Raw genomic sequence first — 144,179 nt, 5'->3', positions numbered from 1 at the left:
CTACTTTCTATTTTTTTCATTCTCGCACGGACAGAGTCGCGAGCCACAGCTAGTTGATCCATAACCCATGAGCTAAAAACAAATGACAACCACCACCTACAGATTTCAGCGTCAATGAATGAAAGGACATACCATTATTATATGTTTTGATAAATTAAATAACAAAATGGCGAAGAAATGTATAAGGAGATATTGTCGCCTTTCGTATTTTTATACTGCCATTAATATAGGTATATGTAAGTACAGTTTAATAATATATTATCCGAATCATTCGCTGGTTCGAAAGCTACAAAATTAAACATAGGGTATCATAATCCAGTACATTTAAATACACAAATATATAATTTACATTTAACTCTCATAGAAAATACTCATCATCATCTCCCTGGCCTTATCCCACTCACGTGTGGTCGACGCACGGGGTTTTACAAACCTTAAAGTTTTCGCTTAATTTTTTTACGGCCGGCTGCCTGCCTGTCTCTAACCCTACTTAGCCTTAGCCAACTTTTCTTAGAAAATACTAATATGCATAATAATAATAATTGCTTTATTTTGAACTCATTTAAACAATTATGTGGGAGCTTTAGCTCCTGAACTAGGGCTGAGCACTGTGTTTCTGAATACTAAAAGAATTTATGAAATTTTGTAAAGAATTCTAGAAACTTTATTCATTGAAAAACAATTTCACCGAAAAAAAGAATTCCTAAGAGCAAATATAATTTAATAACAAGAGCTGTAACTTTTATGATTATTACTTCTCATGTGCCAATAGTAGCAATAAAGTTTGTCTTTGAACATGACTGTCTTATTAATTTGACATAGCAACGGACGATAATAAATGAAATATATTTAAATAGTGTCTAAACTTATAGAAATCTTTAAATCAATAGACGTGGTATTCCTGTGGGCTCTTTTTGTGTTTTACAATAAATTTATTTACACTCAATAATGGACCTTAACCTTCATTGAGTGTGTCAACCAGAAATCTGGTACAAGAAAGTATTGTTGTCTTACTCATCCTCTTTACAAAAACTGAGATAGAAAATTAAGGTAAAAGTGTTATAACAGTGGGTATCCACCGTAAAGTGAAGTAATTTAAATTACGCGATTTTTTTTGAGGTTTAGGCTAAGCGCCATCTGCGCCCGGCCACCTCAAGCCCGGTGAAACTGTTAATGCCTCTTCAAGGCAAACAGTGACTGCTCAGTCACAAAGAACGCGATTTTTTTTTTTCATTTTTTGGTGTATTTTTTCTCTCGCATGTTAAAATATTAAGAAATTTTAGTACAAGTTGTTTCAACAGTAAAGTGTAGTAACCCACAGTAAAGTGTAGTAACGAAAATAACCAATTTTTTTCAAAATGTTTTCTTTTGTATTGCGTATTTTACCTTAGTCTTGACATTAAGAAATAACATATATTCGAATTTAGTACGGTAATAAGTGATCTCATTAAAATACGGTTAATTGCGGTACTTGAAACGGTTGGATCGTTAATGTTTTAACACTGCGGGTAACAAGAGAGGCGAAGGATAATTACTTCGAGTGATCTCGCGTGGGTTTAATATAAACCTTTTAGTATGACATTCCTTTATTCATATGCATTTATAATTTCTTTGTGTTGCTCTTTTATTTCATTTTGTTAATTATAATTTGTTAAACAATTCTTAAGGACTAAACAAGGATCAATCGGTTATCTAAGACCCTTTATTTGATGCCTAAGCAAACTTTTTCTTCATAAGAAATTTGATCTAAATCCAATAAAGTTCTAAATAAGGCACTTTTAAAGTAAGGTAGAACGTCCTAATTCCGAGGTAAACCAGGGAATTCTGATTTTCAAGTAACGGGCACGAAATTAGAGAGGAACGCGCGACGGCAGAACGGTACGATGCAAACAAAGCTCATCATCAAATCATGACTATCTTCACAACTTCTTTAATACCTACCTACAACATATAATGTCACCTGTCCCATATGATAAGAGGACTTGTTAATTAGTACTTTCAAGTGTTACTCCACAGCAGTAAATAGTTACTAAAATGAAGCTGATATAGGTACATAATTGCCTCATCCATAATTCCTAGTTATCCCAGTAACGTAATACGATAATGTTAGTGGTTACTGGATATCAGGAAGCGTCCCAATGGACACGTCTCGGGAATATGATGGAATAGAGGCATTATATTATATTACTATTTTTTAATTCAATATTAAAATATTGAAGTCAAATGAACATTTCAGGAAGGAGATAAATTTTTTTACTTACTAAAATGATTAATTGATTATTTTAATTATAATAATTACAAGGCGTACGAAACAAAAGCTTCCGCTTAAAAGTGTAACGACCGTAATAAATGTTTCCTCAAATCCCTGGTAACATTTAAAATGGTTTCATGGCAGGAAATGTTATTTGACCCGGAAATTGCTCAGTAACTGCTCTGATCGTAAACTTCGTTGTTGGATATTAAAGGCCATAGCTCATCTACCAACTTGGCACCAACAAGCGGCGTTCACAAGTGAGTCACTTGTAGTCACTCGGCGTCGCCGATTCAGCAAGCCGAGTCGTAAACGCGTAGGCCCCTAGGCGATGATTCAACAGTCGTATTGAAAGAGAATGTGAAGTTTTTTGCCAGGATGGTTTCAGATACGATACGACCATAATGCCTTTAAGATACAAGGCAACGAAAATCTTCGAAACTAGTATTGCGTATATTAGTGTCGAGTTGCGCGCAATGCAAAACAACGTTGAATCGTTAACGCGTGTCAGTTGCTTCGCCATCTTAAAAATCACGATGACTTTTTCACGATGAACTTATAAACAGATTGCAATTAGCTTTGGTGAGAAAAGAATCAATGTCAGCGATGCAGACTGTGTACGAAGATCTACGACAATCTACTCCGTAAGTCGCTACGCGAGTAAAATCGCCGGGTTTCGAAGGTTTTCGTTGCCTTGTGTCCGAACGGCCTAACTGTGGTTATCGAGAAATCTAGTCGCATGAACAAGGAATGTAATAAAACTAATTATACAACTTTACTTTACAACAGTATTTTTAATTAACGTAACATAGTCATTAAGTTGTAAAGTGAAATTATATTACATGTTTAATCTTACTAATTTTATTAATGCGAATTTTTATAGGTAGATGGATGGATGTTTATTTGAAGGTATGAACCAGAACGGCTGAACGGATCTTGATAAAATTTGGCACAGATGTAGAACATAGTCTTTTTAGCCGACTTCAAAAAGAAGGAGGTTATCAATTCGTCTGTTTTTTTTATGTGTGTCACTGCGAATCTCCGCCCCTGGTGGTCCATCACCAGGTCATAAAAATTATTTTAATCGAAAGGAAGTGCTTGCAGATGGGTCCCATTTTTTTTTTTTTTTTTTTTTTAATTCTGTGAGGACGGTGTGCAGGCGACAGCTAATATTTCGATATTAATAAAAGAACTAATACGAATAAGCAAACTTCGATAATGGAGTGATATTTTATATCGTCAAGCTGTCTCATATTGAAGGACGTGAGGTACTAACCTAAGTGCTCTTCAAACTTATCCACCTTATCGACGTCGTTTTAAAAGAAAAATTATTTGATATCGTAAAAATATAAGCTGTCGTAGAATGAAAAGAACAAGAGTGGATATGAAATTTAAAATACATATTTTTTTATAACTTAACACATTAAGTAAGAAATATTTTACAATACATTGTCGTAATTACTCTAGCGAATTTAAGTGTCATTTCGTGCTTAATTACCCGTCCACTTTAGTCACTGTTTATTGAAATAGGTAACCACTAATGGCATGGACTTAACGACCTCGTATCTCCATAGGGCACCTACATCTTTTACTAATTTTGTTTATATTACAGTTTCCATCGACGAAACACTAGTAATAAAACATTTATACTGATCTCTGTTTTATTGGTTAGAATAAAAAAATAAAATTAAAAAATATATCTAAAATGGCTGGATCGATTAAGACGTGACTTTTACTGAAAGGTAGTTTATATGTGAGGGATTAACTTAGGCTTTATTCTTTAATTCCGAAGTCGCGGGCAACCGCTTGTTGTATAATAAATATTTGAAAATAAATGTTTTTCAAAATAGAAGAATTTTAAAATGAAAATCTTATCTTGTAAACATTGCCGAGATATTTAATTCAATGAACATTTTCTTTAAAAGATTTCTAACAAGTCTTGTTAAGGTAGTAGCGAAAGTTTTCTCAAGCGATGTTGTCGTAAAGCTTTCTTGCTGATGAACCTTACATATACTGGCGGAATCCAAACAACTTTGAGTGGAACATTGCCAACATGATACAAAGGTAGTGTATCTTGGAATTTAGTTCTTTATGTTGGAGCACGTTGAAATTTTTACAAAAAATATAGAGTCATTTTTAGGGTTCCGTATCTCGAAAGAAAATAACGGAACTCTTATATTAATTTCATTTCATTTCATCATCAGCTCACTATCAGTCCCCACTGAGGAGCTCGGAGCCTATCCCACGTTAGGGGTGATTATGCCATAGTCAATTACGCTGGCCCAGTGCGGGTTGGTTGACTTCGCACACACCTTGTTTTTTTTAATTTCTTATCAGATATGTGCAGGTTGCATCACGATGTTTTCCTTCGCCGTAAGAACACCGGATAAATGTACATATGATAATCGAAAGTCGAAAAACACATTGGTACATAGCGGGATTCGAACCCAGGACCTGCAGATTGCAAGTCAAGAGCTTAAACCCTGAGCCACCGACGCTCTGTTATATTCATACTGACTTTAATTTATTGAATATGAATTGTTAAAAGTGACTGATTAATTTGAATTAATATAAAAATCGGTTAAATATAAATCCATATTGATATTATTTAATCACTTACCACTATCTAATCTTTCCCTGCAATTTTTACGATATTTTTATGATCACCGAACAAATAAATAAATCTCGAATATAATCAAAAATTTTATTGCACATAATTTTTACGAGCGACCGACAGCCGGCTATTCCATCAACGCATTCAATTATTTTCTTCAAATAAAGGCACACAAATTGATTTAGTAAGGAAAAGAAGATATCGGCATTTTTAACCGATTAAATCAGGAGAGTAAAAACCAGCCTGACAATCGACTGTGCTATTCATTTTTTGTATGTTAACAGTGGTAGACGCAACAACAATATTCGTTTCACGAATTGGCCGGCTCGCCCGGTAAAATACCACGCTCACACAGAAGACAGGCGTGAAGTGGAAGTAGTTCCGCGTTTCCTCTGATGAGTGTGGTGCCGGAGGCCTAATTTTAGTCCTCTTTTCATTCCCACCCTTTTCTTATAAGGAAAGGATGGGAAGGGGATGTGGATTTCATGGAGGAGGAGATGCATAGGAAGGTTAAATATTCTCTTTTTTTGCGTCTCCTCCTATGTATAATTCTAGTAACATTGTTAATAACTCTATAGCCTAATAAAAGAAAACAACTATACTAACATTTTATTCACTTTTACTGTTATTGTAATGAGACATCGTGACTGAGAATATAAATATGATAACGGAGCTGAGTGCTATTTCACACGCAATTTCCTCGCATGCAGTCTTGCAATATTAAATCTGTTCTGGCGTATCTAATTTAAGAATCTTGAAATGTTAACCTCTTGAATTAATTTATTTTATGTTAACGTGTAAATTTCCACCCAACTGACTCGGGAGGGAAATGTTTTTCGAGCGTATGATTTTATTAACTACGTACACTGGATTTTATGTATGTCAGTTACAGTAGCGTAAAGAAAAACCGATTTCAACGATTGAGATGTCATTGAAATATCCTTCCCCTGAGTGTCATACAGTCAGTCTGTTTTTTTTTTTAAATTATAAGTTGGCAAACGAGGAAGCGGCCACATACACGATGTATTTGCATTTCTTATATCAATATTTTTTTTTGTTGTCTGACTCTGCAAGGCCGGTTTTGTTCCGGGTAAACTCCAGAATGGCTTTTGATGGGGCTTTCACGAGAAGATATCTGATGTGCTCGGGAATGTTATAGGCTAGTTTTTTCATTTCTACGCGGACGAAGTCGCGGCAACCGCTAGTATTTTATATCTTTCAATGTTGGCATGTTAAAAGAGTGATGTGACAGGAATGATAAATGTGCGCAATGACCAAGCTTTTTCGTCTCACGAATTTCATTTACTGTTAAATAAGCAGAAAACTTTTTTAAATTAGGTTAAATATTATGTTTTAGAAACATCAATATTATACTATATGTCATGGTTTAAAAAGATAAGCTTATGAAGGCTTTTTAAATTTGCTGATGATGGTGTAGGCCGTAAGGAATAAATCTTAATAATGAAATCCCAGTTTAAATTCAGTATAAGCGTATTAATAGCATGAATAATAAATTCATTATAACCAGCTACTATAGAAGTGTTGTCAGCACAAATTTAGAACCAATAGGGGTCGAAATGCGTTTGTCGTTTAAATCGCATTATCTGTAAATAGACAATCGCTTGTGGTCTATAGAAGAGTTTATTCAATCTTCCTCGAGGCCGCAAGTAATTGAGTTGCTCCATGCGCAACCACCCGCGTCGTCATTAAACGAAACAATTGAAAACATATTTACTAGTTATCTTTTGTTTTCTACAATTCATATGGCCATATAAGGACGATAAGTGGTCGATGTTGGATTAACTGTTGACGTTCGCCATACACGGACCGCACTACAATCTCTTATATTTTTGGTCATGGACAATTTTACATCTAATTTCGCCTATTTTATTTTAACTGATCTATATCTTAAGGAAATGATAGTGTCTAATTTAAATTAAATGAAGGAATAAATTTATGAATACACGAAAATCCCCATGAGCTTATAGAATAACTGAATTCAAAATAAGAAAACATCAACTTTTCCCGTATCGAATGTTAAACTTCATGAAAAATTCAAAGCTTTGTTTTGAAATTGTTTAAAAATTCTCAGTTCGTTTGCTGTAGCGCCTCGGGTGATTACTTGCTTTTAGATATTTTGTTACAAACATTTTACTGTTGCGAAACTTTAGTTTGACTTAAAATAAAACAGTAAAATAAGGTATTTGTTTCATAAAAACTGGAAATTATTATTTAACATTTTTCTTAAACAAGTTTAAGCTTTAATTTTTATTAAAATTCATATTCTAAAATAATCGACATTCAATCGCTGAAAAGTTACTCTAAGTAATTATATACCTTTGTAAAAAAAGATATCGTAACTTGGATTATAAAATGAACAGAGAGGGAAAAGGAAAATTTAAGTTGCAAAAGTGAATTTCACTCATCGCTTAGTTACGATCTTTAAACGGTTGGTGACAAAATAAAGAGACGGTTTGTAAATTGTCATCAACACATATATTCCCACCGAGATTTTCCAGCATATTCTAAGTTAGAGATGACTAGACCTTAGTGAACCACGTTGACCTTGTACAAGTTGGTTGATGTGCGCAAACATCTTTAAATCACCAACATAAGTTGGTTTAGCCATGTTTAAGTTGAATTGTAGGATCTTAATCGCAAAATACAAAAATATAACATACATACAACATATATTATTACATAAGGTAGTCGAAAATATTAGAAAACATTTTTTTTTTTCAAATTGACATAATAAACATAAGCATCATTAAGTGTATAGGTAAAAGAAAAATGTCTAATTTGCAATTTTTTCATACATCATTAAGTAAGTATTCAAAAGGACTGGAACGTTGAATTTGAATAACGTACAAACAAAGGCTAACTTAGGTACTGTAAATACGCGACCTGAATACTTAATTATTATATGCCAGCCAACGAGGGCAAATGCAACAATACAAGTTACTTTGAAATACTAATTATCACATTGTAAACGAAAGAATTTTATTTTGTACTTTAAAAAAAAATCCAAAATTCATTTTACAAATTCAATTCCTGGAACGTTCATAAAATATTGGGTTCAATAATTCAGTACTTAGATTGTATCCACCTAGTAATTGGATTGATTGGTTACTGATTGTTAGCAAGCGGGCAAGAAGAGAGTGACGAATGGCAGATCAATCTGTAGGATGGTAAACTGGTGCGCCGATGCTATGTAGTATTATTAAGAAATGTATAGAAGAATACATAGAAATGTAATTAAATTGTTTAAACTTTTGTGAGACATAATAATTAATTAATTAAGAACGGCTTAACTCACGTGTCATCGTCCGGTGACGGCACCGACAAGTTTCGGACCCTTTGGGGGCGAGTGTTTATTTTGAGGACTTCGCGGTTGCGTCGCGTCGCGTCTCGCACTGAATTAATTAATAATTAATTAGAAATATAATCATGCTAGCTATATAATCCAATTTATCATTATAATAAAGGCAGTCTTGTATCATCTTTCGGTCGTTTCACTGCTCTCCTGGCATTCGCCCTACATGGCGACTACGCCCGAGAGATTCGCGCGACGAAGATGAGACTCTCCATATATGGGGTGTAATATTTCTTCTTACTGCAACTAATGAACTACATTGAGCTAAGGCGTTCTATCTTGAGCTGTGCAACTATGTATAGTTCTATATATTTCTTACTACTACTACACTTACTTTAAACAGTTTAAGAACAAGGAGACGATGAATAGAATTTTTTGCAAGATACACTCAAGTTGTTCACTTATAAAATTAATTAATTAATAATGTAGATTCGGAAATACGAACTTGCCCCAGCTAAATTAATTAATCGTTCGGAGTGAAATGCATGTAAATTAATAAGGCTTTTCATCACTGCCTGCAAATTAACTCGACAATGCTGTAACTGAAATTAATTTTTGATTTAATCTAATTTACATAGGAACAGCATAAAGACAGATTTTTTTCGGAGTTTCATTATTTTAGTATCAGTATTATTACGAGTATAACTTAGTAAGATAGTCAAATTTATTTAACCTATTCGATAGGGCTTTGCACATATTAAAATTAAAGAAGTTTAAGTTAATAAGGTCACTTTTATATTTTAAATACTTTTAAAATATTAATTTTACTGCATATTTTTATCAGCAGACAACTTTTTTATTATTCCTTTGTAAAAAAAATATTAGTAAACACAAGGTAACGCGTAATAAAAAAATTAAAGTGACCATCAAAGCATGTATGATTAAATAAAAGGCTCACTGAAGCAATCGCTTTGACGCTGATATAAAAAATACTAACAACATTTTCTAGAACACAAACTCTAATATGGATACTTTTTTTAATATTATAAAGAAACAAGTGACATACTAACATTTTTTTTTTCATAATTTATACGTTTTATAACGCATTTAAACTCATACTAATATTCTGAAAGGAAATATATTTTTGTTACTACAAAACCTTTTTGTTAACCAATCTTATAAACGTCCAAAAAAACAATACATTATTTATATGTTTGGTTTGATGAAAATGTCATAAACTAAAAGCCTTTTGTTTACTGTTATTGGACATCGTTAAATTTTCAATATGATTGATTAAGTTGACAAAGAGGTCAAAACAAATGGATCACTTAACACAGTGAACCTTACACTATATATCGTTTAGGGTGTGGACACACTAACGTGGAAGTTACGACGTTTATTTTTATGTCATCATACCTTAAAATCTTTTAAATCTTAATTTAGAAAAATAATAATAATACAATCCTTTTCAAATGATTCCTATGATTATCAAATAACATTTTGGGACTACCGTCAAACATAAATGTAGTCTTTGACAATTACCCTAGCCTTGATCTATCTTTATAATGTGTATATAGATAGATAACACTAGTAAACATAAAAGGATTTGGAGGACTTTTCATTTTTTAACGACTCAATTGTAAACAGAAATAAAATCAGAAAATTCTGTACGCGGATTCGCAGCTTTTATACAACTCTGAATGATACTCGACGTGAAAGAATTCATAAACAAAATGTAAGTGCTGTCGAATAGGACCAATACTTATTATTACCTGACTGTCTCAATGGACCTAGCACGAATATTTGCGATATGCGTCTTCGTAACGTCATCAACAGTTGTCAAAATTAGTGTGACATTTTTGGTGTAATTTACGGCCGATAGGTCGCGCTGCACTAATTTCATTGATGACGATACGATCGCGCTTGTCACAAATATTGGTGCTAGGCCCAATGTAACTTCAAATGTTTTTACGATATTCTATGTTTTTTACCCGACTTACAGGTGGAAGAGTTTTTCGTGCAGATGTTTATTTTTTATGTGATACTACTACTCTAAGCCTAACCAAATGAACCGATTTTGACGTGAGATGACATGCGATTGGCAACAGAGTTATTCAGGTTTATATTTTTTTTTTTCAATTAATTATAAGTTTAAATAAATATGACGATGCTTTGGATATATAGTACATATATGTCATTAAATATTTGCTTTTTCACGTCTTTAAAAATTATATTTTTCTCTTATACAAGGTTATAAATCGAGTTAAGTTCATTTTTATTACAAATGATCTTGAGGAAGTGAGGAAGTTTTTTTTTATTTCGCTAAACTAACGTGTAAAACTTCATGTGTTTATACTTAATGTAACAGTCGCGTGTCAGTCTGCGTGGTCAGAAGTCTCATAGGAAATACTTTTATGAACTTGCTTATTTACATACATATATCCATAGATCTAGTGCAAGGTTGTAATAAAAAGCAATTTTTCTGCTATTTATTTGCCAGTCTTTAAATTTTCCAAAATTTTCTTAAATGGAAATAATCATAACTTTATTTCTCCTCCCGCATTAACTACTTTTTAATCTGATGACGGAGTAGATCCAGACAGCCCGCATTTATAACATAAAGGCCGATTAGCATAAGAAATCTCTCTTAATAAATGAAAACGATAGATTAACATATTAAGATTAAGTCAATTTATCAAACTAGCGTTTTCGTAGCTTTAATAAGGGATTTTAAAATAAAGCAATTTCATCTTAGACGACATAAAATTTATAACATTCAATTTGAGTCTTTTTCAGACAACATGATTAACAGCCAATTTACGAGGTCTTAAATTCTTTCGCTATTGAGTTATTTATTACCTGTTCGTTTAGACCCTCTTCTTCCTGACTGAGATTTACTAGGGTAAGGTTAACGTTCTATAAAAGTGCGTTGAAAAACGTTCTTCAATTGTCCGATTATCTGAAGGGTTATGTTTCCTTGAGCAAATTTGTATGTATAGCAAATAAAATCCATTTCCCGCTAAAGATCCAAAATCATTTAAGTGTGTAAACAGAAATATCATCATCATCAGCTCACTATACGACCCGACCAAGGTGCTTGGAGCCCGTCTAAGTCAGGAGTGATTAGGCACAGTCAATCACGCTGTTCCAGTGCGGGTTGGTTGACTTCACAAATATCTTTGAATTTCTTCGCAGATATGTGCAGGTTACATCATGATGTTTTCCTTCACCATAGTAAGTATTTAATGGTGAAACACGAACTTTTGAATTGAGTTAAATATTAAAGAAATTTGTATGCTTTCCACTGTACCTGGCAAATACTAGAGCTGTGCAAAATTAATTGTTCTTAAGTTAATTTTGTACACTTAGTATTTAATTTATTTATGAAAATTACAGACGCAGTTTAATAGTATTTATTCTGATATAATTAAAATCTGACACCATATTTTTAATCGAAGTTTTTTTTACATTTGGATTTATCGAAATAGATGTCAAATATTAAAACGATGGTTAGACTTTCTGATTCAGGAGGTAAAGGTTAATTATTCACGAATTTCGAGAATAAAAATGTCCTGTTTAAATATTAGGTCCTTACATATGAAATTGGCGTTTTTCGTACTGGCCACTTTAATCACGAATTTCTCCTCTTTGGTAAGGAATTCCAAATTCAAATTTGTACAGCTATAGACTCATGTATTTGTGGTTCGATGACCGTCATTCATTTGTTTTTTTTCTTCTGTTTTTTTCTGTTTGCATCACTCATTTTACAAAATGGAAAACTTAAAATATCGCATTATTTACGAGTACGAGTTCCGCCGAGGCACTAGTGCTGCGGAAACGACTCGAAGGGTGAATGATGTGTATGGCGGTCGTGTTGCAAAAGAAAACACAGTTCGTTTTTGGTTCCAACGTTTTCGTTCTGGAAATTTCGATCTGCAGAACAAGCCCCGTGGACGGCCTGAGACTCAAGTTGATAATGAAGAGTTGAAGGCTATTGTGGAAGCGGATCCATCGCAAACCACGTCCGAGTTAGCTGCAGGCTGCGATGTTAGTGATAAAACTGTTTTAATTCACTTGAAGCAAATTGGGAAGATTAAAAAGCTTGAAAGGTGGGTACCTCACGAATTGACTGAAGCAAACCGGCAAACGCGCGTCGACTGTTGCGTTACATTACTAAACCGGCACAATAATGAAGATATTTTAAACCGAATCATTACCTGTGATGAAAAATGGGTTCTTTACGATAATCGGAAGCGCTCAGCGCAATGGTTGGATCCTGGCCAGCTAGCCAAATCCTGCCCCAAGCGAAAATTAACCCCAAAAAAGTTACTTGTAAGCGTTTGGTGGACTAGTGCCGGTATTGTTCATTACAGTTTTCTCAAATCTGGCCAGACTATTACGGCTGATGTCTATTGTCCGCAATTGCAAACCATGATGGAAAAGCTAGCGGCTAAACAACCTAGGCTGGTCAATCGCTCCACGCCACTGCTGCTTCACGACAACGCTAGACCACACACTGCGCAACAGACGGCTACTAAATTAGAAGAGCTTCAATTGGAAAGTCTAAGACATTCTCCGTACTACCCGGACCTTGCTCCAACAGATTACCATTTTTTTCGAAATTTGAATAACTTCTTGCAAGGGAAAAAATTCAACTCCGATGGGGCAGTCCAAATCGCCTTCAAAGATTTTATTGATTCCCGTCCGACTGTTTTTTTTAGTAAAGAGATCAATGAATTACCTATGAGATGGCAAAAGTGCATAGAAAATAATGGTTCATACTTTGATTAATTAAATATATTATATTAAAAAATATTCGACTTTTGTTCCTCCCATACAAAACGCCAATTTCATATGTAAGGACCTAATATTAAAATGATTACACAGTCAATGAACTTTGAAACTTGGTTCTTTGTAATTAATAATTAAAATTTCATTTGAACGCTACAAGGGCAGTTAAATAGCTTGAGGGCACTTACATTAACAGTACATTTACACGAGCACTCTTATTATCTTACTCCCATAGGACGAATAGACACATATATACACATGCAAAGTTTACAGTCAGTTTCCTTTGCCGTACCTGTACAATGATAAAGTCATCTAACTCATGCTTTCCTTAAAAAAACAGAGATAGTTATATATACTTCTACAAGTGTTACAATTTAAATTTACGTTACAATAAAAGTAATAACTTCAATAAAAATAATAACTTCAATATAAATAACATGGCATTTTAGTTTTCACTATAAATTTTTATAAAGATTGTAACAAAAGTATTTGATTTTTTCACTCGTCGCTTTTTACGTAGGAGCCATCGTTGTGCATATTTCAATTTTAACCAGAATCTAAATTTATATGACTTTACCAAGAAATATTCTTGAAACACGACATGTGAATGATTTATGAGACTAGTAATGTTTCATTTCACGTCGTAGAGGAACTTCAACACAGTCAAAACTTGCTTCGCTATTTAATTTATGTACAAATATTATATACGTCGTCTTTTATCTTATGTAAAGTCGAAAACGTTTATTTCATACCCATTTTAAATAACATTTGACGCTCAAAATTCTGTTGGGTAGAAACTAATGTGTAAATAACAACATACTCATATGTGGTAAATTATAACTCATGCGAGTTTCCTGTACTATATAGGTACATTCCATCCTTAGTGAAAAAAAACTTGAGAGGTGTCAAGGGACACCCGGATGGAACGAAGTTCCTTTCGATTAATTAGTGAAGGAACCAATGTTTATTCTATGAATAAAAAACTTAAGTCTTCACAAGAAGTACATTTATTTCTATGAATTTTCGTTATATATTGTCACGTCGTTGCCATGGTTAAGTAGCGCTCATTCGTCGTTACGTACATAGCAAAAAGTGTACGTATAGCAAAAAGTGTCGTGACAACTTTTCGTAAGAATTTTTTCCGTCTAGCCCCCTTTCACAACGCGCGATAAGGAACTTCGTTCCAATTAAATTTATTAAATGTATTTTAATGTAATAAATATAATATGCAGTAAAACTGTTATCCAAATAAGATTATTTAATAATGTACATTATTATATTAAAGTGCATTTGAGAAACAAAAGGGCTCTCTGTAAACTGACTACTTCAGGTAACGCGCTTTGATTTCAATAGAGCACGATAGCGCCCCCTGTCCGATGGTCTTTATCACAATACCCTATTGTCCGATTACTGTCACTGGCATCGCTTTTTATATTAAGATATATTTAGTATGACGAATATCTACATACTATGTACTATATGTAGTTAACTAGTAATCTGAAATTTTAATAAATTATTTATTATGGTGTTTTTGATAGTGCTCTGATCCCACAACTGAACAATATTTATTGGGTGTACGAATGGGCCGGCTCCACTTGTGAAATGCCACGACTACATAGAAGACAGGCGTGAAATGAAAGTAATACCGCGTTTCGTCTAATAAGTGGCGCGCCGGACAACTCATTTTAGTCCACGTTCCCTTCCCAACATTTTCTTATGAGCAAATGATGGGAAGAGGAGTAAATTTGGCGGAAGGGGGAAGCCAACGCATCTGCAATTACAGATGTTCACGAGCAGTGGTCTTCCTCTATTTCATCAAATTCAGATAGCCGCTTGCCTTTTTACTTAGGTATAAACGCTTTAAAGTATATTTTAAATTAGAAATAAGTAAATTCAAACAGTATATAAAAATATTTATTAGTTAAAATGAAATTTTTTCTAAAGCAAGTATTACTTCAGCAATACCTAAGCGATATTATTGGCCATTGAACTGTATAATTCTGCTTTAAAATACAAAACTCCTGGCATGCAATGAAAAGTTATTTGAGGCTACGAAATAAAGAGACTTAAGGCTCAAATCAAACTATAGATGTGGCACGCACTGATTACCGAGTGTTAACATGTCAAAGATTATGAAGCCTTATGGATACATAAGACTTTAGTATACATGAGCCTTTAAGCGGATAGAACTTATACAAAAATTACGCTAAGCTTATCCAAAGATATGCTAATCAATGTTACATTGTAATTTCTATGAATTTTACTAGATTTAGTCATCTCCTTACCTCGATATCAAAATAATTAATTAAATTAAAGGGTCTGTATGTAATGCCTAGAAAAATATTTCACAACCATGATGCATTTGTGTTGCTTAAAACGAAAAACGCATGTGCTTCTTTCTGTTCGCTTGTGCATGTTTGTTTCGGGTAATCTCCGAAACAGCTGGACTGATTTTGAAAGGCTTTGACTAGAAGGTAGCTAATGTATACAGGAATGTTATAGGCTACTTTTTAATTCCGCATGGATGAAGTTGCGGGTGACCGCTAGTTAAAAATAAAAAATCCCAACTTCGTTACCTCTCTTACACTCCAGAATAAATTAAGTTGTTAAGATACAAAGACATGTGTAATACGTAAGTTATATGTATTTTAGTTAAAATACAGTATTAAGGGACATATAATTTCCATACTTTTGTAATTATAATAGTTATAATGCTCAATATAAAATTAAGACAAAAATGTGTCATGTCAAAATTTTACTTAAAATGAAAATTTTAGCAGCCAATACCTTTTTAAACAGAACAAATCCACAGTCCGTATTTATTTTTACCTTCAACAGACATTGAGTGATGGAATAATCGTGAATTTTTAACAAATTGGCACACCGTTTTCAATTGTGTGTATCGCGAAAGTGGAACAAAACAAAATATTTGTTTCCATTTTTAAACAAAGCCACCATAGCTGCTAGTTTGTTTTGTTTAAAAACACAAAAAGCTTTCATGTTTTAAAACGAACAGTTATATTGGATTAGCTAGTACATGAATTTTAATCTGTATTTAAATATTTAGTCGGTAAAAAATCCTGGTCTCGATTTGTGATTCTCGCTTTACCCTACATAGATATTTCACTTACAGGATATTCAACTTTAGCTGGTTTGTAACTTATACATCAATACACTAAATAAATTGTCAATATCACAAACAAATAACAATGTAAAAATATGAAACAATTTTTTTTCCTTTATTCAATTTTTTCACAGCTCTAATTATTTATTTATTTTTATTTCTTCTATAATTTCGCGCGACGTCGCCTCACCGTCTTATACGACCTCTTTGGAAGCTTACAACCTCTGCCATGCTACCAAAGAGGTTCGATGAGCACCAATAAGCGTTATACACTTTTCACTTTTCAATCATTTTTAATTTTCTTATATCAGTAACAACGGAAAAAGATGAAAAACATCTGGATATGTGAAACTAAATAAATAAAAGCTTAAAAAAAGATCCGGAACTTGACATTAAAATTTTCCATATTTTTAAAATAAATATGTTTTGTGATAATCTAAAACCACCCGTAAAAATTGTATAGGGAGTAGGGAAATAATACAATGCGTAATAGTAATTTTTAGTCTGCTATTATTAGTAGAAGATTACAGTTCTTCGTATCAATAAATGTAATGTAACATGTAATGGGTACGTGAGATTGCACAGATTAACTAAATCCTCCGTACGAAATTTATTACGTACGCTTATAGTCGGCTTTGTAGTCAACATTGTTCCCTAATTCCTTTCCATCAATGTTCCAAAATCTCCGTCTAATTAAAACACATAATGGTAATGGATTGTACTTCGGGTAATGTCCAATTAGAAAAGCGTTGATACATTCCTATATCTTTTTATGGCGTTCGAGTTTAGTTACCAATTATTTATTTACAAAGGCAAGAGTTTTGGTAGTTTACAAAACCGTTTACCGAAAAATTAAAATGAAGTAGACAGAAACAGTTCATAAAAAATAAAGACAATAAAAAGTAGTAAAGTAAAGTGAAGGTGTATTTTTACGAAAGGTTGTCTTAAATATTTTATTAGATGCTAACAGAGTCGCGGTCTCGTGGTTTACAAAGCTCAAGGTCATACTGTTTGCTCGATATCTGGACTTTAATTCTGCATAAAGTAACAAATTATGACTGAAATATGCTTGATCAATGTCAGAGATAAAGGCCTCTCATTTGTTAGAATTACTATAGTTTGCATACCATTTTTTCCACTGCAAACGTACGCTTATTGTCGATTACAATGTCGACGATTTCTTCTTATTATAAGCGTAAGTATAAACAATTGTTATTACATCATTTACAAAATAAATTATTATATTAATTAAATAGGTTTCGAAGCGTTAAGTTACGTTTCCAATTAAAACACCAATTTGTTATGAACAATCGACATTTTGCAACACAAAAGGTATTGCACACCGTTACTTCGGACTACTTTATACTGCTTTTATACAGCCTGTTTTTGTACAAAATGATCTATTAAGCGATGCGAAGCGACATCCAATTAATGTGTTATTTCCTTCAGGTTATAAATACTTGACTATAAATGGATGTTTTAGCGAATAATTCCATAAACATTGATTGATACCGAAACTCACTATGTATGAATCCATCCGTTCAATAAGATAATAGCAACCGAACAAGCCGAGGTTCGGCCCTTTCGGGCAATCTTGAATCGGATTGCTAAACGCGTAATGAGTGACAGCCCAAGTCTAGGTCTCCACTCGGGGGCCCTTGAACCAAGTCAGCCGTAGAGCCACTGAAGCGATAACAGCTCGACGATATCCCAATCCGGTAATAATAACGAAGTAACAGCCCAAGCCGATGCTCCTGAGGGAGTTCTCAAGTCTAGTTACCCCTATACAAGTCTCGGCTAAGCGCCATCAGCACCCCGCCTCTTCAAAGTGAATGCCAAGACAAAGAACTACTCAGTCACAAAATTAAACTATGTGACTTTTGTTTCTTTAATGAGCTTGGTAACTGGTAGCGATCTAAAGTTTTGTAGTATTTTCGTATTGCACGCTATTAAACAAAGACAATACTGGCATTAGTTACTAATGCATATAATCAAATAGCTATTATCATTAAAAGGCGACTAAACTACGTCGTTTAAGGAAATACTTCGTTAATTGGTATTGAACAGCGCTACATAGGAGATAGTACCAGTTATCAGGTTTTGATTGTAGAAAGACTTGTATTAAAATATATTGTTGTCCCTTAACAGAAAATTATTGGTTATTGTTAAACCGTGCTAGAAGATATGAAAGCTTTGAGTCCGCGAATAGAAATTGCACTTCTATTGTGTTATAAATTGCAAAGTAAATTGCACTACATTTTATCCATTGTAGTATTTTGATGTTAACAACAGTATATTCCGCCAATGCTTTGTATTTGTTGAATGATTATGTCTATCATAATAGGTATTTTCCTCTAAGCAAATAGTAACACAAAATATTTTTACAGGGAGCGCTTTAAGCTGTCGCCCCGCTATCCACTTACGGTGTCTTGCGTCCAGTTTTAACTTTGCATATAGTTGCTTGTCCTATTTTCACTGCTGTGGTCTCGAATACAATACAACCTGAAAGCCGCTCACATTTACAGTCGCGCGACTAGTCTAAGCTTAACGAAAACATTCAGTTCTAGTCGATCTGACAACGCGCCACTGTTGATTTCTTGAACAAATATTTTCATATAATCAGAAAGCTATAAATATAGCAATGCGTACAATACTACGTCATGTTTTTACCCAATAGGATTTAGGCTATTACTGATGAAAATCGATTATATGTAATGCCATTAAATTCAATTTCCATTCATAGTGTTTGCCAGTGACCGTAGGCAATGAAAGTTTATTTTTCGATCATTATCTGTGAAGTGTTTCTATTTCCGTAAGTTCAATAGAATCGGAAAGTAAGTTTGATTTGATTGCTATCAAATGAATTGTTTTTTCTGTGCCTGCCTGTGTTGTTTAGTACAAAATTTTTACTGTGCATTTATGATCACAGGTTTCACTTATTAATTACAAATGCATATGCATTTTTTCGTGAAATGACTATTTTTGAATTTTAATTAAAATAGTTTAATTCTCAACTCGATTAAAATAATTTCTCTCGACTCGATTAAAGTTTTTTTATTCCTTTAAACTGTATCATATTGGTTTGAATTAATTCCTTTTTTATTTTTTTGCTGTATCTTTAGTTTTAAGTAGATTTCAAAACTTTTTAAGCGGCAACTATAAATATTTATAAGAACATCGGCACAAAATAATGTTTTGTGTTACTTACAAACTCCAGCCGTCTAGGGACGTTTACTTATAAAGAACTTTGTGAAGTAATAAGAAACAAAAAATGTCGCGTTGTTATTTTTCGATTCGGGATCGTTTTTTAATAGATATTTGAATTTAAAAATTATTGATACTTATAACAATAATATTAATTTATATTTTAGAAACCAGGCGCATAGTGAGGAGGTTCCTGTCTCAGTAGCCCTCAGCACTGGTTGCTTCAGTCATGGGATTCCGCAGCCGGTGGTATACTAATTTTTTTATAATATGTTGTGTTAATTTTTTTATAAAATGTCTTATATAGATTATAAGTTAATAAATGAACACGAAATAATAAAAATTACTTTCAATAGATATGTTGAAAGATAGCTTTTAACATGTATTTAGTTATTAATACTAAAAGCTTTTTGAAATTATCAGAAAAGACAAATAAAACAAATTGAAATTTCATAATCTTTTATTTCATTGTGATAGTAAATAGATACCATAAGAATGTAAATATAATTATAGTTATGTTATGTATAAGGATTTATGTATTTTACAATAAGTATGCAATTGTATATAAGCATAATATATCTTGTTCTCTGTAGATATGTACACTTTCTATACATTCGTCAAATTACAATATAACTTAATACAAATCTTGGAGAAATATGGATGAATAGGTCTTAGGTTATGTTAACTAAATATTGAATATACGAAGAAAATAAATCACTTAATTATTATTTGATAAAAAAAAGCTGCAAACTTTCTTTGGAAACAATTATTTCTTGGCACAAGACAACTTCCTACTGCTGCTATATTTAAAAGTAATTTAAATATATAGTTTTGTACTACGCTTTGTTATACATATTGAATCTAAATTGATATTAAAGTTAACAAAACTTTCTAATATAATTTAATATAAGCTTTTTAATATTTATATTAAATCGATTTACAATGTTTACTTTGTGATATATATCTACTTATTTCAATGAATCTAAGAGCAATTCAAGTAACAATTACCGTTTTAAAATTACAGATAATAAAAACAAAATACAATCGTGTGACGTTTAAATAAATTTCTTTGAAGAGTATTACTTTATTATATGATTTATAACTTTAATTTGTGACTCATAACAAAATGATGGCATTATAATAAACATGTTGTGGATGTTGAATATATAATAATGGAGGGAATTAATAGTCTTACGTGTAAAATCGATCTTATTTTGATTTATAAAGTTTTGAATAGATGATTATTTGAATACGAATTTCGAGGGTTGATTTTATAGATTTTTCGGATTCATCTTTAAAATTAATTCGTAGAATTATTTTCATTTCTATTTATTTCTTTGTTGCGTTATTTGAAAAATTATAGTGAATTTGTAGAAGTAACTAAGATATGAAAAATGAATAGACATATTCTCAAGATTTAACATAGTAAGTTTTAATTTATAGATATATAAAGAAATGTTCAATAAATTAAATAAACAATTTTTTTCATACCGTCTGGTCCCAAATCCAGTACCAAACTTAAATTGCAAATATTGAAATTAAAAAACAATCCATTCAAGTCAGATAGAAACTAAATTAGTTAGAGCCTTATTTTTAATCGATCCTACGCGTAATTCTGTACAAAAATTTACAAGTTAAAGATCTCATAATTGACTGATTATATTTTTAGTCAATCTTATATAGAAAATTAATATTGAAAATTGTACAAATTTGTCAAAGAACACCACACACTTATAATAATAATATTTATAGCTAATCAAGACTTGTAAGATCTAAGCATAAAGACAAATTAATTTTAAAAACTTCTAATTTTTTCAATCCTCGATGTTATTCCATATATTCAATAGAATCTTAAATTCTAAACACCACGTGCAATTATATTTCATTGGACCAAAATTCAACCTTTAATACTCCTCATAGATCCTACTGATAGAAATAATCACTTGTGACGTAATTACGAGAGTTATTTATAATAAGATTATTTTATCTAAATTTAAATGATTAAATCATTACATTCTACAAAATTTGTTGAATTATCTAAGATATTGGAGATACGAGTAACTATATTATGCAATACTTACAAGAAATTGTTTACAAGAATATATTTATAGACACCATTGTGTATAAAGTAGAAGTGGCACTGTTAAAATTTATTAATGAATTTTGTGCTCTTCTTACACTAATAAGGTGTAATATAGACTTTAAATGACTTACACTTAATAGCTTAGCACTCAATAGAGAATAAGGGAATATAATATTACGAATCGTCTAAACGAATAAAGAAAACAAAAAAACACACTAAACACTATGGTCCCTTAGCAAGACACACTTAGTAAAAAGTTCAGGCGAAAATCGTTGTAGTTTTTGACTGATAAAACAGTCAGACACAAGATAGAAGAAATCCGCAGTTTCCAGAACGTTCATTTAGAGTCGCTCTTCGTCTGATTTGGGACTTTGAGCGGGAGATGGCCAAGGCGGTCGCATCTTCTCTAGGACGTATTTTAACTGGAAACTGGTATGGAAATGCTACAGGTACTCATCTATTTGATCGTAATCTTCGTCTGGGGGCGAAGGACCGGATACAGAGAGTATAGGTAGACCGAAGTGTCGTACGGTCTCAACACTACCGCTGTCGTCAGATTTACCTTCTTCGCTTATGGTCTCTTCTCGAGGCGCTTTCGCTTTGCAAAGCCTTTCTGATGAGTCACTCATTGTTGTTAGAGGTATATTATCAGCAGATCTATAAGAAGAATTAACATCAACATAATGATTTTACGCAATCTATGCAGAGCTGGAATAAGAAAAGATAACTACAATACCTTGCTTTACGACATAATTTTGACTGCGAGCCGTGTCTACGTAGGAACTCGCCAGGATCGAAGCCAGCGAATCCAGCCGGCTCAGCGGATACAAAGATGGCGGAGTTGACACGCGGCCGGCTGCAGCGCGACAACAGCCGCTCCTCGCACTCTAAGCTCTGCGTGTGGGTGTGCGACCAGCGCATATGCTGCAACAAAACAAATGAGTGTAGAAATACTTTATGCTTAAAAACTTTTTGATTTCTGACAGTCTATATAAAAACAATAACTTTCGTAGAAACATAGACTTAAGACATCATGATTTAATATCATTATTGAGCTCCTGTGATTAGATTAATTAGAATAGCGCCTAGTCCAACCGGTCACATAAACCTCTTATTTACATAATACCCTAGCATTAATCATTATAACAATGTAACTAAATGTATGACGTCAAAACTACTTAAGGGTTATACACGCTGGATCCGTCAATGTCGATTCGTCAGAAAAAAACGGTACGTCATGACGGATGGACGTTCAAATCGCATACGGAATAGTGATTTTTCAGAATCCGTCAAAACATCCGAATTGATGTTCACATTCGTCTGGTGATTCAGAGTTCACAAGTCAATCGTTAAGAAAATCGAGATTCTTGATTTTTGACGACTTTGATTTTCAAAAGATACAAGTACAAGATAATACGTATTATAAGACGTGTTCATTTCTCTGTGTCATCTTGTGAAAATGGTCATGAAAAAAGTATTTCCACCGTCCCAAAAATATTAAATCGCGAAAAAAGACGATTCGTCAAAAAACACGAATAATCCTTATCCTCGCTTGACTCTATAGTGTAACAGTGACGCTTATCTCAAAGTTGTATTTGTTATTTTTAATATGTGCACAGTACGAAATGCAGACAACCGATCAAAATTAAAATGTCAACCATATAGGTGATATAAAAATACCCAAATAAAATGCGAATTGTGCCAACCAAATGTTGTCTTTTGAAATATGCTCAAAATGATTATAAATGGACTAGGTATTATTTTAACGATAAAATTGAGTAACATAATATAAAAATAAGTATTTGATTAGATTTAAGTTTTTTTAAGACAAAATGAAATAGTGCTTGAAAAACTGAAGCGTAAGCGAAGTAGGTACTGGAAGCGTTGGGTAGTATATTCAAATTACGAGAATAATTAAACCATGTCAAGGTTCGTGCCCTTAGAATTGCAATAAGAACACGCTTATTTGTCAAAATAAATTGGACGCTCTGTTTTAAATTATAAAGCACAGTTCATCATAACTCATATTACAATAATTTTATTTCGAATAGACTTCGTTGATAGTTGACGATAGCTTGGAAAAACGTAATACTCGTAGAGAACCTACACAGTTTTATTAGATTTTACATATATAATTTTCTTTTATCATTTTTTCGATATACGGGCACAAGTTGTTAAAATATTTATGTTTATATTTTAGAAACTCCCTTCTTATTATCCTGTTAAGTTTATCTTCAAACATAATTATTCGTATTTTTAAGTTCAATTAAATAATAATTAAAATAAATCAAAACGTGCCAATTATGAAACATGAGTCAAAACGCATTTCAAACAAGACTCATCGATAATCGTGAATGATATTTACATTTAGTGAGCTGAGTGTGCAATAAAACCATCTCATATTTAGAGCGTGCGTGTTTCAAAAACGTGTGATACATTAGGCCAGCAACACACTAGTGTGATATATATAATCTGTAACACATTGGCATGATACGCAAGGCCGGTATCAAACTAGTGTTATACGTAAGGCTGGTAACACACTAGCGTGATACGCAAGGCTAGTAACACACTAGTAAGCGTGCCACTGCTGCCACTGCTTACTTGGTGGTCGCAACCGGCACAGCGGCATTGGCAGTGGGGGCAAGCCCGCGATCGAGCGCGGGCTGGACTCCGCTAGCTGCTTTGATTTTGTTCATCTGGCGCCGCGTGTAGCAAGGCAAACTGACAGCCGCAGTCGCGGGCGCTCCGTCTCGGGTATTGGAAGCAACGATCCAGAAGACAGCATACGTCCTGCACCAAATCGATTTAGTGACACAAACAACGGAGGCGACCTTAAAAGTTTCAACTAAAAAAAAAAGACGATTTTAAATTAATCTGATTTATGACCTGTAAATTACATTATTTATAATTCAGAAAGTAGTAAAACAAATTGGTATTCTGCAAAACATTTCATATTTATTTATTATTTCTATAAAAGAAATTTTAAATTTGAAATATACTCTTTAAGGATGATACTGTCTTCGAACCCTTGCAACCAAGAAAATATACTAAAAATAACTTTTTGTTCCAATAGGATGTCAGTTACGATAGTAAATTTCAATAACGAATAAAACATTTTTGAGTAGATTTTGAACGAGACAAACCGTATTTTGGGAGATAAAATTTAGACATTAAAAAAAAGTCTCAACAGTCCACTACTGAAAGTATAACAGCGCCATGATGACATGCTTCTTTTGCTATAACCCCAACTGATTACAGCTAACAGTTATTTGAAGGAAAACTGAATAGATACCACAACTTATAGTATAACTTTTAACATCATATTGCTTAACGTAAAATTACTTTTCCACATAAACTTTTATACCATTATTTTAAAATTAACAAGTGTGAAATTCTCTACAAGTAAAGCTTCAGGCACAAAAGCTTTTTAAAAAGCTTCGACCGATATTTATAAGGTATGATTAGGTGCTATTGATAAAATTCGTTAATTAAATTCTTGTTTAGAAGGCTCTAGTGGGAATATTATCATCAATTATACGTTTTTAAATCCACATTAATCCATATTTTAATTTACAAAAGCTGTGCTCGATTAAAAGTATTATTAAATATAAGTTTAATATACAAGCTTTAGGAATTATTTATTAAAGTTATAATATAATACAAATTATTGTGCAACCTATAACTATGGCAATAAATTAAATACTTTTCTTGCATGTTCAGTATGCATTTCCGTGCATGCTAGCTTTCATTTTTAGAATGCATTTTTTATCTTTAATATAAAAAGTGCATTTCGTCATTAAATCAGAAATGTAGTCCAAAGTGTTCGTAAACTTTTTTTATTCGTTATGTGGAACTTCACATCAAAAAATGTACCTATTTTTCGAAACGAATTTTGAAGCTAAATTCAAAATTTACCAGTCTTCTAGTTATTTAAAAAAAAATGGGACCCATCTGCAAGCACTTCCTTTCGATTTAAATATTTTTTATCAAAATTGGAGCACCAGGGGCGGAGCATCGCAGTAACACACATAAAAAAATACAGTTGAATTGATAACCTTCTTCTTTTTGAAGTCGGCTAAAAAGAGGAATGTTGTTCCATTATTTAGAGAGATGGAGTTGAGAAGAAAATCCATTCGAGTCTTAAGAGACAGCTGAATTAAATAAAACTAACTTCCGAATAGTAAGACTTTCCCTAAGGGAGGTCTATGTCGAAGGACAATCTGACAAAGAAACTAGAAGCTGAAAATATTCTTATATACTTATAATTGTTTTTTTTTTTCTGCTTATGTAAGATAATAATTTAAGTAAAAAAAATGTTCTGGTGAGTGAATAAAGGCTTATCTATCTGGATTCAATATAATGAATCAAAGTAAGCATTGGTCTATAAAGCAACTACATGGTAAAAGACTGGCTTCATTCTTAAGGCTTTAGCGCACCTGGTTTACAATTTTCAATTTATAATTATTGTATGAAATTAATTTTTCATTTTATCTGAGTCATAAAAGTAAGTCCTCAAATACTGAATATAAATTCAATGTACAATTTTAAATGTATTTTTTTAAACGAATAAACTTGTGCTATACCACAAACCTGATGGTAAGTGGTGATGTAGTCGAACAATCGTACACACTAGCTTAGTAAATTCATCCTACTCTTGAAGGCATTCACGTTATAGCTGGACAGAAACATTGACGTCGGAAACTTATTCCAATCCTTAATCTAATTGCTTAAGACAAATTGTAAACACCTCTTTGTAGATTTTCTTTAGTAGATATGTGGTTTAAAATAAGCTCATAGGTTTCTGACTCAATTTTAATTTCCTACTGCAACACGCCGCAGGATTTAAGCGACCTTGGTGTGGTAACAATGGTGCATTGCAGTTAGAAATCACATTAGCAAAGGTTTAAATATCGCAAGCACTTGCAAGCCGCGACTGCGTCTGACCTTCAAACGTCAGAACATACAATTGAATAAATCTTCCCTATTGCTTGGCAAACATTAATCTTACAACTTTATCTGATCAAGAGGTATTTACCGACTAACATTTTCCGAGGCAATAGCTCTTTTCAAACGGCTTTCATTAAAGATAACGGGTAAAATATATTTTAAATTTCAAGTTAATATCAAAAGCACAATTTCTTCCAATTTACTTATAACATGAAGAACTTATTTTTTGGGTTGGTTTTATTTAATGGATATATAATTAGCATTAGCATTTTTTATTATTATTAATAAAAAAAAAGATTTATTTATGAAGCAAATAACAATTAATAATACAGAAAAAAATCAATTACAATTGAAAATTTATTTATTGTATTTGACATGAATGCTGGAATATATACACTACAGAGCTGTGCATATCTTACTAAATATTATAAATACGAAAGTTTAGATGAATGGATGCATGTTTTATTAATGGTATCTCCGGAACGTATCAACGGATCTTGATGAAATAAGCACAGATGTAGAAATTTGTCTGAAAAAACACATAGGCATATAAGTTTTGCAGTTTATAGTTACCGAGCAAGCAGATGGTGCGGAATGTCCTCCACAAGTGCCGCCAGCAGCCGCTGCGGCCAATGCACTACTTCCTGGCACCTATAAATTTTACAATAAAATAAAATAAAAGAAGTTAAGAAATTTCAACTTTATATTTTGATATATCGCCTAAATAAAGAAGAAATTCATTCCGGAAATCTGAGTATCAAATCACATTCCTTCTACGTACATTCTGTTATTGTATTTTTTTTCCAATTTTTATGACAAACGAATAAACTTAAAACAGCTTTTAGTACTTATAGGTCCCTTTTTAGTAATATATTAGAAGTCACTACAAATTCTGCTGATACCAAAAATAAGAGGAGGAGGGAATGTCTTACTGTACATATTAATTCTTGAACATTTGACTTGATAAGCCTATTTAAGCTAATGAATGCGTCATGAATTAAAACTAATAGAAATAATAATCAATCAGATAATTTCAAATCATGATTTAAAAAAAACATTCTAAATGCGAAATATTATTTACAACAAACTGCTAATTTAGCTACATCATAGCTTACTTTAAATGAAGTAGCAGTCTGTGAACTAGCTATTTCTCTAAGGTAAAAGAACTATAAAGGATCAGAGCAAAATTCAAAGCGATTGTCTAATATTACTTGGAGGTTAAAACACACCATGTTTTACAACGGCGTTGATACATGGGAAGTGCACTCTTCCACCTGTTAATTGAAAACCTCATTGGAAATAACTATTTTAAACAAACTAACATTGATGTTCCGCAACTCAATTGTCTGACTAAATAGAATTAAATTGTTCATCCAATCGTTAAATACATTTTAAATTCAATAACTTTCAAGCAACGTAACATAGTAATTAAACATTATACTGGATACCAGCGGATTAGTCCTGCCAGATATTATTTACCATTTTGGTAATGTGCCAAAAAATCCTTAATCTTTACGTTTGATAGAAATGCCATCTACTTTGACCAATTGATTCTTAAACATACTAGAACTCAAATATACACAAAAGAAATGTGGGTACACTAAGGATTTAACGAGTAAAAGTGATTAATTTACCTTTAATTGTTCCTGTTTGTAGTCCGGTTGATATGGTAATAACATTCGAATCTTTCCCCATCTGTTGAAGAATAGAGCTATCGCCCCGATCCATACGATCAGCACTAACACTACAATGCCGATCTCCACACCACGGATCTAAATTAAATTAATATTATCTTAAAATATTATACTCAAATGGACTGATGATTTCAATGAAGGTGGACAAGAGAAAGAAAGTGCTTACTGTGACGACGAAAGTAAAACTGGAAGAAGAAAACTTTTCGTGTCAACCACAGACAAAGTGGGAATTGGGGATAAAAATGACAAAAGACATTTTGATCAAGAACCAAATCATGAAACCAAATAATACTAATTCAAGCTAGAATTTATGTCGCCAGAAAACTATAATTGACTCAGCTCGAAATCACAATTAAATGAGATTGTAAGTATCCAATGAAAAAAATAAAATTTCTAGGCAAGTATGTGACGGAAAACATCAATAATATAATTGAAGATGTTTTGCATTGCATGTAATCATGTTGTTTGGAAGAGCATACCGTGGGGAATGTGGGCGAGGGGTCTGGCGGGGAGACGGCGGAGCGTGGGGTCGCCGGCCCCCCCTCTTGCGGCGAAGTCCGAGGCGGCTCTGGACAGTAATAAAACACGGAATTATTATTTATGCACTTAATCGAAACTCCATTATCGTTTATAGCCATATTAACGGTAGCAGCCGATACAAGATGAGATATTTTTTTATAACCTATAACTTTATTTCTTTCAGTTGATGATACAAAACTGATACTAATATAAATGTACGTATTTACAAGTTAACATTAACATGGTATTGTTGATGATATCATATCATCATAATTATCACCATCAGCTCACTACATATCCCCACTGAGGGGCTCGGAGCCTACAATAAATTAGAGGTTACTAGGCCATAGTCACCACGCTAGAACAATGCGGGTTGGTTGACTTCACACACATCTTTGAATTTCTTCTCAGATATGTGCAGGTTGCACCGCGATATTTTCCTTCATCATAAGAACGTCAAATAAATGTACATATGTAAAACGAAAAACGAAATTGGTAGATTCGAATCCAGAACTTACAGATTACACGTCAAGTGCTTAACCCTTGAGCCACCGACGCAGAGTTCCCGATGTTGTCATATAGTTCTTCGTAATTTTACAAATTGAATCAAATGAGAGTAATTTTAGATTTAAAAAATCTATGGTCCACAGTTTCATGGTTCATAGCATTATGTATATAATTTTGACATTTCATACACATCCGAATTATCTAACTTCTTACTAATAATATAAATGCGAATGTTTAGATGGATGGATGTGTGTTTGAAACTATCTCCAGAACGGCTCAACGGATCTTGATGAAATTTGGTACAGATACGAGTATATAACATAATCCGGACGTACACATAGGCGTGGACGGAGTCGCGGGCGACAGCTAGTAATCAATAAAGCCGATAGCGTTTTGACCTTTACAAACCGTAAATAAACATTTCCGAAATGTACGCGTATGTAAACTTTAACAGCTGAATTATTCAATGTTATGAAACCGTTAGTTAATGAAACAAAACAACAACAAAACCCACGGCTAAATGCCACGTCACTAATTTTAGAAATCGGTCAACATGCTTCTCGAAGACTCGAGTCTCATGATTATTCAATACCCAAACAAACCAACCACTGTTACGACGATACTTGGTTTCTATCCTCAGTATAATCTGATTTTACAGTTGTGTTTGATTTAATAAAAATACAAAAATTATAGTTTTTAAGTTGCTTCAAAACATGTATCTTTAGTTATCTTCCAAAATACTCCTGATAAATAGCAAAATTCAAATCAATTACCAATTTCATTTCAATATAAGAATTATGTAAGTTTTATTTCTTAATTACAAAACGGCTAAAATACTCACGTACAATTCTCCGGTGTCGGCACCGACTAGTTTCGAGCCCATCGGGGGCCAGTACCGACTAGTTTCGCGGACGCGGCACTGATAGTGAGCGACGGGCCGCGTCCGCAAAATAATACCAGTTCCACTCACCCAGGCTCGAAACTAGTCGGTGCCGACAACGAACAAATCTACATGAGTGTTTTCCATATTAGTTAATGATAATGTCTGACGAATGTTTGAATAATTTACTATTTACAAATACGGTAAGTAATTTCTTGTGAAGTCTAGTCTCTAAGTTTGATCAGAATAATCCACAAGATATAACATGGAGTAGCATATGTAGCCCGGAAGATCGAATGTTTGAACAAGCGAAACATCTGGAGCATTGCCAAATGCTTCTTGAAACTTAACACCATTAGTTCACTAGTGCTAATGTATATTTAACCAGTATATAGATTTATTGGAAAATGTGAACTATCAACTTATACCACTATCACTATTTTAACGACACCTTCACTGAATTCAATTTGACAGAATAAAACATTAAAGAACCGGGTGAATGACCTACCCTTTTACTCGCTTTGAGATATAAAAAAATCTTTTATGACTCGCGAATTTTCATTTCAACACATTCGAGTCATGTTTATTTGTGAATTTGCATTAAAAACGTGTACCCTAACCATTACGTAAATCGTCCAATAAAATAAATTGAAACTAACGCTTCTGTATTAACTCCTAATTAATCCTGATAAGTCATCAACCAAAAAACATAACTCACGTCCGTAGCCCATTTTCTCGCCTCTTTTATGTATGAAACACAGTTTTGGGCACGTATTGGGATCTTTAGTTTCTTTACTTTCTTGGTCTCTACCTTTTGACCTTCACTTACCCAGTGTGCGGAAGACAATAGGCCTGCTGCGGTATTTGTGTCCGCCCCACAGAGCGGCGACGGTCACTTGGTACTGAGTATCAGCTTCCAGTCCGCTCAGAATAACGGCATCGGAGTTACCTGCCACTTCCAATACCACTCTGTAACTAACGGACAATGAGTCAATTTCGTTGTTTTTAATTAACATGCTGAAGAAGAAGGAAGAATGAAGTATGAAAATTGAGAAATGCGAGAGTGTTGCCTACTTTTCAGTTTGTAGAAAATAATCATCGCAATTTTACGTTCAATATCTCACTATGAAATAATTCATTTCTTATATTATTTAACGCTTAAAAAGTAAAGTCTACTCAAATGTATGCGCAATTTTTCAGAGATATAGAGAATTAAAATGAGGTTTAGAATACAAAAGCAAGCTATATCTATACAAATATCGCACTTTTTTCTCTAAGATAAAGCCTGTTGTATTTCGAGCTTGTACAATACAATAAGAAAACCCAGATTCCCTTGACTTTACATAATATGATTACACGCTGACCTTTTCAAATGAGTTTCTTGATATCTTGTTCATTTATATCAAAGATCTCCCAATAGGATGTGAGATATAAACAGAGTTAACTTTGATTAAGTTCATATTAAAAAGGGTCTTCCATTGTGTTTATTTCGAGTTTTTGAATAGAAAGATCCGTTTATTTAAATTAATATGAAGACACAACTCTCTGCAATACCTGTCTATTATAATGATAAAAAATTATCTAATAAGCTTGCTAAAAAGCGGACTTCGAGTTCTATTTCTCTCTACATTTGTTTTATTTTTTCCGAACTTTGTTATGAGCTTCGTTTTAATGTTATACTTCTTTAGGCGCTTCAAGCAAAAAGACTTGGGTAATATGGAGCCTTTCCACGTCTGGGCAGGTCAGCCTACCTCTCAATCGGTCCAATGCTATAGATTCGGCCGAGACCAATCGGCCCTACGGGAAACACATACAACCTATCTTTATCACTAATTCTACTCTACAGATAACAAAAGAGCACAGTACAAAGAAAGACAAGACAACAGTGAAGACTGTTAACGACGGGTAAACATATACTTACCTTGCGTCAGACGGTTTGTAAGTTACGTCATACTTCTCAACGAGATCCGCAGCTGTCGACCACGAAACCCTCACCGTGGTCGGATTCAAGAAGGTGACAGTTATGTTCTCGGGTACACCAGGACCCATTGATCCTATATAATACAATTAGTAAACAAAGTTATTAAAACTCATTAATCGACGGCTTAATTCACATTGAGTATTCCAGTGTAGATACTGATTAGTTTCGTGCCAACTAAATTGAATAATGATTGGCTTAGAAAACGAAAACCTCTTTTACCAATAACACATAGAGTTGCATAAGGATAGGGATGACTCGAATCGAGGCACGTGGTCCTTCGACACATTATATGATGGAATAGCACTAACCAGCGTTAACGAAGTGAAGAAGAATGAAGAGCGCAAGAGCGACGGCGGCGGGCTGCGCGAGCGGCGCTCGCCGCATGTCGCGCCCACCCGCCCGCTCATGCCATACCGCTTCTGAAACAAAACACACAATATATTAAAGCCTGTAGTACACAGTTAAGGCGAAGCGAAACGGAAACGAACATAAATTTTATAGAAGTAAATAAAATAAATTCCGAAAAAGGAAAAATATAAGACTTAACTAGTTTTATCCCAGCGGAACAGCCGCCGCGCCGAGACGAAATGTGTGACATATTTTATTTCAAAAATTATTTGTATAAAACTTTCGCTTGTCTGGGACCAGCTTCATTAAATATTTATTTGTATGTTTAAACAAAAACATAAAAGGAAGTAAATCGTAATGACAACTCGTATTTTATACAGATAAATCAAGTGTTTTTAATTGCTTATTACCGAAATTTTCTAAAAAAATTCAAAGAGAAAGAGTTATTGAATTCTTATTTAAGCAGTTTCCAAGTGTAGGTTTTTCTTACTAAATCAACACTAAGGCTTTCTTAATGTGAGTTGACCTACTCCGAATGTGTCTTTAATACATTTTTTTTTATATCTTTTAAAAGACTCTTGTTTTCCTTGAAAGTCATTAAATAAAGGTATTATGTTTACACATATATGTCTTTATTATCAAATTTATTGATTTTTCAACTTTAATGTATACTTAATGACTTAACTCTTGGAAAAGTTTTATTTACTGGAATTCTCACAGTAATTCTGAAAGACGTTAATTATTAATAACCATCAGGATAAGTACGTACTACGAGTTTGTCTAGCGAGTTTCTTTGTTCATAAATAATGGTTATATTGATCAAGAAATTAGACCGGTAACAAATGAGTATCATCACAAGAATTCTGCCAATGCTTCATCAAGTGTCATTTCAGAATACTTGATGCAGTTTCAACGTCAAGGGTTTTCATCATCAATCAATTACGTCATCATTTTTGACATGATATTTTTTGACTTATAAATCGATAATCGCTAACTGCACGAAAAAGCATGACTTATTGTCGCTTTCCACTTGAGTCGAGCGTGGAACGAGCGATAGAGAGGCACGATCGTCCGAAGCGTTATCTTCCGTAAACCGACTTCACAGACATTTTTTTTTGTATTTAGAATATTTGGTTAATATATTACACGGTAATAAATATTAATATATCAAATTCATTTTTCTTGAATAAAGAAATTAAAATGAATAAAAATCTAAAGTTTATTTATGAAAAATTAAGTAAAAGTCGTAAGTGAATTCACAGTTTTTTGTAATATGTGTTGACAATTTTATTGAATAGTTTTTATTTTTTCTATAAGACGGAAAGTTCATACATATTGTGACCGGCGTTTTTATTAATGGCGACGAAAGTATAAGTGTTCTTTTTGCCTTTCTCAAAAAAAAAAATCTCAAACAAAAGTTAACCACAAAAGGTGGTTTATATAGGTCAGTAGAAAAATAACCCTTGTGCCACTTTCTATTTTCGTTTTAATCGATCGACACTGATCTGTTGGACTAAACACACGGTGACTCTGTAAGCCAGCCTAAAAATAATAAAACATTCAGAATGGCGCAATAGGCAGGCACCGTTTCAAATATGCATGAGGCACCATCACGCCAAGTTAAAAGCGCGCCGACTGACATAGTTTTTCATGAAACGGTGACAATGCGAAACACCTAGACATCACAATGTACAATGAAAAAGGTTGCATATGGGTAGAGAATACAATGAAGTGATTTTTTCTTTGTCAACATCGTCGCTTTAGTTTGATTCAAACAAAACACTCTTGAGTTATTGACAATTTGCAGGAAATCTCACAAACAATAAAAAAAACATGAATAACATTTGATTTAAAGTCAAATGGTTGACATTTTCCTTATTATTTTAGAATGTATTTTATAATGACTGTAAAAGGGAGTCAATAAAACGAAATAGAGCTTCCATATAACAAGATCCATTGTTACGAACCAGACGACATCTACATTCTAATTCCGTCTACACTTACAGTTACGAGTTTCTTACTAAATAAAATTGTTACGATTTGCATAAAATAACAGACTTTAATAAAATCAAATTAAGTAGTATTGTTTCGAATTGATTTTTTTTTAAATGAAATTTCGATAAATAATTATTAGGTTACTTACTTTATTATTTTGTATTTTTCTACTTAAAGATTTATCTGCCAATTTAAAATTACATGAATTTTCTGTTATAAAATTTTATCATGATAGTCAAGTACTTTTATCAGTTGAGCGAGAGAAGTACAATAGAAAATTGCGACCGTTCCAATACTGTTGAACGAATAGCTCGGAAGGACAAATTGAATTTTTGTCCCCCAATCAATACGTTTTCAATGAAGTCCAATTACTATTCCAATAATAGAATTCGAATTTGTATTTAGTTTACAAGATTTTTAATTAACACAGGCTTACACTATTTTAATTTAATTTAAATAATTGTCAGAAGGTTTTGATTCGTGCATTTATTATTTACTTAATTTTAAAAATGTAATATCCTTGGCACTATTTTTATCGATGACATTCAAATTACGAATAAAAAAGATATAAAAATTTGGCTTTTAATCATTAAATAAACTTCATCATGATTGTAGATTTCATATATAAGGCTACCTGATGTTCCAAACCATGTTCAACATCTATGTCAAATTTCAGCGAGATCCATGCAGCCTTTCCGGAGAACCTTTCTAACAAATCGTTCCTTCCATCCATATATGCAAACATCCGCATTTATAATATTATAATATATTTATAGTAAGATCAATAAGATGAAAGCATATTCATAAATGTAAAACAACAGTATTTGGCACAGTATATTAGTGTACATAGCGTTCAAGTTATTTTAAAGAAAAATGAGCTGCCATGAAAATAAACAGTTTCTCAAAGCAACAATGTTAGCGAAGCGAAGCTAAATGTATAAGTTCAATCGGGAAAAGATCACGTTTTGTTAACATGCTCGCGTGAAATTAATATTTTGATCGTGGGAATTCTTCCTTGTAAAATATATTCTAATGTTATTTCTTCAAACTAAGTCGAAATGAATAATCTTAATTAAAAAAAGGATTTATTAAATACGTCCTTAAAGTGAAAATGTAGATTTTAAATGCTAATAGTATAAAAAACATGTCGAAAATCGCAGTAAATTAAGTAATGAAATTAATTAATAGCATTAATACAGAAAATATCAGTATGATGGAATATGTTTTATTCTTGACTAAGCTTTCTTAAGGATAATTAAAGAGATCATTAAAAGTTTTTGTGCGAGTCTTTCGATAGACTTTGTTAAACTTCTTATTAAACAGTGAGGTTAAAGGCGTTGACCTCACTTTTATATATAAAATAAATTATGTTATAAAATAAATTTCGCTTTTAACAAATGTATCGTTTATCTAGCCAAAGGCTGTAAAAGCGACGTTACGGAAACAATCCTTTACTCTATTCCATTTGAATACAAAATCTAACAAACGTTCAACGGTAACACAAAAACAAAGCCCCTCGTACCAAAGCTTCGAGACTACAGGGTTTATTTAAACAATTTCCTCCATTGAAAGTACACAATAGACTGGAAAGTGGAATACGAATTTTGAGGACTGGCCATTAGCGATACAAATCGCTTTTTAATAGCCGCAATGTGTCTTTCTATGCATTAAAAATGTTTAGTTTAAACAAAATGTCTATTCCTTCAAAACTAAATTATGATTTTTCATTTCATTGTCATTGTCAAATCCTATGTACTACATATGTAAATTTACTAGCTTATTATCTATATATATAAAAGAAAGTCGTGTTAGTTACACTATTTATAACTCAAGATCGGTCTAACTGATTTAGCTGAAAATTTATGGGGAGGTTGCTTAGAACCAGGAAACAGACATATGATAATTTTTACCCCGTTTTCTATTTTTTATTCCGCGCGGACGGAGTCGCGGGTAAAAGCTAGTTAATTATAAAATCAATGTTCGACTGTGAACGATACTATGAAGTTAATAATGTGGTTTCAGTAACGTGATTCAGCTCAACTCTGAAAATACTCAAAGTTAATGTTTTTGATCGACGGAGAGAAAAATGAAATACAGTGTTATTAAAATCAATCATGGAATTAGATATATTTTACGCACAGAGATTATTCTTTTTATTACGGTGAAAGATACTTATTCTTACAATGAAGGAAAACATCGTGATGCAACCTGCACATACTCGTATCTGAGAAGAAATTTTATGATATGTGTGAAGTAAACCAACCCTCACTGAGCCAGCGTGGTTGACTGTAGCTTGGGTTAGGCTCCGAGAACCTTGGTGGGGACCTATAGTGAGCTAATGATCATGATGATAATTCATTCATACATTTTAAAGCTAAAGTTTGAAAGATTCAAGCAGCAAAAAATGTAGAGTCTGGTTGTATTTTTATCTAAAGCAAACTACACCCTAAAGCCTTGCTCAAAGGAAAACCTAGAATATTATCCGGATTTAAAAGATGGAAGAATCATAATACAAGAAACTTGACTGACAATAAAAAGTAAAAACACTTCTTCAGAATTTCCTTTGTCATTTTAGAATAATGGAAATACTAGAAGACCAGTTTTTAAATTATTGTAAGCAACAAAAAGTAATCACTTTTCTAAGGAACTTGGTCTATAGTTCTATCGATGTGTTTTTTCTTTAGCGATTTTTGCATAACACTGTCCTCCATTGTATTATACAAGGTTTTACATACTCTTAATGAACATTTATTGTTTGTGTTTGTTTGTACCATATTTTTGTCGTAATTAAAAAATGGTTTAAATGATATAAAAATTACGCAAAACAATTTCATATTAAAAATTATTAAATGTAATGTAAAATTATTTTGCTCAAGAAATGACTGAAAGTTAAAAGAATATAGTACACATAAGAGGGCTTTGTACAACTAGATACTAAAATATTCATAGAAAACCGCTAGTGGACAGTACATCATTAAATTTACATTTCACTTTCTGACGTAAATGAGTTCAAAATCTTTGCTTTTAATTAAACTTGCAAGAATCATGTCGCAATAGTTATAACTACAATTTCTGTATTGAAAAATACAGTTTAATATTTCTTATCACGTGCTTTTAATACCAAAGCATCTAATCAAATAATACAACTAAATATCTACTCTTATTTAGAAACTTCGCGCAACGAAAAAAACTAAAAATGTGAATAAAAACTTGCCTAACAAACCCAAAATACCAACGCAGTAGAGTGACAAATGAAGAAAATTGAATGAGTAGTAATTATGAAATTAACGTCTGCTTAGCTTTTTAAAAAAAATGTAAAATCACGTATAAAAACTTTTACCGCGTGTAAAATGTTTCTTGAAAACAAAGGAAAGATGTAGTTAGTGCTTACGACCACTAGTTAATACTTAGTTAACTGCATTAGTTTCTCCCTGGTTTGTTTATGTTGTTGAGTACGATGCAATGTAAACCCTATGTTATATAACAGTATCATGTTCAATTACCGTTTACCGATATACCATCTTAGATCTATATTAACATGCAATAGACTCTCTTCTAGCTTGCATAGACTTATAAGGATTTAAACCTGACTTAAACTTTTATCAAATTAATATAGTACAGTCCAAACTTTAAAATCGATTCATTAAATCGTACTATGTAAGGAATTCATAACTGAAGTATTATTAAATACTTTAACAGCGACCTTTACATAAGACATTATTTTATCTATTTAGGTGTAAGCGACAAATTTTAGACCCGAATTTACAAATATTGTTATTTTTCGTGTCACCAATTCAAAATGTTACATTTTTAATAAAGTTCATTTATTCAACGTGCAATGATAACTGCTGTGCATGAGCTTTTAAAAAGCTTTTAGTTTGAAACGAAGTCTAGCGTTAGCTTTGAGCTTTGAAGTTGTAAAATTGAAAGCCCGTGGTGTTTTAACCGGTACTTCCATAATATAATTTAACAAACATTGTAAATGACTGATTATTGATTCAATGAAATTACTTTTACTTTCGTAAGCAATTTATCTTTTTGACTCACTAACATAAGGGTTATATTTGTCAAGGCTGTTTTAACGTATGAGGATTTTTATGTATGTCCATTTTATAATGACGTCTTGTAGCCTAATGGCTGTAATGATTTTGACACGTGAAACCTTAAGCTCTTCGTACACAAGTCAAACTAAATCTTCGAAACTTCGTCATAGAGGTTCGTATTTAGAAACGCGCTGCCGACATTTCTACCTGTCATCGCCAAAGCCCATGCTTGTGTAAGATGGTCGTGAGAAAAATTAGCTTCGATTTTCAAAATGGCGGAGCAAATGTACAGTTGACATGTAGTCGTTGTGCTTGTACTGACCTAACAGATAACTCGCGTCGACGACGCCGGCGCGGGGTGCGTCGTTGACAAGCTTGATACCAAACATCAACACCAATGACGCTTTGTACCAATAATACCAGTCCCACTCACCCTGATGAAGGGCCCCCCGAAGGACTTGAAACTAGTCGGTGACTACACCGGATATATGTTTACATACAACGTGTAAACACCGTGAGTGTTTTAGCCGTTTCTATATAAGTTAATGATAATGTCTCACGAAAGTTTGAAGAACTCAAGATTATGTTTGACTTGATCACTAAATCCCGGTCAAGTTAATCCTTATAATATTTAAAGATTGATTTTATTAAATTAATAACAAATTTTAACAGGAAAGATATTTAAAGGAAAACGGAAGGATTAGGAGTATTTGTAAATTTACTTTTAAATTGTTTACCTTTAAAACAAACTCATACTCATAAAAAGAAAACATTTAAGAGCATCTTAACGGTAATCTCTTAAAATTAAAAACACTTCTAATGTTTTGTTGAAAGTTATAATCAAAAATCAATAGATTTCTTACGTAGTAAATTTTATGAGTATTCTATGAGTAGTTAAAGTCCACCTGATAAAGGCTTGTAGAGCTATGGAACCATTTTCATTATATACTAACAAAACACTAGTAGCTACGTGCAAATGTCATGCAAGATATCGACTAGGAACTATAGTCGTTGTTTTGATCTGGTAATAAGATACGATTGACTTAGTAATTAAACTAAATTAATGACAACAGTTTCATGGTAGCCAATAATTGGTGCGCCGCTTGGGACCAAGTATAAATTATGTTTACATCTATAGTAAGCTAATTATTATTATATATATATTTATATAGTATATATAAATTAGTACATAAAAATGTTTAATTGTTTATTCATAGATAATAAATATGACATCAAATGTACAAATTCAAGTATAATTGTTTTATATACACAACTATTAAAACGAAAGCTTTTAATAATTTCCGAACCCTTTCAAAACATTAGTATAAATAGCATAATGATAACAATATGTTTTCTACGGATGTTTCTGCAATGAAAATCCACTGAAATCGAATGTTGTCAAACACAATTAGAGCACCGCCAAATTTTATTTTGTTAAACGAAATAAACTTTGTATTAAGACAAAACAAACGTCACTGTCAAGACTAACAAAAACAGAACAATGAAGTCTAGAACCGTCACTTTAATTAATTTTGTATTAAATTAACAACTTCGTACGAACGAGATGAAGATGTCTGTCTCGACTGGCAACTTACAAACTTAAGTAAACAGAAAGCTTGAAATATCATATATTACTCGTAACATTTCATTATCAATTTTTTACTGTGTAATTACTAGAAAGACAGTAATAATTTCTTTAGCGAAATTCTATTAAATTTGAATTAATCTAAATTACTAATGTTGCTAATATTATAAATGCGATTTGAAACGAATTGATGGTTGGATGTTTTTTATTACATATCTCCAGAACGGCTAATTAGTTCTCGCTGAAATTTGGTAAAGATGTAAAACATAGTCTGGAAGATAGGATAGGATACTAATTAAGTATTTTTTTTTATTCCGCGCGACAGCGACAGTTAGTGTAAGTATAAATCATATCCAATTTAAAAATGAATAAATTCCATGAACTATGACTTTTAACTACGGTACACTAGTTTATGAAATGTGAGTTATAATCAAGTTATTTTTTTAATTTATAGGCCTTAACATTTGTTGTACACACAAACTTTCTTAATTATAATATGGCTAGACTTTACACAGGTTAACGAGCCGTAATTGCGAGTGATCATAAATAATATATAATTAGTTGTAGAAACATTTAAATATGCACGTTATACTTCCAAAAGTTATGTAATAAATTAAAAATAATTATTTCGTATATTTATAACACGACTACTTAAATTAGGGTATAAATAAATTAAAAAAACGGCTTAACTCATGTTTAGGTGATTTGGAAAAAAAAATAATTTGAGAAAAACTTAATTAAAACTTAAAAAAAAAAAAAACAAACTTTTTACGTATAAAGAAAAAGAATTTTATCTTTGTACGTTATTTTACTTACTATTACTTTCCCCATTGGGATGCTACATAATCCCTTAGTAACAAAGCCTTTTTATATCCAATACTATTATGAAATAAATAAAAAATATATATCTACCCATACGAAGTTGAGACGTACCTTTAGTCTTTTGAATAGTGAATCAAACATTAAACTATATTCGCAAGTGACTGTTGGTCAGTGATATGTAATCTATGCAGATGTCAAAACACTACGAGTATAACGTCCTCGGATAAGGCGCATTTGATATTCACATCAATTCATAGTCCGTGTCTGAATGACGATAATCGTGTGCCCAGATAGAGCTGTCACAAATGGTCCGTTCAGATTATCTAGAGAATATTCATGGCATTTGAATTTAACGCTAACATAACGCTACTACTCGTAGTTTAGGTAGGAATCTAGGCAATTCTAGAATGTAACAATTATATAATATTAAAATTATGTTTAAATAAACCGATTCACCAGTACTACAAATGTATTTATAAAGAACCCCCTCCATTTTGAAGTCTGTTAATAATTTAAAAAAAAATAGTTTGCTATTTCTTAACTTAACAAGTCCAGCCAAATTATTGAGACTATTATATATTTATTTTTAAAAGTTATGTTTCTAGACAATACCAGCACTTTTCATCTGTGGAACATAGATCACAACTGTGTTTTGTTTTAATTTTTTTTTTTTACTATTATAATCCGAAACTGTAATTTATCTAAATAAAAAAGTAAGTTTAATAACGTTCAGGCGGATAAATTAATTACTGAACAACACTCTCTAAATCTTAATTCTTTTAAGAGTCTTTACAAAAACACTCGACCGTCCTTAATTAACGAGCCCTTGAAATCTGATTAGCGTTCAAAGTTTGTTAGAAAAAGAAATCGAGTTAATGGACAAGTTTGAACAATGGATAATACATAAACTAGATGCTGTATAGTAAAAATAAATCCCCTACAATTGTCTATCTCCTAATGGCGCTCTCCGAGGATAAAGCCAATTTGAGACGACTTAAGCCACTTCTACAGGGCTTGGATCAAAATGATAGGCCGAGAGTTCTTTACAGATTTATGACAATAACATTTTATATTTGTTACATGACTTTTTTTTTTTTTTTTTTTAAAGTCTGGAAATGCATTTACGCACCCCCTACGCCGGGCTGTGCAATGGCGTAGGGGAGTGTGGGACTCGCCGGCCGCAGAAGGCGACCGGAATACCCACTAAAACCAGACTGCCCTCTCACGCGTTACGGCGGGGCCACGGGAAACGCGTTAGCTTACTTCCGTGACCCCGCCTGCGTTTGGCCTCTACGGGCCCTCAAATCTAAGGCGTGGGGAGAAGGGCAGCAGCGGCAAATTGCCGCCTCCTTCTCCCCACTCTTCTCTGCCGGAGCGGGGGCGCTAGGGGATCCCCTTCGCGTTCCCGCTCCTTCTCCTCCTTCTGCGACATGACTGTTTCGCAGAAGGAGGAGACCGCGTTCCAAGACCTCTCACTTCCCAACATGGCGCGTACAACGCCGGGAAGTGAGAGGTCGCCGCCTATCGCCGCCACCAGGGTGCGGCGCTCTTCTGTCCAGGCGCAGCACACTTCAAGTGTGTGCTGCGCCGTATCCTCATCGGCGCCGCACCCGTGGCAGCGCATTGTCTCTTCCCTTCCGATCCGACACAGGTACCGTCCGAAACAGCCATGTCCGGACAGCACCTGTGTCAGTCGGAAGGTAAGGGAGCCGTGGCTCCTCCCACACCACTCCGGGAGCTGTGGGCGTATGGCCTCTATGGTGCGCACGCCATATTGGGCGTGCGCTAGGCCACTCGCCCAGAGCTCCACGGTCGTCTTTCTCCTCGCCTCCCGGGCGCGGGAGAGCTCCTCTGGAGCCGGGGCTTCGCCCCGAGCTCTTTGTGTTGCCCGCGCCCAGTAGGCTTCAGCCAGCACGCCCGCCTCTATTTCCCACGGAGGGGTGCCGGCCAAAACGCAGGCCGCCGCGTGGCCTACCGTGCGGTAGGCCCGACACGCACGCGCCGCAATTATGCGTTGCGGCCTGCGGAGGAGGGCCCTGTTTGATGCGTTGAGGGCATTTGCCCACATCGGTGCACCGTACAGGGCCATGCTTTTGACGACCGTGGTGTACAGCAGTCTCGTATGTACACCCGGACCTCTAAGGTTAGGGAGGAGCCTCGACAGGGCTGAGGCCGCTCCCACGAGCCGGGGGGCCAGCGCTCGGAAATGATCGCCGAAGCGCCAGCCCCCGTCGAGGACAAGACCCAGATATTTCATCCGGGCCCTGACCCCGACTTCCTCTTCGTTGACCCGGAGGGTGGCCCCCGCAGGAATCCTCCACCTAGGCCCTTTAAAATAAAGGGCCTCGGTCTTGCTGAGGGCCACTCGGAGGCCTAGCGCCTCGATCCTCCGGGTCAGCAACATGGCTCCGGCCTCAGCCCTCCTTTTAAGCCGGCTCCAGGTAGTGCCCCGGACGGCTACCAGCGTGTCATCTGCATAGCAGATGACCGCCATCCGGGACAGCACCTCTCCGCGGATGGCCCAATCGAATCCGATGTTCCACAGGAGGGGCCCTAACACGGACCCCTGTGGAACACCGGAGGCCATCCGCCTTTCCTCACGGCCAGTTCTCCCCATGTAGGACACTACCCGCCCTTGCAGGTAGTGTCCTACGACTCTCCGCAGGTAGAGGGGCACTCCGTGATACCGTAGCGCCTCCTCTATTACCGCGAAGGGGAGGGAGCCGAAGGCGTTGGCGATGTCTAATGACACCGCTATGGCTCCCTGCCCCTTTTGGGCCGCTTCGTCAGTGAACCTCTTTAGGGCGGCCAGGGCGTCCATGGTGGATCGTCCTGACCGGAACCCGAATTGGTTCACCGAGAGCTGCGGCCCGTCCCTCGCTAGGTGCTGGATGATCCGGGAAGCTATCACGCGCTCCAGCAACTTCCCGACCTCATCCAGCATCACCAGCGGGCGGTATCCCGACGGAGAGTCCGCGGGGCGGCCATCTTTCCTTATGAGGACTAGCCGCCCCTCCTTCCACACCTCAGGGAAGTGCCCCGCTGCCAAGCAATCGTTGTAGAGGCAGCGTAGGCGGTCCCCGAGGTGCTTCAAGGCGATGGGGAGAACCTTCCCGGGCACCCCATCCGGTCCCGGGGCCTTCCGCGGGCCTTGGAGCCGGCGGGCCGCCCCTAGCATTTCCTCCTCCGTTATCAGAGGAGGATTAGGGGCGGCGTCATCCTCGTTGTCAGCCCTCTGCTGCGTCATGCGCGGTGGCTCAAATGGGGGGCTGTCTGGAAACAGCCCCTCTACCACCGCGCTGAGGACGGCCGGCTCCATGGCCTCCGTGGGGGGCGCCGTTTTGAGTTTGGCCCGTACCATCCGGTACGGGCGCCCCCACGGGTCCGCGTCTAGGGCCGCCAAGAACTCAGAGTAGGCGGCGTCCTTGGCGGCCCCAATGGCGGCTGAGAGCGCCTTCTTTGCTGAACGTGATTCAGCAAGAAGGCGCTCCAGCTCGCCCGGTTCCTGGTGCCGACGTCTTCGGCACCGGGAGAGAGCACGGCGGGCGGCGTTGCTGGTGGCATGTAGGGCCGCGAGGTCCCGCGACCACCAGTACACCCCCTCTCGGGGCGCGAGGCGCCTAGCCCTAGGCATTGCCGCATCGCATACAGCCGTCAGGTCCCGACGGAACCTGGCAGCTCTTTCTCCGACCCCCAAGGATTGAGGGGGGTCGGAGGCCCACGCGCAAGCAATTGCGGCCTCCTCTGCCAGGTCTGCGTCGAGACGGGACAGCTGCCACCTAGGGAAGGCGCCTCTGCCGCCCGCCGTGCGGGTTTGACGCCCGCGGGGCGCTGTGGAGACCCTGAACCTGATGTACAGGTGATCTGACAGGGTCTCCACATCCTCCAGGACGCGCCAACACGTGATGCGCGCACCAATACCGGGGGTGGCAAACGTAACATCGACAATCGAGCCACCCCGCGCGCGCACACACGTGAAGGCGCTGCCCTGGTTCTCCGGAACCAGGCCAATCATGAGGGCCCAATCCCGGAGATGCGCCCCTTTGACGTCAGTGACGGGGGATCCCCAAGCCGCGCACTTAGCATTGAGGTCCCCCATCACGATGACCTGAGCTGGCAGTGCCCTCCGCACCACCAGCTCCAGGCCATCCAGGAACCCCTCAAATTGGGAGAGGCTCCTGTTCGGGGAGAAGTAGACCCCGATGAGCACTACTTCTCCCCAGTTAGCCGCCACGTAACCCGCGCCCCTCTCCCTGAGAGAGAGGCGTTGCGGGCCCGTTGGCGGCGCCACCATTCCGACCGAGCCCTCCGTGTCCCCGACCCAGTGAGATTGGGAAGGGATGAGGTAGGGCTCGGCCACGACAGCAACGGCAATTCTCCACTCCGCCAGGACCTGCATGAGCAGGTCCTGTGCGCGGGCGCAGTGGTTGGCGTTCGTCTGCAGGAACTCTGTATGCAGGTGTCTGGGCATTAGGACACCTGCATACGTTCCTCTTCAGGCTGCGGCTGCAGCCTGGCCGGCGGTTGCGCTTGTGGCGCAGGGGGAGGGCCGATGGAGCGGGCCTTCCCCCTCACAGTAGAGGGGGTGCATTTAGCTCCCCCCATCACGTGTGCGTGCGGGCAGCCTGTCCTGTGGCACACAGCGCAGTTGACAGGTGCCTCGCACGCAGCCCTCTTGTGGCCTTCTTGGCCGCATCGGAAGCAGAGGCGGCCATCCTCTGCCTCCGATGGGCATAGGGCCCGGGTGTGGCCCAGCTGCATACACTTGAAGCAGCGTAGCGGCCGGGCCCTTACCGCGGTGACGGTGGCCATGCTCCATCCTATGGCCACCTTCCCTATTTGAGCGACGGCTTTCGCTGCCGCCGCCGGACACCTCACTAGGGCAGAGCCCCCACCCCAGAAGCTGGGCCTGATTAGGCCCACTTTGACAGTATCAGGGTGGCAGCCCCCGGTTGTTGCCAGTTTGGCTGCCACCTCCTCCCGCGTAACCGTCTCGTCCAAACCCGAGACCCGAAGGTCTGCGAGTTTGGACGGACGCGCGATGTCCGCCCAGCCGCCGATGACCCGAGTCAGTTCGGCAGCCAGGCGGTCGGCCGTCTCTTCTGGGGTGTTCCCCCCCACTTCCATCAGCTTGGAGCCGGTCATGCTGGTCCGCACTTTGACCGTCTCCAAGCCGAAGTCTCTGAGGCAGATCGACGCCTTAGCCTTGGCCAAGACGTCAGTATATTTGGCCTCAGAGACTTGTCCCTCTGCTGTCGTGATCGTGGCCCCCGGTTTAAGGGTGACGGTTATGGCCGCCGTCTTGGGGGCCACTATCTTTACTGCTTTAGGGGGAGGGGGAACCCGCTGCGCCCCATTAGGGTGAACTGGCGCAGCAGGCGGGGCCCCGGCCGGAGCCTTTTTCTTCTTTTTTGCCTTGCGGCCGACTACCTTAGACCACTGAACTTCACCCCCAGGAGTTTGGGGGGCGGGTTCAGCGGCTCCGGCTTGAGCCTTCGCGGCTTTCCCTACGCGCCCTCCTCCGCCAGCAGGTGGAGGGGGGGGAGGGGCAGCCGGTACAGCTGTAGGGGCGATCCTCCGTTTGGGGACCGGCCTGGCTTTGGCTACAGGGGCCTGGGCTGGTCGTGTCTCCACGTTTTTAGGGGCACTGGTCGCCAGGTTGGGCCTGACTACAGGGCGCGGCGGCGGCGGATGTTGTTTGTCCGCCTGGAGCGGTGGTCTGACCACCGGCTCAGGGGGGAGGCGCGTCTCCAGGTCTTGTAGGCGGGCGTTCACCATCCCGCCTACTGACTCTAGGAGTTCGCGCCTCATCTCTTCGAGAGCGCCCCTGAGAATCGCCTCCACCCCCTCCTGGGCCTGAGGAGCCTCCCTCGGAGTCGCTTCTGACCGCTTTTGCGACTCCGAGTACGCTTCTTTGAAAGCACGCAGCTCCGCGCGGATCAGCTCCAGCTCTCTAGCTAGTCTGGCATTCTCCGCGCGGAGCCGGCGTTGCTCCTCCTCGGGGGTGATCGCTCGGAGCTCCTCCACCGCTTCTATCACCTGTTGGGTGGCCCTGTTAATCTGGCCCCGCACTGTTCCCTTTAGGTTTCCGCTCTTTTTAACCTCCCCCTGAATCCAACGAACAACAATAGAGACATTGCTATTTTATCTAATAATATAGATATACATAATATACAGACATAATAATATGTGTAACAATATATAATATTGTGATTTTTGAAGTACAATTCCTTTGTGTCTCTTGAAAAGATTCAGACGGAATTTGTGAGATAGTATTTTTCGTCTTGTAAAAATATAAAGGAAAAAGGAGTCAAGTTACATGACAAAATGTACTCGTGATCTACCCTTCTCTACGGTTTGGGAGATGTAGATAAATATGCTAAAAAATCTTTGTATCTTTCATATATATTATTCGTATACCAATATTTTCCTAATAATTAAATTTAAATTTAAATAAATTACTTCAAAAAGAAATCGAAATTAAGTTAAGATGAAAATGGTTGTATATCAAATTATTTAGAGTCTAATTATAGCAAACTTACTTACGAGGATCTATCTAGTTCTAATTGATTACGGTCAAACATTACCAAAATTTATTAAGTTAGTTAGCTATGTTACAGTATTAAGTGATTAAACTATAAGTATATTGTGTATCGTACTCCATCAACCCGTGTCAGTTTCGCTCTGCTAATACAGTAGAGAAATCTACATCATCATCACTATACGTGCCCACTGCAGGGCTCGGTACCTCTCCAAGTTCGGGGTGACTAAGTCATAGTCAACCACGCCCAGTGCGGGTTGGTTGACTTCACACATATCATTCAATTTCTTCTCAGATATGTGCAGATTGTATCTCCGTAAGAAGTAGCGAAATCTACACATATATCAAAATAATAAAGGGTAACGGATAAAAAAATCGACTTGAAAATATATTTTCGCATTTTCCATCGCAATTATTGGATTAGATTACAAATGATTTTGTTCAAATTAGTGACGGGTAAAATAAAAAGTATTATTAAATTATATACGCCAGATAAATACAGCCTCCCTTGGTTGGTAGAAAGTCCTAATTAATTATTATTCAATTACAACTTTTACAAACTGTCAGTGAAGTTTAAAATTGTACTTGACAGATGGCTTTTGAGTTTTTCAAACGCACTGAGTGGTAATTAAAGTTTTAAGTATTCGTTTGTCTTTGTTAATTTTATATTAAGAACGAAAGAATAAAAACAACAACAGGACATAATTATTTTAAATGTAATTTTCCTCAGTGTATAATTTTAATGACATGTTATACAATAATAAAAAAGTTTTAATTACATATTTAGATAGCAGTAAAAATGTTGATAGACAATTGTAAAGTCAATGTCGATCGCATAAAATAGATATCAACTGTATTGAATTTATTTCATAGCCGTTGATATTGTCGCTAACACTAATACATTTACTCGCCCTTGCTTTCCCTAATCCGATGTACTGCACGCGCAATAGGATTAGACCAAGGTTCGGATTCAGTCAAGGGCACTAAATGTAAGTCAATCCGAGTACAAACTTCTTTATGATTTTTATTAGAAGTCTTTATATAAGGAATCATCATGTCCTAGATTCGTGGTAAAATAGTATGCACAATTTAAGTAAAAATAATAATATTTATCTTCATAATAGTTATTTAAGTAAGTTAAGAAAATAGGAAGAACCATAGAATATTCGCTGTATAATTTTGTAAAAAAAAACCATAGCAAATAACAAAAAGCTATGGTCATATCTCTTCAAAACTCATCTCAATAAATTAATTACAAGAAAACAATAGTCCACGCCTATCATAAAATAATAGCACCGTGGCGTGTCAGAGCGCATTATAACATATTTCTGGTGGTAGCGTCTCGCGTTACACGCCAAACATTATAATACGAAGCTTGAACTAAAACATATCGATTACTGACCCGTCCCTGAGCCTCGAACGATGCCTATCGTATTTAAATGTATAAACAATACAGACGATCAATAGCAATCAGTGGTGACACGACCTATATTGTATGGAACTGACCTGTATATGGAATAACTGATTTCCTTTCACCAATCCACATATCGCCTAAATTATTCAGAAGTTAAGAAATAATGAGCCAGCTTCTAGTCGGCTAACAATGGTCAAAAATAATCTGAGGTCAATAAGTTTAGCTATAACTCGTACGAAATATAGAAAGAAGGTAGGATTATTTTGCATTATTTCGCTGAAATATGTCGATGGCTCAGATGTAAAACACTTGACCGGCCTTACCGAAATCAACAAGTCCAGGTTCGATCCCTGCCTTGTAACAATGTGTTTTTCGAGGAAAAACATCAAAATTCAAATGTATGTGTGAAATCAACGGAGATAAGCTGAGGACGATGTCGACGACGCTGAATCTAAGTTCCTACCAAATAATTTTCACCACTTTGAGAGTGGTAATCTAACAAGGAATTGTTTACGTTACGAGCACAAGTACTACGAGTGCTACGAGTGCTACGAGATCAATGCATAAGAAAAACCAACAAGAGATACAAAGACCGAAACTCGAAGCTGAAGGAAAAATACTTAACGAAAAGGAATCCGCGAAATTACTGGCATCGACTTTTTACCCGGAAGACAATGTGGAAAATAACAATGAAGATCATAAGAAAATAAATATTGTAATATTTAGATCAGTTGTATTAATAAAAGAAAAGCAACATTTTACTCAAAGCCTATATACGAGTACCTATATAACCTTCAGTAAAGCCATTCTATTTGTCGTTGTGTAGTATAAAAAAAATAAATTAACCGTCAAAATATAACGTCTCTATTTCTTTAAAGCTGTGATGATACATTTTATAACCGCGGAGGGTTTATTTTGCAATCATGTCTCCATTCCCTTTATACGTCGTATACAAAGTAGATGGAAATTCTGAAAGAAGCTTTTATGAAGAGCATTTCTCGACCATTATAATAAAATGTTACGTTATAGCTAGCTGTTACTGGTTATAGGATAATTTCACTCTGTTTACAATTATTATTTAATGCAAATGAATAAGTCTGTTTTATTTTAAACTAGCTGTCGCCCGCAACTCCGTCCGCACGGAATAACAAAAAAAAAACATAATTAGTAACCTTTGTGTTCTTCCAGGTCATATTTTACATCTATGCCAAATTTGATAGAGATCTGGAGATACCTTCAAATAAACATCCATCCATCATCTAAACATTCGCATTTATTATATTAGTAAGAAGTAAGTAAAGATAGCCACATTAATTTTAATAGGCTTATGTCACACGTCCGCGCGTCCTTTATTTGAGAGAAATATTTTTTAACAATGTGATCTAATACCTATTCTACCATTATCTTCTCTGTGATAGTAGAAGTTAGTTATGAAATAAATTGATAAATAAGTCCGTTATTAAACTAAAATGAATATTGTTACAGATTTAATAGAGCATTGCGTCCTATGTTACAGGTGTCAGCGCGTTTTCTTATTTATTTTAGGAAATAATTTTATTTACGATCATAACTTTTTCAATTTAACAATGTAATTCAATATTCAAAAGGCTAAAGCTACGCGGTGGAGGCGCGAATGAAAGCTAGTATTCCATATATCGTAGGCTGAGTGCTGTCGGAAGAGATAAGTCGGGGTTAAACGCAGCCCGTGGGATGTGTATTGTAATCGGTTAATGCGTCACGTATTGTTTTTTTTTTACATTCACACAAAAGCAATTTCTTTAATTGAAAACGTTTATATATACCAATTTATAGTCATTCCAGTTTTATGTAAAACATTTGGGAAAACTTTTAATAATCAAATAAGTAAGAAATTTTCAAACTTCAATAGTAAACTACTGAACCGACGGACGCGGCACAAAAAGCTAGTATAATATTATTTCATGAAATGTGAATGGATTGTTCCAAGAAATAATAAATATTATGTTGAATTCCACAAACTAAAAATGTCGTTAACAAGTTTTGATGGTGTTTGTTGATGACTGATAACTGAGAATTGTTTGTAATGTTTTTTTTTTTTTTGAGGTGGACTTTTATTTTAATGTTAAGTTACGAAGAATTTATGAGCGTAGGTGGGTCAGGTAGAGCGTGGGTGGCTCAGGGTTTAAGCACTTGTCTTGCAATCTGTACGTCCTGGGTTCGAATCCCGCCATGTACCAATGTGTTTTTCGATTTTCATATGTGCATTTATCCTGCACATATCTCAGAAGAAATTCATGAACCAACCCGCACTGGGCCAACGTGGTTGACTATGGACTAGCCACCCCTAAATTAGGGTAGGTTCCGAGCCCCTCGGTGAGGACGTTTAGTGAGCTGATGATGATGATGATGAAGAATTTTGTGTAAAGTATGATATATACAGGAGAACTTAATAATAAAAACATTTCAAATTTTATTACAGTACTAATCTGTACTGAACTCAGATTGTAAATAAAGTGACAATAAAATAATGAGACTTTACTTACGAATAAACTCAGACCGTCTTAACATATTTATCTTATTAGGACAGGGTTAAATGAGGTACGTGTTTGGAGTCGCAAATTAACATTCGCTGTAATGGGAAGTTATTAACAAGTTGAACCCTCTTTTAATGTTATCCTTAGAAGCGCTAACAGCGTTTATAAAAATTTACATTCTGAGATATTATGTGTTAAACAGATAAAGTGAGTTCTAGATTTAAATTCATCAGTGAGAACTAATTCTGAAGACCAATATTACCTTTAAATGAGAGGTAAAATAGAATGATTAGTACAATCACTTTTTTTTATAATTGTGTCATAAAATAGTGCAATGATCGGCTTATATGGTTTACTTAATTTACGATTTAATTTCTTATTATAAATGTCAATCGTGCTACAATATTACAAATCTAAAATAAAATTCAAACTCGTCTCATGCATACTACATTAAGAATTTTAATAGCAACAGAATGGACTCGTCAAGGATTAGCAAAGAGGCTTAATACAAAAGAATATATATTCAAACCAAAAAAATAGTTTATTTTTCCAATTTATTTTGTTCATTGTTTGTAATATGTGAAAAAATATATACAGTTATTGAATGGATCGCAAGAACGAAAAGAGTGTTTTATTTTAGTTATTTCATCATCCTACCATTAAGCACGGTGCAGTGAAATTCCACAGCCTTTTTTCTAACCGACTTATATGTAATATACTTAAAGAAATATTTGCTACGAAGAAAGTTTAAGCTAAAAAAAGCTCATCAGACTATACCAATCAGTACCTATCAATGTCAAAAGCTCGATAATGACATGAATCATTAGTAGAACTTTCCACAGTCATAGTAATGACACAACCTTCCAGTGACCCCTATCATGGTTTATGTACCAATCAAAATATTTGATTCGTCACTTGTTTTAAACCCAATAAGTTTGATTAAAGCCACTCTTGTAACTTAGCGATTTATCTTAATTTTGTAATCATTATATATGTGTTTTGTTATAACAATAAATGTTGATAAAAAATAATGTCGGATCATTCTTTTTATTCAACAAGATACTCGTATAATTCAGTGTAAGCTTAAACTACAAATCGCACAATTTTTAAGGTAATTCTTATTTGATCGCCTATAATTTTTCCAGTCACTTGTTACATAATTATAATATTAAATATATGCCCTACATCAAATTGAAATGCTAATTAACAAACCCGCACGCAAAAGTTAAATCGATTTTCGTAGTAGCTTTCGCCTTTCGAGTAGTACTTATACAGATTTTCAGTTTAAAACCCTCGCCTTTCACCTAAGACCAACACAAACATTAGGTTAATTTGCACCTCAAAAGATCCCGAGCTTGTTCTACTACGAAATTAAAATGCTAAATGCCCCAACCACGAGATAAAAGTTACAATTTTTTTTCATTTTTACATAAAATTACGTCTTACTTTTTGCATGTTAAAGTAACATAATGTTATGGTATAGTTAGACTACGACACAGTACACTCAGTATATATGAATATCGAAATGTCTCTGTTTGAACATGAGTGTCTCTTGATTCAACCGGACAATTATAAAAAGTCCTAACATTAATGTCGCAATTTATGTCGCAGTCTTTTTGCACTTTTAAGGCCCTTCGTACACAAGTACATACAAGTACACACAACTTAAATTGTTGAAACTAATATTGCATGTTTGCGTCGCGAGAATCACGTTGCGCGCGCTCCATGTACACAACGTTGAATCGTCGACACGAGTCGTCTTGTCGATTAGTACAGGCATAGCGTATGCATGTCAACTGTATAGGTTTGCTCCGCCATCTTAAAAATTGCAGCGATTTGTCTTACCATCTTGACAAATAGGTTGCAATCAACTGTTTTTTGCAATGACAGATAGAAATGTCGGCGATGCGCGCTGTGTTCGTATACGACATCGACTCAACGACATTGTATCGTGTAAATGGCTTAGCGGATAAACTCGCCGGTTTCCGAAGATTTACGTTTCCTTGTGTACGAAGTGCCCTATAGTATAGAAATTAATGTCGGAATTTATGTCCTAGTCTAATAGAACATTTAGAGTCGTAGTATAAACATCTACAAGTTAGGTTTACTACTACTAGCGTTAGTTTCAGGTTCAAACCGAGAGGTTTATTTTTTCTCTACTACTGAGATACCTGTTATAGTGTCAGCAAATAAAGTTTTACTAATATAATTTTTTTTAATTTCAAAAATTTAGAATTATTTGCGTTTTAAGTCAAAGACATAACGTTTATTTAAACTTATCGTGATCTTTTCTATAAAGTTGTAAGTCGCGGACCATAGATTTTACAACCGCAAAGGGTTTATTCTGCAATTTTATCACCGTACCCTTTATACCTCGTGGACAATGTCAAAGGAAATTTCCCCAAAGTATATTTGTAAAGCATATTTTCCTGTCAATAAATTTTAATATAAAGTTAACAGGTGCATTGATCTTTGTATCAATGTTTTATGTTTCAAATTATTAAAATCAGAACGCTTCAACAATTTAGTACATGTACCACAATTTTGCAGAGTATTAAAATAATATTTAAGACAAGAGAGAAATGATGTCTCACTGCCATATTAAAAGATTTGATGATTTCCTAAACAGCCGATTAGTATAGACAATTCTTAGGTTCTTAAAGGGTCTCCCTTAGCGACTATTTAACCAGTATGAGTGTGATAGTTAATGTGTTAATTCACTTCTCGTTGCTTCTACGAAATAAGGCGATTAAATAACTACTCGTTAGAAAGTTACTTTTCATATTTCTTTTCATTTTAAAGCATACATTTAAAAATGCAAAGTGATGAATTTTTAAGTATCTTTCATAAATTTTAAATCGTCTAAAATGTATATTAAGCTATAACTATTACGCAGTACTTTTACTAAGTTTAACTAATAAGTTACTTGACATTCAAACACTTTTTGCAGATTCAATTCTCATAACTCCATAACCACAATTCAAAGTGCACGATCAGATAACTTGAAGATATTTATTGTCTTTGTCAATGAACATTATAGTAGAAAATTCTTGAACTTATTGACTTAAGTTATTAGCTTAGCAACTAATAAATCTAATATATAAAATTCTCGTGTCACAGTTTTCGTCACCGTACTCCTCCGAAACGGCTTGACCGATTCTCATGAAATTTTGTGAGCATATTCAGTAGGTCTGAGAATCTGCCAACATCTATTTGTCATTTATTTTTTAACTGCGCGCGGACGGAGTCGCGGGCGACAGCTAGTAACCTATAAGTTTCTTGTGGTCCTGTTATATATGGAATCTACACAGATTAAACTGTACAGACGAATCGAGATCCGAGATCCTGAAAACAAGAGGTAACGAAACAAATAACTGTAATACGGATTACATTCAGCTCTGTTTCGTTATCATCTCGTATTGTTATATTCTTTGTGGGGATTCGTTAATCATTTTGATTAGTTTTTTATCATACGAGTAATGTCTAATAAATTACAATACATTTTTTATCCCTCTTTCTATCTGTTCCGTTTTTATGTATATTTTTATGTTTATGTATTGAAGTGTACAATAAAAACAATAAATAAGTACAATTCGAATCTATCCCTATTAATCCTAACAGTTTTTTTAATACTGTTATAAAATAAATTTTAAATTACTTTGATGCTCTTAGAAGGTACGTTGTTATAAAATGCATCACAAGATGCAATAACGTTTGCAACAATTTTAATTAATTAAATTACTTGCAGAACTTGGTTACATTGGATAGATAGAATGGAAATTGCTAGAAATTTATTTAACAAGAGCTCGTAAAAAAACGGTAATAACTATCAATAAAATTGTTGCGTCCAATTTGTGACGTAATTCATATATCATTAAAATAAAGTCCATCTATAGCATCACGTGGGCGACGTTTTTCAATTTTAAAACACTCGCTGTCGCCCGCGACTCCGTCCGCGCTGAATTAAAAAAAGTAATAAGTAGGCTATGTGTTCATCCAGACCATCTTCTACATATGTACCAAATTTAATCAAGATCTGTTCAAACGTTCCGGAGATACCTTCAAACAAATATCCATCCATCCATCTAAACTTTCGCATTTATAACATAACATTTGTTACATTTACAATTGGCCACAATTTTAAAACTGTTCTGTTACTTTTTACTGTGACTTTAAACAACACCATATCTCAAGCTAGTAACCCAGAGGAATGGGCAGAGACCACAGACCTACATTTGGCACAGTCCTGGCCAGTAGCGGCTTTAGGGTAGGGCAAGGTGGGACTACCGCCCAGGATAGAGGCATGAGGGGCGCCGCTGGGGGCCAAAGTCGGATATAAGGGAAGTTTGCGGTGCCCCCTAAGGTAAACGAGGTTTAGGCTAAGCGCCATCTGCGCCCGGCCACCTCAAGCCCGGTGAAACTGTAAATGCCTCCTCAAGGCAAACAGTGACTACTCAGTCACAAAAAAAAGTCCCCTAAGATAGAACATTTTTGGAAAATTTCCCATCAACATGAACATCTATATAAGGCATAAGTCTTAACTTTAACTGTTTTTTTGAATTAACGACACTATGGTAGTAAATAATGATTTGAGATTAAGGAAATGCCTTTTGTTATTCCTTAGGAGTTATAATTATATTATACATGTACAATGCTTTCTCCATTTCGATCAGGTCAGCCCTATTTGATTACTGAGTGATTTTTTAAATATTTATAGACAGTGTTTTATTAATATTAGGTGACCCGGTTTCCCTTCACCCGTGTCCTATAAAAACCTTATTTTTTGTATCCTTTATCAGGTAGGTTTTTATTTTTTCCGGTTCTTTAAATGTAGTAAAAAATTATATAACTGTGTTGTGAAATTTTCTGTGTTTTAAAAAATCTTCATGTGACCTGTCAAAACGCATACATGCAAAGGGCTTAAATCGATAAGTATTTAGGTCATCGGCATGATTCCTTTGATCTCACTTTGTAAAATTCTGTACAAGACATAAAAAATACGCATGTACATATTTGTACTTGACATTACCAAACAACATTTAATTTAAAACTGAGAAATATTTTGAAATAATGATTGTTTAATAATGTTTAAATTTTATTTGGTGGCGTTTTAACTAAGAATGAATTAAAAAAAATATCTAGAGCGACTAACTTTATCCAGTCATCTGTTTAAGAAATGACACCTGACACTTTAAAATGTGTCATGCTTTTTAAGATTTAATATATATACACAGTCAATAAAAACATTACTCTCCAGTTAGTCAGAAGAAATGAAGCACTATTTCATGTTCACAAGGAGCTTACTCATAGGCTGAAGAAAAAAATTCGCTCCCAGTAACAACATGACCAAAGTATTCGACGCCGTACATAGCCTGACCATCGTAATATTTGATTTTATTAACGTCTGTCTTTAGTTATTGCAGGTTTTTCTAGTAATCGCCAAATTAAATTAAATGATTTCTTCGCCGAAAATCAGTCATTTCCTCGAAAAATAAAGTTTAGTACTTGATTAAAACACAACAGCACTATCTCATTTTTTTACCGATTTACAAATTAAAGAAAATCTGAATGGCAATAAAAAAATTACTTCTATAAAATCTCAAAGGAAATAAAAGTAAAAGTTCAAAATTCAGAAGCGTATAATCAAGTGGCCTTCTGGAATTACACACACTGTTACACTCAGTAAACTACTTAAGGGTTGCCATACATGGAATTATTGAAGTAGTCGATACCGAGAATTTCAAGCGGTTAGTATACGCCTAGCAAAATTTAGTGGCAACCCCAAACTGTTGGTTCTGTATGGCGAAAGTTCGCTGCCGATCGCCCAACGCGCTGTTGTCGATACCAACGCTTAAATCCGTGTATATTGGCCTTAAGGATTAGTTACATTATACACGCACAAGTCAATACAAGTCCGTAAAGAAAAAGACAACTTCTAGTCTTAATTATTAATGGAATCGATTCTCGTTATTTGAGCTCTTTTTACAAATAAATTATATGAAGCAAATTGACTCTCGAATTGTTTGACTAAAGACAACTTTATGTCGGAATATAGTGCCCATATTCTCAACATTTTCACTTGTTTCCGAAAAGTTTAGAAATTGGCTTAACTTCAGCGTTTTAGTAATTTAAATTCACTTAAGCTAACAAATTGTTAGCTTTCAAACCGCAGTGTAACTTAAATTCGAGTAAAGTTATCACTTTGGAACTTTATATTACCATAATATTAAAAGTACTATGAAGTGCTTACACAATGTTTACAAATTAAGTCTTTATTTGTTTAATCTAATTTGAATAGAATCATTTTAAGTAAGATTTTTCTAACGATTAGATTATTTGAATTTCGAATGATGTTGAACAACTTCTTTAAGCAACTGTATTATGTTTTGAAATAGATCGAGTTGGTGCTAGTAGTATTAAAAATTGCTTCAACTTCCATATTCAAACCGATGTGGTTAACATTAATTCTTAATCGCGTTTTTACTAACTCTACAACACTAGCCAAGTCATCTGACGCTGAAAAGTTTCATACTAAATATCAAATTTTTGTGTGTATTTTCGGTTTGAAAGAAGAAATTCTCTTATGGTGATGTCAATAAGTGGTATCAAGGCTGGTAGATAATTATGACAAGATATACACGATCCTAAGTCGGAAGTAATAATTGGACTAGTTATGAAATGAAAAGATTAATTTTTTGTTGACGACTTAATTCCAGCTTATTTTGTCTTATCGCACGAAACAGAAGCTTTATGTTAGCTTTTAGGCTGGTATTTTTTTCCAACATGACACTCTGACTGACTGGATTTCAGACAACGCATTAATTTTGATACAAAAATAACTACACTGTAGATATATCACGTGTACAACTCTTTTACGAATTATTCAAGTTTAGAATTATTATTTCTCTTTTCCTACCAAAAATTCAATGGAAATCCTTTAAAAAAATTTACATCGTTTTTTTGCTCAATAATTTACGTCAGTTTTTCTTCGACTGAATTGTATTGTAAGGGAGATTGTACAGTATACTGAATGACAGACGTTACTGTCAGAATTTTAATCGAGTACCGAAAAACTCGCACCCGAAAGTACTGCACTATATAAATAGAACCAAATGTAGACTTTCTTTATTATATTATAATTTTATTACTTAAATAATATTTCATCAGCTACGAATTATTATCACTATAAACCTTGCAATGAAAGTCTTACAAAAAAGTCTAGTGTGGAATATGTGTGTTGAGGAAAGAATTTACGTTACTTTCGCATAGTGAATTTCATTTAAAATTAAAACTAGCTACATAGCAAAAGCCCTCGAGGGCTTATCTCCCCCAGTAATCACTCTATACACTTAGATAATAAATTTTACTTACTCCTCGCTGAATGCCTTGTTAAATTGAACGCATTAATTTTGCTTAGTAATAAATTTCAACATTGTTTCGGCAATTTCTTATTCTTACGCCACTCGCGGTTAGTTAAGCTTTACACCGACGCACTCGAAGCTAATAAAATGTACCTTCTTTATATAAAGAATGAGACAGCTTCTAGGAAGAAATGGATAATAGCATGTATCTCCAAGTACTTATAATACAAATTAAATCAACTTTTGACAGTGCTCACATTTTTTTTTGCGCGATCACATACGAACGAATTGTTCCGCTCGCCTTGTGAAATACAGCGAACACACAGAAGACTGGAGTGAAGTGAAAGCAATTCCGCACTTTGTCTGATGAATATGCGTGCAAGAAGTCGTCCGCTTTCCTTTCCTACCCTTTTCTTATAAGGAAAAGGTGTGAAGGGGAGGTGGATTTGACAGAGGAAGGATTTTGAAGGGGACGCATAGAATGGCAATGTTAATTTTCGATTAATTATTTCCACTTTTTAAATAAGGTTTGTTGTAAAAGTTTTTTCTATTACTTAAATGTTGAATGTTAAGTCGAGTACACCAAACACAAACAAGAAATCTTCTGAAACGAAAAGCTTTCAACGAAACTTTCTAATTACCAAAGTATTAGAAAATAGGCTTTCATTCCAAAAAAGACTCTTTGTAAGTTACGACAGAAAGGTAAAAAAAAGTTTTTCTCCACGTTTTTCACCACTTTTTACGTAATTAAATAATGGTTAGGTTAATTAACTCTAACAGTTTCTTTGTACATGTTATAAAATAGATATATAACGTAGGAACTAACAAATTAATTAATAAAATATTAATTAATTAATGTTCATTTTTACATTAAACAGAGTACAATATATAAATTTACAATAAAAATATCTATAAACCCATTGCGGTTTGTCTAGACACTTAAGTATAACGCTATGAAATGTAACAAGAGGTTAGATTTTTACACAGCAACTTAATGAGCTCGCTCATACTTTTATATATACCTATAGATAAGGTAAACTAGTACCTATATAATAATTATTTTCATCACAAAAACAAATTAACAGTTACTTAAAATTGATCAAGTTTAGTGTTTAAAGCAATGAAACGAACTTGCATTGATAAGTGGCAAAATAACCTAGTCTGTCCGCAAAAAATGTTAAAACAAAATAAAAATGTACTTAAGTAATGGATTTTTTATAATTTTATTAAAATTAAAAACCTAAAATTTTACATAAATTTTAAACAAATATTCTGATATCGACGGCAAACATTTTCTGTGTAAAATGTTCTATGCGTGTCGTTAATTTGATGGCACACCTTTTCTAATATGCGAGCATTTACAAAATTGCCTTCAGAAAACGAGTTGCCCTAAAAATTGCTATTGAAGGTTTTACCCAAATAAATTGAATAAGTTTTTTTCTTCCTAAATTTACTGTTCGATTAATCCACATAACATCGACTTCGACAGCCTTTTATCTAATAAAATATATTTACTCTAAAGATATAAGAATAAATAAATAATACAACATACAACCGAACAATTCAATTCGACTGATACCTCAAACTAAAAATACCTTTAAAACAAACGACGCATCACAAATCTGATCCGAATAACGTACACTATCATCAAATCTCGCAATACGCACAAAAACTATAAATCACAAATAAAATTCATTTTGAATAACACGCTCTGTAAGCCGTAACGTAAATTGTTAAAAGCCCGCGCTCTCTTTTGACAGGAGCCTAACGAATGGCGCCACAAAGGGTAATGTTAATTTATTTAATAACAAATCGGTACGATGAAACTGATTAATATTACAATCTGTTTATATAACGGCTGGTTTATTCTGGATTAATAACAACAATCACGTTGTTTTACCGTTGATAAATTAAACCCACCTATTGCCGAAACACAATATTATACGTTTTATAGCAATGAAAACCTACGCTAATGATAAATTATTATCGGGTGTAAATTAATAAGCTATAAATTAATAAAAAGCTATAAGTCATTTTATCAATTAGTAACGTGCAGATTTTTTCTTTTATTTTCTTTAATTTACTTTAAAAAATTAAACCAACAGCCATTGATTAGTCAAGATAGTTTGGAGAAATTTCTTTTGTTTTACGAGCAACTAAATATTGTTATAAATTGTACGTCAAAAACTAAAATATGTAAGCTTTTAAAATAACTAATTATTATTCCTGCAAGCTCTTAAATAAATCTTAACCGTGCCCAATGTACATATCAAAACTACGCAATGGAATATTACATGAAAGCCTGTTTAACTTTGCCCGTTTAAGTTTCATATCCCTGAGCGCAATTGCTTATTCTGTACATATTTGTGCGACCATTATGTCCTGTATTCTACATTTCTATCACCTTCTTTCTAGTCTTTAAACTGCGAGTTAATCATTTACAATAATGAATTAACTTTATTTTAACTCAATGTAAGACTCAATTAACTTTAATGAAGAAATGGAAGCAAATTTACACACAGTTCTATAAATTAAATTATTCTCGACCTTAACAAATGGTACGATATTGCAGTTTAAACTTCTATAATATTCTTAACCCTTCATAAACATTCAAAACCAATATCTTTATAACAAAAGCAATATTCTTAGACGAAAACTAATAATAAATACAATAATAACAATAATTATTATTATAAAATACTAATATAACAATGAAATAGTAATAAGATAGAAAATAGGTAAAAAGATCTTTATAATCAAACATACATAGAGATTTGTTAATCCAGACAAAGCCAAAGGTTTTGCTCGAAATCTCCTTGTAATATTCGTACGTGCCGTAGTAATATTAGACTAGAAACATCAATGTCTGGACCGTTCTGGAGCATGAGTTTGTATATACAGTGTAAACTCTTTATAACGAAACTCAAGGGACTGAGCATTTTGTCGTTATAGAGAGTTGTCGTTATATGGAGTGAACAAAAAAACAACCAAATTAACAAGATAACATAACATAAACAATAATACCGATAGTAACTTACTTACTTAGTAGATTTACTGTCTACAAATATGAACACATTTCTTCGTAATAGAGAATCGCGTATCGCTATAAAGAGTGTTTCAATATGTGGGTTTTAACGCAAACCAACCAAATTGGGCTCACTTCAACGTTACAGGGAGTTTATTGTTATAAAGGATAACGTTATAAAGAGTTTACACTGTATTAGAAATTACACATTTAACCAAATTAACCTACATGGTCAAGAAATTATTTTAAAACACGAAATCTCAATGTAAGATTACATACATTCGAAAACAATATACTTTTTGAACCATAAATAAATTTCGAACAAAAAAAAACTATAATCGAGATAGCTGGCCGAAAATAAAACTAATAAAGCAAATGGCGCAAAACTGGTTATTTAATATTTCCTAACCACCCTCATGTGACGTCATAATTTTTAAGGTGGAACAGAAGGTCACGACCCGGTTATATTTATTCATTCGTGTCGATGTAACGGGTACGATCGTGTGTAGTACAAATGAATTAGTCATTACAAAAAGAGTACATGCACAACTTTCGATCCGACTTTCATTAATTATGTATGCAGCAGAATGACTACCGGAAGTTTTCGTTAATTATTTGATTAGTTATGAGAGCTTTTTTTGTTTAATTTGTAACAATAATAGACGCCAGGACTAACAAAATCTGTTGCACGAATAGGCCGGCTCGATCAGTACAATACTACTACGAAGAAGATAGAAGTAGAAGAAGTATGATGAGTGTGTGTGCCAGGGAACTATTTATAGTCCTTTCTCCGTTCCCATCATTTTCTTATAAGGACAGAATGGGAGGAGACAGAAGATATGATGTATGGGGGAACCCAAATGCTGAGAAAAATATTCTATTTCTGTGCGTCCCCTCCTCCGTGTATGGTGATGATGATAGTTAGGCAACGCATCTGCAATAGCGGATGTCTGTGGGCAGCAGGCTACCCTGTTTGGACAAAAGGCCGCTCGTTCGTTTGGCACCTTATAATATAAAAAGTTACAATTTACCAGACATATGTGTTGATATTTAGCGAGTACTCCCGAGAAACTTGTGTTTATACATGTTTTCATCTCTTACTCTACCTTTGACAAAAAATAGACAACAATTTGTATTAAATGTGTCTGCAGTCGACTCACGCAGTTACATAGGGCAATATATTTTTTTCTCTTTTTATTTTTCTAATTAAGCTAGGAATGTTTCAAAGTTAAAATATAAAAAAGGTCTTTTGTCAGAACAATTTCGTCCATTAACTTAACTTAACCTCAAAAACATTATAGTAGATGAGACGATACTCGTATTGTAAGAAACAGTTTTATCGTTGAAACAGATTTTATGCACTGTTTTGTGTTTCAAATTGAGTGACACAAATCTGACAGTTGATAGACTCGACAGCGCTACACTTTGTCGGTTGGACAGATAAAGAAAGCTTTATTACTATTTGTTTAAAATTATTTTTGTCCACTCTTATAGGAATAAGACTTCGTATAGTTCCACAGCGATCTTGTGACAGGTGGAAAATATGTGAATTTACTGTCATATTTTGACCGAGGGAGCGGCAGCTGCAAGGTTTAATGTTGCCATTTTCATAATTTTGAAATTCCATAGAAATATCACGCATGACTGTAGGTTAATTTGATAATGTGTTTCGATATATCAATTAAAATATAAGGAATTGCTACGCAAACTGAGGTCATAAGTTATAAATTAATTGATTGGAGTTGCAACATGAAAGACCTTTGTTAGGAAGAACATAGAAAATTTTCGCTCACAGGTAGACCTTAAAACTATTAGGATCCCGCCTTTCAATATAAAAAAATAGCTATAAAACTCTTGTGGGACTATAATTAAGTCAACTCTAACCAGATTTGTGATAGTACTTATAGTTACTTGCAAAATGTTAAATTTATTCAATGACCCAATTCAAAATGCTAAGCTAAAATAGGTCAAATGCCAATATTCTTAAAGGTAAGCCTTCAAAGTAACATATTACTTAAGAAAAATCTTAAGTTCGGTATTGATAGCTTGCTCATAGCTCTTAGAAAAATTGGATACCATTCGACCCTTTAGGTAAATCAATAGCACTTCAGTATACATATCATTATTGCGAATATGTTTGATGCTTATTGAAAGAGAGCATATTACTCTGTTTTTCGGTCACTGGAGAATTCATCTACATGTTTAATATAAAACACAGAGTAAAATATGGTGAATACTTCACCGTATATTACCACTCTGTTGTTTAATATCAATACATTTTACTGTTTTTTTATGTTCTATGTTACATTTATTATTTACTCTACAACTGAATTAAGATCTTTGTTAAGTCAAGGGCTAAGTATCTTTAGACGTAAAATACATATTATTTCCTTGTAAAACATCGCAAAAGCTATTTTAAAAAGTGTAAAGGTCGTTAATATGCGTTATTTATGACACTCGCGACACAATGACAAAGTTTTGTGCGCTTTTTATTTGCATGAAACAACTAAAACTGTTTATTACTGTACAAGCGACAATTACGCTAATGAATAATTAAATTGAGTTTTATATTTCCGCATTAGCTTTTTATTAACTAGATAAAATATTTTACGGTACACCGCATAAAAGGAGTAAGAGTTTTTACAATTTCTATTTCCTAATTTTATGCCCTGTATTTGGAAAAGACGTATAAAACCAAACAGCACAGACATCTTCGTAGAAAATATGACGAATTAACCCAACTTAATTCTTATTACTGTTATTTACGGAAAATTAACATAAAATAGCTATTAAAGAATTAAATATAAAGTATATAATAAGATTGTTTCTTGTGAAACTGAGGCATTGGCTAGTATATTTTTTTAGTATATTAGTTTTAATTTTTTTTGGATATTTATTTTATTTACATTAGTACCTTCCAATATTAGTTTAACAAAAGTTTAAGGTAACCCCGAGTTGGATTTAAAATGAAATACACAAGTAACAAAGTGAACATTTTCATAGCGTATTGTTCTCTTGCCTCACACATTCCATTACAGTATGAAATAAATCTCTCATATTTTACATTTCGCTCGCTTCGGTAAATTTACTTTTAGTAGCGTTCACCTGAATTTACTTTTCTACCAAAGTGGCTTGATGGCCAGTTATTAATTTAAAAAAATGTTCTCAATAGATTTTTGTTCTTCTGAAACAAATGTTTTTTAATCGTAGAATTTTATTACGTATTCTAAAGCCAATAAGATGTTCTAAGAATGGATAAGACATGAATTATAAGATGATCATTGTGACCAATATGAATTTAATTGCGATGAATGAATGTGACAAAAGCTGAATTTTAAAGTTTTCCAATTGTTGAGATAGTTGCTAAGTAATCTGTGGCTAGACTGCGACGTGATGTTTCTTATTACTGTTTAAATTACCACTGATTCTAATTTGTACCAAACAATTACGATTTGAATTTGGAACAGGTTCAAATGATGACTTATACTGTACCTATTGTTATTACATCAGAACACAGTCAAAAATACTAAGAAAAGATTATTGCAATTGCAACTTAGGGACTGGAAAAACATTTTTCAACAAATTTTCCGACATGTTTCCAATTTAGCGGCAAAATTGAATTTACTAACTTTTGATGCAACCGCTTCGGTCGTAATCAACTTACTTCTAACGGTAGAATGTAAGCCCTCTAATGAAGTTGCAAGTCACCGGTTGACTACATTTAAACGGTACGTAGAATTTTACATTCTTAATGAAATTATATCTACTAAAGATTCTATTACAGATTGAAGGTGGATGGCTACAAAGGTAGAGGAAGACCAAAGAAAGTATGAATGGATCGTGAGTAAGAAGGGGGTGAATTCAGATATGACGGCTGATAGAGATGTATGGAGAAGTAGTACATATTGTGCCGACCCTCCATAATGATATTTTATACATTATCTTCGTGTTTCTGAAGTATCTTTAAGATCGACTGAAAAGAGTTGACATCTGCCATCTAGCGTCTTTTATTGTAAACAAATTATTCATATATTCAAGTAAAATCAAGCTCCGTGAAAATAAACAATCAATAAATACGTTTTGGATGCTCTTGACAAAAATATAATAACGTTTAAAACCACTCGTTTAATTCAGAAACAGAATAATTTGTACGCAAATAAAACATCACCCATATAGATATTAATTGATCATCTATACATTTCATTCGAAAAACTTTTGAATATTCATTTTCGGAATTAAAAATGAACTGAGCTCGTGTGGCTGAGATTTGTTAATAAAAGGGCAATAAAATTCGAGATCGCTGTTGATTCAAAGGCTTTTATGTGTTTCATTGTGGCTGTAGCAATTACGGGACTCGAACTGTCTGTATTTGGCAAATTTGCGCCAGGTCACGTCGCAAGAAAAATTACGATCGCGTTTTCAAAATTATTTATATCTAAGGCTAAAACAATACAATAAACTATCATAGTTAGAATTTTATTTAAATTAGTCCCGACTTGTTGGTTGGTTTTGTTTATTAAAATTTGAATAAATTTTATTCAATGGTCAATCTATAACTTGGTACATATAGATTCTAATTTGGTTTCCAGTTTCAACAAGTTTCAAAAAGATTTTTGCTTGAAATAATTGTAAGTAAGTAATCATGATGAAAAAAAAGATTCACAAATTTTTAAGAAATCACGATACAGAAAATATTGTAACATACATATATTATGACAACATGCATGAAAGGAAAGACGAAATTAGGAATTGCGCAATTGTATTTCGAATGTGCTATATTAGCTTAAGATAGTTGCATACAGAGTAACTGATATCCATTACCGTTGGAAAACATTCGTCCGGTATTGAACGTGAACTGTATGGTTTATTTTTAGGCAACGTTTGTATTTACAAGCATTAATTCGGACATGTAACTTACTGACATATATTTGAACAATGTACTAGGACTAGGGATTTTAGTATAACAGTTTATTTACATTTCTAAACTTGTACAATGACATATCGTTGTTTCTTTTCTATCCAAATAGAAAGAGTGAGGTGAAAACATGCTTTTGTACAAATCTTTTAACAGTTGAATATAACGGTTATGTTGTGTTGTAGTTTAGTAAAATACTGCCTACATATTGCTAGGTATTTTAGCATTAATAAAACTGAATATGTTAAAACCGAGAAAAAGGAAATTGTAAAGATTAACATGAAAATCTACAAAAGTATTAAAACATTTCCATTGTAATTTATAACTTATTTTAACAAGAAACCATTTACCACCCTCCGGGAGAATTATCACTTTGTATACAGTAATTAAAGCGAATGATTAACTCTACTTTGTAACAGAACAAACCAGTGTTTAAATAATAAAACATTCAAGATAAACAAGTTAATTGTTCTCAAGTCTAGAAGATAAGTGTAAAACACTGTTACTTTTAAATTTATTTACAAGCTGTCGACCGCGAATCCGTCCGCACCGAATTAAAAAAAAAAACTTAATAAGTAGTATGTGTTCTTCCAGAATATATTCTACGTCTGTGCCAAATTTCAACAAGATCCGTTGAGCCGTTCCGGAGATACCTTCAAACAAACATCCATCCATCCATCCATCTAAACATTCACATCTATCTATATATATAAAAGAAAGTCGTGTTAGTTACATTTATAACTCAAGAACGGCTGAATCGATTTGACTGAAAATTGGTGGGCAGGTAGCTTAGAACCAGGAAACGGACATAGGATAATTTTTACCCGGTTTTCTATTTTTTATAACGCGCGGACGGAGTCGCGGGTAAAAGCTAGTTTATAATATTAGTAAGATAATTATTTCATTCAAACCTTAAACGAATTTTGTAAATGCGAAATGAGCATCTAAGAGTCAGATGAAAGTGAAATACTTCAAGGCAATATTCAGCAAATTTACCTAATAGAGAACTTTTATGTTTGTGAAATCACGAAATACCCGATTTCTGTTCAAAAACAAAAGAGTTAACTTGTCTGACAAAAAAGAAAAGCACTACTATCACGCTTTTCGGTACAATTAAAAGACATGACTAGCGAAATACAATGTGGATAAGTCAAAAGGGTAGCCTTGCTATTTTCGTAGTTCATAAATCAACCGAAAAAATAATTTATGTAACGTAATTTTAATTACTCTTGTATTAGGTGAGTTGTATACGCAATAAGCTTGTTAGAAACCAAAGAGATTCAAACGTAATACTAGTTATAGAGCAGACATTAGGAACACTTTTCTTCGAACATTTCAATCAAAGGCACACAATCGTTATTACTGCTTTCTGGCACAAGTCAAAATAAACTAGTTGAGAGTTTTTTATTTATATTACAAGGTGGCAAATGGTGAAGCGACCACTTGATTCGCTGAAATAGAGAAGCAACCGCTGCCCATGGACATTGCAGATGTGTTGCCTACCCATATTCGACGAAGGCCGAAAGGTATAGTAAGGGAAATTATTCCCTTTCTGTGCGTCCCCTCCTCCGAAAAATTCCTATCCCAATAATAGGAGGGGAAGGCGAAGAGGACTAACATTAAAGTTCCGTTACCACACTCATCGGTCGAAACGAGGAATTGCTTCCATTTCACGTCTGTGTTCTGTGTGGTCGTAGTATTTCACCGAGCGCTTTGGCCCATTTCTGCAACAGATATTGTTATGGCTGGTGTCTACCACTGTTAAGTACGGTTTGGTTTGTGAAGTTTCTTCTATTGATATAGATTAAATATCTTTATTAAAAACCGGTAATGTAGTGTACAGTTATATTTTAAAAACATTTTTAACAATGTAAGTCTTGTTTTTACGAGTACTTAAAAGCTTCACATACAAAGCTTAGGTTCATTATCATTTATGAGAGAGACAAAACCTGGCCACACTTCCTGACTAGCGCGAACTCTACGTGCATTTGAATAATGTTATTCACAGCTGAGAAGGTTTCTTCGCGAAGATTTCTTTGCTGAATTTAAAATTAAAATAGAGCTGCTCTATTAAAATTATGGACAAAGTCTTAAAAATGGTAAGAAATTGCAAAAAAATTGTGCATGAGTGAATGTATGTGCACAAAATTATTTCTTACAATAACTATTCTTATTTGATTTCAACTAAAATTATTTAGGTCGAGAAATTTTATTCTCTTGGGTGTTTAATTCTAGTTCTAGAGAACAGGCTTGAGACCTTTTTGTTTCCCGAATGTCCCCGGATAAATTATCCGATTGTTCTGTTCTTTCGGAACGGAGAAAATAATGCCATCTCCAAATTTATAGCTTGTGATTTGTATTTTATGCAAAAGAACATATAAGCTAACAGTTACCCTTGACATTTGTTTACTAGCCGTCGCCCGCGATTCCATCCGAGAGGAGTTAAAAAACCTTAGTTATATAATATTATGAATTGGTACTCCGAAGGACTTAAGTTAGGCATTAAATTCCGCACACAGACTTGTTAAACGGTAAGATTTACTATGAAATATCTAGACTAAGATTGTCCAATTAAAGACTGTATGTAAGCGCGGCAGTAAGACTAAGTCAACGTATAGATTTTTGTAAAAGAAAACTGCCATGCTCTTTAACTTATCTAAAACTGTCTTAAAAGTATTAAAGGGGTTAAAGATGTAATTTTCCTAGAAAGTAAAAATCGATTTGAATTACGTAATATATTCCAGAAAAATCGATGTAATTAAAAGTCATGAGCACGTCGTGTCCTCGATGTGGTGACACAGAGACTAGCGAAGCCGTACCAATAGTCGTTTTATAATCATTATTTACAAACGTATGCAAATGACAATCCACAACTCGACACTATGTAGATTAAAAATAGATTACGTTGAAAAAGCCTTTAAGCAATTTTTTCTGATATTAAATGTATTAATTTCTTAATAGTTTAATGTTCAATATTGATATATGTAGTTCGAAAAACTTTTTTATATTATAAGGTGGCAAACGAGCAAGCGACCAACTGAATTCGCCAAAATAGCGAAGCGACTGCTGCCCATAGACATTCGGAATTGCAGAGGCCTTTCATCGATGGAGGAAAGCGCCCACAGAGACAGTATATTTAGCCTTCCTATCCGCCGCTCCGTCCCCTAATCTGACAAATCCACCTCCCCTTATGAGGAAAGGAAGAGAAGGGAAAGAGGACCAAAATTAGGCACACGGGACGCACACTCATCCGACGAAACGCGAAAGACAATTCAAACCTAATCCGACAAATATAGGCAATCTTTAAGCAGTTTGAAAGTTATTTTTAAACTAATGCAATGGTACTAGAGAATTCAGTTCAGACTATTCTAAAAATATCTTTGCAGTGTTGCTAGCAGTTCAAGTACGAAGTATTATACAAAATTATAGACCTATTACGTACTGATATTCATATTTCTTTGAAGCATACGTTCTGATATTTAAAAAAAAAACTCTTGACAAATTTGTAAGCAATATGCGACCTACTTTCGTAAAGATATCGAATTCTGAATTAATTGAAAGAAGTTTTATGTGATGAGATGATAGCAAACTTTTAAATTTAATACACAGATTTTTCCTGAGGTATGTTTTTAAAAAAATCCGTGGATGCCCTCTGTCCCACTACGGAGATATAGGGCATTAAGTCAATGTTTTTACGAAAGTTTATTTTATTTTATTTAAAAATAGATTTAATATTGTTTTTACTTATCATCAGGTATCATTTCACATATCTATATTAATATCGGTGGTTCCATTAGTTAATTATTTCCAATCCCGTAGAGTGTAGTTAATTTTCTTTTATATCTTTATGTATTAAATTTTCAATACAACATAAAGTATTTTATAAAAGAACCATAAACTGAATATAATCTTTGTGTCCCATAGAACTTATTGTCCTGAAAGAAAATTAGTTTAGCGAAAAGATAAAAAATACTCTATTTTCTCAAATAGCGACTTTTATATTATATAATTCAATAATTACAAGTCTTCTGATAGTAAAAAAATTATAATTTCAAAATATTCCTGTCATCTTTTATACAAACACGATCATCTGAAAACATTACACAATTTCCTAAACATAAATAAATGAACAATTGTAATACAAGTTTTGGTATAAAAATAACTCACCTGCCCAATTAATAAATTTCAGGACGCTCTCACGAAAATCTCTGCAAGCATACACTTCAGAAAACTTACGGCACTTCTCAAAACGATACAGTTAAATACACAATCGCACAGCGATCATTCATTTATTAACCCGCCAAAAAACTCACAAATCCACAGAAAATGTAGGACTGCCAAGAACATACGAAAGAGTCTTAAAGAAAAAAGGTTTTTAGTCGCGTTCGAAATTTAAAATCGTAGTTGTTACAGGCGCGCGAAAATACGGGCGCTCGTCGGCGTCGACGTTGTACAACTGAGCCGGGCCAATGGGCGGTCCCCTAACATAATATAAAGCCGACAGCTTTAAAACTAAATGCGGCGCGACGACATAATTAGACATTTGTTCGCACTTATCCTAAGCATATTATTCACATAAGGGACTCGAGGAATGATTAAAATTTAAGTACTTTCCGTGGCAACTTCGGTACAACTTTGTAACGACCTTTATAATTGAAGAATGAATTTGTATGAAGGCATTTGCATTGTAAATAGTAAATTCGAATTGCTTAATGTATTAAAATGTAAATTGAAAAACCTTCGCTTTCAGTTTATAATTTACATTTTACTTGCGGTGATATCACATATGACGTCATATTTCCAAATAATTGTCCACTGACTGTCTTACTGAATAAAGTAAAAGTATTTAAATTTTGAGATTAATATTAAATAATGCGTTTCGCATTGAAATTTACCTAAACCTTTTACTTGAAGTCGACTTACCTTTTACCGCCGCGACTAATTTTACATAATAATTTCATTTCAAAAAGATCTCTACAGAATACTTATTACAGTGATAGCACACCTTAAAAGAAGACTCTATAATCCTTTTTGTATCCATTTTATTCCTTTTCAATATTGTGAATAGTCTCACAGAAAATTGAGGAAGAACATTGTGCTATTAATAACGACACAGTTCGGAAAATGAAAATAAAATTTTTAGAAAAAACTAAAAAGATGTTCTTCTGTTTCATAAATTTGTAACGTTCTCGTTTCAAAAATTATATTTTTTTATCTGAAACTAGCGATTGCCAGTGACTTCGTCAACGTGGAATTAAAAAAAATACTTTCACACACATAAGCTATCTTCCAGTAAAAAATCTCATCAAAATTGGTCCAGCGGTTTTGGAAATTATCCGGAACAAGTTTTGGACAGACAGATAAGAATTTTACACCTTCATGTCATGTCCAAGAAATGATTTTTTTTCCGATATTACATACTCGGCACTCTAATTTTATTAATTATAGTTTTATAGATTATAAAAAACGTTCTGATTTCAAAATATACTAATGGCAGTTGGGAAAAGACATGCATTAAAACATGTGTGCTGAACTGATTGCATTCGCCGTGGGGTGAACTGCCGACTGTTGCCGTTTAGTTATTTTAAGACTGAGCTCGTGAGTTATTTTCTTCGTGACTTTCCTTTTGCTCGGTAATGCGGAAATAAAGGACGGAGTGGTTTGCGACATTACTTTGTCTTCTTTTATAAATTCTAAACGAAATTAGAGATGCGAATTATGTCAAAGTAAAATTGTGAAAGAAATGAAAAGGAGATAAAGCGGATAAAATTTAAAATTATTTATATATTATGACTAATACTGATTAAGATTTAAATTAAAAACCGTAATTATTAAAACCGAGTATTACAGGACATTTTGTTAAATATATATTTATACTTATAAAAAAAATAAGGTGTACTTTCTTAAATCGATGTCCGTATACGACGCCCTATTAATGATTATTGACAAACGAAAAACACATCCATCTGTATAATTGATGTCAGTTGATAGAACATCAAGTGTATTACAATGTACCTATTGAATTGTAAAACGCGAGAATAATATAATATTTACGCAGGATTACATTGTTGTTCTAATAAGTCGTGACAAATTGTTACCTTGGTTGATACCGACAGAAATCAATACCTGTGGTAATTATTTATTCAATTCGTAGGAAAAGACAGACATAAGTCGTACAGGTCAAGGTTTTGTCGAAATCGTTATTGATAAAACACTTAAAACTGTAACCGCCTATTAAAATCAACTACGCATTGTATTGGCTTCTTTCTTCTACAATTCCAATTGGCTTTAATTATAATTGTATTAATTTGATATTCTTTTACTTCTTCTCAGCCACGTGACGTCAACTGCTAAGCACGTGCCACCATCGGTTCGAGTGCGTTCCTCGGAGATCCCGGAACCCTTTTCAATTTGGCTGGCCACCGAGAGGAATTTTGTGGGCCAAACACACATAAACCTGTCTTCCCTCGAGAAGGAATCTCTTTCGAATATTTCCTCCCGTTACCAAAAAAAGATATAGGCTTCCCCCAAAGATCGCTACGATGATCGGTCCTGTTCTATCCGCATCCATCTTGTCCATCCATCCTAATAAATAATCGTGTAATATTTCTAAGATTCGATAAACGATTTCTTATCTTACCCTAAGTGTATATTTATGTTACAATGAGTGGTTCAATTAATAACTGAGTGTGTCCTTAGTAACTTAGAGTCACAACAAAATAACAAAATATGTTTTTTGTGTAGTAAATGTCAAAAAGTTTAAGTTTTACATCCGTTTAATTTTAGTAAGTAAACTGTGATAAAGTATTTAAGTAAACTATTTTAGTATTTAAATAAGGATTATAATGGACAATCAAAAAGTAATATTTGTACTTCAATTTGAATTTGTTGAATAACATAAAAATTTGTACGTATATTTGTCGAAGTAAATTTTTGCGACTTAACAAATCAGACTTCTCTACAATACATCAAAGCAGCGAACTGATTTCTCACGTCGCTTCACAAACGCGAAAATTAATTTAGTTGACAACGACGTTTTCAATCACTGCCTCTCTTATAGCTTTTTCCTTTCTCGTGAATTAGAAAGTCTTTGCAATTGAAATTATAATTGGTACGATTTTTTTATTATTTTCACAGATGAATAATTTTACTTACCGTTTCGTACGTTTCTTACACATTACTTTATAGAATCAATTGTGTTTAAAACATAAATAATAGTAATGTTCAGTGTAGAAATTTCATATTATTTTGTTTAAATAAATTGAATAATCCAATTATTCCATAGTAGTTCCAAATAGTAGTAAAAGCAGTAATTAATCAAAAAGTTTAAGCAACAACCGAAAATGAAATTACACTTTTATTTTACATTTGTATATTTTCTTTTTGCTTGTTTATAACGAGTTGAGAAATACTGTTTAATTTAAGATTAACTGCTCTTCTTACAAGCAAGCACCGCGTCTGTTTCAAGTGATTATTTTCACCTACGCTTTTCCAAATTAATGCATTGCTATTCTAGAGATCTTAAGACAACTCTGTTGGGCCGTAGGAGGGGACACCCAGAAAGAAAATATTTTCCCTTCCTACACCTCCACTTCTCCCTAAAATCCACTCCCCCTTTCCATTCTTTCCTTATCAAAAAAGGGATTGGAAGGGAAGTAAAACTAAAATTAAGCCGGCATGCACATTTATCAGACGAAACTTCTACTTCAAGTCTGTCTTCTATGTGGTCGTGGTATTGCACCGGTCGAGCTGGCCTCTGTGCAACTGAGATTACTGCCGACTACCACTATTAATGTACACATAATAGTGTCGTAGGCATCATTTCTGTTGATACTATATTTTTGAAAGATTAAATAACAGGATGGTAAAGGTAAAGTTGTATTTTCCGAATTATTTTCACAACTATCAACACCCATGTTAAATATATTTACCTCCTGAATTTTGTCTATCAACACTAGTCACTATTTCATATATATAGGTAAACTTCCTCTCATACCTAGACTAGTTCTATAATTTCATAGTAGTATCAAATTGTCTGGACAAACCCGCAACGGGTTTGGAGACATTTTAATTATAAGTGAGTATACTCTATTACAATTGGTTGTATTCTATTTAATATAAATAAATAAAAAAATCGCTGTCTTACTTTAGTCAAAGGAAACATTTCGAGTGAAGAGGTAATAGATTTAGTAAACTACGTGAAGCTCTCGCGCGTCACTTTGTTTGCAATAATGTCCAATTTATATCCGCGCTCCTGACAAGTTTATTTCACTCTTATGCCTTGCTGATTCTGAGAGAGTGAATTACGATGTACCGTATTACATGATTCGTTTATTTTTACTACAGTCATATTATTTTCGTAGACGTTAGTTAACTTACGATTTAAGACTGGCGGTAAATGTCTTTGGTTTTCTATTTAGGTATACGAGCTTTTAGTCAGTTAACAGACAGGCGGACTTCCTACGGCTAAGAAGTACTGCGATATCAAAGGAAACAGAAATTAATTGGATATTCGTATGTACTCTATTCGCCTGACGAGTGAATTAACCGAACCTAATCTCTGATATAGAATGTCTGGTTTAAAACAGTGTTTACGCTTCTAAAATTCTTCTCTTGTCAATTCCATAAGCCGTCAGTTTTAAAAAAGTAAAATCTAACTTTTTAAAACATATAAAATTAAAAGAGCAAAATAATCTCGCTTTGTACTTAACCATCCGTTTCGCATTTAGCACTTTAGCTCACGTTTATTTTTTTCCATCGTGCATTTTAGTAGCATTTTAATGCAATTGAAACACAATTAAAAGCGTCAAAGGCTCGCATATTAATTAAAGCAAAACATGAAAGTGAATGCGTGGACTATGGAGTCGAGCTTTAATAATGAAATTTCATGGCATTTGTGACCTCTTAAATTGTGTGTATTTTTTTTATATATTAATAAAAGAGTTAGCATACATAATAGTTAATATTAAAATTTATTTTGAGTTTTCATATCTATTATATTATATCAGTTCAAATAAAATTTTAAATAAAGACAGATATTTTACGGAAATGTAGTTAAAATTGTTGACATAAATCTTCTAGCCGTGTTAAGCTCAAACGCTACGAGTATATTGCAAAATTCGTATAGTGATTTAGTTAATGGATCTCTAAGATGTGGTTAAAACGTCAGTTTACAAAGCAACGTACTACACGTCAACGTGTTAATGTTCAAGGCGCGGATTATGATGTAAATACCTGTTAATTAGGTATTATGGACTAATCAATAATACACGGCAGAACATTAGCTTTACTTGAATAAATGTGAAATTGCTCTTTCGCAATATTGTAGTAGTGTAGAGAAGTACTAGTAACAAAATAGACCTTAGGATTTCGTACTGTTAAAAATAAAACTTATTATATCAAACTAGCTTTTACTCGCGACTCCGTCCGCGCGGAATAGAAAAATAGAAAACGGGGTAAAAATTATCCTATGTCCGTTTCCTGGTTCTAAGCTACCTGCCCACCATATTTCAGTGAAATCGATTCAGCCGTTCTTGAGTTATAGTGTAACTAACACGATTTTCTTTTATATATATAGATATAAGATGTCTCAAGATACAAATAAACCATAGTAGTACTTATATTTTTTTTCTTAAATAAAATAACAGTTTCATGAATATATACGTGAATAATACGTACATGTAGTAGTAATACGTGAAAATACATTTGAATACGAGTATAACAATAAGGCACTAGTCAATTAAACTGCTTCTATTTTAATCTAAGCAAATGGCAAATCGAACCATCATTGTAGTTACCCATCCGTATCGTCGTATTAACGTCACAATTACAAGTTTCTGCTAAGCCATCCGACTGACGTTGACGTCAGAAGTTCATACGTCTAATGGATTAGAGCAATGCCACACGTTGCAGATATTTTGTCTTGCGTGAACAGAGCGCATTTAACGTGCAAATCCTAAAAAGTGCTACTTAATGCGATATTGTATCAAGAATCAATCATATTGGACTGAAAAGACGAAGAAAGGAGCAGCGTTGCGTTTCTATTATCTTTCAAAGATTTCGACGAAAAGCGGAGCTGCACCCCCGAAAAGCATTGTGTAGCGTTTTTAATCACATCGGTTTTTAAGGGGTAAGTAATGTCTGTGTGAGATTGCTCTAAAGGCTTCTTCTAGGCAGTTGCGACTATAGTTATGAAACAATAGAATAACGCCCACGACGACTTAGCACGGAAATCGGATTTTACATAATGCGAAGACTCATTTGTATTTAAATTAAATGATAGCCCGGCTGTATTGTTTTATATACTTGCGTTCATTTGAATAAACACGTGACAGTCTTATTTTAGTCTATTGTAATTGTTAAATTAGTTAACAAAAACAATTTTCATTTGTTTCTATAATTCGAAGTGCTTTTAACTAATTTTTTTATGTATATAGGACAGATTACAAAACGTAGCATTATGGATCTGAAACCGACAAGAAAACAGGTCGCAACTATGTGGAAAGCTTTTTAATAAGTGACCAACACAATATAAAATTTTACATCAAAATGTTTATTTAGTGGTAGTAGTCTTACAATTTTGTTTTTGGATAATTCATAAAATCATAAAAAAACCATTGTCTGTCTGCAATCTATATTTCCTTCATATAATCCTTACAATCTTGACTGAAAAAAAAAACATCAATTAAATTTTGTGACAACAAACAATAACGCACATAAAAACTAAATAGGTACTGTTACTGATATACCAACCTCACTGCCGCGATGAATGGCAAGAATCATGTCGTAATCATTAGAGCGTATGGTGATACGGGCACGGCCATTGCTGTTAACTGAGATTGTCTTGCCGGTGCATCTGTTGCCGTTCTTCACACCAGATATAACATCACAATAATTGCCAGCTGGTAGACAAGTCTGAAATTGAACATTAAAAACATTTATTAATACATGAAGATTTACAATGCAAGGTGTGGGCTCTAAGTATAAGGGCTATAAGAATCCTTATTACTAATTAAAGGCTACATAAATCATAACCGATCATGTCGTTTGTTTAATAGTTAATACAGCTAAGTTTTCATACGTTTAAGTCTTGGTTAAGATCCCAGTTGTCGTTGTTGAAAGCAATGAATGCTTGCTGACCGCGGCAGAAGGCAATTTGATTGCTGCCGTTGTCCCACCAGTTGTTCACACCAGTATTGCCGGCAATATTTCTGAACGCAACCATCTGGTAGATTTGACGCCAGCGATGTTCGCAGATCCATCCGTTACCGCACGAGCCGTCCTTAAAAATAACAAGCGTATAACATTTTCAACCTTGAAACAACGAATGATGTAAGTAATAATGATTGAATCTTTAATCATTTTCTACAAATTACTTACGGAATTAATAGAAGGAGAAATAATATTGCCGTTGCGGTCCTGTGGGGGTCCAGCCTCAGTGTCACGGAAATCAAAACTGCTCATCAACTGAGGCTGGCCGTATGGGTGGGCCAACATAAAAGCGATTGCTCCCTTGTATCGTTTTGCACTTTTGTATGTAAGAATATTACCACCGGCACCGTGGCCTCTCTGGTTATCGTGGTTATCGATAAATGCCAAAGCATCACCGCTCGCAAGCAGACCCCAGTTAGGTCCCCAATTACTTAACCACCTCAGTTGATTCCCGCCCTGGAAGGCTCTGCTCAATTCCATTCCGAATCTAAACTCAGTGACTGCAGCCAGTGATGTATATTCATTCCGACTAATAGCTTCACCACCAAGATCGATAACTTCTTGGTAGATATAAGGCCGGGCGCCAGATGGAAAACCATGGTTCCTATTTAGATTGTTAAGCCTGTTGTAGATAGCGCGGAGATCTCCAGGCCACATGTGCTTGGCAGCGTCAATCCTAAGATAAACAAGAATCTTTTCAGTATGATTTTAATTAATAATTAAATCTCAGATTTTTTTCCGAAAATATAAATGGTTTACCTAAAGCCTGCTACTCCGAGATTAATGAGGTGGTTCATGTAATTTACAATCATGTTACGAACATGGGTAGATCCTTGATTCAAGTCCTTTAATCCTGAAAGCTCACAGTTTCTTACCTGAAAACATAAATTAAATTAAAAACAACTGCATCCTGTATTGCAGTTGTCTTATGACTTACTACTGAGATAAAATATTGTAATTTTATGGTACGTGGCAGTTATCTTTGTTGCTTGCATTCTATTCGAAACCTCTCTGTACGTACCCTATCTGGACAGCAGCGATAATCGTTTCCAGAGATTACACATTGAGGTGAATTGAAGTCATTTCTCCCGTAAGGTACGGCTGGGTAGTGCCAGTTTCCGAAGTTAGCAGTGCTGCCTCCGGTGCCCACGTTCTCGTTCCAAGTACCAGTCATATGGTTAATGATGGCGTCAACATATATCCTATAATAATTCGAAGTATACAGTTCTATGTTATGGATCGCTACCAAGTTTGGTCTGGGAACCTGCGATTCGGTGTTTCGTCTTTAAACTACACAGTCCCATACCAAAATCTGACGCGATGGACCTTTTTTACTATCAATTTCTTTATCATGCCATAAGTGCTATTAAATATACTAAAACAAAATATTCCTTTGCTGGTCTAAGTGGGAAACTTTTACATAATTTTGTTGTTATCTTGCTTACCTGACACCCACGTTATTGCAACGACGCACCATGTTAGCGAACTGCTGCTCATTCCCAGAACGTGTTACCAATCTGTAAGACATCGGCTGATATCTCTCCCACCATGGTCGGTTTTTTGACCTGATTACCAAATTTTCATTGGGCGGTGATATCTAGAACAGATGGTTGGGAACTTTATAAGTTTGTGGAATATGTTGAGCCGAGCTGATCTAACTTCTAACTTTTTTCTTGAAGAGAGAATAATTATTTTAATTAAACTTACCTGAACACCAGCGAAACCTCTAGGCCCAAGGAACCTTTCGCACTCAGCAGCGATATCATCCCACTTCCATTCAAAGAGATGAACCATAGTAGTCCGGCCGGAGACATAGTGAGGATTCTTAAAGGCCACGGCCAGGCCCGCAGCAGCCAACAACAGAATGAACCGAATCATCCTAGAACATCGGACACAATCCAATGACTATCAACATTAAAGAGGTTGCATAGTTAACCGAATCAATAAATTTCTTTACCGAGACATTAACAGTTAGTAAGCCTTAGTATAAAATAAAAACTCACATTAATTTAGCACGATGAGAATTATAAAATGGATTTTACCGGAATAAGAATTTAAAAATCACTTACCTGGCGTCAAATAATAAAAAACCCGTTTTGATTTATTTTAAAACCAGTACCGAAGATACCACTTATATAGGAAAAGATAAAATCAGTAGAAAATTAGATAGCAAAAAATATCTTCGCACAAATAATCCACGATAGTGTCAAAAATTTAATTATTCAATTGATTAGATGCATATCGAGTACGTGGGAGTCGTGTACATTTTTATTGTAAAGATCCTTTAGTAGATTGTATAATATTATTAAATGTGAAATAATCTGATTTTTAAATAAGTGCTTCTTATTCTTACCATTTGTTAACTTTTTAAAACTGTAACATACTTAATAATCCAAGTTATTGTCTTTTGTAATGTTCAGTGGCGTTCCTATCCCGCACACCAACTTTTGAATAAAAAACATATAAACACGTTGTTACTCTACATGAGCTAAAACGTCACACGAGCGATATACGGTACCATCTATAGTAGTGTTAGTATATGAATTAGAAAACTGAAGGCCGAGATACCGAAGACGCAAATCTGCTCAGCTTTTCAACTTCACCATCAAACTTTTTTGTGGTACAGAACTGCTGTTGTACAGTGATCGAATGAACAAGACTTACCACATCTCTGTGAAGTTACAACTCTCCAGATGATCGTGTGGCACACTGTGGTCATCATGAGAGCGAGGGTATATCAAAACGACTTCTTCTTGCTTTCTGTCACTGTGATATTACCGTATGGAGGATCTATGAGAATGTATGCAAATAGGTTGCACGACTTCAAAATATCAGCTATTCTCATGGTAACGAATGCCTTACGTATACACTGGATAATAAACGCAAGACGTGAACCATTATATTTTGTTTCATTTATCATTAAAATTGCTTCAAGACAACTACAATAAACTCTTTGTGTGTGTAAGACACGGTATCATATTAGTACTATAAACTGAAATTAGGTTTCAGTTTATAGTACTAATATCAAATTAGGTTCAGGCAATTAGATTTCGTCGTCAGTTCTCCCACATCGGCTCCAAAGGTCTCAGGCCTACCAAAAGTTAGAGGTGACTAGGCCATACTAGGTCTACCACGCTGGCCCAGCGAGGGTTGGATTATCTTAGAAAAGTACATTAATTTACTTGAGTATCACTGCAAATTATTTGTATGTGGTAATAGTGATTGGGATGTTTTAATAACATATCTTTTAAACGTTTAAATATCAAGTAAAACACAGTTGTATGCAATGCAAAATACGTTATGATTCCGAATAACACACGCAAAAAAAAAACAAAAATCATTTTGCTTCATCGATAAGAAATTATTCGGTTAGCAACATCCATTTTATGTGCTTAACTATTAGATAATGTAAATGTTTTTGATGGATTGTAAAGGATATTTATGCATGACTTCATATCGATTAATTTCGGTTTTTGATAGTCGCTATCAAATCCTCAACTTCTTGAACATTTGTATATATTTTTCGCTTATCCTATCGATATCAGTCATTAATTTTTTTATACAGAGATTATGACCCTAGATTTACTGTTGATTACTTTGAAGCAAAACAAAAAGAATGAGGCAAATGCCCGGGAAGTTATTATACCTGAAGCTGTCAAGTGTCGCTTTGTTTCCAATAATGTCCAATGTACACCCGAGCCCGATTTACGGTCTGAGCCGATTCGTGTATTTTTATTATTAACACATTTTGTGCGAGTTTTTACGGATTCGTTATGTATTAAGATTTTTTTTTCAATAGATAGGCTTAGAAAGTATAAAAGATATGGTGATTGATGTGAAGGAATGAAGTTTCATATAGTAACAACAGTTGAACCTAAATAATGGCCGGAGTGACCGGTTAAGTAGGATTACTGTTTTTGCGAAAGGTATTTTGTTCAACACGTCTCCAATTTTTTCTGTTCCTTCCTCATCTACCTTTTCTTTTCCACCTAAAGTCGGATCAACTCTATTAAATATTTGTCCATAATATAAACAACAATAAATTGATTCTATTTCTTATCATGGAGATAATATTATTAAAAAAAATTGATATCTAATCAAAACGAAATTGCTTCTGATATCAAAAATTTTGTTTATTACTAAATTGGCTACTAATTCATTAGGCGTCATGTAATAAAGAACATTTTTTGTAACAAGTTTGTTTGTATTTTATTTATTGTTTGCACGCATTTTCGCGATATTGTTGTTTATTATCAGAACTTTATGACACAATTAGATGCTAAAAAAAGGAAACATATTAGAATTCCTTTTATAGGTTTTTTTTAACCAGTCGTGGAATAAAAACCTCGTTAAAAATATAAAACCTTTAATTTTATTTACAGGAAACCGGATTTTTACATTTTGATTCCATTCGGTTTTAGATTCCATTTTGTGTCAATTCCAGTAAAAACATTCTTCTTTACAATCTTGACTGAAATCAAACATTATGTACATTAAAATTAAATGTTATAAAGAAAATAAATAGAAATATATTCAGGAAATCAAAGGTATAAATGGGATAGTCAATGGTTTATATAACTTTCTTGGGGTTAAAAAGACTTCACACGTATTTATTAATCCTTCTACAACATCTCCAAAATAAGGAGCTATGCTATAAGGAAAAAAAGAAACTAACTAGAGTGATGAAGCAACCCGAAGTGGACCTTGGTCTTCGACAACAAAACTCTCCACTTGCTATAAACAAGGTTTAATTAATTAAAGGATTTCGTTTTACCAACCTCATTGCCACGGTGAATAGCGAGAATCATGTCATAGTCGTTAGCACGTATAGAAATGTGCGCGACGCCGTTGTTGCCGACGGTAACAGTCTTGCCAGTACATCTGTTGCCCTCTTTGACACCAGATATAACGTCACAGTAAGAACCGGCTGGTAGACAAGTCTAGAAAAGTGTAAATGATTTATACAATACGATCTAAATACACTATTTCTATTTGCATTAGTTAATGTGAAAGGTTCATACATTCAAGTTTTGATTAAGATCCCAGTTGTCATTATTGAAAGCAATGAATGCTTGCTGGCCGCGACAGAAGGCGATTTGGTTGCTGCCGTTGTCCCACCAGTTATTTACGCCAGTGTTCCCGGCAACATTTCTGAATGCAACCATCTGGTAAATTTGACGCCAACGATGCTCACAGATCCAACCATTGCCGCAGGTACCATCCTAAAATGGGGCACTGGTAAAACAAATGCGAAAAACTACATGCAACGACGAGTACAATATAACCGAGTATGACTGGGTAATGACACTGTAAACTTAATTAACTATTTTTGGAGGTTCACTTACAGAATTTATAGATGGAGAAATGATATTGCCATTGCGGTCCATCGGGGGTCCAGCCTCAGTGTCCCAGAAATCAAAGCTGCTCATCAACTGAGGCTGGCCGTATGGGTGGGCCAACATAAAAGCAATCGCTCCCTTGTATCGTTTAGAACTCTTGTATGTAAGAATATTTCCACCGGCGCCGTGGCCTCTCTGGTTATCATGGTTATCAATAAATGCTAAAGCATCACCGCTTGCAAGCAGACCCCAGTTAGGTCCCCAATTACTTAACCACCTCAATTGATTTCCACCCTGGAAGGCTCTGCTCAATTCCATTCCGAATCTAAACTCAGTGACTGCAGCGAGTGATATGTACTCATTGCGGCTGATAGCTTCACCACCAAGATCTATAACTTCTTGGTAGATGTAAGGACGAGCACCAGATGGGAAGCCATGATTTGTGTTAAGATTGTGTAGCCTGTCATAGATTGCGCGTAGGTCTCCAGGCCACATGTGCTTAGCAGCATCAATTCTATAATGCATAAGATAATTTAAGGCTTAATTTGCTACTAAAATCTTGACAACCCTCAAATAATTTACCTACCTGAATCCAGCGACTCCAAGACCAATGAGATGATTCATAAAATTGACAATCATGTTACGAACATGGGCAGACCCTTGGTTTAAGTCCTTCAGACCAGAGAGCTCACAGTTTCGCACCTGGAATTATTTAAAATTAAATTCTTTCTTGTGAGTACAAAGTACCATTTTGAGGACTTCAGTGAAAAAAAGTTATTAAATATATCAATCATTTCAAACGCATCTAAAATTAAAATAATTTTGAGCACAGTATTATTGTCAATCAGATATTTCTGTCAAAATCATATCTGTAAGCTGAGAGAATGCATTAAAGGCAAGCTGCCAAATTTGATATTGCTCCAGTAAGATATGATGCAATTGCGTTCTGTGTCTATTGCTTCCAAATTTAGTTATTTATTATAATGATTATTTGGATGTCTTTCTTTATTTTTCGGAAAATTTTAGTTTGCTAGCAAATATATTTAACTCGTTCTGAGAAAACAAAAGAAAAAAAATATGATCGAAAAAATAAATCATTTCAATAAATATAACTGAGCGTCTTGGAGTTGAACCCACGATACCATATGGCAATTAAAAAAAAAAAACATGTTCTCTGGTAACATTAAAAAATTGTCTTATTCCTCTTTTCAATCCGTAGTATAAATGTAAAAGGAAAACTTACTCTGTCAGGACAGCAGTTATAGTCATTGCCAGAAATCACACATTGTGGTGAATTGAAGTCATTTCTTCCATAGGGCACGGCGGGGTAATGCCAGTTTCCGAAGTTCGCAGTACTGCCTCCAGTGCCAACATTCTCATTCCAAGTACCCGTCATATGGTTAATGATTGCGTCCACGTAAATCCTATAAAACAACATAAAACTGGAGAATATAGAATATCAAAAGGTGGCAAAGGAGTAAACGACCCGAATTCGCCGAAATAGCGAGGCGACCGTTGCGTCCCCTCTTCCGCCAAATCTATTTCCCTGTCCCATCCTTTCCTAATAAGAAAAAGTTGAGAAGGGAAAGAGGACTAAAATTAGGCATCCTTCCCTTCCCACCACTTTCCACTTAAATAACACATTTTAAGATGTAGGAGATAAAAAGCACTGCCAGTCAATAATTGAATCACCAATTGTAAATTTAATTTTAGTAGGTATCACAAAACTATACTGTCGTAAAATAAATCTCTATTGTGAGAACGTCATCTATAGCTGTTTTATGATATAATTTCCTTTTACAGAATACATGTTGTAGTGATACCCTATGCGAGCAAAAATGTAGTATTTATTTTGTACCAGTAAATTTGATCTCGTAGAATGATCAAATCTTGAGAGAGCAATCAAGAAACCACGTTACAGTTGCTTGCAATATAAATCAATCTTGAACGGTACAATTTACTAGGCAACCGAAAAAGCTTTATTATTACTGTTTATTCGATAAACAAAGAAAACCTCTGCGGAGTGTTTCGGTTGTTTGTTCGTGAATTTTGTTTGGATTTTGCAAAACCTCAGTACAACGAAACTACACAAAATTCAATGTAAAAAATAAAGATTAACGAAAAGAGTTATTGCAAGAAATAACTGTTCTTGTATTTTGTACCACACTTCTCTTTTTATGTGATAATCTTATGTGAACGAACAGAAATCTATACGAACGTGCGAAGTGACCTCTTTTTTAGCCACTGTAACAATGAGTCGAGGGCGGCGATGATATGAGTGGCCCTCTTCATGTTTCATTTTAAGTCAAGTTATAAACTTGTCTTTAAAATTTAACGTTTAATTATAGCCTTTTTACGAACAAATATCTTGATGTTTTTCATAACTTTTCATAATCACCTAACCTTCAAATAGGTCCTTTTTTAGTTTCAATATTCCCCAAGTTTTCTATACCTATCTCCTTTCTTACCTGACACCAACGTTGTTGCAACGACGCACCATGTTAGCGAATTGCTGCTCATTACCGGAACGAGTTACAAGTCTATAAGATATCGGCTGGTATCTCTCCCACCATGGTCTATTCTTTGACCAGATCATCAAATTCTCATTAGGCGGTGAAATCTATAAACAAAAATGTATACTGAAGATTTGTCTTTATTAAAGAGTATCCTTATTAGATTGAATTTCAAACATTGTTTGATCTGCTAAACGTTCTTCTTCTTTAATACTAGTACATCTAAATATTAGTATTAATAATAGCTTCTAATTCTTACTTGAATGCCACCAAATCCTCGTGGTCCAAGGAACCTTTCACATTCAGCAGCAATGTCGTCCCACTTCCATTCAAAAAGATGTACCATGGTGGTTCGGCCGGAAGCATAGTGAGGGTTCTTATATCCCACAGCTAAACCAGCTACAGTCAGCAACAGAATGAACCGCATCATTCTAGAACGTTGTACAAAATAGTCATATGTTATATATCCAAACACTACAAATGAAATAATCGTAATTAGAAATAGAGAATTCAAAATTAACTTAAATTTGTTAAATACTTGTGGATTATGGTAACTATTGTAGAAAATATTATGCCGTTAATAATTTGGCACTGAATAGTACCCTAAAAACATTGCTACGCATTTCAACATTAAGGCTTATAAATTCCTTTTACTATTTCTTCAGCAATTCTGTACAAGTTACTAGCAGTTGCCTGCGACTTCTTTAGCGCGGAATTTAATATTACCTATGTCACCCGGAGATAGCTTGCTAGATGTAGCTTCCCAACAGTAAAATAATGTTTTAAATCGTTTCAGTAGTTCCCGAGTTTATTCAATACAAAACAAACGATTAAATCTTTCCTATGTTTAAAATTAGTTGATTTTAAAGATTTTATTAACGTCCATTTCCATAAGTTGAGGATTGTGAATTCATAAAAATAACTCACCTGGCGTCTATTAATCCAAAATAGATTTCAATTTGTTCTATCGTCTTCTACGGACATCATACTTATATAGGAATTGATAACATCTCAGTTCATATTTTGATAGTTTATCTATGAATTCAACTAATTCACGATAATAATAGAAATTGTTATTTTTCAAATAGTTATGTTCATTGAATTAATTTCGTTGATAAGAATATCATGTACGTTGAAGTCAAATACTGTAAGGCAAGACTGTATAATTCCCATGAAGCTTTTTGTGTTTTCTTAATCAGAACGTATTTTTCGCGAATATATTCGTGCAATAACCACTTGTAGCCTAAATGGATTGGCCGATTTTAATGAATTTGTTATTCGATTTAATTTCTTTCTTAAATGATTAGTTTCCAAATAACACTGACTAAAAAATAAATAAAAATAAATTAATATCATAAAACTTTTTTGTTTCTGCTTTGGAATACAAATCCGTTTTCTATTATAAATAATCAAAAATAATTTAACATTTTAAAAGGTAATTTAAAAGTAATTGGGTTAAAATCATCCTTCCTTTCTTCGTTTAATTCTATGAATAGGCAGTACAATTAATATGAAATGATTGAAAAGTTAATTAAGCTCGATGCCTTCAAAGAAAACAATTTTGTATTCGATCTTAATAATTTTATTCATTTTCTGAATCGATTTTATGTGAAGGCAAATGAATACACTTCAATTTCATTAATATTCTGTTCTGAACATTCAGACAAATTACTTCATTACGTTCTAACATAGTTTATTTCTGAAATATCTTCGACTGAAACAAATGAAAATTGTTACTATTATTATTGCTCTTAATTTTTAGTATCAAAATAAAAACCCTGGAAACTAAATTCTCAGATCAAAATGTAATTCTTATTTTATATATAGATATTAATACCTCAATTCCTACATGTATGGCCAAATGCATATCTTCAGCGTCGTTAGAAATATAAACATCAGCTAGACCATTGTCATTAACTGTTACTTTAGTTCCAGTACAACTGTTTCTTTGCTTTTTACCAGTAATCACGTCGCAATATTCACCTTTAGGTAATCCAGTCTGAAAGTTAAAGTTACCTATAGTGATTTGCCTTAATGTGGCCTTACACGGATCGCTCCATGCGATGCGGACAGCGTGCGACCGGCATTTTCGGCAAGGTATGACAAACGTCAACTGACTGCCTAAGTACGTCAACACTGACAGCTTAAATATGTCGGTACCGACAACCGGAGTGAGTATATGATAGGCCTATTGGTAAATGTTAACTGAGCCGTATTTTTAGACAAGAACGTAAAATATACTCCGTCCTTAAGTTTATGATAAACGAAAAGAAAATGTAGCATCGTTCCAATGTTTGTTTGTTGTTTGTTTGTTTATTCTTCATAGCGAAAGCGTTTGTGGAATACAAAAGAAATGTTCACAAAAGAAAATTTTACCATTATAAAAATAAACCTATCAAGCCGAAGTAAATGCGCGACTCGACATTTATGTGGGTCGAATAGAAAAAACAAAATTCATATTCATGCTGAATATTTGGATTGAAAAGAAGCAAACCTTTAGCGTGGCATTCAGTGGATAAGCTTCGCCATTGAATACTATAAATCCCTTTTCACCTCTGCTGAAAGCAATCTGACAGTCGCCATTGTCCCACCAGTTTTGTACCGCAGTGTACTTCACTGCGTTCCTGAACGCGACCATTTGATAGATTTGACGCCAGCGATGTTCGCACACCCACCCATTACCGCAAGTGTCATCCTGGTTTTTGTTTTATGAGTTTTATTTCAGTGATACAAATTGTACAAAAACAACTAGAGAAGTAACAAAAGATTTCTTCTTACATAGTTTTGTTTGTTTTTAAAAAGATTAAAAAGAACACATTATGTAAATACATTTTGTGTTCTTTTTAATCTTTATACAAGTGTTTTGACAGTAGAAACTACTTCGATGTAAGCCAGCTTTATGCAATCGTCAAGATATTTGCTAAATCTTACGAGTGGTTGTCATACAAACGAGTAGTAATTAGTATCTAAGCTAGATTCCTTCTGCTAAACGATAGCAGTGGAACAAAACATATCAATTTGTCAAATTTAAAATTCGAAGAAGACAGGAGTGGAGTGGAAACAAATTTTCGTCTGATGAGTGTGCGATCCTGAAGCCTAATTAAGGTCCTGTTTCCCTTCACATCTTTTATCTTATAAGGAAAGCATGGAAGGAGAAGTATATTTGACAGAGGGAAGGACGCATAGGAAGGGGAAATTTTCTCTTTATGTTCATCACTCATGCTTCGTCAAATAAAAGTAGGCAATACATCTGTAATTGCGACTGTCTATGGGCAACGCTTGCTTCGCTATTTCGGCGAATTCAGGTGGTGTATAATATAAACAAATCAGTTTTGTATGGTCCGCATGTTATATTTCTATTATAATGTTGTACTTTTGTGAGAGAAATAATACCTTTTCTCAAAGTTAGAATAAGAAAATATTTCATTTAAAATAACCTCATTGATGCTTGGAAAAATTATGTTGTCTTTGTCATCACTAGGCGGTCCTTGATCGGCGGTGTCGAATGCATAGCTGCTCATAATTCGTGGCTCGCCGTACGGATGCGACAACATAAATGCCACAGCGGCCTGTATTGTATGCATACATTTATAATTTAAAAGGTGTATTATTAAGGAAAATAATTTTAAATGATTCAAAAATTAATCTACAGAATTTTCTCTTTGTTAAGAACAAGTTAGTCATGTATTCGTTTAGACCCAATTTCCTCTAGCACGACTAGTCCCGGTTCCGTCTTTGCGGGAACGGTATTTCTCTAAGCAATGTCGTACAATTTTCACTTTTCAATAAGAGCATTCGCGCTTACTAACCGTAGTTGATCAGTGGAAAAGGTATCTATGTTATACTGTACCAAATTAATTATTACCTTGTAAGGTCTCGATTCCTTGTAAGTCAATACGTTACCACTCCGTTGGGTATCGTGATTGTCAATAAATGTTAGCGCGGTGTCACTCGGTGATAGGCCCCATTGTTCCCCCCAAGAAAACAGCCATTTCAGCGCATTACGACCTCGAAAAACGTTTTGAAGTTCCGATCCGACCTGTTTTAGAATTCATTTGCATATTCAATTTAGATACATTAATTTACTACTCTACTACTGCTATATTGGTACCGATAATGACCGCTTAACTGATTTGAAAGTAAACAAAATTCCTTTATTACTAAAAATGCGACCATTTTTATGTATTAAAATCGATCAATTTTAACTTATTTAAGCAAACAGATTAATTGTAAATAGACATTCCTAGACAAGGGAGTATCAATACATTTTTTTATTTTAAACAATCAAACAACTTTCTGATTTTTAAAGCTGTATTTATTCGACATTTTAAAAGCGTTGTTTCTCTTCTACTATAGATAAAAGAATCAACGACTACAACATGAAATAAAACATCGAAAACAAATCAAAGCAACATTATAAACGATAAGTAAGTTCGGTCACCGACATTTGTTCGTAATCATTTTTAATCATTGATAAGATTAGATTCTTTAGCCGGTAGCATTTAATGCAAGATTATAGACATAAAACTACAATTGTGGGGGACATTTTATCTTATCTCTTTCCTCGGTTTTAAAGAGCTAGGGAGGTCAAACGAACTTGTTTATATTACTCGTTCCTTTTCCTAGTTGAAGTATAAAATAGGTTTACTAATTTAACGCGTTATTCTCAAAATTATCCTTATAATTGACGATTACCTTACGGAACTAACTGTTAATTTAGTACAAGCTTTTGCCTGCGATTTCGATTTGGGAATTAAAAAAAAATACTTAGTAGGTAGCCTTTGGGGTAGTCCAGACAGTAATCTATATTGGTGTCAAAATTTGTCCAGATACGTTGCTAACATCCATCCCTCAAAACTTCCATAATTATAGCATTAGTAAGATCCTGTCACAATAAAAAAATTTAGGAAATAAGTACGAAAATCCACCATAAAACTATGTTGTGGATTAAAAAGGGTACCGATTAATTTTTGTGTGAAATTTAATTTTTATTTGAATATCAAGCTCTAAGCTCGTTAACCAAGTCTTGTCAGCGGAGACGAATGTGCACGAATAAGTAGATTTAGATGACTCGTGAGTTCAAGTTGATGTGCTTATGCTACGTAAAGTACTTTAATATTTAATGCTTTTACTTAACCAAGTCAGAGCTTTTAAGATAAGTTTTAGTAGTGTTGAACCTTCTCGGTTGATTATTAGAGTGAAAGTAGTTTATAATTTAAAATTCAAACACTAGGCTGAACGAGGTCACATTTTGTATGTTGCATTTTTCCATTGCCTCAACTGCTATATAAATTAAAAGCCGCGCGCGGAAAGAGCCGCGCGGTTAGCAGCTAAGTGCAAATGAGGATTAAGCATAATGTTTCCATTCAAAGTGTACGGTGTAAACAGCGCACAATACATGTTTCCCCGTAGTCAGCAATTTACCATACTTTATAACACGCGTCACCATTCACACAAACCAGTTCACGTTCGGTCATCATACATACCGAGTGTGTACATTACCATTAAAAACCATTTAGTCGAAGCATTTACATATTATTTCCCTAAACTCGGTATTATTATTTACTAGCTTTTACCCGCGACTCCGTCCGCGCGGATAAAAAATAGAAAACGGGGTAAAAATTCTATCTATAATCCTATTTCCGTTTCCTGGTTCTAAGCTACCTACCCACCAATTTTCAGTCAAATCAATTCAGCCGTTCTTGAGTTATAAATAGTGTAACTAACACGAGTTTCTTTTATATATATAGAAGATGTACATACCACCCCGTACATCTTTCATTTTGAGATTTATATTAAACTATTATTATTGATTCGAAAAAAATACTTGCCCTGAATTCTGTAACGTCCCCTAAAGGTGTATATTCTTGTGGTTTTATTGGTTCGTTACCGAAATAAATAACTTCCTGGTAAATGTAAGGCTTTGTGTTTGGCGGGAAACCGTAATCAGTATTAAGAGTGCGAAGCCTACTATAAATCTCACGGAGATCTCTCGGCCACATGTGTTTTGCCGCGTCCACTCTGAAATTGAATATCTTGTTTTTATAAATTACATATTATTCAATAAAAAAGTAACAGAACTAAAATGTAGTCACTAAGATTCGGCACACGAGTTAGAAGTTACATTTGAATATGCTTGTATATAATAACTTTTTCTGACAATATTTTCTGCTGGCTGTATTAATGTTACTTTTGAAACCTTTCACAGGTATTTTTAGTACTAATGGTTAATTTTTTTTTATCTATAAAGACCTGTGGCTTGACTGTAACTTACATATAAATAAGTCAGACAGGTAAATAAACTTAATAGTACACGTAAATTCAGTATAAAATTTTACAGCTTTGATTTACATAAGAATTTGAAGAAAAATCTTTATTATAAAGGAGACTGTGACTTGAATATAATACTGAAAAGGCAAGCGTAGAGAACGTTGTTAGAATCGTTACACGCTACGGGGCTACGAACTGCGTTTTATTTGCTTAGTTATTCTACATCTACGAACACGTAGCAAAGGAATCGCCATAACGCTGCATCACATTACCCACGTTAATCAAGTGCCAATGGCCAAATGGTTAGATACGCTACAGATCTGCCGGTCGTGGGTTCGTATATCGCTATATATACTGAGGTGAATGAAATTCTACTGCAAGCCTAGACGCTTAATTTAAATGGTTACAAAAAAAATTACTAAATTTCAAATAATGTATTAACCTTTAAATACAAAATAATTACTAAATTGACTGTTTTCTTTCACTTAGGTACCTATTAGCTAATAGATTTATCGTTGGTTTCCGAAACAGAAATCCCTGAATAAAACATATCGTCATCCCTCTCATTATCTTTGACATAATAAAGATAATAACATGTTTTATATATTGATCTTGGCCTCAGAAACCTACGATCACTAATGTCCTGATTACAGCCCTCTAACTTTAAAAAATAAAACGACTTTGTTGCCTATAATAACATTAATAACAAATCTACAATTTAAAGAAATATTTACTAATATTTTTTTGTCCTTTTATAGATTGCGGTTTTAATACACTTGAATTAGCATTTTTTATAACAGACTGTATTACATAAAGCAACAAGATTAAGCTCAGCTGACGGCGAGAGGAACGTTGTTATTAAACAGAGGTATAATTACTTAGCTCAATTTTGTTAGCAGCTGTTTACCTTTGGCAACATCGAGGGAAATTAGTTCGTGCAAATACTCGGAAATCTTATTAACTACGTGACTTTTGCGATAATTTAAATCTTTTAGAATAAATAATTTTTACCCACTTAAGAGAGACACCCCTAAGTAGGGATAGGCTAAGAGCCCCTCGCTGGGGATGTGTTGTGAGCTGATGATGATGATGAGTGTTTCCTGTTGGGTCAAACGGCCCACCGATCAATCGACCCAATGAAATATTTTTTTTTTTCGATTAATTTTATAGAATAAAAAAATGTCCCTAATTTTCGGAACAAATTTTGAAGCTATATTCAAAATCTACTAGTCTTCTAGTTATTTAAAAAAAAAAAAACAAAAAAAAATGGGACCCATCTGCAAGCATTTCCTTTCGATTAAAATAATTTTTATCAAAATCGGACCACCAGGGGCGGAGATTTGCAGTAACACACATAAAAAAATCAGTCGAATTGATAACCTTCTTCTTTTTGAAGTCGGCTAAAAATAAAACCATTGGTCAGTGATTTCAGTGAATTCAGAGCATGCAAATATCCACCCTAAATTATCATACAAGTGTAATTAGTCTGTTTTTTTTTCTTTTAATAAATATTATTTAAGATAACTCAACAACTTATAGAGCTGTTGTACTATTCGAACGTTGAGTATTATAAAGTATTCAACAAAACTTTGTCCACTCTAGTACATTTGATTACTTACTAAGTTGGAAGTTAAGATCTCGTGCGTCTTACTATTAATTAAAATTAGTTTATACTCCGCTGAGAATATCAAAGTCTCGTAAAGTAATATGGTGAGCGTTCACATCAAAGTACCTTATCCCAGCAACTCCGTATTCAATTAGTTTATTGGCATATCGTATTATGCGCTGTCGTACATGTTCCATTGTTTGGTTCAAGTCTTTAAGTCCCAAGAGTTGACAGTTTCTAACCTGCATAACATATTTATATTATACAAGGATACTAAAGTGATATTTAAATTAAATATATGAAAGTACTAGCTATTGACCGCGACTACGTCGTCGAATAAAAAAAAAATTAAGTAACCTGTCTTCTTTGAGACTTTGTTCTACATGTATGCCAAATATCGTCGAGATCCGTTAGAGGAGATCCGTAGAGAACTATCTGGAGATACCTTCAAACAAACATCCATCCATCCATCTAAACATTAACATTTACAATATTAGTATGACATTATCTGTCACACCTAAATTTTTTAATCATAACCAAGGAAAATTTTATTTAGACATGTCATTAAATACACGACAAGGTAATTCTTTATTAATTAGACGATTCTTTTTAAGATAATCTGGTTGAAAAATTAATATACAGGTTAAAAATAATAACTTATCTTATAAAGTGACATACATAATGTACTTTTTCTAAGTTAATTTTTACATGAAAAAAATGTTGCTACGAAAATCCCGCTTATTACAAATTTCAACTACAAAATAAAGCCAATCAACACACAAACGATACACATATTGTCAATAGTATTTACAGGCAGTATTTATGTCGTCGTAAAAAAAACGGACTGGTCTTAAAGACGAAATCAGAGCTGCAATAAAACATCTAAAAAAAGGGAAGGCTACGGGGTCAGACTCTGTGCCTATCGAGATTGTGAAAGCCTCTGGCGAGTACGGAGTGGAAATCTTTCATGCCCTTTGTAACAGGATCTGGAAAACGGGACATTGGCCACAAGAATGGACGCACTCTATCTTCGTCCCGCTACACAAAAAAGGTTCAACAAAATTATGTAGTAATTATCGGCTCATTGCACTTATCTCACATGCCAGCAAAATTTTACTGCACGTACTAAACGAGCGATTAAAAGCGTTTTTATCAAAAGAAGTTGCTCCTGAACAAGCCGGCTTTGTAAAGGGTAAGGGCACACGGGAGCAAATACTTATAGTACGTCAAATTATTGAGAAATCACGCGAGTTTAATAAAGCAACTTATATCTGCTTTGTAGACTTCTCAAAGGCCTTTGACTCTGTGAAATGGCCTAAGCTCTGGACAACCCTTCTAGAAATGGGCGCTCCTAAACACCTTGTTCATCTGCTTAGGCGTCTGTATGAGGACGGTACCGCGTCGGTAAGAATAGACGATAAATTATCGAGTCAATTTAACCTTGGGGCAGGCGTTCGTCAAGGATGCATTATATCTCCGCTACTTTTTAATGTATACACAGAGATGATAATGAGACGCACTCTTGAGACTTGGACCGACGGAATCACAATTGGAGGCCACAAGCTATCAAACCTGCGCTATGCGGATGATACGACCCTTTTTGCATCTAGTGCTAGCTATATGGAACAACTTCTCAAGAAAATGGAGAAAGTCAGTCTCGAGTTTGGCTTAAAGATCAACCGCAGCAAGACAAAAATTATGATTGTTGACCGAATGAATAATAACGCACCAGAAGTCACACAGGTCGCGAACTGTTCAGTTGTCCAATCATATATTTACCTAGGCGCGTTGATCTCGAACAACGGCGGTTGTATCGATGAGATTAAGCGACGAATGGCGGTCACTAGGTCAGCAATGGACAAGTTACAAAGAATATGGAAGAACCGCGACATTACCAAAGCGACTAAAACCCGGCTTGTACGATCGCTAGTGTTCTCCATATTCCTTTATGCATCCGAAACGTGGACCCTACGAGAGAGTGAGAAACAGAAGATAGACGCGCTCGAGATGTGGTGCTGGAGAAGAATGCTGAGGATACCTTGGACCGCATTCCGGACTAATAAGTCAATCCTCGAGGAACTTGGCATCAAGCAGCGTCTGTCATCCATTGTTCGGACTCGGATACTCACTTTTTTCGGTCACGTCTGCAGACGTAATGACGAGTCTATCGAGCGCTTGGTGGTGCAGGGGAAATTAGAGGGCACCAGACCACGGGGAAGGTCGCCCATGAGATGGGCCGACCAGATTAGAGCGGCTGTAGCTGTCCCCCTGCACGAATGCACAAAAAAGGCAGAGAGTAGGGAGGAGTGGCGGCGCTTAGTACAGCGGGTCACCGATACATGATGACCACGACCAGTCTGAAAAGACTGTAGCGACGAAGAAGAAGAGAAAAAAAATATTCATGAATGTAATAAAGTAACAGACGTTGTTTTCAAAACCACACTTTAATACCGAATTCATAACACTTTTGTTTGAATAAAAAGTCGACAACGAAAAAGAAATGTTTTTGTTTAGGTTTTTATTCAAACAATTAGTATATTTTCGTAGCAACTCCAACAATTCTTTCGACCTTGTTCACGATATCGCTGAAGTATTCAAAACTTTGTCGTGCATTTCATAGTTTCATAACTATGTAAACGTTGACAGCGTAACCTTTGTTAAAGTATTTTGTCGTATATTTGTAGTTTAAGAGTTTCTTTTTATATATTTTCTGTCATACTATTAAAAAATAGGTCGAAAGAAAATTTGCCTTATACAAGTAGTAAGTCTTTGTTTGGAATCCAATTGTAGTAGAATTCAATAACTTTATTTTTACATTTTTATGTTACCGTTTCCGCCAAAGAGACACATAAAAAGATAGTGCCATCCTTAAAATTTTATTTTTAAGATCTTTTTTAAGAACAGTGATAGTACCTAATAATTGTACAGGAGTTTGGTAGTGAAAATCCACAAGTTACTGTAAGAAGTTCTGCAGATCTCAGAATCGATTTAAATATTTTTATGGTTTTTATTTTTAAATGTAAATGAAATTAATTTAATAAACGTACTCACCTGGTTAACGTCATAGTAATTATTAATAATACAGTGTGGATAGTGAAAATGTTCTCTTGTATAAGGTACCTCAGGGTACGAATAGTTTGGAAAGTCCGCAGTGCTACCACCTGTACCTTTATTCCCTTTGTGGTCACCAGTCATATGATTAAAAACCACATCAGCGTAAATTCTGAAAAACGAAGTTGTTATGAATTGAACCATTACACATTGGTTGGTATTGATATCATCAATATGGATATATTGGTTGAGTTTCAACACATTACGAATCAACAACGTATTGCGATCTTGTCCTACAGTTAACTGTATATCAAAATCTTTAACCATAAGATTACTCATAAAACACAGGTTTCTTTATTTCTCATGATTTCGGTAAAATCCTACAATGATATTGAATATACTGTTATACAATTTCCGAAACTTGTAAGCAAAAGGAATAAGAAATATTTAAATACGGCAATAAAAAGATAAACAAGAAGGTTTTTGCATAGCTATAAAAAATTGCAAAAAAACAACTGATTCCTTTTTATCTTAACCATTCCGATATGTAATAAAATAAATCACATAAGATAAGTTATATAGGTAGCGATAAATGCTTTGATTTCATATATCGCTCAATTACTTTATTATCTATAAGATTTTGTAACAGATTAATAGCAAATGCTCTGTACGATATTTAAAAAATAACCTCAAAAATGTATAAATTGATTTAATACAAATAACAGATGTTACCTAACGCCAACCTTATTACACCTTGAAGTCATATTTACAAAGTCATCTTTGTCTCCAGATCTGGTCTTTAATTTATATGACATTACTTGATAACGCTCGTACCACGTTCGTTTTCCATTTGCCAAATGAATAATCACATTCTCTGATGGTGGAGAAATCTAAAAAATAAAAAAATTCAAAATCTAGGAAAGTTTATTTCTTAAACCGTGCGTTCCCAATATCAAAACGCCTGGACAAGGACAGCAATTATTATGTAAACGCAATATAACATGTGTGTATATATATTGAATTTACATTTTAAAGGTTGTAACGTAATTTTTTTTTTATTTACCTGTACTCCTCCGTACCCTTTTGGAGCTAGAAATCTCTCACATTCATCGGCTATATCTTTCCATTTCCACTCAAACAAATGAACTATGGTCGATCTATCTGGCAACTGATTTGTTCGTCTGTGATGATCACACGAACACGCTCTTAAAACAAGTAGCATAAGGACGAAAATAAACATTTCTGTAAAATTAAACATATTTCCGTGATTAATTTTTATTTTAATCGTATCAAATAAGGTCATAGTAAATAGTTTAATACTAGAAAGAAATTTTAAAAGACATTCTGACATTTAAAACATAAAAATCATATTTACTATAACGTAAGAGTTTTTTTTTTTACGCGGGAAAACCTTAGCAGATAATTTTAAAGAAGCACGCTCCACAAAAAGAGAACAGCTTTATTTCTTCACGAACCCTTTTGGTATTTACATAAGAATCCTTGGCGAAGGTAAAACCACAAACGAGGGACGTTTTAGTATTCTACGTGTGTTTGTTGAGAATTTTCACACGAAACCTCGGTAATTTTGTCGTAATAAAATTTCGGAAAAAATATTTGTGACTTTATTTCTATGTAGGAGAAAAGATATAAAAAAAAAATATATATATATATATATATATATATATATATGTATATATATATATATATATATATATAGATAAAAAACTCTTGTGAGTCAGATATTGTGCTTGAAAAACGCATATAACTAAATTAAAAACCTCAAACAAAAATATTGGAAGCATGTTTAAAAAAAAAACAATTGAATGTCAATAACAATAACATCGAAACACACTTTATTTCTTTGGTCAAGTGTAGTATGTGTAAGAGGTAGTCATGCGCGTAATGGAATTGATATCTCGGAAACTCCAGAGCCATTTATTTGACATTTTTCATTATTCACCATTTCTTTAGATTAAAGTTTTGCAAATTCAACAATATTCAAGGTATCTATGAAACTTTACTAGTAAAATTTCATCTCAAAAAGATTTTAAATAGGTTAATTAATTGATTAATAACATGTTAAGTCACGTTAAAAAAACGCGATAACAAAATTATTAGAAATTATATGACAATAACTTTAAACTGTAATATTTGGTTTGAACATCATCTCCCTGTCCTTGTTCCATTTATGTAAGGTCGGCGCATCAAGTTTCCGTCCTCCAAATCGCTCTATCTACCGCCATCACAGTTGTTACGGCCTTCGTAATCATGTCATCTTTCATGCAATCCATCCATATCTTCCTAGGCCTACGTCTACTGGTGACACTTCTTGGGTCAATATTAAAAAAATAAATAAAATCAAATGTAATTATAATTACTTACCAAAATATTAATCAAACAACTAAAGTTTATAAAATTGATTACAGTTTCACCTTATTTTAATTATAGTTTAAAATTGTGTTTAAGAAGCAACCACGATCAACGCGCATTGATAACTCGCACTGACCTTACTGAGATTATGACAGTTGAATTGTGTAACTTCATATGAGATAATAGGTAAATTAAGTATTGAATGAATAGCATTAATACTTAAGCTAAAATAAATATGTACCTAATTAAGCTTCTAGTTAAACTGTGTACCAAGACTTCTATACAAGATCTTTCTTCCATTACGTGAGATCTCCGGAGGTAATGTACTAATGGACGTAGATCTACTTGAAAGCATTCTCAGATTTCCAATTTGTACTAGAAACTATAAATTCCTTCTATCGGATCTCAACATTTGTCTAAAACTAGAGATTATTAATACCGAGCGACGTTAAATGAGGCGCTTCGGATCAAATTTTTTATTTTTTATGATGGCAATTGGTTGTAAACTATGAAGTTAGCCATATTTTTACAATTTTCGAAAAAAAAAAGATGTGAATTATCGGTTTTGGTCCGAAACCCCTTAAATAATCTGTAAAGGTAAAATTAAATTCATAGAGTAAATTGTATGACACAGAATTTAAAAATAAAACAACCTGAATGTGTTAATCAAAAATACTCTATTGTGTTGCTTTTCTTTGCGCATGCAAATCGACATTAGATCATAGTAACATACGAGTTATTCGTTCTTAAGCAATAAATTATACTAAAAATACTTTAAAATCAAAACTTGACCTCCTTATAGAAGATTGTTACGCCCTCTGTAGTTCAAAGTTTCGACATGCAATATATTTAAATATTATTTCTTAACTAGCTGTCGCCTGCGACTCAGTCCGCGCGGAGTTACAAAAAAACTTAATATGTTCTACATCTATGCCAAATTTCATTAAGATCCGTTGAGCCGTTTTGGAGATACCTTCAAACAAACATCCATCCATTAATTCGCATTTATATTAGTATAAAGTAAGATTGCTTCACTTTTGCTTTGAAAAACAAAATTTAGCTGACGCCGCTTAAAATTGAGATATGAAATTTAAATAACTTCATTATATGCTTATCTTTTTTTAATTTAAAACATAAGCAGAATATTGTCACATATATTTAAATTAACTAGAAACTTGTGTTAGAATGTAGTTTTCAGTAATCGACAGGCGGGATTCGAACCCACGACAAAAACACCCGTAGTCCCTAACTGTAACCATTGGGCTATTAGGCCGCTTTAGATCCTAAATCTGTCTTTATCTGATTCTATCTTACTAATATTATAAATGCGAACATTTAGATAGTGTATGGATTTTTGTTAAAAAGTATCTCCAGAACTGATATTTGACATAGTTATACGACATAGTCTGGAAGACCAAATAGACTACTAATTGGAACGAAGTTCCTTATCGCGCGTTGTGAAAGGGGGCTAGACGGAAAAAATTCTTACGAAAAGTTGTCACGACACTTTTTGCTATAGTAAGTATGTTAACGACGAATGAGCGCTACTTCACCATGGCAACGACGTGACAATATATAACGAAAATTCATAGAAATAAAATGTACTTCTTGTGAAGACTTAAGTTTGGTAATTAATAGAATAAACATCGGTTCCTTCACTAATTAATCGAAAGGAACTTCGTTCCATCCGGGTGTCCCAACACACCTCTCAAGTTTTTTTTTTATTCCTCGCGGATGAAGTCGACGGCGACAGCTAGTTGTATATAGCTGACAAATATGGGTAGTATTTAAAAAAAAACACAATTTAATTTAATAGTTTATAATTGTACATCTAGTATACATTACACTATTTAATCTAGAAACATTATTCTCTTAGTACTATGACTGACATATAGATTCTAGACATCAAGATAATACATATATTTAGAAGAAATCTAACTATGGGTTTCCACTGCAGATTTATTACAACATGTTTTGTATATATCAGCAGTGGAAACAGCCATTTTATTTTGTCATAAAAAATGCTAAAGATTAGAGTTACTTGTCTTAAATCGTATTTATAAAGAAATATACCGTATTTAGTGTATTATTACAGCGCCATCTATAGAAATTAAGAGACACTACCGAAGTCATATAAATAAAAAAAAACTATCTCTCACTCTAACATTTGAGATAACAAAATAATTTCTACTAATATCGTGTTTTACTTAACATTGATAATGAAATAATTAAAAGATGGCGCTTTGTTACATAAATCTTAGAAGTATAGTAAAGTTATCGTGCGTTCACATTGAAAATAATTATTATGATGTTGACAGTTGACTGTCAACTGTCAACTTCTGTCAATGAAGTTGACAGTTGACAGTTAACGCGACATTGTGCGCTCCTACGAATTAAATCTATTTCAAGTGAAGTTGAAGTCTAATAAAACAAACCATTAGTGTAAATGTTAAAGTGAGTTTCGTTTCGTTCGGAAAAATATAAAATTTACTAAATAAATCATGAATATAATATTATGAACGTTATGGAATATTTGTGATAACATGTAAATACCCTCAATTGTGCGGCAGAAATTTGCACGGCCATAACAGTTGACAGTGTAGTAAGCGAGGATTCTTGTCTACCTACATCGTACTATTATTTCTTTGGAACGTAAACGGTTCCAGTGTACAGTGTAACAACTTAAAAACAATTAAAAAATATAAAAATGTTTTGTTCTTCTTGCAAAGCCACATTGCTTCTGAAAGATAAAATAAAGTGCCTGACATGCTCAGCTACATTTCATTACCATTGCGTTGGTTTTACCGTAAACACGTTTAAGAAATCTTCACAAAACGTTAAAGCATTCAAGTGCTCGGCATGTCTGAGTAATAACCAGTCGGATGACTCAGAGGTATCGCCTGCCAGCAAAAGCGACGACCCATACAGCTCTTCACCAAATCGGCCTCAAGTATCCTTAGACCCAGCCATTATAACCTTGATAAGTCAGCAAATAAGTCAACTTTTGGATAAATCAATAAGCCCCGATATTAAGGCTATTAGACAAGAGCTGAGTGGTATTCAAGAAATAAAAAATAAAATGGATATATTACAGTCGATGTACGATAATCAGCAAAGAAAATTGGAGGAGGCTATGCAAGAAATATCAATACTAAAATCCGATATCCTAACACTTAGACAAAATCAAATACAACAAAATTCAAGACTGACCATTATGGAGAAAGAAATAAGAGCAAGCAATTTAGAAATACATTGTTTGCCGGAAAACAGGAATGAGAATTTAATCAATATTGTAAAAGAAATAGGTAGAACAGTTGGCGAAAATGTGGACAATGGCAACATCTTGAAATGCACCAGAATCGCTAAAATGAACAAAGATAGCAATCGGCCGCGGACGGTTTTAGTGAAATTTGCGTCACCCCTATTGAGAGATAAATTCTTAGGAAGGGTTATCAATTTCAATAAAGCCAACCCTTTAAATAAACTGAATACTTCACATATAAGAATAGGAGGTGAAAAAAAACCAATATATATATGTGATCATCTTACTCCGGAAGCCAAATCGCTACACGCATCTGTTCGACGTTTTGCTAAAGAAAATTCCTACCAATTCGTCTGGTCGAGAAACAATAATATTTATATAAGAAAAGAGCCGCACAGTGATGTCAAACTCATCAAAAACTTAGAGTGTCTTAATGAACTTACTTAAACTTTTTACTTTGTGTTTCCTTTTTCGATTATTGGTTTAATTTTTCTTGTGTGTGTGTTTAGTGCAAATCTCTCACTTTACATAATTTAAAAATATTTTTAACGTACCGAATTTGTAATTGATGCATGACATCAGTGTTTTTTATCAAAATATTAGAGGTATAAAAACAAAAACTCATGAGGTGTATAGGTCTATTTTAAATTCTGATTTTGATGTGATTGTGTTAACTGAAACTTGGCTAGATGAAAGCATATACAATAATGAATTCGTAGATGATCGCTATGTAGTATATAGACGTGATAGGGGAACATCTATCTTACATACTAAACGAGAAGGAGGAGGAGTTTTGGTAGCAGTGTCTAAAAAATTTAAAAGTTATAGATTAAGAAATTGGGAAAGTGAATACGAGGATGTTTGGATCAATATTGAGTTAACAAGTAGGCTTAGTCTATCATTATGCGGAGTTTATTTGCCATCCCCTTTAACTTACGAATGTCTGGAAAGTTTTTGTGATAATGTTTCCAATGTTGCTCAGGAGCAAAGGAACACCATTATAATAGGAGATTTTAATTTACCTAATATTAAATGGAGTCAAAATAGTGAAGTTAATTATCTAAATCCTATCAACTATCAAAGCCGCACAGGAGATTATTTTATAGATTTTATATCTGAAAACAGATTTAACCAATTTAATCACGTACAAAATTCATTTAACAGAATATTAGACTTAATATTAATAAATAATGAAAGCGAGTTAGTAGCTAGCGAAGTAATTGAGAGTTCTTATTCTTTGAGCTTAGTGGATCGCCACCATCCTACTATTGAATTTAAAATTGATTATTATGAAGCTTCTTTTTTGAAATCAAATGAGATACAAAAAATGAATTTCCATAACGCCGATTACAACGTTATTTGCCAAGAGATTGATAATATCTCTTGGCCAAATCTATTTTCTGAATGTAATAATATCGATGAAATGACAGAATGCTTTTATGATAAGTTACGCGGAATAATAAACTCTAATGTACGGAAATGTAAGAGAAAAGTCGACCATTATCCACATTGGTATTCCAGAGACTTAATTAAAAGATTAAAAGAGAAAAATAGGTACAGAGTTCTATACAAAAAATATAAAAACCCGCTAGACGAAATATCTTTTAAATTACTACGTAAAAGATGTAAAAATTTAATTGCAGCTTGCTATAATAATTATATAAAAAATATAGAAAAGAATATTGTTTCAAATCCAAAATATTTCTGGTCTTACATAAAACAAGTGCGAAATAACAGGAGTGAATACCCCTCCTGTATGAATTATAACGGACAAAATTTTTCCGTGGGTCAAGATATATGTAATAGCTTTGCTGATTATTTTTCCAGTATGTATAAAAATCACTCTAATACAGCTTACCACAACAGCCCTTGCAAAGATATAAATCAGTCAGTGTTATCAGACATTTCTATTAGTTTGGGTGAAATTAAATCAAAGTTGAGAAACATTGATAGCACTAAAGGATCTGGTCCCGATAATATTCCATCGATTTTTGTTAAAAAATGTGCCAAAGCTTTAGCAGTGCCTTTATGTTACTTATATAACACCTCTTTGAAGGAAGGGCACTTTCCATCTGTCTGGAAGGAGGCGAAAGTGGTTCCTGTTTTCAAAAAGGGGGATAAAACTGACATTACTAAGTATAGGCCTGTCTCATTACTATCCATATTTTCTAAACTATTCGAAGCAGTTGTTTGCCCTTTTATCAATTGGCATTTAAAATCTTTTTTAACGGATAAGCAACACGGTTTTCTGAAAGGAAAGTCGACAGTCTCGAACCTTTGTGAGTTTATTGATAAAATAAGCGTATCTATAGACAGCAGAGAGCAAGTAGATGCGATCTATACGGACTTTTCCAGGGCGTTTGATATTGTGGACCCATCAATTTTAATTAAAAAACTAGAGCGATATGGTTTCCACGGTAACTTATTAAATTGGCTAACTTCTTACCTAAAGAACAGAAAGTTCAGAGTAGTTATAAATGGATTCCAGTCTGATGAAGTTAATATTCATTCCGGAGTACCGCAGGGATCGCATTTAGGACCTATTTTATTTAATATATATATCAATGACATAGTAGATTGTTTTCAAAATAGTGACGTACTTCTTTACGCGGATGATTTAAAAATTTTCAAGGAAATAAAAACTGCTGCTGACGGAAATTTACTTCAAGAGGATATAAATAGATTAGTAGATTGGTGCAACCTTAACAAAATGACTCTAAATCAAGATAAATGCTATCATATTTCATTCAACAAAAAAATTCATCCCCTTGAGTTAGATTATAAAATTAACCAAAATAGTATACAAAAGACAACTTTAATTCGTGATTTAGGCATTTTAATTGACAGTAAATTAAGCTTTGGTACTCATATTGATCATATTATTAAGAAGGGTCTAAAATTTCTTGGGCTTATCAAGCGAGTAACCAAAGATTTTAAAAACACACAAACCAATATAATCCTTTTCAACGCGTTCATTCTTAGTACTATGGAATACTGTTCGGCAGTCTGGAGTCCGCATTATAAGACGTACATAAACAGAATAGAGAGGGTTCAGAAAAAATTCATTAGACACATAACTTTTAAAGATAAACTATTAAATAAGCTACCTACGTACAAGGAAAGACTGAGTCACTACAAAATGTTGTCTTTAGAGAACCGTAGAACACTACTAGATATAAAATTATTGCATAGCATTGTCAACAATAAAATACGCTCTTCTAATCTTGTTAGTAAAATCTCTTATATAGTTCCGAAACCATATTCTAGACTAAAAAATTATAAATTGTTCAATACTAGACTATCCAAAAGCAATACCGGAGTATCAGCACCACTTAATCGTATATCACACAATCATAACAAAATTTATAAGCAATCCAACATTGACATCTTTAAAGACTCAAGTGTAATTATAAAAAATAAAATTAAAGATTATTTTCTCAATTTAGATCAATCACCTTAAGAGTTTTTTAGGTTATTTATCTTATTTACTCATTTACTATGTTAAAGTTTTCTGTTTTTCTGTCTGTTTTTGTATTATAATTTTGTTAAAATGTTGTGTTAGCCTTTAAGTGTATTACATGACAAAATGTACTTTGATATAAACCTTTTTTATTAGTTTGTCATCTTTCATGTAATATGTTGGCTTCCTAAAATAAATAAATAAATAAATAAATAAAAATATATTTACAAGAAACATGTCGTGAAACAAGTTTATATCAATAACAAATTAAAGATAAACAATTAATCTGTTAATAATATTTAAAGTAAAATTTGGAATATATAAAAAATAAATTATTTAATTATCAATTTACCAAACAAAATTATTTAAAATAAATCACAAAGAAGTCAAATTTTTATACCAAATATTTTGTTCGATAAAAAAATACATCTATTTTAAATTATAATAGTTGTATTCAGTTATTAAATTTTTTTTAACCGACTTTTCGTCTTAGTCATTCGAAAAAAATACTATTTTTCAGTCTTCCCATTGAAAGTATATAATAATAAATAGTTTCCAAATATTAAAGCTACATTTAAGTACCTTTTTATTTATTTTTTTATTAATTTTTAAATTTAATTGATATATTAATTGAGACTCGTAATTTGTAAAGTCAATAATAGAATACAAAACGTATTATTTATTTTTCATAATGACGGGTAAAATATTGAAATAAATAACTAATACATATTAGTGACCAACAAATACGACATAATATTAAATCTATGAGGTTTAATAAAATTGTACAATTTACATGTAAAATTGCACAATATAAGATTTACTCAGCAATTTATGATTACTGAAATTGAAGTCAACATTTAATCAACTTAAGAAATTTCAATTCGTTTATAATAATTGACTTCTCTAATTCTTTTTGAAGTAAATTAAAGTCACACGAATCTAACATTTAACCTTTCACTACCACAAATAAGTTCAAAATTGCACAAAATTTAAGTCAAATTCCAAAATTGAGCACTGACATGTATATTCATCTCTTTCATACACATTGATATTACATCTCTCTCGCTCATATCTGATCTTTGACTTAGTGTTTCAAACTCTGCGATGTACAGTCGTCCCTCTCGCACGTGTTCTTCTGAGTGCTACTTCATAGTCTGTCTCTCTCACACACGCGAGGTTGTCAAGTAAATCGCAGAGTTCAGCGTTGTATCATTCTAGACTAGGAGCTAGGAACATTGGGCTCGGCGGCGCGCTGAGGTTCGCCGACTGGAATGACCTCTTGATACTCACATGCGGGTATTGTAGCCGCCATTCGTTAACCTAGCAAATAGCAAATAAAACAGTATTAAAAAAAAAAACAAAAAAAAGATAAAAGTATTTTGTTTCTTTTAATAACTGCAATTTTGTACAGGTTCAATTATACCATATTACCCTAATGAAAATCAGATTTTATTGGTGTTTAGGTAAATTTTTACCATTGAGCTGATGGAATCCTTAGAATCAACCGAACCAATAGAATTATTTTCTGATTCTATGTATTCAACCGGACCGATCGGAAATGTAATAAATCGACCTAATTGGATTTTTTTCCCATTGGGTCGATTTATCAGTAGGTCGATCGGCCCAACGGGATTTTTTTTTATTGTACTGTGATGAAGACGTGTTTAAAAAATATAAATGTCATATTTACCTGAGATTCCAATATCTGATCACAGAAGCTTACATCTAACAGCCTTAATTCTTGACATCGCGCTAATATACTGAAATAAAATAAAATTATTTTTAAGACTACTTACTACGACTTATTAACTATAGTGCAATAAAATGCCACAGCTGAAAATGAACAAATGGCAAACGAGCAAGCGGCCACATGAATTCGCCGAAATGGCGAAGCGACCTCTGCCCATAGACAACCACAATTGCAGATGCGTTGCCTACCCTCAATCGACGAAGGAGGAGACGCACAAAAAGAGAATATTTAACCTTCCTATGCATCTCCTCCATCAAATCCTCTTCCCATTCTTTCCTTAAAAGAAAATAGTGGGAAGGGAAAGAGGACTAAAATTAGGCCTCCAACACCACACTCATCAGATGAAACGCGTAACATAACGATGACTAACATAAAATGTGACTAACTCTGTACATATATCAGGTGTGACAGCTCTGACACCGAGCAGGTCGAGCTGAGCCAGCTTTGGTGTGCGAGGTATGAGAGCGCGCAAGTCCCGGTCGCAGACTCCACGTAGCGCGCCCAGGAACAACTTGCGCAGCTCCGTACCCGCCAGGGACGACAGCCACTCACCTGAACTACCCGCTTGGAGACTGCGAATATAAACATCGCCTCTTATTATCTATATTACATATACATTATATACATCCATCCATCCATTCAGCCTCGTAACGCCCACAGCTGGGCATAGGCCTCTCACAAAGATCGGTCCTGTGTAAAAAAAATTCTCGTGTCATGGTGTTCGAACTTGAACTCCTACGAAACGGCTTGACCGATTCTCATGAAATTTTGTGAGCATATTCAGTAAGTGAGAATCGGCCAACATCTATTTTTCTTTACACAAACATTACACAAAAAAAAAACTAAATGGGGGGGGGGAATTTAGTTTTTTTTTAACTGCGCGCGGACGTAGTCGCGGGCGTCAGCTAGTATATATATAATAATAAATAAGCACGTCTCTAAAAAAATTGTTTTCTCTGTGTGAAAGAGAGGGATAATGTGTGTAGGTATTTCGGGAGTGGACTTTGTGTACCACAAAAAATACGGTATAAATTTTAACAACCGTACAAACATGCTAAGACGTAAATAGATGGCAAAATAAGGATTTCACCGAAAAAAGTCGAAGAAATCACTAAATTTATATCAATCTACGAGCCATACAACGAATAGAGTTTTTCCTTTTGATACTTCGTAATCCAAAAAAAAAACAAAAAATTTTTTTTCAATTCTTAAGTAAGACGAGGCACTACCTTAACTACCACTAAGACGGAAAAGTCCTGGCTCCTATAATACGGCTCTCAAACATAGTTTAGAAACCAGGTTGTACCTACTTTGTAATTTAACCATAAGTTTGATGCCTAAATAAACAATTTTTGTTAAAAAAAAAAAATTATACCATAATATTTTATCTTTATTTCTACCATATTTTAACTCACCACCATCCCACATCCAACTCCTGCAACAACCTGCAGTTACCGAGTGCCCTGATGCCGACTGCAGTCAGCGAGTACGACTTCCAGAAGTCAACTGAGATGAGGTGAGGGCAATTGGCGCCTAAAGCTATGGCCACCTCGTCCATTGATGATATCATTTTACAAGAACCTAAGAACACAAAATTTACATTATATAATACAGAATAATATAAAAATCCTTCCTGGAATTGTTTTTTGTACTTTTTATAGGCAGTTTCAATATTTTTGACGGCTCAAGGTCAAGCAACCTTCATATATCTTGGAAGAAATTAAATATGACAGTTAACCAGCACAGGTCCAGCATAATTGACTAAGGTCTAGTCATTCCTGATGACATAAGTGTTAACCGATTTTCAGACTTACCATGTAATATTACGCAGATAACCTATTGGGCCTGCACTTTAAGTTAAGCTTAAAAGTATTGACTGCAATTAAATATTATTAAGTATTAGTCATCCCCCCCTCCCTTTATAAAATGCCCCAGATTTATAATTCAGCTAATCCTTAAATTAAATTTAGATACAAATCAACCAATAACGCATTATTTAACAATTATTTTCGCGCTCGAATTCGCTTTATTTCTTCATTCTATATCAAAGATTCCAAAAAAAATTATCTTAGACTCCTTTCAAATTAAAAAAAAAAAAAAAGTTTTCGATCCTTTCTTCGATTCGCCGTCGATCCTTCCATAGACAATTTTGAGAATCACTGTACTATATCTTACAAAGCCTTCTACATCCAAATTACCATATACCATAAAATCAATGGAAATGAGAAATTATAACAAACCTATCAACACAATCTAACCTTCATTAGACTGTAATCACAGACTAATCAAAAACAGTAATGTATCATTAATTTACACTAAAAAAATCCATAATAAATCCATAGACAACAAATAAAATAAGCCAGTGAAAATGAGTTTAAATTTCCATTGAATGAGTATATACATTAATAATAAATAGAAACGCGTACCAACATTAACATGTTGCAAGTGTGGATTAGCTCGCACCACAGCAACAGCGGCCGTGGTGCCGATGTCTGTGCGGTACAGATCCAGACGTCGGAGATGTTTCAGCACTGACAGGTAGATCCAGTCAGAGCAACCTATCACTGAACGCAAGCATAGCTCTGGAACACAACATATTGTAAATAATAAAAATGTTACTAATATTATAAAAACGAAAGTTTGAATGTATGGATAGTTGGATGTTTGTTAGAAGATATCTCCAGAACGGATAAACGTATCTCGCTGAAACTTTGCATAGATGTAGAACATTTGGAAGAACACATAGGCTACTAACTATATTTTAATTCCGCACGGACGGAGTCGCGGGCGACAGCTAGTAATAAATAAAAAATAAGAGAAATCTTTCCCAAATATAACATAGTAAAGTGACAGCCATCTGTGAACCGAATCATTTACAGTCAAACTAAAAATATCTGAGATCTCAGAGGTGAGAGGCGCTGTCTATTCAACTAGTTCTGTTAGAAAATATATTATACCTACATGGGCATAGAAAAACCAATTTCAAACAAAATGCACTCAAAAGTAACCTAAATAAAAAAATTCAAACAAAATGCACTAAAAAGAAACAAAATAATGTCATGAAAACTCTCTAAACTCTAGTAGTTAGTAGTAGGGGCTCAGTTTTCCGCAACTCCACGACAAGCGCGTATTTTGCGTGTCTCTAAACTCTAAAGAAAGTTCTCTTCTTTCTTGTAACATGTCTATATTGTATAATTATTGTTATTTCGCAGTCGGTGTCGGCCGAAGTAAATAGATGACATTTTATATTTGAGATGTATTAGACATACTTACGTTTATGTCTTAGGCCGAAACCGACTCCAAAATAACAATAATTATACAATATAGACATGTTACAAGAAAGAAGAGAACTTTCTTTAGAGTTTAGAGACACGCAAAATACGCGCTTGTCGTGGAGTTGCGGAAAACTGAGCCCCTACTACTAACTACTAGAGTTTAGAGAGTTTTCATGACATTATTTTGTTTCTTTTTAGTGCATTTTGTTTGAATTTTTTTATTTAGGTTACTTTTGAGTGCATTTTGTTTGAAATTGGTTTTTTAGGTTACTTTTGAGTGCATTTTGTTTGAGATTGTTTTTTTTTGAAGTCGGCTATTTTTTTTTCTTAAAATTTTTGTTTTATTTCACAATTTTTAGTGAATTTGAAGTTCAATTACAAATTTCGTTAATACGTATAAAGACATAAATAAGACAAATAAAGAAAAGGACTTTCCTATTTGATATGTGTGTATTTCAATTCAAAAACTAATTTAGAATGCAGCAGATAACCACTTATCCTTTAAACAATGAAATAATTATCAAAATCGGTATACAAATTGAAAATTACCGAACTAATACATCGTAGCGTGCCTTTAATTTTGTCCAGCCGCGCGCCGCACTAGCATTTTTCGAATGCGCGTAGTTTTTAATTATTTAATATCTCCCAAACTATTGATCAGAATTACATAGTTTAAAGGCAAATGTCATCTGCATTTAATGCTCTAGCCATCAAACATATTTATTTGGATAAGGATTCATATCGAATATAATATAATAGCGCCGTAAGCTTACGACGCTGTTTTTCGTGTGCATTTTAATCGAAGTTTGTTCACAATAACATGGTTTTTGTGAGACATCCATAGATGATAGATATATGCCACCGAAGACTTTTATTTAGCAAATTTAAGGATCTATTATTACTCCATACATCATTTTTATGTAAGTCATATAGTTTGACCTACGTAAGCCCAGAAAGCAAAATTGTCCTTTTCGTGTAGCATTTTTCGTTTCCGCGTAATTTTATTCTTACGATATCTCCTAAATTATTAGACAGAATGATATAGTTTCAATTGCAAATATAATCTACATTAAATTCTCTTGATAATGAACATGTTTATTTACATAAGGGTTAATACTGAACTCGAATAATAGCGTCGGAAATAGGGCATGAATTTAATTGATGTTTCTGAAGAAAAAAATGGTTAGTGTGAGAAAACTATAAAAGATAGATATATGCTATCGCGGACTTTTAATTAGCACATTTAAACAGCTACAATTCGCCATACATCATTTTAATGTAGGTCCTATAGTTTAGCCTACGTAAGCGCTGAAAGCAAAAATGTCCCTAATTTTCGCAACAATTTTGAAGCTATATTCAAAATCTACTAGTCTTCTAGTTATTTAAAAAAAAAAACAAAAAAATGGGACCCACCTGCAAGCACTTCCTTTCGATTAAAATATTTTTCATCAAAATCGGACCACCAGGGGCGGAGTTTCGCGGTAACACACATAAAAAAAAAAATACAGTCGAATTGATAACCTCCTTCTTTTTGAAGTCGGCTAAAAATGTCAAATATAGCCGCTTGCTCCTTTGTCACGAAAAAAAAAACTATACTCTCTATCAATGATTCTTAAAGTTCCCAATAGGTTAGTAACTTATAAACAAAATTAATAAGTTATTTTTAAACTCCATTGCAAATAATAGCCATCTAGTTTTATATTTTATTATTCCGGTCGACGTTAGCTGATTTAACATTAACAAATAGCCAATCATGTCAGCAAATAGACTGTTGACTTGACGACCCTGCATACCTTAGTACAGTTGCCAACATCTGATGACAACAATAAGCATTCATCTATTACACGACTCTACAAAAAAAAATTCGTTCTTTGTCCTAAAGTTTATACTATTATTTTCCAGTTAGTTATGCACAAAAACGAAAAGAAAATACCTTTTTTCGGTATAAAGTTTGCTTTTGTGATAGTTATAATAAATTTTTTCCGAAGTTATCGGAAGCAAAGGTTAAAGCTGGGGTTTTTGTTGGTCCGCAAATAAGACAGATTTTCGATGATGAAAAATTTCCAACGCTGCTGAATCGTACTCAAAAAGCAAGTTGGAACAGTTTTAAAGCAGTAGTTTCTGGATTTTTAGGAAATAATAAAGCTGAAAACTACGAAAAGTTGGTTGAGGATATGCTTACAAATTTTAAGGCCATTGGCTGCAGGATGTCATTAAAAGTACATATGCTGCATGCTCATTTGGATAAATTTAAAAACAATATGGGAGCCTATTCCGAAGAGCAAGGAGAACGTTTCCATCAGGACATCATGAATTTTGAACAACGCTATCAAGGCCAATACAATGAAAACATGATGGGCGACTATATTTGGGGTTTATTGAGAGAAAGTAGCTATGAACATAAAAGAAAAAGTAAAAGTGTGCACTTTTAAATTATTTTCCACTTTTCTGTAAGCTAATTTGATAGTAAAACTTAATAAAAATAATAAACATTTTTATTTCAATAGTTTTATTTTCAATCAAAAATTAAAATCCGAGATTTTTTAAAATTTCGTTCAATCAGTCTTCTAAGCACAAAAGCAAAGTTTTTCATGCCATATATTTTTTTTCCGTCTAATTACGTCCAAAACTACCGAAATTTAATGCTTTGCAATCAAAGTCAAATTTCATGTTGACCCGTGTTATCTTTATAACATGTCTAAACGTGATAAGATTTTACCAACTAAACCTTGCATACATTGCAAAATAAAAAACAACTCTAAAAGTACGATAAACTCAAATATTATAAGTGCAAATGTAAAGTTTTACTTAAAACCTGACAAAAAAATACTTTTTTTTGAGGGTAAAATCTTTTTTGGACGTTATAATATTCAACAAAAATTTCATTATAATTTTTTAAGTGGTTCAGGAACGTAGAGGGATATATGTTTGTAAACAAATCTCTTCGGAGAGAAAACAAGGTCATCTTAAAGGAATAATCCGATGACGCAAGTGCTTTAAAATCATTTGATAACATCACGTGAGATAAACAATATACTGCTATAAATTTGTTACTTTCAGTTAATACGCGTATACGTTATCTGTGTACTCTACAAAAATGACAAACTCGTAAATAAATGACGATATCACCTGTTTATATATAGAGTTGCAATTAATAAAACCCCCTTTTCACTAACGCGACTCTCACCAACTGTTGTTTCTACATCTGCAGCCGCCGTAGTAATACTCAGCTAGATTCATGCTAGTGGAAAAAAGGTTTAAGTAGTAAGGTGATAAAACATCTTACCTTGTAAATATGCGCAACTATCTACAATGGATATCAACACCGAATTGTCAACGAACTCACAGCAGTTCATCCTAAGATGTGTCAATTCTGAGCAGTTCTGTTTCAGGAATCTATAAAATGCATAGAAAATTAGTTAAAAAAAAAAAAACAAGCAAAAAAAATCACTTATTAGTCGTTCTATCATTTTTAAATCGTCACAACATATTTTTTTTGACGTAATAATGATTTTATCAGTTTTATTCATTATTATTCAAACAATATACTATCATTAAATATTGCACATAGGTCCTTTAAGTTTCCGTACAACTCACTTTGTTACATAATGAGACTGTATCATGCAATGGCTGCCGCACCACGACAGGTCCAGCTTCTGCAGGAACTTGCACCGCGTCCCCAGAATACCAAGAACCTGAAATATTATGTACATATAAATAAATTCATACTACTCTAGTTAACGATGGATCAACGTAAAAGACATGACTTTTGTGAATGTCACGACAGGAGAATAAATATATAGCTTAATGGTGATGGCACATGAGTGGCAAAATACGCAAACGCAATGCTCATGTGGCATCGTTCTACCAGTGGTACTTCACCGCTGCATAGACGACGATAGGAACTTAGGACTGTCACAATAAAAAAAAAGATAATCATGAAGTAGAAAAACATTTGAGTAAATTCCATCCTAAAAAATATACAAACCTGTGACCTAACGCAATGCCAATAAGGTCGTAAGTCAATGCACCGGTAAAGAATAGAGTCCAACGCCAGTCTATTGAAGTGACGGTTCACTTGAGCGCAACGGCTCAACGATTGCATGTCTAGATACTTCATTATAGTTAGGATAGTTTCGTCCTGTAACAACATAAATATACAATTGCAGTAGCTGCCGTACTGAAGTTCGTTGAAGTAGGGCAGTATGTCTATTAATTTAAGGTAGGCCTATGCAACAGATTATGTTGTAGATATCTTTGGGTGACTGTCATCTAAATTCAAATGGCCTACTTGTACCTGAGTCTTTCTTGATAAAATAAAAATTAGAAAAGTATCTACTCTCGAGTATTCTTCTATTAAGTGTTTTTTACGTAGAAAGATAACACTATATCTCTTATCGTCAAATCAAGATAACTCACAAGCGCATTTATTTTAAATATTGATTTTAGCTATTAAAGGTAAAAGCGTTTCTTGCTATTCCCTCTACTATATACTGAGGGTCTTTAAAAATAATAAACACATTTTGATATAATATGAATAGTTGTCCGCGATTTCGTCCACGCGGAATTAAAATAAATCTAGGAATAAGTATTATGTTAAAGACTATGTCACATGGGAATAGCGTAGCTTCCTACCCGTGAAAGATTTTTTCAAATCGGTTCACTAGTTTCGCAGCTTGTTTGCAATGTATACAGATAATAGTCTGGAAGAACTCATATGCTACTTGTTACGTTTTTTTTTTAATTCCGCGCGGACAGTCGCGGGCGACAGCTAACATAGGTATAAATTGCAAAATTAAATTATGATTCACACTATCTCAGAATACATTTCATTACGTCAGAGTCAACAACAAAGTTAATGGAAAATGAAATGTAAAAATAATCCTGAAAAATTGATTTAACATAAATACAAATAAATACATAACAAAAAAAGGTTTTAAATATCACAAATATTATTTCTAGTTATTTTCTACTCTTTAAAACATTACTCATATACGATTTCTCACTGACAAATAACAGACACGGTTAAATATAGAAGTTATTACAAAAAAAAGCAATAAAACAAAAGACAACTCAAACGAAAAATTTCTAAACGGTTTTAAAATATATATAAAATCGTAATTTTGTCTCTAATTCTTTTTATAGGTGAGACATATAAGAAAACTTTCTTACAATATGACCAATTCGATCAGTATAAGTCCGTGATTATAACAATAACATTAAATATATCAATGTAAAGCTAACGGAATATTCCGAGACAGGTATTGTGAAACACATCTGTCTGTAACGGACAACAAAACGATCGATAATGAATACCGGCATGCGATCCTCTATCTCGCTTTGTCGTACTCTAGGTCAGGGATGTAACGTATATGATAAACGTAGATAGTACACAAACACTAACATAAGATAACCATATAAATACAACTATCACAGGATTATGTGATAAGAAAATTGACGATCTATTTTTAAATCCTAAACATTGTGTTCCACTGTACAGACTGTATAAGACCATGAATAAAATGATGACGATTTTTGGATGGTGGAAACACTCATTATACCATCATCCAAAAATTGTCTATTATTTTTTTTAAATTTTTTATAAAAGCAGATATTACAATATACTATGTAATATTCTACTAGGGTTTATACAGCGTAATCCTAAGTACGTATACGTACTATGCACGTAAAAAAATCAATGAGTCATTGTTTATTGTGCAGTTTTAACTTTGAATGTTAATTATTGTTTTTTTTTTAACTCTTAAAGAAATATTTAATTGGCTCATTAAATTGCTTGATAAGATCAGCAATTATTCAAAAAATCACAAGTTAGTGTGTATGTCACAAACTTTATGAAATTAGCCATGTGTAGTCGAATTTGACAATAACGAAGTTCACAATTGGTACATAACATGAATAGAGCTTGTAGTGAATGCAAGCAATTGTTTACGACGCAATTTGTTACATGAGACACGCTAACTGCAAGATAAAAATGTTGACCTTAAAATCACGGAGCAGAAGTGTATAACATGGTTAAAGATTCTACCGTCAGATAGTTAATAGCTTTATTATTTATAAAATTAGAAAAAAATCTAATTGACTAAACCCTTTATACGTTCCCTTACTTTTAAATATCTTCATTACAAACAATTACATCTCGAAAATTAGAGTATTCCCATTACTTTAGATCTACAACTCTCGACTAATTAGCGCTTGACCTCGACCCCATCTTTTGTAAATCGAAAGATTATTAAATGCCATAAACTCTGCTCAAATTATTATATTTAGATCGAAACACTGACGCCGGCTTCTTATTTCAATCAATCCTTTACTGTGAGTACAGAGTATGAATTCTGAATTATATTTTACCGCTCCTAAAGGTTCCTGCACGTGTTATATTTTAAAATTCTCAAAGTGGCCCCACAAATAAAATTTATACAATACAAAGTCACGTTTCGTGGATATTTCACATCCTGCTTGCATTTATTTTTGTTTACAAAATACTTTATTATTAAAGTAAATTCTAATATTAAAGTTTATAAGCTTCAAAATCATTTGCCCATTTTTCGCTTTCCGAATGTGGGTTTGAAAATTTTCCATGGGTTTTTTCCGTTTCATCGCTGAATTAGCACACCGAATATTTTGGGACGGATTTGAATTTTTATTTTGACAATAAGATAACTGAAAATATGTATCTTAAACGTCTATTTGAAAAACAAAAAAAAACATTGTTTTCGTTACACTCACATACACGTGTGATAATCAATTATAGATTTTAATTTTAGGTAAGAAGATGGCACATGAACTTTGGCTACATAATTATTAGATACCAGAAATAGAATATATGCCCAACAGTGCGACAAAACGACGTACAGTGCGTTATCAAATTTACGTTTGTGAACTCTGAAACTAAGGCCCTTCGTACACAAGGTAAGGTAAATATTCGAAGTCCGATACTTTTAGTCGCTAAGCGACTTGCACAATGCATTTTCATAGAGGTTCGTACTTCTATCTGTCATCGCTAAAGACAGTCGCTCACAACCTATTTGTCAAGATCGTTGTGAGAAAACTCGCTGTAATTTTCAAAATGGCGGAGCAAATTTATACAGTTGACATGTAGTCCTTATGCTTGTACTGACCAAATAGACGACTACGTAAGAACGCGCGCAACGCGATCTCTCGCGACGGAACCATACAACAATGTACGTTGTCTTATGTACGAAGGGTCCAACTGAACGTTGTAAAGTTACGACAACACATTAATCATGTAGAATTAATTGTAGAGGTGGTGGTATTTATCAACAAAAGTATATGATTAACAACTTACCAAAAAAACTTACCGGTAGCCTTTGAAAATCGCCAAGGGGAGGTCCTGTGTCAATTAGCAGCTCCTTCTGTGACACCAACATTGGTGGAACAACTTTATCGTGCAGATTTGAAGCTATCACTTTATTTAGGAGACCTAAAACAAATTACATTGCATTTATTTAGTACTAGCAGTTACTCCCGACTTCGTCCGTGCCAGTGACCTGAGGATAGTGTAGCTTCCAAACAGTGAACGAATATTTCAAATCGGTTCAGTAGTTTCGGAGCCTATTCAAAAGAAACAAACAATCACATCTTTCCTCTGCTTAATTTTAGTATAGACAAACTAAGCAACTAATCTTGACCTAAACTGTGTTTTCTATTGTTGAATTTAATATCCTGTGAAAATAACTTTCTATGGACAAACTTGATATTTCGGGAAATTATGACAATCAAAACAATACAGTCACTTTTGATGTGTTGTTTTCAGATTTTAATGCAATTGAGTGATAATTATGAAATTAAGTGTTTTGACAATGACAGATAAATGTTTTGTTCTCCCTTCGCAGCTCATCGCATTGAAATATTAAATTATATTGTTTACGCTAATCTATTTTAGAATTCAAGTAGCTACACTTTTTATAACAATAATAATTAATTATTCTATTATTCAAATTTTAATTTATAGCCTATTAAAAAATAAAGCAATAGATAATAACATTGTGAATCATTTACAATCGTATCGTTTTATATCTTTAATGAAGGTTGCAAATAATTATTAAACTCTTGGATAATTGAATTTTTACTTTTGCAAGAATAAAATAAACGACATAAAATGTCGTGAATCTAAACTTTATTTATAGCTATAAATTCGTCAATGTCAAAACATATCTTTGATTTATTTAAAAGAACTTTGTCCAAGTATTTCGGCAGTGGAAATGCACGATCTCTAACCACATAACTCAACAGTTCGATCCACCAATTAGTACTTTAATCATACTAGAATTAAAGAGTATAATTTTAAATATTTAGTAAACTGTAACCGCAGGTGGTCTTTGCTAAAAAGTTAATAAGAAACGATTAAATGTATTCAAGAGCAGTTACGATGCTTTACTAAAGCCATCTAAAGCGACTATAACTTCCCTTTGTAATGCTGCCACAGTTAAAAATTCTTTATATGTACAAAATTATGCAACGAATGACTCCTTTAATTGTACAAAGACCATAAAGCAAGTAAGAGTAATTTATGCATGTAAATTAATGACTATGATAAATAAAATTAGGAAAATTGTCTTCAACCAGTTTCAAGATACACTTTTTTAAACAGTTGTTTAATAGATTCAAACGAAACCATAACTTATCAAAGAAAAAAACACATGTATGATAAAATTAGTAGAACGAACATATTTAACAGAAATATAACAGTATAATTTAAATGTTTTCAAGTATAAAAAACATGTTTTCAAGGGACTTCTACTACTAGTTGAATTCGATCCTGATACAAAAAAAAAAAACTGTGTATAATAAATAATAGAAACCTACCATTTTGAGGTTGCGGTTGTGTTTTCTTGTAAAACAACGTGGAGTAGGCAAAGTTATTCTTCATCTTGCTCTCACTAGCGGGTTCTTTCCCACGAAGTAACACCGCATCTAACTCCGTGTAGTACGGTAGCAAACGATGGTTGAACTCTAAACGAAGGACCCTGACAGAAATGAAAATATAATGTGACGTCATTATGTTAATTTATGATTAATTTATAAATACATTTTCTGTCTACTTTAACACGTTCCATGCTTATACGATTTTTTAAGATTTCTTCCCATTTGCCATTTAAATATCACTGAATTCGCTAGAAGAGTCCGCAGCATTGAACGTGTTAATAACAAAACTACAGGTGTATTATTTTTTGTAAAACGAATCAATACTTCTAGTATTGTTATAAGATAAATTAATAAAAATAAATGAGAAAAAAATAGACACCCTATTTTAAATCTTTAAAATAAATACTCATTTGTATACAAACACTATTTCTATCTCTGTATTTTCAAAGCGAACGAAAAGGATGGCAATAATAAAGGTGTTAATACAGTACACACGCAGACACACACATTTAAACTCACCTTGTCGGAAAATTTATTTGTTTTATAGGCGGACTAAATATTCTTGGTTTGTCGCCGGCATATTCCGGCTCCCCTTCCCACAGCAGGAACCAGGCCCCAGTACCCAATGCCCAGATACGAACCAACGCACCGGGATTGTATGTCTCGAATATGGCCACTTCTAATGGATATACTGATCTTTCGAACGAAACTTCTGTTAAAAAAAATATTGAACAATTTAGTATTACCTTCAGGTTCTGTCACTTCACAACAAGACATTAACCTCCCACGTTATGCGGCCATCTATTTATCCTATTATTAACCTTTTAATAATCCTCAGAATAGTCTATGAATCCAACTCCAACTAACATAAAACACTGCATCACCTTCTAAAGGAAGAATAACTACGCGTATGACGGCAAAAGATCTTGAAAGAACCATAGAAATAAATAATAGAAATAAAGAACCATAGAAAATACACTGAATAGTAATTCAAACCTAACTAGCATGATGAAAGTCTATTCATATTATCAGAATGAAGTTATCTCTTTATAGTTTTATTGTTTGTGTCACGAAACAACGCAGGGGAACAAGCATGTGCTCTCCATATTCCTAATAAGTTAAAGTAGTTCGAGGGGACATTTACCGCGACCGTTATCAACACAAAAATTCAATTACTACTGAACTAATACAAATGAAATATAAAGTCGCACCATGATTAAGATCACATTATTCTTCGAAATGGATAAAGCAACTAATTCTACTAATAGCAATAGTAGTAATCCACTACAGTCTACCATATTAGTAGGCTCCCGTGTACTTAGCAATTTGAATAAAAACTTTTCGAATAATTATTCATTATCAGTCGAACGGTTATCCTATTTACAACTATATAAACCACAATCGCTTTGTTTGTATGTGATTCATAGTACCGGATATGAGTTAAAAATAAACTTATATTCGCATTCATTAAATATTGTTACTTTTTGTATATTTACGTTACTACTTAGTTAAAGAATATGTGGTTTAGATATTTCTTATTCGCGTAATACGTAATGGTAATAAATTTAGATGAATGTTCATAAACTTCGGTTTTAATATTATTTAAGTTATTATATTAAGTGTAAGGGTAATAGTTATAAACAATAAACAAGTTTTAAATGTTGTAGTGAGCTTATATACGTCTCTATCAAGGGTCTCGAGCACACCACAAAATAGGGGTAACTCAACCACACTGTAAATGCAAATTTCATACATTTTCTCCGCAAATGTTTACCATATCATATGCATAAAAATCAAATTGGTACTCTCGGGGTATCTCGAGCTGTTCCACCTTAAAAGCGACAGTCGTTTGAACGTTTCGTGAGCATTGAGACGGTAACGCGGAAACAATATCTAATAGGACGAAGCTATTTAATGTGTCAGTGGTGCTCGATTATTTGATTTTTACTATTATGCTGTCATTTGTGCAACTCACTGCTACCTAATTGGTAATTTTGTAAAGGGCGAAGTTTATTTCATTGCAGGGAACAAAGAAATTTTTGTGTAAGTAAAACACCGCGAAGGACACTGGCTGTACATTTCGGGTGTCGAACCTAGAACGTCTAGATTATATAGTATAGATTATATAGTATAGATTATATAGTCAATTGACTCACTGCACCACTGACGCCCACAAATTAAGTAAATTCCGAAACATAACTATTCACTATGCATACTTGAAAATAAGATTCCTAAGAAAAATGATGAATGGTTGAATTTGACATTCAAATCATTAAATGATAAGATTGTAGTGGAATTAAATGGCATCATGACATTGAATAATATTGAAAATAAGTCAAGATACTGGCAACCTATAAATATCATGTGCAAATAATTTGAAGTATGGAAGTTAATAAATGAAATTATTGCATAGAAAGGAGTTGGAACCTCTCATATGATTTGAATCTGTCACATCACTGTTTTATAATTGAAGACTTAAAGAAATAACTAAAACTTGTAGGATAAAAACTGGGAGGGAGTACACAAAGGCGAAAGAAGAAATATAAGTATAAGAGAAGTAGTAAGAAGTATAAGAGAAATAGGAATATAAGTTTAAAACCATAACTATGTAACATACAAAGAGTTAATTTGACAGAGAAGGTAACAGATAATAAAAAGGGAATGAAATGTCCTATATCTGTTAGTCCTCTCCTGTGTTTGATAATAGTATGCAACACAAGTGCAATTAATTTTGTTGCAGATTCCTATAGGTAGTGAAAAGATAACATCAGGTAGCCCACACTAAATAAAGATTACAACTTAACTCCCATGTCTTTTGGTCTAGATACCAACCTAGTTTCAGACCTATTGGGTTCCTCCATCACCCTGAAGTGATTAGGTCTAAAACTATAGTTATACACATGAGTTAAGCGGTGATCTTTAATCCGGTAACCCACTTGCCCGTTTCCTGTATTTCATAAAATAAAGGTGTACTAACCAACATAATCTTGACTAGGTATTGCTCGGCTATTCTGTGGCATGTAGTCTTCTTGAACGGAAGGTGCTTCATCCCACCATTTCCCGTATGTTCTCTGGGTAAAAATACAGTCAGTTTAGAAATAATACTGATGAAATATGTATGTACCTATCAAATGAAAAGATTTACATCTCTTAAAATTTCCCATCAGACGTAACACATTTCATTGAGTAAATTATCATTTTATTTTATAATTAAGGAGCGGCGGGAACACCGAGACTGCACAACACAGGAACTGCAGATGCGTTGCTTGTCTTTAAAATAGCAACTTCTCGATTTTGCATATCCTAAATATATAAACATTAAGATAAACATAAAAAAAAAATAATAATAGATAAAGATATAACATTAAGATTTTTTTGTCGATAAATAAACAATTTACAATAACAAAGTTGTTTACCATAACAAAAGCTTGCGGATAGTCTCCGTAATCGGGAAAGTTCGATGGTGGCCCACGAAGATTGAAGGCGGTGTATGAAACACTAATTTCACTTCCATACTGAGAGCTAAAATCCTCAACGTTTTGAACAAATTGTTCTATTATTTGTGCATTGTTTTCTTCGTCTTGATAATTATCGTCTCTAAACCACAATAGGGAAGATATTATATCAGACGCGCTCTGCATTTTTAAATTATGAGGTCTTTTAAAATTTTACTACAGTGATTAGATTTTGTACTTAGAACACAATTATATTAAACTCAAGAGCGGTAGTGTTTCAAGACTTTACAAACGACGTTATTTCACAAGTCGCTTCGTCTCACTTTGACAACTTGATAACAATGACTGACTGATCATGATCATAGTCATAGACTTTTAATTAAAATTCGATCAAAACATTTTGTCAAAGATGAAATAACTAATTTATGGTAACAAAATTCTGATGTCAAACGTTAATCAAGTATTTTTTAAGAGTTTATTAGCAGTTAAATGGATCGATTGCGTGTATGGCGGAAGATAGATCGATATGGATCCTCCATTTATATCCATATTTAAGTAAGTATTGTATAATTAGCTTCGTGTTAACCTTCTCTATAGATTGTGAAATTACTATTTATGTAAACTGGAAAATGTTTAAAAGAATTTAATTAATATTGTAAAACACTCTGGTACCTACATATGCAGCTGTATATTGCTATGCCCTTACAGGGTGTTACATGTAAGTTCTAAACAAGAAATACTGTAACATGCAATAAAGGAATAAATAAATAAATAAATAAATCCTATGTCAATGTACAAGTACTTGACGATAAACAGCAGTAAAATCGTGATAGCATTATACGTTTGAGAAGTTAAAATATTGTTTGTTAAAGTTAAGCCACTATTTAGTATTTCAACGGCAACGTAAATCGATAGAAAAAAAATGGGTTTTTGTTTTTTAAAAATACGTCTTAATGAAAATTTTTTAAAATTGCTAACTGAACTAAAGGCTGTTTGCATATGGAGTTAATCTTTTTAATAATCCTTTTTGTCGACGCAAATGTACATAACTATAAAGTACATGCTAGGGAATAATTGAACATCTACTATTCCTAGTTTGCGTAAGGATTATAATTCAGGGGGAATAGATGTACTAACCCATCAAAACTAAAACCATAGAAAAAAGAAATATACTCTTTGGCGTAGTACATGACCATGACGTATGACGTATGCTGTCAAAGTGGCGTGTACAACGGCGAAGACGCCAAGAATGCTATTTTGTTTATTACAATTTTAGGAATACTATCTAAAACGCTTTTGGTATGTTATTTTCATACAAGATAAGTGTTCAAGTTTAGTAATTCTAACAATATGGCAGCAGGTCCTATTGCTGAGCGAAATCAAGGTAAATATTCATATATTTTATAGTTAGCGTTTTTCATTTGAGGTTATCTTTTATTTTATTCAAGTTAGTAAGCATTCTTCGTACAAGAACTAAATTATTCTTACTGTAATTAAAAAAAAACCAACATCTGGAAGAACAACTTTGTTGGTAGGATGTAAGGTAACAGTAAAATTAAAATTGTATAACTGACCAATTTACTTTACTGCCCTGCACTTTGTTGTGGTTCTTGGATACGTTATAAACATTCGCGTGAACTAGAGAAACTTCGTTGTAATTACGAGTTATGGGATGTAATTTCAAGACCTTTTCAGCAATGTTAAATCTTATTTGGAACTTACAGTAAATATTTAAAGAACTTTGACTGTCATATTTATTTGTGTCAAATTAATAGCCCAAAAAAATAAGTTTGAAGCTTCTAACTTTAAAAATTACGATACTTCCATACAAATTTCCACCCTCACTTTCAACCCTTTTTTCATGTTTAAAAGTAGCCTATGTCCTTTCTCAGGCTCAATACTATCTGTGTTCTTAAATTTCATTTAATTTGGTTCAGTGCTTGATGTGAAAGCAGGACAGATATAGTTACTTTCACATTTGTATTATTAAAGTTAGTATTTTACATGGGTAGGCTAACAAATAGGGAATAGGCATTTATAAATCTTATGAACGCTAGTACTTTTGACCATAGGTGGTATAAATATAGGTTAATCCCGCCTTTTGGCCTTTCCTATCATTGTAAAATTATAAGTCTGTTATTATCGCCACCATCTGAATATATAGATATAAATATTTAATTATTATTCTGTAAAAAGTCCATAAATACAAGAATCAAGTTTAAATGATTATAAATACTTTTATTAATTATAGCATTATCTTACTTTCAGATGCAACAATATATGTTGGTGGTCTTGATGATAGAGTCTCGGAGAGCCTCCTCTGGGAATTGTTTGTGCAAGCAGGGCCTGTGGGTATGTACAGAATAGTGTAAATTAATTCTGAATTCTTTTATTTAAAGGAATAAATGTTCTTATCTCAATATTTTTGCACTGAAAACTCTTTTTAGACAAAAATAATTAATGAATAGATCATGTTATTTTTTATATTTTTTTTTTTACTGTATATGTGAACTGTTTACTCTTTGGTTTCTAGTGAATGTACATATGCCCAAAGACCGTGTATCACAAACACATCAAGGATATGGATTTGTGGAATTTATGGGAGAGGAAGATGCAGATTATGCCATCAAGGTAATACTTTAGAACTAAGTATACAAACTTGAACTATGGAAATATATATAACTAGCTGTGCCCGCGACTTCGTCCTCGTGTAATACTGTCTTCGGGTAGCATTTTTTTTAGGTCCATTATTTTACTTAACCAACATGCTATGATTTGATGTATGAATGTAGAAGAACATTGAGAGAGGTGTGCCAGGACCGCATCAAATGTCTTGGCTTGGGTCTCTGCCTACCCCTCTGGGTTACGGGCGTGCATTTTGTTGTTGTTGTGGTATTTTACTTAAACTTATTAAACTTACAAAATATTCACATAAACATCATTAAAACAATCTCAAAATATATAGTTTTTGGTGTGAAACTTTTGACCCTCGTAAAAGTCCTGTACTATATCTTTTTTCTAGTAATATTTTTGTTACAGGTAATGAATATGATAAAACTATATGGTAAGCCTGTAAGAGTCAATAAGGCTTCAGCCCATCAGAAGAATCTTGATGTAGGAGCTAATGTGTTCATTGGAAACTTGGACCCGGAAGTGGATGAGAAATTACTTTATGACACATTCTCAGCATTTGGTGTCATATTGCAAACACCAAAGGTAATGTTTATTTTCATAGCTTAAAAATACGTAGTATATATTGTTTTTTAATGTAACTTTTATTGCATACTAGCAGTTGTATGGGACTTTGTCTGCTTGGAATTAAAAGAAATCTAGTAATAAATAAAGCTTTCCAATAGTATAAGAATTCTTCAAATCGGTTCAGTATTTTCGGAACCTATTCAATGCAAACAAACAGACAAACAATCAAATCTTTCTTGTTTATAATATTAGTGTAGTTTTATAAGTTAACTGATAAATAAAAAATCAGAATATTAGGTTTTAAATTTCAAAATGATAAAATTCACACTATCTTTTTCAGGTAATGAGAGATCCAGAAACGGGTAACTCTAAAGCATTTGCGTTCATCAATTTTGCATCATTTGAAGCGTCGGATGCTGCTATCGAAGCCATGAACAATCAGTATCTGTGCAACAGACCTATTTCAGTGTCATATGCTTTCAAGAAAGATGTCAAAGGAGAGAGACATGGTTCTGCAGCTGAAAGGTTTGTAGATTTTATTTTTATTTACCGTTTTATACATTTTGACTTGCAGCAGTTTACTTAGAATGGTTTAATGATAACAGTAAAACCAAACAACAAATTAAACCGTTACTTTAAATTTTATAGTATGAAGTTATTGGTCTTTCTTTGGCCAATTACAATGACATAAGTTTAGTATGGACATGACATGGATTATTGATGATGATTGACATTAATATATATTTTTTTACTTTCAGATTGCTCGCAGCCCAAAATCCTCTATCGCATGCGGACCGTCCTCACCAGCTGTTCGCAGACGCACCGCCGACTATGATGGGTCCCATCCTGATGGCCCCTCCGCCGCCGCCTGCGCCGAGCCCAATGCCACCACCTGGACCTCCAATGAGCGGACGGCCGCCACCTCCCCTACCGCTGGCAGCACCTCCACCACCTCCTTCAACCATGCCTCCTCCCGGCCCCCCACCGCCGCCGGGACCGCCACCTCCCCCGCCACCCTTCCACCACTTCCCCCCGCCCTTCGGCCCACCGGGATTCGGCCCCCCTCCCCCGCCCGGCGCGCGCCCCCCACCCCCGTGGAGACCTCCACCACCTCAGTTCAGGCCACAGTTCCCTCCGCGCGGTCCTCCGCCGTTTGGTCATCCGCCATTCCCCCCGCACCACCCGCCTGAACCTAATTATAATTATTAGACGTGTTTTTAAAAAATAAATATATATAATAAATGATATTGTTTTATTTTAATTCACCCATGGCATATGTTTTGTTTTTTTAATATTTTAGTAGAATGTCAACTAATGTTATGTGCAAAATTTCTTCAACAAGAATCCTCGGTAAAGAACAACTGAAGTGATATCCAGTTTACACTTTGAAACAAAAGTAGGTGGTAGGTGAGATATTAAATTATAGGAGTGTCGGTGGCTCAGGGGTTAAGCACTTAACTTGCGATCTGCAGATCCTGGGTTCGAATCCCGCCATTTACCAATGTGTTTTTCGATTTACATATGTACATTTATCCGACGTTCTTACGATGAAGGGAAACATCGAGATGCAACCTGCACATATCTGAGAAGAAATTCAATTTGATGAAGTCAACCCTCACTGGGCCAGCGTGGTTGACTATGGCCTAGTTACCCCTACTAGCTTGGTGTGGGCTCCGAGCCCCTCGGTGTGGACGTATAGTGAGCTTATAATGATGATGAAATTATAGATGCGGAAGTGGATAGGATAGCAGAAATCTACTCTTTATTCCGGAGTCTGCGTTTTTATTTGCGGTCATCTTATATAACCACAATTATATTACACTATTGGATTACAGTACATTTTAGTACTATTAGATTTACATGCTAGTTTTATTTGAGTTATAAGTTACGTAGAAGCTGTGAAATTCACACTTCATATCATAATTCAGTTACCAATGTGGGTAGGACACAAAGGGCCGCTTGCGTGTTCTAAACTGTCTAACTTTGTAACTACATCAACTATCTCCGAAGCAATGGATTAATTTCATATAATATATTGAACGTGGAATGTTTGAGTTATGACTGTTTTAGCATAAACAATAAATTATTTGTTACTTTACTGATATTGTTTGGAAAATGTATACTAATGTTCATACAGTGATATGAAGATTTTTGCTATGATCAATAGACTAGTTTTTAAATGAATTAAATATGATGGAAAATGTGACATATATAATATTTGATCGATATCTATTGCCGATTAAGATAAGTTTGCTCCGTTCTCTAATGATTTAAAAAATATTCAGCTCCGTATAATATCTGAAAAAAAATTCAAACAAAATGCACTAAAAAGAAACAAAATAATGTCATGAAAACTCTCTAAACTCTAGTAGTTAGTAGTAGGGGCTCAGTTTTCCGCAACTCCACGACAAGCGCGTATTTTGGGTGTCTCTAAACTCTAAAGAAAGTTCTCTTCTTTCTTGTAACATGTCTATATTGTATAATTATTGTTATTTCGCAGTCGGTGTCGGCGGAAGTAAATATATGAAATTTTATATTTGAGATGTATTAGACATACTTACGTTTATGTCCCTACTTAGGCCGAAACCGACTCCAAAATAACAATAATTATACAATATAGACATGTTACAAGAAAGAAGAGAACTTTCTTTAGAGTTTAGAGACACCCAAAATACGCGCTTGTCGTGGAGTTGCGGAAAACTGAGCCCCTACTACTAACTACTAGAGTTTAGAGAGTTTTCATGACATTATTTTGTTTCTTTTTAGTGCATTTTGTTTGAATTTTTTTTTATGTTACTTTTGAGTGCATTTTGTTTGAAATTGGTTTTTTTAGGTTACTTTTGAGTGCATTTTGTTTGAAATTGGTTTTTTTAGGTAACTTTTGAGTGCATTTTGTTTGCGATTGTTTTTTTTTGAAGTCGGCTATTTTTTTTTCTTAAAATTTTTGTTTTATTTCACAATTTTTAGTGAATTTGAAGTTCAATTACAAATTTCCTTAATACATATAAAGACATAAATAAGACAAATAAAGAAAAGGACTTTCCTATTTGATATGTGTGTACTTCAATTCAAAAACTAATTTAGAATGCAGCAGATAACCACTTATCCTTTAAACAATGAAATAATTATCAAAATCGGTATACAAATTGAAAATTACCGAACTAATACATCGTAGCCTGCCTTTAATTTTGTCCAGCCGCGCGCCGCACTAGCATTTTTCGAATGCGCGTAGTTTTTAATTATTTAATATCTCCCAAACTATTGATCAGAATTACATAGTTTAAAGGCTAATGTAATCTGCATTTAATACTCTAGCCATCAAACATATTTATTTGGATAAGGATTCATATCGAATATAATATAATAGCGCCGTAAGCTTACGACGCTGTTTTTCGTGTGCATTTTAATCGAAGTTTGTTCACAATAACATGGTTTTTGTGAGACATCCATAGATGATAGATATATGCCACCGAAGACGTTTATTTAGCAAATTTAAGGATCTATAATTACTCCATACATCATTTTTATGTAAGTCATATAGTTTGACCTACGTAAGCCCAGAAAGCAAAATTGTGCTTTTCGTGTAGCATTTTTCGTTTCCGCGTAATTTTATTCTTACGATATCTCCTAAACTATTAGACAGAATGATATAGTTTCAATTGCAAATATAATCTACATTAAATTCTCTTGATAATGAACATGTTTATTTACATAAGGGTTAATACTGAACTCGAATAATAGCGTCGGAAATAGGGCATGAATTTAATTGATGTTTCTGAAGATAAAAATGGTTATTGTGAGAAAACTATAAAAGATAGATATATGCTATCGCGGACTTTTATTTAGCACATTTAAAGAGCTTCAATTCGCCATACATCATTTTTATGTAGGTCCTATAGTTTAGCCTACGTAAGCGCTGAAAGCAAAAATGTCCCTAATGTTCGCAACAAATTTTGAAGCTATATTCAAAATCTACTAGTCTTCTAGTTATTTAAAAAAAAAAACAAAAAAATGGGACCCACCTGCAAGCACTTCCTTTCGATTAAAATATTTTTCATCAAAATCGGACCACCAGGGGCGGAGTTTCGCGGTAACACACATAAAAAAAAAAAAAAAAAAAAAAAATACAGTCGAATTGATAACCTCCTTCTTTTTGAAGTCGGCTAAAAAATAGTATCCTTGTCTGGTAATTGCATAAAATCTTTTATAGTTTATGTACATTCAATTTTAGAAACTTAAATCTTTAAACCTCTCGAGGACCTCTTGTCCTTGTCAATTAAACTGTAGTGAGGGATACGCGGTTCCCAGTCCATTGTTCTCAATGTAGTAGTAAGTGCGCGAACCGCAACGAAGTTATCTCCTACCCGGAATGTTCCCGAACCCTTTCGGCCCAAAGGGAACGTCATCGAATTCCATTACAGATAGACGTAGCTTTGACAGGAGCTGCCATTGAACGTAAAATTTCCACCAAAGATATTTCACTTGTGATCAGTTTATTGGAAAAGCCTTTGTGAAAATTATATGGACATTTTGCGATAGCATTTCTAGTTATAATTTTGAACGTTCTATTTATTACTTACACTGTTATTGGACTCACATAGTTTTTCTACATTTATAATCTAAAATTGTGTAAAATAGAATAAACATTTAGTATTTATAATTTGTCTCGATCAAGTTAATTGCGAATTTAAATTTAAAACAAACTGTTAGAAAATACGTGTAGTTTTGAAACTATTTCTTCTTTATTTTGAAAATTATCTTATAAATGAAAATATTTCATTTTGCCAAGTCATCTGCATTGAATAAGGATACAACGAAGGATTTTTTTAATGAAATAAACTCGTTTTATTGGGGAGTAAGACTGCAGCAACCAACATATAAATAGGAAAAATCCATTTTTGTGGGGATTGGAACATAAAAATATAACATATCCTTCCAAAAGACATAAAGATATGAGATGAAATTTATTCGACAAGCATAAATAGTCAGCGATAAGGCACTTATTGGTTAAAGTTTTGTCATCTCGGTTTGAGCGCCGTAGTCTCTGCACACAGAGGAGGGTGCGGTCAACAGAAATGTTTTTATTGGAATATTCTACGATCACGTCATTGCATATTACTATAGTTTATATTGATATGGGGCTGCAGCACAATTTTATACACGATTTTATTAATCAAAAAAAAAAATCTTCCCCTGTCTGAGAGTGTCTGTTTGTAATATAGAAAAAAAAAACATATTTCGTAAATGATTTAAGTTGCAGATATCGAAAAACCAATTTTTTAAACTTATGTCCGTCTGTCTTTTTGTCCGCAAGGCCACGTTTGTTGGTAATCTCCAGAACGGCTAGACCAATTTTGACTAGTCTTTGACGGGAATGTAACTGATGCACGCGGGAACATTTTATACGGGAATACTTTTTTTTTCTTCAATTCTACGCTGACGAAGTGTCGAGTGACCGTGACTGACTAAAATCTTACCATAGGCTTGGGCGTGTTTTGCCAGTGAACAATTACAGTTAAGCTTTTAAGGATCGCCAAAAGATTATTCTCTTAACACCCATAAAACAATAAAACACGCTTAAAAGCGTAACAATCTTGATAAAAGGATTAAATAGTTATTGCACTTTTTTCGACAATTACGAGCTAAAAGCAAAACTAACTGTTGCATAACAAATCGCCAATTTGTCGACGATAAATGTTTAGTCGGACCAATGTTTTTTACAACCTGAAAATTTGTTAAAGCAAAAACTCGTAAATTTGAAGAGCGACCGGTCGTATATCGTTAAAAGGTAGTCGTTAGTCTTTCTGATTGATGAACATAGTTTGTAACTGCCATTGACTTGGATATAGATATCTAGACTGAACGAAATATTTAGACATTACATTATCTATTTAGAGCGTCGGTAGCTCAGGAGTTAAGCACTTGAATTGCAATCTGCAGGTCTTAGGTTCGAAGCCCACCATGTACCAATATATTTTTTGATTTTCGATTTACATATGTACATTTATCCTACGTTCTTACGATGAACAAAACATCGTGATGCAACCTGCACATATCTGAGAAGAAAATCAAACATATGTGTGAAGTCAATCAACCTGCACTGAGCCAGCGTGGTTGACTGTAGCCTAGTTACCCCTAACTTAGGGTAGGCTCCGAGACCCTCGGACGTATGATGATATATAATTAATGAATTATTATCTATTTTAAAGTGAAGGTTCTTACCAATAGTTTACCGATTTATTAGTCGCGTCAATAAAAAAAAACGCTGAGTAGACGATGACGGTGGCAAGTTATTATTCTTTTAAGTTGATAAGCGATAATTAGTTAAATAAAAGATTTACTTAAAGACCAGTATTAAGTACTAAGAGGACATAAATATTTATAATGCCTATGTGTGGTTATCTTAATATTAACTAGTGCACATATCAAATTATATTAATTGCTACCTACATTGTATCGAATTCTTAAAGAAACGAAACCAATTCAAAAAAATACTCCATCAAAATGAAATGTGAGTTCATTCAACAAGTTGCCCTTTCACAAAACAAGTTCTATTGTAATTTTCCTCATATTTATATTATGTTTTTTTATTAAATGTTCGATGTCCTTACATTTCATAATGAAATTTTTTTAATTGTAATTTTATTCCAAACGTATAAACTATAAACAAATCATAACATTAAACAAGTTTGATGCGTGAATTAATTAGCCTAGATAGATATTTATAGTACTAATTAGGAACGATGTTAGTAAAAGTTGATTTATTTGTTTTGTTCGTAAAAGGGATCGGTGATTTTAATTAAGGACAAAGAACCTTCCGGTGACCGCTATTCTTGATAGGCTCTTAAACTATTTCCATTTGAAAGGACTGAATGGCAACGTTCCTTGTGCCCAAAAGGTTTTAGATTGGAACTTACAATAGATATTTAACAGTAAAATGCTTTTAGGCGTCATTGATTAATTGTGAATTTATTTATAGCGCAAAATAATTTAAATTATGTTTTCAACAAAATAATACCTGAATAAAACATAAACATTTTGTCTAAATAGCTGACGTATTGGAGGACTTTATAAACACTTTTCACCTAACAAGGAAGAAGTCATTTTTGAAGGAGGTAGTGACTTTGACTTTAGGTTGGATTGGCTATTATACAATAATTGAAATGACAATTTACATATCCGTATTTATCAAATATTGAATCTAAAATTAATTGCAAATAAATATATATCCAGTATCTTTAAAACCTCAAGTGCACAATAAGAAGAGGGAAAGATAATTAGAATCACAGCGGCTGTTCGAAGTAATGGATTTATTTGCGATAAAATCTCTGCGAGATCAGCCACCGGCATTAAGTAATGACATTAAGGGAGCCGATAGCCCCTGTCCGTTACCAAACACTCGTTTTACTTTGTTTAATGGACCGGTGGAAGTAATCAGTGGCAGGAATAGTATCGTTTTCTTTTATAAGATAAAGTTTCTTTGCTGAAATGTTTGTATGGTAAACAGTTTTCTTACTTCAAATCTCTAGCTCTAGTAGTTCTGTTGTAAGTCTTTAGTACAATTTTTTTTTCTATGTCTATTTTCCAAACGAAGCTGGAGCTACTAGCCTAAAAATATAATAGCAATTCATGCAAAGTCATGGTAAGCCGGTAATTAACAAGCATGTTTAAAATATGTTACGTAAATCTTAACTTTATTTTGTTTTTGATTGAAACCAAACGACGCTTTTAATGAGGTCGAAACACGCTCGGAAATGTCATCAGACCACGCAATTAAGGCGCAAGTAAGGCGAAAAAAAACAATTAGAATACTGGGATTTAATGAATAATGTTGGGAACTAATTAAAGATATGTTTTTTATTTAGTGGAAAATCTATAAATGCCAAGCTTTATAAAATTTAATAAATGATTACTAGGTATTTTAAATCTTTTAGTGCAAAATTACATTTAACTTAGAAATATTATCTTGGGTCCACAGAAGACCCGTTTGGATCTTATAGGCAAGGTTGAAATAAAAAAATCTATACATTTAATATTTGAGTAACACATGTGCACGTAATTTTTTTTTCTCTTTACATGTAACGAAAATCCAATTTTTAACATATTTGTTTGTCTGTCTTTATGCAAATCCGCGTTGTTCCCGTTAATCTCTCAAGTTTCATAAAGGGCTGGACCGATTTTGACGGGACTTTTGAGAGAAGGTAGCTTATGTGTGCTGGAGTAACTTTGTCTTTTTTACACGCAGATAAAGTGGCAGGCAACTAAATAGTTAGGAAATAGATCGTGCATAAAATAAGCTCAATGCATGTGGGAAATTAATATCTCATTAATATCTATTTGCCGTTAACAATGCAGGGTAAATAATTTAAATATCTCCATAATTGAAAACCGCAAACGTGCGATTTAAACAGGATTAATAAATAATTAATATTCAATTGTTTGCTCATAATACTGCAGAATCAAAAGTTTATTAGATGGGAATTTTAGACCGTTGTTTATTTAATTATATTATTTAAGTCAACCATTATGTGTCTATAACTAAACTTGTCTAAATTAATTTTAAAATATAGTTATAAACTAAATGAAAACGGTTACATTTCTTACAAGTTATAATTTACTGAACAAGATTTGGTAGTTACTTCAAGTGCAGTAATTTCACATCGGCGATTTTACTTACTCCGAGTTTAGACTAACAATCCATTAGTTCTAAAAACCTTCCTCTAAACTTTCCTGCTTCATTCTCCTTGAGAGCGATGTTAGAAAGCTGGTATCAAAAACAAAATAAATTTACTTGTATTTGTAGTATCTCAAAATAAAAAAATACAAAAGAACGCAGGGTTAAGTACTTCATTTTGTTAAAAAATGATTTTGTTTTAAAGCAATTTACATTTTCACTTTGTGTATTTTCTCTCAAAATTCTTGAGACTTTAATGTAGTCCCCTTGTCTAAATCACAGCTGTGCATGAAAGGTACTTCCCAAAAGTTATATGCTTTTACTGTTTCTAAGTAATTATGTTTGAGTGCGGCGTGCCTTAACACTTGAAGAGGTATTCAAGAGTTTAATTTTAGGGGTGAAAATGGACTTGCATATATTCTATGGTAGTCACTTGTTCGGAGGCGATTTTGAAACAAATGTCATAATGAAGAGATGCTTATGATGGAACGAATATGAAAGAAAGTAATTCTTATCATATTTATTTCAATATATAAATATATATCACTAGCTGTCGCCGCGACTCCGTCCGCGCGCAGTTAAAAAAAACTTAATAGGGGTATGAAAAATAGATGTTGGCCGATTCTCAGACCTACTCAATATGTTCACAAAATTTCATGACAATCGGTCAAGCCGTTTCGGAGGAGTACGGGAACGAACATTGTGACACGAGAATTTTGTATATAAGAGATAGCTGTCGCCCGCGACTCCGTCCGCGCGCAGTTGAAAAATGGGGGGGGGGGGGTTATGAAAAATAGATGTTGGCCGATTCTCAGACCTACTGAATATGCTCACAAAATTTCATGAGAATCGGTCAAGCCGTTTCGGAGGAGTACGGGAACGAAAACTGTGACACGAGAATTTTATATATTAGATTAGAATCTATTAATTGGCACATATCTAAGTAACCGCTTTTGTAAAAAAAAAGTAGTTTGAACATTTTACAATTTTCTACTAGGAAAATATGAAGAAAACTTGATTAAATGAAATTTCAAGTAAATTTTATTAAAGCATAAAACAATACAGGGTAAAGCTCATTATAAAGAAAACGAGATTGTACTGGCCAAACATTTGCCAAATATTTAAATGTTGGACATAATGTAGCTTCCAAATCATCACATTCCAACACAACATTATAGTGATGCACTATGTAACGTCAAAGAATTAAATTCGCTATCCACTCAGTATCCAATATTTTACAGCAAAATTAACATAAGAGATATAATGTACTGTATATCACAAGTTTTCAACTATATTACATTGTATACGTCGAATAACATTTCACTGAACAAGTCCTCAACTGTATTTCCTAGTGTCCTAGATGAATTAATTTGAATATACAAAAAATGGTCACAAAAATGTCAGTTAAAAATTACTAAAAAAACCCTTGAATTTTTACAAAATATAAGAAATGCTTTTGGGAAAAACATTTCATTTTATATTAAAAAAGTTATCTACACGTACTGCCGTGTACACAAGTGATATTTCACGTTGTCAAAAACTTGGTGAGCGCAAAATAATTAATCTCCATAATGTTGACAACGACAACGATTAATCATTCGCAAAGAACAGCGATATTGCACTAAACTTAGCAGATACCATAATTTGTTTTAAATTTTACAATATAACATTTACGTTACATAAAAGAATGTATTAAAATGGACAGACGACAAAATAATTATATATTAAACTAGCTTTTACCCGCGACTCCGTCCGCGCGGAATAAAATAGAAAACGGGGTAAAAATTATCCTATGTCCGTTTCCTGGTTCTAAGCTACCTGCCCACCAATTTTCAGTTAAATCGATTCAGCCGTTCTTGAGTTATAAGTAGTGTAACTAACACGACTTTCTTTTATATATATATAGATTGTGCCCTATCTTAATAAAATCTAGTATGTACAATGTACATGCTTAGATAATATTAGTAGTTATTTGTTATACAACTATAAGCATCATGTTAAGTTAGACGGGGTTATAGCTACCAAGAAATGCGACGTATTAAGTTGCCATTTTTAACGTCGAAGATTCGAGATGGTCGAGTCGAGACCTTAGTTAACTATCATTTACACAATCGTTTGTTCTGAATTTGAGTTCAGCCTACGTTTTCTTGGTATTTACAGTTGTTTTTAATTTAATATCTGCATGTTTAAAAATGGCTATGTTAGAAAGTTTAGTAAATTCACTTTAGTAGCATAATGACGTCATTTTAGTGAATCACGCCAAACAATCGTTGTAATGAGGTCGCAACGAGCTCTCGGCACTGTCGAGCGCAGCGGCTGCAATTACCAGCTGTTTTGTCTACATAATTGTTCAGCACGGATTAATGAATTTTGTTCCAACATTCTATCTAAACTAAAAAACAAATACGATATTTTAGAACCAAGATAATTTTATTTTAAAATACCACAGTGTAAAAAGGTTACACTCTAGGTTTCTGAGTCTAGAATCTCTGTATAAAACATATAGTCCTCTTTGACAAGACAGAGATAGCAATACGTTTTAAACGGAGATGTTGGACTTAGAAACTCAGGGACAGTCATGTAGCATATATATATATATATATATATATATATATAGATTGATATACTAAAGTCATAGACCCGAGGCGTCAGTGTCTACGTACTCATATAAATGACTGCTAGGTGCTACGACTGCTACGCCGTAGACGTTCATAATAAGAAATCGAGAGAAGTATAGGGCATTAATTCTTGCCTACTCTGGTTCTTAGCTATACATAAAAGGAGAAAGTGATTTTAAAATTTATAATTTGTATATTTTATTAAATGGTAGTTAACTATTACTTGAAATTGATCCAAAATTTCAATTATTAACAGATAAGTAATGCCTACCACGAATCTGTGTGACCATTATCTATTCATGACTCGTTCAAATGCAATTGAGGTACGATCCGGCACTTCTACGACTTTAAAAGTACTCTGCATACGCTATAGTTCATAGTATCTTGGTTTAAAAAGACTTTAACGAAAGATAATAATAATTTTATAAAATCAGGTCATAGAAAACGACGTATTTACTTTCTTGCCAATTTCTGACATATGGTAATTCCTTAATATATTTTCTTTCATATTTGTTTTTAAAAAGTTACGTTCATTTTAAATTTAATAATTGTGATAAAAACATTTTATTTTCCAGGAAACCCTTAGAGTAAACATGTTTTCATTGTTGAATGTTTGAAACAAACTTTCAACGCTTATAAAATAAAAGAAACGAAGCGAAGTTGCTGTCAGAAGTTTAAACGTCATGTTACAATTTTCCGTAACGAAAACATTCAATATTTTCTAGAAATACTATCTTTCAAAATTGATAAATGCATTCACGAACGTGAAACTTAAATGAACATTTATTTATATGAAAATAAAAAAGAAATTTCAAGGTTTAAAAATAAAAGCGGTGTCGTATATATTTTAGTAATTTTCACACCCGTTCACAATATGTAGTCTTTTATACAAAGGTAGAAACTTTCTCCTCAAATCGCAATCTCTTAATTACATAAACATTGTCATTGTTTAAAATTCCGTAGCTGAATCTACTTTAGTTACGTTTGTCTAATCGAAATGGATCTATATCTAAACAAGGATAATTATGAGATCGAGTGGGATTCGAGCTGAATAGTGGGCGAGAGCGCAGAGCAAAGAGTCGTACATCACGCTCCGGATGAGTAGTGGCTCGTAATTAAACGTTAGACGAGTGGCACACGGACGATTAGGATGACCAAAAAAATTGTTTGAAAATTGAACTTTTTTATGCTGAAGACTTTGAAAATGGAATACGTGATAATGATATTGTACTTTGCGTTTTTTCAAGATTTTTTGTCATCTCATTTTATTACAAATGTGTAAAGTGGGAAGTGATGTTAAACCAATCTTTATTTATCTATTTAACGATTTTAAAGTTGATTTATTTCGTACAAGTTTTTTCTTCGATCCATAATTCTAGTGCCTGTGTGTCACGTGGCATTTGAATGAGAATTCTTCGTTAGACAATTGGGTTGAAATGTTGAGTTCGAATTTGTAAGAGGTATCGAATGCACTGACACGTGTCGTGGACATGGAACTTGCGACACGAAGCTTTGATGGACATTTATGAAACCAGCCTTCAAAAACGTTCTTATGTACCGTAAGAGTTTTTCTATATAATCGTACGTTGAAACAGATATTTCTATCCATCTACAGTACAGAAGTGTGCAGTTCATTTAGAGGTACATTATAATTAATCTTTACTATTATTATAAATGCGAAAGTAACTCAATCTGTCTCGCTTTCACGCCAAAACTACTAAGCTGATTTAAATAAAATTTGATACACAGATAGTCTAGGGCCTGAGAAAAAACATAGGCTAGCCATTTTTAATGCGAAAAAAGGATTATAGGAGGTTGAAAGGGACGATGAAAAATTGTGTGGAATTATCTTCATTTTTACAGCTGTAACTTATTTTTTTGGCTGTTAATTTGATATAAAAAATATGACGTTAGATTGTTAAAGTTTTACCCTCAAGGGTGCACAATAACAATCGAAATCGAATAGACGATGAACGTTTGTATGAGAATACGTAAATTTATGTGAATGTTTTTTTTTTATTCAATATGTTTTGTTAAAATATTTTATAAGTAAAATAATTAAAATGCTATCCGAAGGGAGTATTTTACGCGGTCAAATTCGTGGGCACACCTAGTTATAAAATCCTTAATCACTATAATTACTGTTAACTTTTATCAGATTGCTTAGATTACTTGCTTTTCCACATTGATACAGTTGAAATAAATTAACTAATTCTAACCTTAACGAATACTATTCGTAAATAACAATGGCGAATCACAATCTTAATGGCCTTAGAGATTTAACTATCGAAGTTAAGAGTTCAAATAAATTACTCGCTTCATTGAATCCGTTCATTGATTTCCTTCTCTTATCTTTATTTCAATTAAAGAACAGAGTTACTTGTTATTTAGTGCTTAAATTCATTGTTAGCTACCATAGATGTTTTCTTTATAGTACACGATGACAAATGAGCAAATAGCGGTAAAATAATTTTTCTTGTTCAAATATTACCTACCCTTTGTCTTTTAAAGTATCCGCAACCGCCGAACTTATTACAGATGCAGCGGTAATTTCTTTAACGATTTTAGGTAGCCGCTTGTTCGTTTGCAATCATATGCTATTCAAATAAAATGCACAAGTTTTTAGAGATTTTATAAGAATCATAAAAGGACCTCTTTTCTGATTGACTTAAAGTGACTCAAAAGAAAAAAAATCGGAATAATATCCCAATGCGCGGAATGTCAATAAAGGAAGAAATAAATACGAGCGTACTTCGTTTTTGTGCGACGACGTCCAAAAATGCACAGAATATTAATGCGGTTATTCTTTGTTATACAAAATATTTGGTTGGTCTCCACTTTTGTTTGGAAATGATTTAGGTAGGTTGATAACGCGGTGTATATTCGTTGAGATATTTTCAATAGTACAGTAATTCTATAAGTGACTATAGTAAGAAGAAAATAATATTGGAGCTGTATTATTTGTAATTACAAAATCTTTTGCCGATTTAAAGGAGTGACCTAAGTGACTAATAAATATTATCTTTGGTGTAAAATCTATGACCAACTACTATTTCAGAATATTTATTCGTATCGTTGCTATGAAATATTAAAAAAATATTCCATAATACCTTTTCAATATTTTATATTCCGAATATTCATTTAATAATAAATCCATTCACCTATCTGTATAATTTATTTTGTATAGAGCACTCTATTTTATTGCAAACCACTGTTATACTCTTGGTCAAGTATTTGATTAAATTAATTTTATTAAAAGCGAATGAGTAAAAACATTTTCGTCAGTAAAAATATTAATATAATTTCGTTAGCAAACATATAATAAAATAGCATACTTACTTAAAAAATATAAACATTTTTAAATAAAACACGGACATAAAAAACACACACTATACTATGCATTTGCCAAATTACAAATACAAAACTTTTTATTAGGTAACTCTGTTTTTTCAAACATATAGAGAAAAAATAAATTCTTTTTTACGAGTGCTTTGGTATCGTAAATCCATAAAATAAATATAAATGAAAACAAATCAAAACCTTCTATATAAAAATATATAATAGGGGTAGTTAATTCAAAAGTTTTCTTCACTTCAAACAACCACCAAGATAAAGCCCTTCAGTTAAATTTATAGCGTTTGAACAATGGCCCCTAATCTATTTCCCACGTGGCTCGTGCGATTTAATTCAGTAAATATACACATGAAATCCCAAATGAAGCAAACAATGGCTCAAGTGCCTTTTAAACTGAAATAAGCTCCCTCTTCCGGGTAAAGTGTAGAACGCTAGGGATTCTGAAGATTAAACACACTGCAGAACACAAATTCACTGTCAGCAGTCCCTTCTGCCGTACTCAGATTCCTCATTGATCGCTGAGAGGCCCTTAGCTTAGTTTTAGTATGGCATATGGTCTTATTGATAAATATTTGAGTAAGAATTATAACGTTGTTTCTAAAATTTTTGCCTCTTTTCGAAATGTAGAAACTTTACAAACCTTTTAACTAGATTTCTGAAAGTTCGTACGAATGTATACAAATAGCTCGCTATTTTAAAATGGAATGCCTACATATTTATTTTTGAAACAAAAAATTCAGAGCGAATTTCACACCGTATATAAAATAAGATTTCAAGTCCACGTGTGACTTTTTTAATTTAATTCATGGAGATCATAAATATTAAATTTAAAACGTGCCACACAAAAGCCTTTGTTATTTAAATTCAAAAAATAATCCACTCATTTACCAGATCGGAGTCGGCTTAACAGATTTATAAATAATTCAGTTGACACTTAAATGTAATAATTTTAATTATTATAATTACATTTGTTGTTTGTAAAAAAGTTTAGTTAAAATGATAGTCCAAAAATTAACACAGACATTAAGACAGAAGGACAAGCATTTATGAATTTAAAAATATCTTATAAAATTAATTAATACTTTTTACACCTAATTCGTTAGAAATCACTCGGTATTTCTTGTTTTCGTCTTCTTTTGTTTTAAAAACACTAGGCACTGTCGGTTTTTTATTTTAGAATTGTAATAATGTAAATTAAGCTGTCGAATGGGAAATCCGCGCAATGCATATTTAAAAGGGATTTGCATTATGCGCTCAATTTCAGCACATTTATCTGCGGTTATTATTCACAAAAGCGCAACTATTTTAGGATTTTCGAATATACATAATTTACTTTGAAAAGGAAAAAAAGAATTTGTTTCTGGTAAAAAACAAATGCGGAATACTTTTAAAAACATTTCACAAAAGTAGAAAGCTCTTTTATCAACGAGTTTATTCTATGCAACGTTGACATATAAACAAATATAGTATACTTTACTATTTTTAGCATTAATGTTTCGCATGTATCTAAGTGTATATATAAGTATAACTTTTCACGTGCAAGGAAACAAAGAGAGTGGTTTCTGTCCTAGAGCCGTTAGCTCTTAAGTCGTAATTCACTGTAATACATTGACCTCTTTCGGCTTTCCAACATTCTTCCTGATAGAAGTTAAACATATAGGTGTATATTTATGTTATTTAACATAATAATATGAAACATACAAACGCAGACATCTATAAGATTAGGAAAATGTCTCCAACTAAATTCCTATAGAAAATTATAAAACAGTTTAAATTTATAAAATACTGTTAAAAAAGTACTAAAAATTTAGTTTAAATCAAACCAGTACGTACTTAAAACGCTGTAGTCATGAATATTACACGAATGCATAGAATTTTAAATTTTAGTAATTTGAGTCATAAAAACGTATCGAACAAGGATTTGAATTTATTGTCACTAAAAATCACAAAATGGTAATGCCGACGTTTTTAGAATAAATCAAAAATAACTACTAAAACTCAGTTTCCTTCATTACAAGTAATCCATAGTAAGTCATAAACCTCTCCATCAGTTCCCGATAAGAAAACGAAACGTTAAAGTCAATGGCGCCCACTGATTATCCATAAAGATTGGGCTGTACAGGCAAGTGAATAGACGACCGCAGGGACTTTGAAACTAAACACAAATACACCTTTAGCTTGGTGACTTGCAAATAACTTTTGCAGTTAAATCAGATCTAAACTGCTGATGTCTCTCTTAAACATTTTATGCACTCTAATAAAGAGATCGATAAACAAATGCTAGTGTCGTTCGTAATTTTTTTTTTTACTTCAGAAATACAAATTAATAATTATTACAGTGGATTTTCACTGTCGATTTGAAAAAAAAAGAACAATACGACTTAAGTTAACTTATAATAATGTGATTCCATATCCGGCTTCATCTGGCTATTGAATCATATTTAATATATTAATGTAATAACATAATCCGATTACTAAGAGATCATTTCGTATTGAGTTAATATGAAAAGGCGGTTCCTGGTGAAATCGTAATTGGTTTAATCAACTTAATACAAATCTCAAGGAAATTAGAAGACATACTAATATTTATTATTTGCTCTATCCAAGTAAACGAAACGAAATGAGAATTTCGGTAAATAAGGAAAAATACAGTAGAAAGATATATAAAAATCCAATAAAATGTTGGTATGTTTTTGTTATATATATATATAAAAACATTCCAAGTAAAATAGACTTGAAAAGAGGAGATTATCTGCGTTTGTATTTTGATGCTACGTTACATAAATTAATGTAAACATTTTAATCGGTAAAGTTGAAAACTCCTTTATTTAAAGCCCAATCTAACATTGAACATTTTCAAACCCGCAGTAATTTCCATATTCCTTAATCTTAGTGTGATAATGTAATTCTACAAAGTGTCAACTGTTATACGACATGGATAAAGTAATATACATAAAACATCGTTCAAACTTTATAAAAGCGTGAAGATAAATTTTGTAACATCTCTCGCTTGTTGGTTGCTAATATTTTAGCGAGGCTTCTTTACGCCTGTCAGTTGCTTGTCACTTTCTTAAACCGTATAATATAACCTATTCATGAATAAATTTAAAGGACGTGGCATATTTGTATGATGAATCTCTATTTAAATACACTGATATGTAAATTTACTCTTTTTATTATTAAATTATTTTTTTTAAAGGTTAAAATTATTACACATTCCATCCGTGTTTTTAAAAATTAAGATCGAAATGTAGTGAAGCCTTTTGCTCAGTGTCATTTACAAAATTCATATTAAAACTAGCTGTGGCCCGCGACTGCGTCCGCTCGGTATTAAAAAAAATACCTAATAAGTTGCCTTTGTGTTCGTGCAGACTATATTCTACATCTGTGACAAAT

The 144,179-nt window shown here is 33.7% G+C and overlaps 7 protein-coding genes across 8 annotated transcripts; 1 reads left to right on the top strand and 6 right to left on the bottom strand.

Moving 5' to 3' along the window:
* Positions 1-21,443: 21,443 nt before the first annotated feature.
* Positions 21,444-70,912, bottom strand: LOC106710106 (fibronectin type III domain-containing protein 5). 2 transcript variants are annotated; one of them, XM_014502087.2, is made up of 9 exons: positions 70,638-70,912; positions 32,217-32,327; positions 31,849-31,981; positions 30,757-30,902; positions 28,501-28,589; positions 27,962-28,099; positions 26,901-26,978; positions 22,117-22,304; positions 21,444-22,037 (listed from the first exon to the last, which is right to left on the bottom strand). In XM_014502087.2, the coding sequence occupies exons 2-9, from the start codon at positions 32,290-32,292 to the stop codon at positions 21,824-21,826; spliced, it is 1,062 nt and encodes a 353-aa protein (XP_014357573.2). In that variant the 5' UTR covers positions 32,293-32,327; positions 70,638-70,912; the 3' UTR covers positions 21,444-21,823. The 2 variants fall into 2 exon arrangements, with proteins under 2 accessions (XP_014357573.2, XP_014357581.2); XM_014502095.2 differs by having other exon boundaries at positions 30,757-30,896.
* On the bottom strand, positions 45,172-49,463 carry LOC123721591 (zinc finger CCHC domain-containing protein 3-like). The gene is made up of 2 exons (XM_045680708.1): positions 49,449-49,463; positions 45,172-46,809 (listed from the first exon to the last, which is right to left on the bottom strand). The coding sequence occupies exons 1-2, from the start codon at positions 49,461-49,463 to the stop codon at positions 45,172-45,174; spliced, it is 1,653 nt and encodes a 550-aa protein (XP_045536664.1).
* A 6,089-nt stretch (positions 70,913-77,001) lies between the features above and the next one.
* On the bottom strand, positions 77,002-79,776 carry LOC106710084 (alpha-amylase 1-like). Its single transcript, XM_014502064.2, has 9 exons — positions 79,751-79,776; positions 79,389-79,560; positions 79,127-79,278; positions 78,703-78,883; positions 78,441-78,556; positions 77,850-78,357; positions 77,551-77,751; positions 77,223-77,384; positions 77,002-77,135 (listed from the first exon to the last, which is right to left on the bottom strand). Exons 2-9 carry the CDS (start codon positions 79,557-79,559, stop codon positions 77,124-77,126), a joined length of 1,503 nt encoding a protein of 500 aa, XP_014357550.1. The 5' UTR covers position 79,560; positions 79,751-79,776; the 3' UTR covers positions 77,002-77,123.
* Positions 79,777-82,073: 2,297 nt separating this feature from the next.
* On the bottom strand, positions 82,074-86,523 carry LOC106710095 (alpha-amylase 1-like). Its single transcript, XM_014502075.2, has 9 exons — positions 86,461-86,523; positions 85,793-85,964; positions 85,489-85,640; positions 84,264-84,444; positions 83,607-83,722; positions 83,027-83,534; positions 82,703-82,903; positions 82,460-82,621; positions 82,074-82,152 (listed from the first exon to the last, which is right to left on the bottom strand). The coding sequence occupies exons 2-9, from the start codon at positions 85,961-85,963 to the stop codon at positions 82,141-82,143; spliced, it is 1,503 nt and encodes a 500-aa protein (XP_014357561.2). The 5' UTR covers position 85,964; positions 86,461-86,523; the 3' UTR covers positions 82,074-82,140.
* An 808-nt stretch (positions 86,524-87,331) lies between these two features.
* On the bottom strand, positions 87,332-98,871 carry LOC106710076 (alpha-amylase-like). Its single transcript, XM_045680707.1, has 10 exons — positions 98,843-98,871; positions 97,524-97,702; positions 97,193-97,350; positions 96,461-96,632; positions 93,536-93,651; positions 91,365-91,554; positions 89,399-89,572; positions 88,971-89,102; positions 88,028-88,228; positions 87,332-87,532 (listed from the first exon to the last, which is right to left on the bottom strand). The coding sequence occupies exons 2-10, from the start codon at positions 97,698-97,700 to the stop codon at positions 87,332-87,334; spliced, it is 1,521 nt and encodes a 506-aa protein (XP_045536663.1). The 5' UTR covers positions 97,701-97,702; positions 98,843-98,871.
* A 7,590-nt stretch (positions 98,872-106,461) lies between these two features.
* Positions 106,462-123,297, bottom strand: LOC106710048 (F-box/LRR-repeat protein 4). The gene is made up of 13 exons (XM_045680551.1): positions 122,901-123,297; positions 122,462-122,555; positions 120,004-120,196; positions 119,425-119,585; positions 117,918-118,039; positions 114,566-114,718; positions 114,175-114,272; positions 113,864-113,973; positions 109,729-109,884; positions 108,718-108,883; positions 107,689-107,874; positions 107,243-107,312; positions 106,462-106,872 (listed from the first exon to the last, which is right to left on the bottom strand). The coding sequence occupies exons 1-13, from the start codon at positions 123,123-123,125 to the stop codon at positions 106,762-106,764; spliced, it is 1,845 nt and encodes a 614-aa protein (XP_045536507.1). The 5' UTR covers positions 123,126-123,297; the 3' UTR covers positions 106,462-106,761.
* An 844-nt stretch (positions 123,298-124,141) lies between these two features.
* On the top strand, positions 124,142-127,346 carry LOC106710143 (splicing factor 3B subunit 4). The gene is made up of 6 exons (XM_045680656.1): positions 124,142-124,323; positions 125,208-125,291; positions 125,473-125,570; positions 125,979-126,155; positions 126,478-126,662; positions 126,896-127,346. Exons 1-6 carry the CDS (start codon positions 124,290-124,292, stop codon positions 127,344-127,346), a joined length of 1,029 nt encoding a protein of 342 aa, XP_045536612.1. The 5' UTR covers positions 124,142-124,289.
* Positions 127,347-144,179: the final 16,833 nt, after the last annotated feature.

This window comes from Papilio machaon, chromosome 13, assembly GCF_912999745.1.
Source record: "Papilio machaon chromosome 13, ilPapMach1.1, whole genome shotgun sequence".
Lineage (NCBI taxonomy): Eukaryota > Metazoa > Arthropoda > Insecta > Lepidoptera > Papilionidae > Papilio > Papilio machaon.
This window is presented reverse-complemented; position numbering and strand designations above follow the sequence as displayed.

Bases quoted from the DNA above. Each gene is read 5' to 3' on its own strand.
- LOC106710076 (XM_045680707.1), bottom strand. From the start codon at position 97,700: ATGTTTATTTTCGTCCTTATGCTACTTGTTTTAAGAGCGTGTTCGTGT. The intron at 97,351-97,523 runs GTAAATAAAAAA...TTTATTTTTTAG, and splicing joins AAGGGTACGGAGGAGTACAG to ATTTCTCCACCATCAGAGAA. The intron at 93,652-96,460 runs GTGAGTACGTTT...TATGTTATGCAG, and splicing joins ATTACTATGACGTTAACCAG to GTTAGAAACTGTCAACTCTT.
- LOC106710106 (XM_014502087.2), bottom strand. From the start codon at position 32,292: ATGCGGCGAGCGCCGCTCGCGCAGCCCGCCGCCGTCGCTCTTGCGCTC. The intron at 30,903-31,848 runs GTAAGTATATGT...ATTGTCCGTTAG, and splicing joins TACAAACCGTCTGACGCAAG to TTACAGAGTGGTATTGGAAG. The intron at 22,305-26,900 runs GTAACTATAAAC...GTTTTGTTGCAG, and splicing joins CCGCACCATCTGCTTGCTCG to CATATGCGCTGGTCGCACAC.
- LOC106710048 (XM_045680551.1), bottom strand. From the start codon at position 123,125: ATGCAGAGCGCGTCTGATATAATATCTTCCCTATTGTGGTTTAGAGAC. The intron at 118,040-119,424 runs GTAGGTTTCTAT...AATTTGTTTTAG, and splicing joins ACAACCGCAACCTCAAAATG to GTCTCCTAAATAAAGTGATA. The intron at 107,313-107,688 runs GTTAGTCACATT...ATTTTATTTCAG, and splicing joins ACACCTGATATATGTACAGA to TATATTAGCGCGATGTCAAG.
- LOC106710084 (XM_014502064.2), bottom strand. From the start codon at position 79,559: ATGATTCGGTTCATTCTGTTGTTGGCTGCTGCGGGCCTGGCCGTGGCC. The intron at 79,279-79,388 runs GTAAGTTTAATT...CATCTGTTCTAG, and splicing joins GAGGTTTCGCTGGTGTTCAG to ATATCACCGCCCAATGAAAA. The intron at 78,884-79,126 runs GTAAGCAAGATA...GAATTATTATAG, and splicing joins TGCAATAACGTGGGTGTCAG to GATATATGTTGACGCCATCA.
- LOC106710095 (XM_014502075.2), bottom strand. From the start codon at position 85,963: ATGATGCGGTTCATTCTGTTGCTGACTGTAGCTGGTTTAGCTGTGGGA. The intron at 83,723-84,263 runs GTAAGTTTTCCT...AAATAATTCCAG, and splicing joins ATAACTGCTGTCCTGACAGA to GTGCGAAACTGTGAGCTCTC. The intron at 82,622-82,702 runs GTATGAACCTTT...ACACTTTTCTAG, and splicing joins ATCTTAATCAAAACTTGAAT to ACTTGTCTACCAGCCGGTTC.
- LOC106710143 (XM_045680656.1), top strand. From the start codon at position 124,290: ATGGCAGCAGGTCCTATTGCTGAGCGAAATCAAG. The intron at 124,324-125,207 runs GTAAATATTCAT...TCTTACTTTCAG, and splicing joins TATTGCTGAGCGAAATCAAG to ATGCAACAATATATGTTGGT. The intron at 125,571-125,978 runs GTAATACTTTAG...TTTTTGTTACAG, and splicing joins ATGCAGATTATGCCATCAAG to GTAATGAATATGATAAAACT.